This window comes from Equus asinus, chromosome 8 (genome assembly GCF_041296235.1).
Source record: "Equus asinus isolate D_3611 breed Donkey chromosome 8, EquAss-T2T_v2, whole genome shotgun sequence".
Taxonomy (NCBI): domain Eukaryota; kingdom Metazoa; phylum Chordata; class Mammalia; order Perissodactyla; family Equidae; genus Equus; species Equus asinus.
Window position 1 is genome coordinate 50,249,507 of NC_091797.1, and position 144,179 is coordinate 50,393,685.

General features: G+C 40.6%; 1 protein-coding gene across 1 annotated transcript; it reads left to right on the forward strand.

Annotated features, from left to right (window-relative positions):
* Positions 1-14,828: 14,828 nt before the first annotated feature.
* MBOAT1 (membrane bound O-acyltransferase domain containing 1) lies at positions 14,829-110,790 on the forward strand. The gene is made up of 13 exons (XM_014867357.3): positions 14,829-15,193; positions 64,416-64,561; positions 65,603-65,680; positions 73,409-73,504; positions 85,661-85,716; positions 87,642-87,696; positions 89,197-89,380; positions 91,259-91,451; positions 96,416-96,519; positions 99,291-99,355; positions 101,405-101,537; positions 104,012-104,163; positions 109,573-110,790. The coding sequence occupies exons 1-13, from the start codon at positions 14,837-14,839 to the stop codon at positions 109,697-109,699; spliced, it is 1,746 nt and encodes a 581-aa protein (XP_014722843.2). The 5' UTR covers positions 14,829-14,836; the 3' UTR covers positions 109,700-110,790.
* The last annotated feature ends 33,389 nt before the right edge of the window (positions 110,791-144,179 follow it).

Here is a 144,179-nt window from a genome sequence, read left to right on the forward strand (position 1 = left end):
GCACCACTATATTCATTGCGGCATTATAGACAATAGCCAAGACTTGGAAGCAACCTAGGTGCCCATCAAGGGACGAATGGATAAAGAAGATGTGGTATTTATACACGATGGACTACTACTCAGCCATAAGAAATGATGAAATCCGGCCATTTGTGACAACATGGATGGACCTTGAGGGTATTATGCTGAGTGAAATAAGTCAGAGGGAGAAAGTCAAATACCATATGATCTCACTCATAAGTAGAAGATAAAAATGACAAAAAATAAATCACATAGCATTGGAGAGTGGACTGGTGGTTACCATTGGGGAAGGGGATGGGGGGAGGGCAAAAGAGGTGATTAGGGTCACATGTGAGGGGATGCACTATAATTAGTGTTCGGGTGGTGAACATGATGTAATGTATACAGAATTTGAAATATGATGTACATCCGGAAAAAAAATAAATAATTCTTAATTTTCTAGATGAGGCAACTGAGGTTCAAACTGCTTAACAGATGCCAAAGATCACTTAGCAAGGTAGCGGGAAAACTTTCTGAACTTTGACTTTCGTCTAATATAATTCCTGTTCCTTTAGTTTCGTATCATTTGTGATATCAAGTGAATGGCCTCATGATTTCACACGAGTCATTGACAAAAATGTTCACAAGGTCAGGCCTGTTGGAGGAGGAAGGGAAATCTCTTGAGTGGTTACTTGGTGCCTGCAGCTTTATTTGATGTAATCTCATTCTCTTGAGGCAAAGTCATTATATCCATTTTATAGATAAGGAAATAGACTCAGATGGGTTAGTAGGTTGCTCAAATTCCCAAAGACAGCAAATAGTAAGTGCAGAGATGGCCTTTACTCCAATTCTGTCTGAATTCAAGGCCCCTTCCTTCTCTACACTATGCCATGTCTGACAGGGCAAGCCTCAAGTAATTCTAGGTTTTGGACTTCCTGTTATTTCTTATAGGTCAATATCATATTTTGCTTGTGTTTGGTTGTTTCATTCCTTCAACCTTTCCTGAAAATCTTTTTAAAAATGTGAGTTAAATAGAGCCTGCAATGGAAACCATTTCTTTCGATCCCCTCCTCCCTTGCCTTTGGTGATCATCTGTGATTCGGGGTCGGTGAGCCGAGGAGTCGAAAGAAAGATTTCTTAGACTCTTAAGATCTGGCAGTAGTGCTCTTTTATTTAGAGAATAGTGTAGCATGGGGACAGGACCCATGGGCAGTCAGAGCTTCTGCTGCCGCTTCTGCTGCCCCCGCTGGCATGGGGACAGGACCCATGGGCAGGCAGAGCTGGTGCGTGGGGACAGGACCCACGGGCAGTCAGAGCTTCTGCTGCTGCCCCGAGTTGAGGGTTAGGGCTAAATTTAAGGCATAGGTATATGATTCATCTCTTTACAAGACAAAGGAAAGAACATGAAAAAAAAAGTTAAAATGGTATCAGTGCAGGTGGGATCTGGTCATTGGGTGATCCCATTGACTTTTAGACAAGAATCAAATCGGATTAAGTGAAGGTCAGAAGCCACCACCCTAAATCAGTTACGTGAGATTGCCAGACAGCAACCAACTTAAGTTCTTGCCTTCCCCATTAAGAGTTTCTAGGGATAAGGTCATCTCTCCTCTTCTTCCTGGTACAGAGAGGGAGGCACCTTTTACAGATAGAGATTTACCTTACAAATGTAAATGTGTCCCAACAAGGGCAAGTTCCATTCCCCAGAGCCTCCTTCCCTGTCCCAGTTTATCGAAAGCAATCAGCCCAAAACAATCCTGATGCCAAAGAGACATATCCTGGGGTGGCCAATTTCGGGTCCCTACAAGGTCACCCCCCCTTCCTTCACAAACGCAAATGTCTCTCAGAAGGGCAAGCAAAATTCCAGTCCTCAGAGCCTGCTTCTCATCTGTAGTTTTAAAAGTAACCAGCCTAAAATCCTCATCAATCTGCAATTAAGAAATCAGAATTTCTCTCTTGAATACTTCCCAAGAGCCTTTTCCCATTTAGAGGAGTACTTCCTGATTAATTGATAGCAGACCCTCAATGAAGATTTTTAGAATTTACTTTAGGGATTCCTGGGGAGCTAGCATACGTGATAAACATTATAGCAACAGGAATTTTAACTTTATCATTGTTTTCATTTGAGAATACATTTTAAAATCCTGTTTTCTTCCACTTACTACATATATATAAATATGTGTGTGTGTGTGTGTGTATATAACATATATACATATATAATATATATTTATATATATATAAAATCACAAAATGAGGGAATTAAGAGTGGAAATAGCTTTAGTGATTAGTTCACCTTCTTCTCTTCATTTTACAATGACGAGTAAATTAACCCAAAGTGATTAAACCAAAACCAAGCAGCTAGCTAGTGAAGACATCAACATGAGAATTAGAAAAATGAGTTCAATTTTGAAAGCCTGACATCCATTCCCAATTCTTTTGGTAATGGAACTCTATTTTTTTCTTGGAAAATTCCCCCTCCTCCACTTTCAGTCTGAGAGGATTGGGTTGAGTGAATTCGATTCCCAGCTCCAGGGATGGGAATGTGGTACAGGCCTAGCCAATCAGAGTGCTGCATTCCTTGCTTGGTTCAGAGATGGGCACGTGACCCATCAAGAGCTAGTGAGACTCAATCCTGGGATTTCTGTGGGGAGGACGGAATCACTCTGGTTACTGAGAGGATGGGACATTAGTCTGGAACTGCAGGCAGCCATCTTTCCATCTTAAGGGGATCATTGAATGAGAGTGGAGCTACCGCAGAGGGAAGCAAAGCCTAGAGATGGCAAAAGACCAATCCTGAAAACATTGAGACCCTGGATCCAGTTGTATCTGAAGTGCAAATACCCTTGGAATTTTCAGTTATCTGACTAATTAGTTAACTGAGCCAATAGAACTCTGCCCTGTTTTTTGAAAAAAATTTATTGCCTGAGAACGCTTGAACTGGGATTTATGTCATTTTTAACTGAAAAAAAAAAAGAACGAAAACAATGAAAACATGATCAAAAAGCTAATTGATAAGTACAGATTTGGGGAAATATGGCCTAATAGCTATTTGTGTAGAAAAGGCTCTGAGTAGAAATCCTTATGCATATTAAGTTGAAATCTGATTTCCTGAAATACATCACAATAGGTCTTAGTTCTATACTGAGAAACCAAATGAAATAATGTAAATTTGCTTCCATACGGCAAAGATATTTTCAACTTCTAGAAATAGCTGATGATAATTTCCATCTACACTGCACTGGTCATTTCTCACTTGGAAGATTATTTTCAGTTTTGTGTAATGGTTTTCAAGAGAGACAGGGACAAACAATGGCATCTCAGGGGGAGGGTGGCCGGATATATGGGATCTTAAAATCACACCATTATTGAAGGAATAGAAGTTTAGCCAAGGAAAGTGAAGGCTTAGAAGAGAAAAAAAGGGATCTTTTCATAGACTTTAACTGCTGTCAATTGGTAGAAAATAGATTTTATTTTACCATTTTATTTTATTTCCTTTGGCAGAACTAGGAATAATGGTTAAGAGTTTCAGGAAGGCAGATTTTAACTCAATATGAGCAAAATTTTTAACCAATATGCTCTTTCCACAGTATCTGTCTTGGGTTACATATGAACCCCATATGTTGGTTATTTTCTTGGAAGAACCAGTTGACACAAAAATTTTGCACTGTTTAAACAGAGTCCCTCCCCTTCCCTCAGCTAATAACTGAGAACAGACTGTGTTTGTCTGTACATCATTACGTCTATAAGGTCTGGGACAATGTTGGGTAAGGGTGTTATAAATATACGCTCAGTAAGTGTGCGAATAAAATGATGGTTGGTCTTTTAAATCTATCTTTTTGATTCAAAAATAGTGTTATACCCGTGTTAAGACTTTGTGAATGTTTATATAATTGACTTCAGTTAGCATAATATTAATTTGTACTTTTAAGCTACAGACGTAAGTACATAGTAGGACTTGATCTCTATCTTCAAAGGAGGAACTAAATGTGGCCTTATTTAGTTTCCATACATTTCACACAAATTATTCCTATGCCCTGTCACATTGCTGACATATTTTCTTCCCCCAATAAATCACTTCAAGGAGAAGGACCAGGTCTTATCCAACTCTATATGAAAGTACTAGAGGTTTTAGCCAGCTCAACAGGATACGAAAAAGAAATAGAAACATAAGGATTAGAAAGGAAGATTTTTAAGAAGATGACATGATTTTCTACTTAGAAAACTCAAAAGAATCTACAGTAGTCCTTTATCCACAGGGTATATGTTCCAAGAACCCCAGTGGATGCCTGAAACCACAGATAGTACCAAACCTTATATGTACTGTGTTTTTCCCTATATTTACATACCTATAATAAAGTTTAATTTATAAATTAGGCACAGTAAGAGATTCAAAACAATAATTAATAATAAAATAGAACAATTATAACAATATACTGTAATAAAAGTTATGTAAAAGTGATCTCTGTCAAAATATCTTATTGTACTGTACTCACTCTTCTTTTTGTGATGAGGTGAGATGATACAATGCCTGTGTGATGAGATGAAGTGAGGTGAATGATGTAGGCATTGTGACATAGCATTATTTTTGGACCACAGTTCTTGGCACGTAACTGAAACCATGGAAAGCAAAACCATGGATAAGAAAGGACTACTGTATATACAAAGAAATAAAATTAATAATAAAAATTTAAAAGGTTGCCACCCATAAGATGATAGAGCAATTTAAAAAGTAAATTGCAACAAATAGAACATGTAAAAAAATTTACAAGTGCAATAGAAAATATAAAGTACCTGGAATAAATCTAATAAAAATGATCAATGCATTTACATAGAAAATAATAAAACTTTGTTCAAAATCTTAAGAAGACCTGAATAAGTAGAGGGAAATACTATACTCATGGAGCAAAAGACTATATTATAAAGATTTCAGTTCTCTACAAATTGAGAATTTCTCCACAAATTGAGAAATAGATTCAATACAATTCCAACCAAATCCCAATGGAGTTTTTCACGGAACCAAGAAACTGATTCTAAAAATTTATATGGAAGAAGAAGGTCCTAGGTTAGTCAAGATGCTTCTGAAAACACATTCTACCACATACCAAAACTTACAACATATCTAACACAATGGCATTGTGGTGTTGGCCCAGGGTAGACAGATGGACCACTGGAATAAAATAGCGAGCTTAGAAACAGATCAATGCAAAAACAAAAACTTGATATGTGACAGAGCTGGATCAGTGAGAAAAAAGAGGGACAGGTTAATAAAAGATTCTGGAACATCTGATAACTCATGTGGAAAAAATAAAGGAAACCTGAATTTATTTCACATCATACCCAAGAATTAATTACACTTGAGAAAAGGACTTAATTATAAAACTAAACTTTAAAAAATTTCAGGCAACTAAGATGTCCTTCAGCAGGTGAGTGGATAAATAACTGTAGTACATCTGTACAATGGAATATTATTCAGTGGGATTAAAAGAAATGAGTTGTCAAGACATGAAAAAACATAGAGGAAGCTTAAAAGCATCTTGCTAAGTGAAAAGAGCCAATCTGAAAAGACTGCATACTGTGTGATTTCTACTATATGACATTCTGGAAAAGTCAAAACTACAGAGGCGGGGGATGTGGGGTAGGGAGAAGACGGGAGAGATGAAAAAATAGAGCATGGAATCTATTTACAGCAGTGAAACTATACCATCTGATACAGTAATGATGGATACATATCATTAAAATTTGTCAAAACCCATAGCATGTACAACATGAAGAGTGAAATCTAATGTAAACTATGGACTTTACTTAATAATGATGTATCAGTATTGGCCCATCAGTTGTAACAAATGTACTACACTAATACAAGATATAAATAATAGAGGAAACTGTGGGGCTGGGGGGTTGAGAGAAGGTATGTGGTAACTCTGTACTTTTTTCTGTAAACCTAAAACTGCTCTAAAAAAATAAATCTATTAATTAAAAAAAATTAGAAGACAGAGAATAAGCTTATCCGTGAATTTTGGGTAAGATGGATTTCTTAAATAGGTTGCAACAATAAATAAAAAGGTAGATAAGTATGACTAAATTTAAACTGATTATTTTAAAACACCATAAAGAGAGTGGAACATAACCTACAGGCTGGGAGAAGATATTTGTAACAATTATGACTGATAAATGTTCAGTACTAGTATCTAGAACGTGTAAAATACTCCTAAAAATAAAAAATATCTAGAACATGTAAAATACTCCTAAAAATAAAAAATAGATAAAACACAAAAGAAATGATAGAAAGAGAGGAAAAATGCACAAACACTTATTTCAGAGAAGAGGACACATGAATGGTCTCTAGACAAATGAAAAGATGCTCAACTTCATTACTAATAAGAAAAAATAATAAAAGTACCTCGCTCTTACCAGTTTGACAAAAGTTAAAAAGGCTGCCAACACCAAGTGCTCGTGAGGATGTGGAGCAGTGGGAATTTCATACACTGCTAGAGGGAGGGCAAACTGGTACAACCACTTTGGAAAACAACTTGGCCTTATCTTGTAATGCTGAATGTGCACTCAGCTTATGACCCAGCAATATTCACTCCTAAGTCTTTTTAAGGCACAAGGCTATTTAAGGCATTAGCTTTCAAATATTTTGTTAATTTATTCCATTAAAGAATTTTGAAAATCCATGTATGCTCCTACATGTCGAAGTGAACACCTAAAATTTTTTTGTTATAGGTTGAAATACTTTGCAAAGAAGGTAATTTCTAGTATATTGTAAATATTGGCATTTAAATACAAAACTGTCATATCTCGCTTTTAAAAGTAGTCAATAGAATATAAAACCATAATAATTTGATACTACTACCAACCAACCATTTAAAACATAAGTGAACAAGCTCTTTAGCATTAAAAAATATGTAAATCTTCCCTTTTTCTCTTTGAATCATATTTCTATTCTACTTCCTCCACAAACTTTTCTCCTAATACATTTTTATGCTTGAAAGTCTTCTATTGATTTCCCTATCATACTTATCCAAAACAAAGTATGCATATAAATGTAATTCTTTACATTTATCTCATTTCCTGACGTCATAAGGCTCTAAAATTAAAAAAAAATTCTTCAGATTGATTTACCTTTATAATTATTATTAGTACATACTTGATCAAAACTCCTTAAATATATTACAAATGTTGATAATCATTAAACAATAAGTAAAATTTATTGGAAATACATCTTTTTACAAGAAGAATCATGATCTTATTTCTTCTATGCTTTTAATGAAGAGAAAGGTTTTACACTGGTAAGAACTGGTGGGTCTACCATTTAGTTCATTAAAGATTTTTTATTAATAGGAGATAGAAAATAGTAAGCATTTTATTGGATGAAATACGGTGAAGAATCACTGTTATTACAAAAAGATTCATAATATAATTGTTAAAATAGGTTTTAATTACTACACTGAGTACTACACACCAAAATGGAAAGACGTTACACAAAAGATTTATTTTTGGGTTTTACTCAAAGTCATCCTGAAAATTTTGGCAGTCCCAGAAAACATTCCAGTCACAGTGAAAAGAGTCAGAATTATTCTGCTTCTTCAGCTGATCAAGATGTTTTTATTTCCAGCAAATGACACACCCTAGGAAAGAGCATTGAGAACAGCTGAAAAGAAATGCTTGTTTTTAAATACCATATGAAAAAAAGTTTTTAGTGTTGACTATTTCCTGCCCATGTTCTCTTTGTTCTGCTCTCCCGGGGCTCTTCCTCATTCTTTGAAAATGGGCTGGGGGAGAAAGGTGGAAATTATCATTGCCACCCTCATCTTTATCATCACCATAGATTTAATTTCGCAACATTTTAACAGGAGCCAAAATACTTGATTCTAAAATTCATTCTTTGCTCTTAACAGAAATATGTATAAAACGGGAAACAGAAAGCCCCGTGGGTTTTACGGCGGCTTGCTTAATCCCTCAGGAGACCTGGTGCATCTGGAGATGAGAGGGTTCATGCTCCAGTACCCTGGTCCACTGTGAGATTTGCAGTGGGTGGTTTGGAGGACTCAGGAGGAACTCAGCAGTTCTCAAATTGGATTTAGGAAGAGTATATATGAAATCTGGGTCTCTAGAAATAGATTTCCTTAAACTGGTAGATACTATGCACCCCCAGAAAGTCCTTATGTACCAGAGTGGGGGTGGGGGGTGGCGGCACACAAGCCTCGGTTTGAAGAACATTGTTAATGGTATTCTTGATGTTCTAGTGCTTAAAATGGGTAGTGGGGAACAGGAGTATCTGTTTTATTTGTGAGGATGTGGAGAAATTGGAAGCCTTGTGCACTATTGGTGGGACTGTAAAATGGCACAACTGCTATGGAAAACAGTGTGATGGTTCCTCAAAAAATTAAAAGTAGAACTACCATACGATCCAGCAAGCCCACATCTGGGTGTACACCCAAAAGAATTGAAAGCAGGATCTCAAAGAGATATTTTCACACCCATTTTCATAGCAACACTATTCACAATAACAAAGAGGTGGAAGCAACCCAAGTGTCCATCGACATATGAATGGATAAATGTATATATCATATAAAATGTGGTATATACATGTAGTGGAATGGATAAATGTGGTATATACATATAATGGAATACTGTTCAGCCTTAAAGAGGAAGGAAATACCGTCACATGCTCTACTATGGATAAAGCTTGAGGACGTCAAGCCACATGACATAAGCCAGTAACCAAAAGACAAACACTATGATTCCACTTACATGAGATATTCTAAAGTGGTCAAATTCATAGAAACAGAAAGTAGAAGAGTGGTTACCAGGGGCTCGGAGGAGGAGAAAAGGGGAGTTGTTGTTTAAAGAGGAAGACACTCCTCTGCTCAAATCCCTGCAATGACTCCCCATTGCAACTAGAAGAAAGTTGTTTTAAGGGCCAAAGTTGTTCTAATGGCCTCCAAAGGCAGGCTCGCCATACTTTGCTGGTTCATCTTCTTCCTCTCTCCCCTCACTCACTCTGCTCCAGCCTTCCTGGCCAGCCTGATGTTTCTCCACCCTGCCAGGCCTGCTCCTGTCTTAGGGCCTTTGCTCTAGACAGTTCCTGTTTCTGGAACATTCTCTGCCCAGAAATTTGTTCGGTTAACTTCTTGGCTTCCTTCAAATCTTTGTTCAAGTGTGACTTTCTCAATGAGGGCTACCCTGATTACCCTATTAGACCCTGCAACATACGGACCCTGCTCCATTCACCCCTTCCCCTTACTGTATTTTCTTTTCTTCTATGCACTTACCATCTTCTGACATATTAATCTTTTTTTTTTATGTTTTTTGTTTATGTCTTCCCCTCCTAGAGTGTAAGCTCCCCCAGGGAGGGATTTTGTCTGTTTGTTAGTTAATGTGTATCCCAGGCCCCTAGAATGGTACTTTATAAATCATGGCTCCTCAATAAATACTTGCTGAAAGTTGACTCAATCTTCACAAGGGAAAGCACTGTTTCCCCAAGTGAATCTGGGGAATGCTAATTCTGAAGGATGCACCACATACACAAAAAGTGTCCTGTGGTCAACTAAGCTTGATGTCCTATTCTTGGAGATTGAAAATCATCATGAGTACCTGCTAGTATATTTTTGTGAAAATCTAAGCTTGTTTTATAAAATATTTTGAGAGAATTGATGAATAATGACACAAAAATGTTTAGAAATGAATGAAATTTGCAGAAATGGCACATTAGGAGTATAGGAAAAGAGTCAAGGAAATAGAGGCAAATACCTACTTCAGTCCTATAAATAACAGACTTTATTGTACACTCAGCATTTAGGGCTAGCCAGCCTAACGTGCTGACCAAAGGCCATGCAGGCTCTGAACAACAAGCTGGGTCATGAGGACTTAAATGAGAGAAGAAGAGACAGTCATGAGTCCCATTGGTTGCACTGATTGCCAGGGAACCATCCATCCATTCATTCCAAAACATTGTTGTTCTTGGCACTATCACTGGGCCAGGCTGCGGAACACAGAGTGAGGAGTAAGGCAAAAATACAAGAGTTGGGAGATTCCAAGCAGTCTCCAAGATGAATACAAGATCTGGGGTTACAGGGTTAATTCTCTGGAGCTCCCTAAAGTCTAAGATGACAGTGGCCTCAGCAACAACACTCATGGTGGGGTTGGGGTGGGGGATGGAGAGGGTGGGGGCCAAGCATCTCAGGACACCTAAAGGGTCCAGGGGCATCCTACCTTGCTAGGCCCTACCTTGCTCTTTTTTAACTGCAGCCAACTAGAGAATCCTGGCAGCATAAGCAGATACATTTTTGCCTATCTCTATATTCTCAAATATTATCTTCAATCACACTTTATTATTCAAAGGACGCGTCTTTGGCAAGAACAACTATTTGGAACACAACCAAAGAAGCAGGAAGTAACGGAAAAAAAAGACTCTGAATATCCAAGATAGAAAGCATGGAGTTTACTTAAAATTGAAGTACTTCACTTCTTTAAGAACTCCTTAGGCACTCAGCCAAAGCCTAGCGATTCTAAGGCAATCTATAGAGCTCCCAGATCATAGGAGAACCGAAATAGCAAGCAAGGCAGCAACAACTGAAATATGAGAGCAGAAGAGGAGACTGAAAAACCAGAGAGTGGACACAGTAATTGAGAAAGCTTCTCTCTTTGGGTGCAAAGACAAACTCCTGACATGTCAACGGATTCCAAGCTATCACTGTATTGCAGTACGGGTTTTGCTCACAATAATGCCTGACTCATCAACAAAAATTCAGTTATGATCACTAACTCCATTTAAGTATGCCTGGATGCATTTTAGGAGGCTCTCCTTCCCAAAAGACTAAAGTTAAAAATAAACTGTTGGCTCCTAAAGGGTAAGCTTCAGCTAAGCAGAGTTAGCTAATATTTTTTGAACAATTACTTTGTGAGAAGTTATTTCACACATAATCTTTCCTTCAGTCCTTATACCAGCCACAAGAGATCGAGATCCTTATTCCCACTTTATAGAGGAGGAAGTTGAAGCTTGATGAAGTTAATTGATTTGCTCAAAGTCACAAAATCAATAAAAGGCAGTACGGGTTTTCAGATCCGGTTTTGTTTTGCTCTTCAAAGACTGGGTTCTTTAGATTTTCATGATCTGTTCCTCTTCTTGGTTTTAGGCTCTGGTCCTGAGCACTCAGAAGTTGTATGAAATCGTATTTATAAATATTGTTGTGAGTAATTTTAGTTAATAGAGTTTTGTTAGCGGGCTTTATTTCTGCATTCAGTTATCAGTGACTAACTTCTACTTTCTATTTCTCACAACTGGTTTCTTTCAGAGGTTGGTGTATTATTTGGATTCTTTTGTCTTTAGACATATCAACATCTCCTTGATGTATGTACATAGGGTTAGCACGCTGCGGCGATTTATTTTGATTTATCTTGAATGACTAAATGATACAGTATTCTTAGGGAAAAATGCTATTACTTAGCATTAATAGCTAAATCTGATAGGTGTTCAGTTATACTAATTTCTTCATTTTCTGAACATGCGCATATATTATAACAATGTTTAACTGTGACCTCAAGCTTGGAAACTACGTCAGGCAGGTAGGTGGCAATTTATGTTCCAAGCAAATGCAAACTCATTGAGCTAAAACGTGAAGAAATGAAGCACTGATTGCAAAATCTAAATTGCCTACGGTGTTGTGGAAAATTCCTAAAGAAAATGCTAAAAAGGCAGAGTGATACCCATCGTGGATGTTTTTAGGCCATTCTCCAGATCAGCTCTCAAATGTTAAGCATAAAGTTTAATGTCCTATGCAGGCAACAATTTCTGCTGTTTTCCTGAAGGTGGACTCCTAGTATAATAAAAAGAACAATGGAATAGCCAAATCGGAATCCTACTTTTGCTGTTTACTAGCTGTATAACCTAGCTTCAAATGAACAGAAATTAATATTCTTGTGAATAAAAATGGAGATACATAATAATAAAAATGAAAATAATACCTACACTTCCAACCTCATAGAGTTGGAGAGAATTAAAGGGGATGATGTAAACGAATATGCTCTGTGAGTATACAGTATCATTATATAAATATGTATTATTACTAAAATAGTAATTTTACGTCTTACATGGGTTAGATCATTGTAGATGGTTTTAATGTGGTTTTGTTGGTGATCATCTTTAGTTGAATCTAGACCGAATGTGTCATTATAATTTTATCTTCTTGAGGGGTTATGCCTTTGTAAACTTTGAGGACAGTTTTGAGTTTTGATGAGTATCTTTGGCTGGGTCTGGACTGGCACGGGATTGGTGTTGAGTTTTTACCAGTTCACAGCACCATGCTGCCCTCCTGAAACATGTCAGCATCGCTTTCAGGTCTTTTTGTTTGGCCTTTAATTTTAGAGACTAGTCATCAGGATGAGCACTGGATCTTCTGGATGACTTCACATTCTGAGCATGGTTCCATAAAGGAGATTAAAAAGCTGATCCTGATATCAAGCCTCATCCTACTGCAGATGGAAAACAGGTGAGAGAGAGTGCCTGAAGGGTCACCCCTGCCACCTCATTTTTGAACAACGTAATGCCTGCCCACAGGAATGACAGGTCTGTGTCAGGTGTGGGGGTGGGCCTCTTTTTTAGAGGAGGCAACACAGCCTAATGACAGAGAGTCCAGGCTCTGGAATCAGACAGACATATTTTTCTTAACCTCCCTAAACACACCCAAGGTACTCAAACTCTCTAAACTCCAGTTTTCTGATCTGTAAAACAGAGATTATAACAACTACCATATCGGCTATTGTCACCGGTAAATGAAACAACTTTTGTAAAGTTATGTCCAACTTTGTTATATATATTGCATATATTGTAAAGTTATACCTAATCATTATTATTATGAATCTACGATTGATAGATGATGGAAACAGAGATATAGGGGCAGTAAAAGAGGTCAATGAGTCTATGGTGCAGCTCTTTTATATCTTAGACTCATATCCCACCCTCCAGAAGCCTATTTAATTAGTCTACAGTGTAACTAATCCATTCTCTTGATACTGTCATCTAAAAGTTTTTTTTAAACATTAATTGTACTACAGTATCAGTAGAAAAGAATTATTAAGATTTAACTTCTGTGCCATTTTGTTGTACAAGATCTAAGCACAGTTCTGCATTTTAAAGGAAAATTTTAGACTAGATTATAATCTGTGTTTTGTCAAGCAGAAAAAAATCTGTATAGGGCTAATCTTCTGTTTTTAAATTTATGCCAAGGTGAAAACTACTTTTTGACATCTGAAAGCATAGCTTTGTTTGTGGAAAATTATGAGTGGCCTGAGCCTTTGCTTCATAAATACTACCCAAACTGGCCTATTTTTCTTTTCTGGCAGTTCACATCTGTGTTGATTTTTTTTTTTTTTTTTTTTAACAGAGCTTTCAAGCCCCTTCTGCCCTCAAACACTTCCACTGAAGCTGTCATCTTGCTCAAGATAAGAGGAACATTGCTTCCGTTCTGGTCATTGTCTAGAACTGTGTGATATTTAATGAGTCTTTCTAGCCTGTTGATCCTCAAGCATATGCCTGTGTGTGAGTGAGTGTGTAAGAGTGGTGTGAGTAAAGCAGAGATTGTCATCTGATGGCGATGACATCTTATAAAATCTCCACGGGGACACAGAATGGCCGTAGGGACATTTTTTTGCCACTCGACAAGGGGCATGGGTTAAGAAACTCTGGCCTGGCAATTTAAAGTTCAGCGCAGCTTGTTGGTGATGCAACTCCTCAAGAAGGCCGGGGTGCAGCCGAAGCCTTGGAGGGCAAATTGTCAGTGTCTGCAAGGCCTTCAGCTGGGTTTGAAGGTGGCCTCCAGCTTCAAAAGTCACTGCCCACCTGCTTAGGTGGATTCTCCACCAAGTAGTCCTTGGCTGAGTAACAGCTCCCAGACAAACTGCTGATGCAAAAGCTTTGGGCTTGGTTTCGAGGTGAAGCCTGGGGGCTCACATAAGCTCACTTTTCTTTAGTTTTTGACTGTGAGTTCAGAGCGTGGCTTTCCTGAAAGCATTCTTCATCAGCTTGCCTACAGCACTTTCTGGAAAGGATCTTCAAGACTTCCAAGATTCTCAAAACCTATATATCTACTGAAAAAGTTTTCCACTTGCCAGTGATATGCTCAGGTGTCTGAGGGCAGAGAAGAGAAGGGGCCAGGTACCCATTTTTAGAACCCGGGAATGCAAAACACTTACCCGAAAGCACATAATGTAACAGTAACACCCGTTCTCGGGGGGGTAAAATAATTCTCGATCCAAAGGGACGGAAGGAAATGATCGAAGCTAGAAGTCCTCCGTATCTGCTTGTATGACACAGAGCGTGTCAGATCAGGGTGTAGGAAACCGTGTCTTGCCTAGAGGAACGTAAAGAGAGAGAGGGAGTCTGGGGCGCTGGCTAGCAGCACCGGGGGCTCCTCGGGCTTCCAGCGGCTGGTAGATTAACCCTTTGCGGCAAGGACTCCGAAGGAAAAAGCGTGAAAGGAAAGCGCAGGAAATTTTAGCCAGCACGGGGACAGGGAGGGGGGTGCCGCGATTGCGGGGAACCAAAACAGGGTGGGGCGGGGTGCTCTTTAGTGAAAAGCGCCCGCCTGGGTGACACGGGTGGCGGTCGTTTCGTGCGGCGGGGACACAGGACGGCAAGCTCGGGAGAAGGAGAAGAGAGGCGCCTCCCTCCGCCCGGGGCTGCGCGCCACCATCCGCAGGGCGAGGCGGCCGCGCCCGCTGGCGTTGCCTTCCCTCTCCAGGTCCGGGCTGGGCGGGCCGGGTGGCGCTCGTGGGCCGGGCTCCGCGTCGCCCCTTTTCCTCCCTCCCTCCCTCGTCGTCCCCGGCGGCTGGGCCAATGAGCGCCGAGAGGAGGGGAGCGGGAAGCGCAGCGCGCTGGGCCGCGGCCCTCCCACGGCACCCGTGGCCGCAGCGCCAACGCCAAGTTTGCGCCCCGAGAGTTTGCAACCGTTCCCGTCCTCCGGCCTCGCCGCTCGGTCCCGGCGAGCAAGGCGGCCGCGCGCATCTTGGGGCAGCCACCCACGGGCACTCGGTCCGGAGGGCACCGAGCGGGGCGGCGCGGGCTGGAGCCGGGGCGGCCGCCTCCCGAAGATGCAGGATGGCAGCAGCGCCGCCGTCCAGCCTCTCCTACCGCACCACGGGCTCCACCTGTCTGCACCCGCTCAGCGAGCTCCTGGGCATCCCGCTGGACCAGGTAGGGAACTGCTGGCGGCCTGGCCGCGGCCGGGCGTGAGCGCTGGAACCCCCCTCCCCAGGCGATGCGGGCGGAAAGCCTGGGGGAAATGTTATCTACCTCCGTCCTCCACCCCTGTAGCCTATTTTACTGCTACAAACTAGAGTAAAAGGTGGAACTTTTTTTTTTTTTTGAGTTGATGTTTTTCTCCTGTAACTGAAAAAAATTGGTATACCCTGCATGGCAGGTTCGAATGAACTTTTTTTTCTTTCTTTCTTTTTCTTTTCTTCTTCTTTTTTTATTTAAAGTTTTGGGTTACCTTGTCTTCTGTAACCAAGTTCTAAAGAATTCTGATAAATGAATCAACTGTCTCCTCCATCAGTGTAGTGAAGTCTTTGTTATTTTCAGTTTAGGTGACCATACTTAAAAAATAAGCCTGATTAATCTGTAGGCTATAGCTTTTGAATGAGAGACGTGGATTTTAGATTCCAGCACTGAGACTTGTCAAATCACGGTGACAGTTATTTTATACCATGTGTGATGTCCATTTGAAAGGGTGGAGGGACACGGGACACTATGGTTTTCCGAGGGCCTTAGTTTATTCAGTCAGTTTATCCTTGAGGGTCCAGGCTTCTGAATAGGACAGGTTAATGGGAGAAGAGGAGTTCTGTCCAGGAGTTGTCTGCTACCGTTAACATGGAAAATGGCGACAACAGTAAGGCCAGGTGAGAAATTGTCCTGAGGGTTGAGGCTGTCTTCACTCATTTTCTTGTCTCATTGCATGCTGCAGGCTCGATCTGCCATGTATTTCTTAGTGAGTCAATAAACACGCATTGATTTAAATGGAACTGGGTAGAGCATGCTGGAGGAGGGCCTGATGGTTTCATGCTGAGTTTTTGCCCAGTTTTCTTCCCCTGCCTCTCACTAAGTGATCTTTCTTTAAATGCTTCTTTTCTTCAAACAAGAGTATACCTGCTGCCCTTTCCACTCACATTCCTTCAGCAATGAGGAAGTGAGACCTGGACGTCTGCCTTACTCACATACTGTTTACTGAGCCACCCTTCTACCTGGCACCCTCTGAGGATATCATTTGTAATTCCACCTAATCTGACCATTGCCTTCTCATCAGTTGCAAAATCCAGAAAGTCAGGTAATTGGGAGAGGTATCAGATGCTAACTCGTGCTTTTGTAAATTACTCTTCAGTTTGCAGTGAGGATGGGAGAGACCCCAGGACCTAGGCAAAGGCAGAAATAATAGCAAATTCTTTAGCCCTGAAACTGACTCAGAGCTGAATTTCCTTAGGGGAGTTTGTTTTGTACTTACCCCTCCACCCCCTTCAGAATTTATTTTAATTGCTTTTTCTGTTTTAAGCTATTCTGCACAGCTAGAGAGAGGAATCCAGGGAGGTTTTTTTGTATGGAAAGAGGTAGATAGTTAAGGGACCCTGGTGAGTTATGGTGCTAGCCTCATGTTATTAGGCGCTTTTTGACTGCATCCACCCCATCCCCAATCTCCTGGATTTCTGTCAAAGAAGCTCTGTCTTTAACTTACAAAAAAGAGCAAAGAGGCTTAGGGATGTTTAAGGCTGGGTGGGAGTGATTTCTGGGATGAACTGAAGGAAAAATGTGGGCGATGGGCAAGGAAGGAGACCTGTGATCTCTTAGGTCTTAGGACAGCTCCACCGCTCTTGCTCTCCAGCAGGGTCAAATCTGAGTGACTCTTGGCGGAAGAAGTGCTTGTAGGGCAGTGCCCCAGCCAGCTTATTTTAGGCCCAGGGAAAAGTCCCAAACCATAAATAATGTGGTTTGAGGCTAAATTGTGGCTTGAGAGTTTGGAAGCTTGATGTGTTTTTCTCCTTCACACTTTCAAGGGCTTTTTAAGGTCTTAGATGTCAGGCTGACTTGGGTGTCATTCCTGCTCTGCCAGCAAACTTCCTTTGTGACCACTTCTGTGACCGCTGGCTGGCACTCTACCCTCTCTGGGCCTCATGTCCTCATGTGTAAAAAGGGAGATAGCAATAAGAACTGCACATTGGAGTTGAGAAATGTGTATAGATCTCAGATGCCCTACATCAGGAAGGTCCGTCTATCAGACAGAGTCCTGTCAGGAAACAGAATTTAACTCATTGGCTCATTGGGTTACAATGAGGAAACTTGAATGAACTACTTCGAGGTATGTGTGCAGCATTAAGGTAGACACTGGCAAAGATGTTCAGGTACCAAGATCTGGGTGCTGAAGGGGAAAGAGGAGGAAGTCTTGTTGCCATTATCCAGTGAGACCTGCCCCCACCTCCTGCCACCTCAACCCTTCTCCTTACCCCACAGCCCTCCATCTCTTGCCACTGCCCTCCAGTGGTCAGACCCCACCCAAGGCTCGCTGGCCTGGGGTGCCTAGGTGATGCGGTCTGCAGGGCCTCCTCCCGGGGTACAGGCCATGGAAGAGAAAGGTAGAGCCAGACCTAGAGGACGATCCAAGGATAAGAGCAGAGTCCTTGATGAATGCTTGCTGCTGTCCCATTGAAAAGTGACTTTTTATTGGCCTGCGTTATGCTAAAAATTATAAAACATGTACTTCAGGTTACCCAAATAGTTCTTCATATGCTACTTAAGGCCACTGAATCTTTTTCCCACTGATTTTACATTTCACACTTAGATTCATAATTTCTGAATTGACTGCACTTCTGAGAATGACTTTGGATCCTGGGTGTCCCCATGTCAAGAAGTTTATTATTTGCAAAAAACTGAAATATCCTTTGAGCACTGTACTTCATGAGTGAAGAACTCTTTCATTATTTTTCATTTGATTCTTCCATTTATCTGTTCTGTCAACTCCTGGGGGAAGCCTGGGTGCAGTTGTGACTATTCTGAGGAAAAGTCTATTATTTGAGTTTCCAGGGACTTTTACTAGTCTGACATCCTAAAGATGTTCAATGTAAAATTTAATTAGAAACAAATAGAGCACAGCAATTCAGATGCAGAATATAGGAAATGGAGGATGACTTAGGGGCCTCCACAAGTGTCTCACAGATGAGTTTGTTGAGAGTTGTGTTTCTAAAATAGTGAGTCCCTGTCTGTCTAGCAAATATGGAGCTCTGGCTGTTACTAGGATTATTCAGAAATAAAGTTTCACTTACCCAGGACAAGTTAGGGAAGAACTTTTCTTTCCCATTTAGGGGGAATCAAGGAACGGAGGCTGAGTGTTTTATTTTTTGTTTAAATCGCCTGCTCATGCCGTCTCCACTTTGTTTTGGTTGTGGAGTGTGACAGGATCTGTCTTTAAACTAACCATAGCCTTCCAAGTGTGCAAGATTGACTCAGCTACCAGGATGGATGCAATTATGTTGACATTATTAATTTGTGTGGTGCACGGTCCTGTCCTACGAGCTGTGAAAGCTCAGAAAGAAACTGTTTTCTGACTTTAAGGAATTTACAGTTTGGTTGTGGGGCACTCTGGATACCAAGGCTATTTTTACCCACTGCCACCCCCAAATTTTTTGTGTGTTTGCATAAAGTATCAACTCAGTGTTAAATTACGATTCTTTGTCTGGGTTCCTTTCTTTTTTCCCCCTCTAATTTAATCAGCAAAAAAAGGGACAAGGGAAAAATAGATCAGGAATTAAGAATCCAGGAAATGGGGCCGGCCGGGTGCCACAGTGGGTAAGTGAGCACATTCCGCTTCTTCGGCACCCCGGGGTTTGCTGGTTCAGGTCCTGGGTGCAGACATGGCACCACTTATCAAGCCAGGCTGTGGTAGGCGTCCCACGTATGAAGTAGAGGAAGATGGACATGGATGTTAGCTCAGGGCCAGGCTTCCTCAGCAAAAAGAGGAGGATTGGCAGCAGATGTTGGCTCAGGGCTAATCTTCCTCAAAAAAAACAAAAAGAATCTAGGAAATGATTCTGAGATTAAAGCAGCAAAGATTTAGGACTATTAACATAAGCTTGTGTTAGAATTTAAAAGGCTAGATGAATGAAGACCAGCTCTAAAGACCTGATGCTCTCCACTAATGGTGGTACCAGCAGTGCGTTTCGATTATTCCTCTGGACCCTCTGACCACAAGGTGTCTTTACCTGCCTGGAGCTTTCAGTTGTCTGGTTGGTTCCTTTGGTTATTCTTGGAAAGGCCAACCTTCAGTTCTCTTCTTATCTGAGTCTTGCCCTTTGTTAAAAGCTCAGCTCACATTCCACAGTCTTATGTATTATTAAATCAATTGATTATTAAATCAATTAAATATTTATTTAATGCTGTTAGTGCCAGCTCCCTGGCCAGGTGATAGAAATAGAAGGATGAAAAAAATGAGGGTCCCCATCCTGGAAGAGCTTATAGACTAGTAGAGGAGACAAAAGATCCATGTAAGTATAGAAGGGCCATACACTCACAGACCTGTGTAGGCGCTTGTAGAGGTTTGTAGATGGTGCCTGCTGGAACAGAGAAGGGAAAGCCACAGCGCACGTTGGACTCCTGTAGAATTTACTGTGTACCTTTGACATGGTTTACACTTGACGTTTAGTAAATGTTACCGTATATTGTTAGTTACCTTGCTGGATTTATATGCTGAATTTCAAACTAATTTATTTATTTATTTTGAGATTTTATTTTTCCTTTTTCTCCCCAAGAGCCCTGGTACATAGTTGTGTATTTTTAGTTGTGGGTCCTTCCAGTTGTGGCATGTGGCTAGCCGCCCCAGCATGGCTTGATGAGAGGTGCTATGTCTGTGCACAGGATTCGAACTGGTGAAACCCCAGGCTGCCGAAGTGGAGCACCCGAACCTAACCACTCAGCCATGGGGCCTGCACCCTCAAACTAATTTAGAGTTTTCTTGAGGTCGAGGTTTTATCCCTCCTTGTATTCCAAGGAAGAAGTAGGTGCTCACTAAATATTTTAGGCATCCCTGGTGGTCTAGTGGTTAAGACTGTGCTCTCACCACTGCGGCCCCGGTTCATTTCCTGGTCAGGGAACCATACCACCCGTCTGTCGCTTGTCATACTGTGTTGGCTGCATGTTGCTGTGACGCTGAAAGCGATGCCTCTGGTATTTCACATACCAGCAGGGTCGCCCATAGTGGACAGTTTTCAGTGGAGCTTCCAGACTAAGACAAACTAGGAAGAAGGACCTGGCCACCCACTTCTGAAAAAATTGGTCATGAAAACCCTATGAATAGCAGCGGAACATGGTCTGATACGGCCCAGAAGGTGAGAGGATGGCGCAAAAAGAGCAGGGGTTAGCTCTGCTGAACTCAGGGCCTCTAGGCGTCAGGATCAACTCGATTGCACTAACAACAATAAATGGTTATCATTAGTAACACTATATGCCAATGTTAATGATATATATTATCAAATTTCAATATATAGAATCTGGTTTTTAAAGTGGACAGTAGATTGACCTTTGTGGGAGAAAGGACCCATGTAATTTCCCTCTCATTGCTGCCTCCAGACCATACCCTTGGGTTTCTGCCTTGAACAGTCTGCTCTTCACGTTGCGGCTTTCCAGTTCACACCAGCTTAGGATGCTTATGATAGGCCACAGAACATCCGTCTGCAGAGAGCCACTTTATTTTTCTTTTTTGGCCTCAGTAGTTCCTGCAAAGTCAGGTCTCCTCTCTCCATTTAATTCCCCTTTCATTGTCTGATAATGAAAATGATTAACCTGCAGGAGGAAAATAATGTGGTTAGACCACAAGTAACAAGTATTGAGTTTCTGCTGTGTTCCGGGAAAATTCCTGGGGCTGTGCTAGGCTGTGATGATTCAAACATGAATAATATAGGGCTCTTCCTCAAAAAGCTCATTGTTGGGTAGGAGACGCACATGTCAACCGGTGTGGCTCATGTCTAGGACCCGGACCAGCAGCATCAGCCCCGAAACTTGTTAGAAATGTCTGTCCTCTGCCTGGTGCCTCTATCTGCTGCTCTGGGGCCAGGCCCAGCTGTGGGGGATTTAGTGAGCCCTCCAGGTGGTGCTGATGCTCCCCAAAATTTGAACTCCCGTGCTGCACACAGATAATTGGGATACAAATTAATCAAGGACAGTGGAGGGGGCTGAGTGGTGGTTGGCAGAGAACTTCTCACAGGTGAGGAGGAACAAGAGTTGGGTCTTAAAGGGTGAAGAAGGCTTTGTCATGCAGAGTGGGTGGAAAGAACATCGAGGACAGAGGTGCGGAGGTGTGAAATTATGTGGTTCATTCAAGGAACTGAGTGTCCACTGAAGTGCCTGGTGGGCTGCACTTGTGTGGGCTGCTGGACTCCAGGTGGGAGAAATAAGCATGGGCCACATCACAAGGAAGCTGAAAGGCTCTGTTGAGGGGTTGGCACTTCATCCTGCAGACCAGGACTCTCAAACTTTTTCTATAATTGGCTAGACAGTAAATACTTCCGACTTTGCAGGCCATACAGTCTTTGCTACAACTGCTCAACTCTGCCACTGTAGCAGGAAAGCAGCTGTAGACAATATGTAAACAATTCGGCATGGCTGTATTCTCATGAAACTTTATTTATGGATACTGAAATTTGAATTTCATATAATTTTCATGTTCTGTGAAATTTTCTTTTCTTGATATTTTTTCAGTCGTTTTACAATGTAAAACACATTTTTAGCCTGCAGGCCACACAAAAACAGGCAGGGGGCTGGATTTGGCCCAAGGGCCCAAGCCCCTGGGATAGACTAATATTCTTCAAAATTTGGTGTGTGGACCATCAAGAGAATCTCTTGCCACGCCTGTTTCTGGGATCTGGCCGAGACCTAGTGAATCTGAATATCAGGGTGGAGGGGTCCCCGGCTGATTCTTATGCCAACTGAAGCTTAGAGCCACTGCTGCCATCAAAGGGAAGGCATTGAAAGGATTAAGTTGTGAAGGGATTTTCGTTTTGTGAGGTGATGCAGACGGTCATGGCTGAAGGATGCAGGGATGCAGGAGGAGCAGAGGATGAGTGAAGGTTTAGGGTAGGCTTTATGGGGGAGTGGAGAAAGAGCTGACAAGGATCAGTTTACTGGGTTGCTGAGTATACTCAACCCACTGAAAACCAAACATTTTAGAGGGATGACTTTGTGCCAATATGTGATGTTTCTCTTTCAACAGCTCCTTCTAGGAACAAAAGTAAAACAGACAGCTGGACCTTTGCAGAGAAGGTTGTTGGAGGGCTAAGAAGGAAGTGTGTTGAAAGATGCTGACAAGTAGTTGGAAGTGATGAAAGTGAAAAGGGAGTATCTAGAGCTGGGAGGGACTCTGAGGAGCAGGTGCAGAGGAAGTGAGAGAGCTGGAGGCTGGGATGTTAGAGTGGAAGATTCCTCATGAAGCTTTCCTGGATGATGAAAGTCAGGGTGCAGACATGGGAATAGGGGTGAAGGTCAGTTCGGTTTAGCAAGCCAAGGGACTGGGGCATTTGATGGATTGTCCTCCTAAACACTGAAGCTGCCCAGGTTGACTGGGGATATGAGGAGGAGCAAAAGACTGTGGTAGCTAAGCTTTCTAGGAATGTGGAGGTTGGTAGAGTCTGACAGAGTGAAGAAGGACCAGAAAGGGTATGACCCGCTCTGCTATCTGGCACTCAGCCAGCTGCTCTGCAGGCAGCATCTCATTTACTGTTTGGAGTCTGGGTGGAGTCTGGAGGGAGGAAAGGTTTTGTGTAAGGATGGTGGAAGAAAAATGGTCCAAAGCAGCAATGGGGAATCTGGAAAAGCAGTGAGTTTTTTCGCTCTATTTGCTGGTTGTAGTGGTAAAATGAGAAGCAAATGCCTGGAGGCACATAGTTCTCCAACAAGGCTAAGAGGGAAGGGAGAGAGCTGGGAAGGCTCCAGTGAGGGCTTTGAGAAGGTCAGCAGTGGGAGGGAGGGAGGTCGGTGGTGGGAAGATGTGTCATGGAGCAGGGGGAAGTCAGGAGCAGCAGAGAGCTGCAAGTTGCTAAGTGGAGCTTGCATGCTGGTCATGAGGGTCGGGGGTGAGAGGGATGGTTCTAGGCAGGTAGAGGTGCCTGCACGGGTCCTAGAGTCCTAAGGGCGTGGCCAGTGACTGACCCTGAGCATTTTGGTCTTTCTTGGAGCTGCACATGAATGTAATAGAAAGTTCCTTTGTGGGTCTGAAGAGACTGCGGTTGGGAGGTGGAAGGTGGCTCGCAGAAACATCAAAGGATGAGCTGTATTGAGGGCCTACTGTGAGGTATAATCCTCGAATTCCAAAGAATTGAGAGGACAAGGCTGGGAGAGTTGGGGACGTCCCTTAGTGCAGCCCTGTGGGAGTCTGTGCGCGTACAGAGCAGGAGGATGAGAAGTCTCCATTCTAGGGGACCCTGGGTGAGTCCAGGATGTGGGCTGGCCTGGCTGGAAAGCGCTGGCTGGTGTCACAATCTGGTGGCTTGATTTGACAGTAATTGGAGGGAGGTCAGAGAGAGTGCAGGCGTGGCCATATACTTCCTGGCATTTCAAGCAGAGGCCTAGTGGATCCTTGAGCTTGTTGCTGTTGTGGAACAAGAGGTGGTTCTTCACACGTGGGCTCACTTTGCCCGTCTGGCTTAATGACACCAAGGACTCCGTATATTCAATGCTTATGCTATCAGGCCTCAGCCTCCTGCTCTGTGTACATTATCTTGTTTAATTGGCAGCACTAAAAGTTAAACCCCAAATTTCAAGTTAAGAAAGAGGCTGGGGGCCGGCCATGTGGCCGAGTGGTTAAGTTCGTGTGCTCTGCTTTGGTGGCCCAGGGTTTCACCAGTTTGGATCCTGGGTGCGGACCTAGCACTGCTCATCAAGCCACGCTGAGGTGGTGTCACATGGCAGAAATAGAAGGACCTACAACTAGAATATACAACTATGTACTGGGGCGCTTTGGGAGAAGAAGAAGAAGGAAAAAAAAGAAAAACAGAGGAAGCTTGGGCAACAGATCTTAGCTCTGGGCCGATCTTAAAAAAAAAAAGGAAAAGAAAGAGGCCTCCCAGGCTTAGGTAACTGCCTGAAACCCTGAGGCTGGGAAGGGGCAGAGGCAGGCTGAAGTTCAGGACTACCTCTGTAGGCCTTGCACCTGGTCACTGCACTGCGTCCCAGCCACCATTTCCTGTGCACTGTACTGTCATCACGGTGGACTATTTATTTCCTTCACCTCAAATACTTCCGCTCACGCTCTTGCTTCTCCCTGAGTCCTCATTGTGGTCCTCATTTCCTTTTTTACCTCCTCGTCTCAGTACCCCTGGCCTTGCTGTCTCCTCTCCACTTGGGGAGCCCCCTCCTGCTCCCCTAGGGCCAGATGGATCCCTTCTTTTTCTTTGTTTCTGCTGAGCATTCTCTTCATACCGCATCGTGCCTCTTACCTTATGTCTTAGATACTTATTGGTCTTTCTGCCCTGCCTGACTCTGAGAGGCTTCTTTCAATAGTGACTTATTGAGTGCCGGATGCCAAACATTAGGCTAGAATGGGGACACAGATTAATTAGAGTCTGTGCCTTCTAGAGACAAACCTATAAGCACTTGGTAAACTACTATATTACTGTAAACCCTTGTAAGACAGTGTTCACGATGCTCCAGGAGATGGGTGCACGCGCCGTTGCCTGAGGACACGGGGCCTCAGCACCCCTGGGTGAGGGGACGGACTTTGTGGGAACTGCTGCTTTAGGAGAAGGGGGATGTGCTAGGTGAGGCCAGGTGGGATAGGCAGAATATTCCCGGAAGAGGAAGCTGTTCGAGCAAAGGTATTGAGACTCGAGAAAAAAATGAACCTTTGTGGGCAGTGATGGTGAATGAGTCTTAGTCATCTTGGTAGGCTTCCTACAAAATAGGAACTAAACAAGCGATGGTGCGTTGAAATGGAATTTTATTTACATTCTTGCATTGGAATGAAGGACTAAATTAAGATAAAATTGGGAGCCAGTTCTTTTTACCGACTAGTTAGGTCTGTTTATTGTTTGGAACCAGCCTTTCAGATTGAATAGTCCTGGTTTCTGATTTGAAATTTAATTAATGGCCCAATTGATGATAGTTCAATGTTAATCTTGGGTTGTTTAAATATAAAATACTCCGTTCCCATTTGCATTTTGTGGAGTTGATGTATACATCACATGCAATTATAAATGCAGATTTTAATATTTTTTGTACCAGTTGTCTCAGGTTTGTTTGAACAACATGTAGAAATTTCCTTGTAGCTGTCTAAAGTCAAGTTACACATATAAAAGCTACCACATACCCAGTGCTCCCAAGTTTTCTGCAAGCATGGCCTCCGAATTACATTTATAAAGAAAATTTTTGTGAGAAGTTTATATCTAAGGAGATAAAATCTGGAAATATCTTTTGTGGCAGCAACTTGTGAAAAGAATTCAGTGTGTGTAATTTAATAACAGTGTTTGGTTGTGTGCCTTCTAGAGCTTTCTATTTTGTCAGTCAACCCTTTCAGTAAACAAGATAAATGGAAAACTCGCTGCAGTCTTATTAATGACAATTTCTAGTAGTTTTACCAGGATAACACAAGCATAGAATGTTGTGAGTGGGAAAAGTAACTTCAAATGGTTTATATTGGTTAAAAATGTGTTTTATTATAAGACTGCTGTCCCTCTGGGCTTAAGAATCACAGCCATCTGCCACAAGATGAACTCGTTAAGCCATTTGTAATGTGTTTTTTAGGTGTCCAAAAAATATGCGCTTGGTGAATCATTTACCAACTTCCCTGTAATAGTAGGGCTCTGCTTATAACTTTTTAAAGTTATCAGTGGTTAATCTTCTTTTATGCATTAGTAATATCGACCTGATTTGAAGTACGGTTTTGGAAGTCAGCAGCATTAACGTGGTTTCAAGTGTTGAAGATTTCTGGGGATTTCCCAACCGTGATAGCATTACAGATAGTCCATTCTCAGGTTTATTTCCCAAAACAACAACACAGAGCTCAGGTTCTGGTCTTATCTGATAAACAGCAGGGGCCTGTTGGAAAAGTTTTGTTCAGATGATTCTAAATTCTTATTTCAAACAAGTAATTAAAATAAAAAAGACTGTGTTTTGTTCCCTCCACTCCCCTCACTTTTGTCTCATTCATCGTTCTGTAGCTCTAATTTGAAACAGAGGCAGCAAAGGTGTACAGCAGAAGCTTGCTAAGGCCTAGAGGAAATTGCTAAATTCGGAAGTCATTTTGTGAAATTTCTTGAAGTGGTTCAGCTATGAGTGTCACTGCGTTGAGACTTCTTTGTGACCAAGACTTTATTTTTTTCCTAGCACTTTTTTTGGGCTCTGTCTTTGTTTTTATCTTGTCTTATTTATTTTAAATTTTGTGTATTTATTTATCAATTTTGATTAAAATTTTTTGTTTTAAATAAGTTAAATTTTTTGTTTTTCTTTTGTATAAATACAGCTTTAAAAATTAGTTTTCTGACTAGGTAGCTTATATATTTAGCATCAAAATCAGAAGGCAGATTAGTCATCCTCCCCTGTGCCCGCCCCAGGGTTGCAGCTGCCCAGATCACCTCCCCGCTGGCAGCCAATGGCATCTGCCTATGCATACATGTGCACAGAATCTTTCTATTTTCTGACACAAGCGATAGTGTGCAGTTATTCCACTCCTTGCTTTTTACTTTTTTTTTAACTTAACAGTGTCTCGTAGGGATTGATTCATATCTGCATATACAAAGCTCTTATGACATTTGACTTCCTTTCTCCCTTTTCTGAGAGTTCTGTTTCTGTGCTTCCAGAAACTGCCTTGTTTGGTAGCAAACACTGAAAGTGCTGGTGTTGGTGGGTGAGGGGGCTGAGGGCTTCCCACGTCGGCACAGCCTCCTCTGTTCACATTCCCCAGGATACGGAGAGCACCGAGCACCACTTATAATGGGACACATGGGGGAAGAGCACTGAGCTTGGGAGAGGCAGAAGATTGAAGTTCGTTTCCAGTTTCCTCTTGGATGGAGAGAAGCACACTCTCGACTTAGGCATGAGGACATGAAAGATGCCCGCATCCATTGAGCTTCAGGGCTGCAAATGGCTCTGCCTCTAGCCTGGTGACAGAGCGCTTCTCCAGAATTCTGGGTATCCCCATCTGCTGGAAATGATGCTCAGTAGGCCCTCTTCAGCTCTAAAATTTTGTGATTCCAAGATCTTCAACAGTAGCAAGGAAGGCTTGGTTTTAGATTGTAAAGAAATACTTCTTGAGGGTAAACCCCACAAACCAAGACTGTTTTTCTTTTTACTTTTTAGTGGATGTAGCTAAAAGGATTGTACTTGTTTATTTTACTTTCTTATTTCTCTAAAGGAAATGTGTGCTTTTTGATACATGTTGGCTGAAGTGAATTTACTGTCGGGGCTCTGGAATCTTCTCTCTTCTTTCACCTCCTCATTAATGTCAGAATGCCTTAGGAACTTATGTGCTTTGCTCTGAAAAAGATAATAAAGAAGAGCTTCTAGTTCTTGTCTACTAGAGATATTCAGGTGTTTTTCCCCTCTTCTCCATTCTAAAGATAATTGCCCATTTGTCTTCTTACAATAAATGTTAACTTGCCTGCAGGTTATTTAACAAAAAGGGAAGAAAATCAACATTTATATGAAATTACACTCAGAGAGCCATTTTAACAAATTGTGGAGGGAAGGACAAAAAGATTTTTTATTTTTTTAATGTATGGGGCCTAAGGGTGGCGTGTACAAAAAGGGTATGGTGAAAGACTATCTTAAACTCATTTTTGTAATCTTGGCCTTCCTGGGTTAATATTTACCTTAGTTTTATAGTTAGCTTTACTAAGTTGCAAAACATAAGTCAACTTATGTGTTTTTTTATCTTTCTCCTGAAGTATTTAGAGTGTCTTTATCTACCGGTTTTGTTATCTTATTTTAAAAGAAGGGCAAAATGAGGCTATAAACCAAAAACTATCATTTCATCAAGGTACAAGGTGGGGCTCTATTTCATCATAATAATGAACGATGACTGTGCCTATTAGCTAGTTGAAATCGCAGAGTGGATTTGAAGGCAGGTAGCGGGCTGTAAAAGGGTTTAGAAATTGGTCACTTACAAGTTTTTGTGAGAGCTGGAAAACCGTCTCTTGTGTACTCGGCAACTCTCAAACATTTATTAGAGTAATATGTATCTAGATTTGGTTCTCTGTTGCAACGTTTCTAGAAGAATTGGAGAAGTTAGAAGAGATCAAGAAAATTGGTCATAAGAACAGCTAGACTGAAGTTGCTAAACCAAAGGAAATGGAAGGAGCTAACATGCTCAGTCATCGTGGAGTGGCCATCAGTGAGGACCTTAAAATGCTAGTTAGGCAACCATAGATTGGGTGTGCCAGGGACGCATCTTATTTCCTGAAGAAGGTCTTGAACTTGATGGCCTTGCAGACCTCCTTTGGTGTGTTATTTTATAATTAACCCTCTTTAGCTCAAGTGAAAGTATCAAGGGTCTAACCAGTATTTCAAGAAATGACTTGCACATCACTTAAGGATTGCCCTTTGCTTCCTAATAGATGGATCACATTCCTTGGTAATTTTTTTTTTTTAATATTTAATGGTGGGTTTTTTTTTTTTTTTAACTGGGAAAAGTTTGCTCTGAGCTAACATCTCTTGTCAATCTTCCCCTCTCTCTTTTTTTTCCTCCCCAAAGCCCTCGTACATAGTTGTATATTTTAGTAGTAAGTCCTTCTCGTTCCTCTATGTGAGCCGCCTTCACAGCACGGCTACTGATAGACCAGTGGTGTGGTTCCACGCCCTGGAACCGAACCCCGGGCTGCTGAAGCGGAGCATGCTGAACTTTCAAAACTGAAAAATCAACATTGATATATTAACTATTAAATGAATCCCAGACTTTTTGAATTTCACTAATTTTTCCATGAATGTCCTCTTTCTATACCAGGATCCCATACCTTACAATTCACCCACTTAAAGTATACAATTCAGTATTTTTTAGTTTATTCACGAGGTTGTGTAACCCTTGTCACCATCTAATGTTAGAACACTTTTGTCTGCCCTGAAAGAAACCCCATATCATTAGCAGTTCCCATTTCCTCCCAAATCCCGCCTCCCACCTCTCCCCCCAGCCCCTGGCAACCACTAATCTACTTTCTCTCTCTATAAATTGGCCTATTCTAGACATTTCACATCAATGGGATCATATTATATGTGTCTTTGTGATTGGTTTTGTTCATTTTCAAGGGTCTTTGATGGTTTTCACTTGGGTGCTCATGCTCTGTTGTACTTTGTCTGTGGGAATATTTTGAGACCTAGATTTAAAGCACAATCCTTTTGAGAGAAATTGAGTTTTCTTCTGCCAGGGTACCTGGGAGCACTCCTAAGCTACATTCTCTTGAAGTGCATTTCCTGCTTTAGATTTTTTTTGATCATACAAGGCATGTGAACTTAGGCCTCCAAACTCTCATTCTCAGAGGAGTCTTTGTACATTTTGTCTCTCCACCCAGAGCCATATAAACATATATCCCACTCTCTCCCTCTCTGAGACGCCACCTAGTGAGGCGTCACCTTCCAGAAGTTTAGGAGGGGTTCTGGCTTCAAGACCTGTCTTAGCTTTATGAAGTGTCTAGTTCTTCTTCCCACCACTCCTTTCTCGGTCTGTTTTGTGTCTGGTGCCCAAGCTCCAAGCTACCTGGATGGGCGTATGTCCCAGGGCAAATGCCAGGGGTCCTTACATCTCTGATTTCTGCTTTCTTGTATTTCTGGCTTCTGAGGAATTTTCTTAGTTTTCCACCAGCTGTGCATGAAAATGATCAAGCACATCAATCTGAACTCATGTTTAGCTTAATATAGATATAGATGGTTACTTGTAGGAATATTTATGGATATGTGTATATTCGAGGGTTAATACACACACATATATTTCCTTGCTTGATAAGCTGAGAGAGAGACTACAAGGAGTGACACTCCGTTAGCAATGAGCACACCTACACTTAGATCTTGGTTTCTAATACCATTCTCGGGCTCCTTGGAGAAATGGCTGATTCTAGGACTAGGACAGGAAATACACAAGATGAGCCTGTCGTATCTCGTAGTGGCAGAAAGTAAGAAAGTACAAAAACAGAAACAAAACCCATAATGATGAAAGTGTGTCAAATGGACATAGGAACTAACTGAAAGAGCTTCCAATGGCCAAAGCTGGAACAGTTTGAGCAGAAAAATAAAGACGTATTAGATTGTAGAAGTATAGATTAAAGAAGTATGTTATAGATCTGTAATTTATAGATTATAAAAGTATTAGATTATAAGACAAAGTATAAAATAAACATCCATGAGTTCATACTGATATAAATAAATATTTGAATAAGTAAATAAATGGGGGGAAAATAGACAAATCTTCCTGCGGAGGAATTCCAAATAATTCATGTAGATGCTCCGCCCTCAAGGAGGGGGAGCATACATAACTCTCCACTCCTTAAGTATGGGTTGTGCATAGTGACTTCCTTCCAAAGAGGACAGTATGGAAAAGGAAAGAGGGTGGTGGGAGTGCAGCTTTACAGTGGAGGAACCGAGTAAGCTTGACCTCAGCCAAGTGATCAAGATCAGCATCAATAGTGATAATTATATCGATAGTGTGTTACCTTCTTTGTAGTCTTCCGCCCCCAAACCCGTTCTCTGTCCAGTTATGGGAAAAATATCAGACAATTACCAATTGAGGGATTCTGTAAAATACCTGACCAGTACGCCTCAAAACTGACGTGGTCATCAAAAACAAGGAAAGTTTGAGAAACTGTCATAACTAAGAGGAGTCTAAGGAGACATGACAACTAAATGTAATGTGGTATCCTGGATGGGATCCTGGAACAGAAAAAGGGGTTTAGGTAAAAACTAAGGAAATCTGAATAAAGTATGGACATTAGTTAATACTAGTGTATCAACATTGGTTCATTAACTGTGACAAATGCACCATAAGATGTAAGATGCTAATAATAGGGGAAACTGGTTGTGGGGTATTAGGCAACTCTATATTATCTTTGCAATTTTTCTGCAAATCTAAAACTATTCTAAAAACTAAAGTTTATTTAAAAACTGATGCTTTTTATTTTTAATCCAGGGTCATTAATTGTACTATATCTGTGAATATCAAACTCACCATATTGGCAGAAAAGGATGTTGAGACCTGTATGTTTTTAGAGAATTTTCTAGTCAGAAGAATGTTATGAAAACATGCAGTTAGTGCTTTAGATTTATTGTTTACTTTAAAGTTATATTTATTAAAATTTTTGCATGCATCTGTGTCACACCTCAGGCTCGTCATCGTGTAATTTTCATGAATGAATCGTTGTTTAATATGATAAATATTTCTCTCCCTGTAACATCAAACAACAGAGCCACCTCCAAACAAACTTCCCATGTGTTTACCATTGCTCACTGAGATATTTCCTCATTAAATTTTGACTCCGGAAATGCTATTCTGCCTCTCAGTTCTTCATTCAACAGAACCATTCTAAGTGCATATTGTTTAAGCCACAGGAATCCGTGCAAAAAGCTGCTCATAAGGAATGATAGAGTGCTAGCTGTATAGAAGTAGACCAGATTTCAGACCCAGGCTGTGAAATTACCACTTGGGTTTCCTTCTGAGCTCTGACCCGTGAACTCACCTTGTTCTAAGGTAGTAGGGAGAATGCTGGAATAGGACTATGAAGAGCTGGGGTGTAGGCCTAGAGCCAGTATTTATTAGACATGTGACCTTGGACAAGCCATTAAACTTTCTAAGCCTGATTCTTTATTTGTAAAATGAGTTAATAATAACTACATTAAGGGGTTGTTGTGAATATCAAATGAGGCAGGTGATCCTTGGGGAAGGTTTTGGTAAACTCTTTAGTAAAGATAGGGATATTGTTTGTTATTACTTCCTCATTGGCAGCCCCATCACATTTTTGAAGCCAGTAGGGAAAAAGACTTCGTTATTATAGCACTGAACTTAATAAATACACATTTATTGTTTATTTAATTAAGTTTAATTACACATGTATTAATGTCTTACAGGAGTTTACTTTCTAATGGTCTAAGTTGGACAACTGTCTTACTCCACTGAAATGTCTTGGGTTTAAGTATGTTCTTGGGATTACCTTAAGGAATGGACAGGATGCCTGGGCAGTGAGGTGGGTGTGGGTGGTCAGAGGGGAAGTTGGGTTTCAGTTAGTATCTGGTGAAGAGGAAGAAAATACTCAACTCAGGGGAAGGGAGGGGATGAAGAGACTTAAGATACTTCAAGGCAGAAAAAGATGGGGCAGAGGAAGGCAATAAGTAAAGGTGTGGGTGACAGATGGAAAGAAAACTTTTTTTGACTGTGGTGAAATGGGAGGGTAGAAATCAGAGCTGAAATGCAGGTAAGTTTAGTGCGCCCAGGAAGTATGCAAGAACCTTGCAAAGGAATGGCTCTTCCTATTAGTTAAACATTACTTCTTATTAACTGAAATGCTGGGGTTGTTAGTTGGGTTGTGTTTATGGCCCCCTGAGTGGCTTTTCCGGTGGGAATATTAAAAAAAATTGTCTTTTAAAACAGACACTGAGGCACTTTTTTTTTTTTTTTTTTTTTTTTTTACTTATCAGCTAGTTGGATATGTAAAACTTGACTTCTTTCTATGTCTTCCATTGAAAAGAAATATACAGCTTAATTCCCGAGGAGGTATGGGCCGTAGGTATATTTATTCTATCACATGGCATTATTTCTACCTTCAACTTCTGGTCATAATGCTAATTGAGCTATAAATGAAACTTTTTGCTATGAGTGCTGCCTATATACTGTACTAAACACTCCGCGTGAATTATCTCATCTAAGTCACACAACAGCACTGAGTAGTAAGTGACCTATGAAAGATCCCATGGCTGGTCAGCAGTACAGCCAGGATTCAGGCCCAGGAAGTTTGGGTTCTAACCCTGGACTCTTATCCCTCTTCTATTTTATGCCTGTGGTCATCAGGTGTACCCTCAAAGCAAGGATGATTCAGAGAATATTTGGGTAAATCTGGGAATGAACCAGAATACAAAGCAGTTTTGCACCTGCTCTGTTTGGCTTGTCAAATGTGGAAAAGTGATCCAGGGGACTTGTTTTGCTTTCCTGTCCATAGCAGCTGATCCTTTGGAAGGGCAGGTGGCCATTGTAGTTCACTCTGTGCTGGTCAAGTCACAATTCCCCTAGGTGTTTAGTGCTGGGTGTCAGCTTTTAAGAGAGACTTGGCAAACTGAGGTATAGCTGAAGGAAGGCAAGCAGCAAAGTGTGTGGCCTTGAACCTAGTTCATTCATATAAGGAGGGATTGCTGAAGGAAGAGGAGGTGTTAAACTTAAAGAAGAAAAGCCTTAGAGATGATATGATAGCAGTTTTCAGATACTTGAAGAGTCTAATTATGCTGTATCCTCAGCAGAATTAAACTCAAGGGACAGAAACTTTAGGGAAGTAGGTTTCAGTTCATCATAAAGTTACTTATTAATGAGAGTTGTGTAGATAAAAGAACTGATGGCCATGGGAGTTCGAGAGTCCCCCACCCCTGGTGGAGTTCCGGCAGAGGCTGTAAGATGATGATTCCCATTGTCAGGAACAACCCTCTTCCTTACCTGTTTGCCCTGAGTTCTATTCCTTATCCAGCTGCCAGTCCACAGTGATTCTTGTTTTAGTATTAATTGACAAATAAGTCGGTGGTTTAAGGAGTGACCTTTCTCAGTGGGCATTTAAAGACAAAAAGATGTCTGTTAAGCCATGGAGGAGTGCAGTTATGTGCTGCATAACGACGTTTCGGTCAATGATGAACCTCATATACGACTGTGGTCCCATAAGATTAGTACCATCCAGCCTAGGTGTGTAGAAGGCTATACTATCTAGGTTTGTGTAAGTGCGCTGTATGATGTTCGCACAATGACAAAATTGCCTAACCATCAATGCACTTCTTAGAGTGTATCCCTGTCGTTAAGCAATGCACGACTGTAGGTAGATTAAATTATGGTATATTCAAGCTATGGAATCATATACAAGGATTAAAGAAAATGAGGTGAGATTGAAAGATGTGCATCATATTGTTTAAAAAGAGCAAGTTGCAGAACAGTTTGTGTATTGTGATCCTATTCCTATTTAAATTAAAAAGAATCAAAATGCTCTATCTCTCTATCTAGTTCTGGAATCAAACTTAGTCAGCAAAGTGTAGATAGTGGTGACAGTGATCCTGACCCTCTTAACAATCACCCAGATTACTGGGGAGGGTGAAGGAAGCTTTTACTTTTTAACTTTTACATCTTCATATTTTTTAAACGAACATAGTATTTTGGTACTTAAAACCTTAAAAAGACCCAAAGGAATGAAGTAATTGTGTAAAATATCAGACAGTGTGGTGGTTATTTTGGGGGTCTCCCAGTCATATAGCCAATAAGGTTGCAGAGGTAGGTATAAGAAGAAGAAGAAGATAGAGTTGTTACAAACTTGGAGTCCTGAACATCCTGGTGAACGGGACTACTTTTTACAAGAATGAGGAAAGTTGAAATAGAGGTTGACTAAAGGGGTGAGTTAATGACTTCTGCTTGAGCTATGTTGAGATGAGAGCAGGATTTCCAAAAAAAAAAAAAAAAAAAAAAAAATGCCCTGGAGGCAGTGTGAGATGTGAAAGATCAGAGTTGGAGGTTTGGAAATCATTGGCATCTGAGGACAAGGGTGGATGAAACCAGGTAATGGAATGAACTCACTGAGAAAGGAGATGAGCTGATACTACAGCAGAGACTCGCCTTGGCGAACACTCCTGGTTAAGCACATGTGGAGGAGCTCAGAGAGAGGGCAGCATCAGAAAGCCCATTTGGACCAGTAGCATGGAAATGGGGGAGGAAGGAGAGGGGCCCTCAAGGGAGGTAGAAGGTTCAATTTTTTGAGAAAAAGTTGTTGAGGATGGCAGAGAAGGCAGTTTTAGGCAAGTGGCGAAGAAGGCAGACTACAGTGTTTAGGAGGGAATGAGGTGGGAGGAAATGGACTTATGAGTAGATGGCTCATAAGAGAAATCTGATGGTTTCAAAGACGCGAGACAAGAGACAATGGCGGGAAGGACCAAGGGGAGTTTTGGGTTTGTTTTGAAAGATAGCGGGGAGTTGTCCATATTTGAGGACAGAAGACAGAGGTGAAAAAGTCACAAAACCTGTGGAGAAGAAGCCGACAGAGACTTGTTGGTGCAGAGTGGGTTAAATGTGAGAGGAGATGGGATCCAGAACTTGATCAACTGAGGACAACCTCTCCACCAGGAAGGATAAGAGTAGACCTGAATCACTTCAAGGTGGAGATAGGAGGAAGTGTGGAGTGCTCCTACTGAATAGCCTTCACTTTGGTTTTTCATTCAACTGAAGAATGCCTGGGTGAAAATGTGAAAAATTAATTTATCCGTATTTATTCTCCAGAAAGAGCCAAGTAGATGGGAACAATCAAAAGGGTGGGATGGGCCTCACAGTGCCCTAAGAACCTAAGATGTCCTAAGGTGGCTCACAGTGTCTGTGGTTTACAGCGCTCATTCTCAAGCAGTGGTCATCATCAGAATCTCTGGGGCAGCTTCTTAAACACAGGGATTCCTGGGTCCCACCCCTGATCTCACTCAGAATTTCCTAATAAATTCAGGCTAAGACTCTTAGGGAATCCAAAGAATCCCTTCAGGAGCTGTCTGGGATGTGCTGGGGGTCTTTAAGAGGAAGCATGACTTTCTAGGGCATAAATACTCCGAGTATTGTGTGAAGGTTGGTCTGAGCATTTGCTCCTTTAGGGACTTGTTCTAAATTTTTGCTCACTTGGGAATTTCACGTTTCCCAATGGTGATCAGGCAGCTTGCTATTTCCAAGGCTGAGCCATCCTTCGTGTGTGTGGATTTGTGTTTTGTTGTTTACTATTCTTAACCTACCCTGTCTTGTTCCTGTTAAGACTCAGAGGTGTCTTTGAGCACCCTGAAGTCCTTTTGTCTGGGTGTTCTTGCAGTTCACAGGGTTGCCTCTCACTCATGCTCCATAGGGTGTTCCCATTTTACTTTTAAACTTAGGGAGAAAACCAGTGCTCTGTTAAGTTTCTTCCTTTCTTCACCTGACCAATGGAAATTATTCTTTTTATACTATTCTTTCATATTAATTAATCCAGGGGTCTTTTAATGACATGACTCTCTTTTCTTCCTTTACTTCTTTGTTGAATTTCTTCTGGTTTTGTAAATTGTTTTAAATTTGTAAAATAAGAGTTTGGAACTATTTTCACAGGGGAAATGGGAAGAAGAAAGTGAGCTCTATGGGACCACAGCAGAGACTTGCCCTGGAGAACGCTCCCCAATAAGTGCATGTGGAAGAGCCATTTAGATGCTTGTGCTAAATGTGCTACATGCATTTCGTTATGGAATTTTCAGAATTATCCTAACAATAATCCTATTTCCTTCCTCATTTTACAGGTAAGATCTAGGCTTATTGAGATTAGATCACTTGCCCAAGGACACCAGTAAGCTAGCTAGTGGCAGAACTGATTGTCTGACACCGAAGTCCATGCTGTTTTCAATATGGCATGCTTACTACTTTGCTCCTATCTTCTGAGTTAATAAATGGGGTCATGTTAAGAATGCTAGACCTTTGAATTAAATGGTTATTGCAAACAGAGTTGCCATTGGTTGGCATGTAAACACTCCAGGCAGCTTAGGAATCCTCTCTCATGTCCTTGGGAGGAGTTTATATTAATATCTGAATAAGCAAGTTGTAGTGGTCAAAGATGTTTTAGAGGAATAAACATGGAAGGTTATTTTTATCCCAAAGATGTTTAAGTTTGAAGTAAATGTTTCCAACCAACTTGGTGAATAGTTTTATAGCCATATTTACAGGTTGCAGGTTTTCTTTAAAGCTTAATGGCTTATGTTTTGCTTTCCACATTTCAGAGTGTTGAACTTGTTAAATTAACTAGAAACTGATCATTGGACTGACCTTAGGCTCTTGGTTTTTCTTCTGAATTTATGGTTAGTTGACTTTTAGAAGTAGACATTTTCTTTCTCATGTGGTTTTCTTAAGTCCCAGACTCAGATATAGTTTTTACCCCTTTATACTGTCCAAGAAGTGCCTTTGACAGAATATTCCTATTTATGCTACTTCTTCAAAGCTCAGAGCTCTGCCCCAAAGCCATAGCATTTTAGCCGGCCTCGTTAGCTCTCCAGATTCAGACCCAGCAGCCAGCCAGGGAAGAACTTGCCCACTAAGTTCAAACAGCAAGTTGTTATCCATTCCACACAGGGTCACACTCTCGCCTCTCTTTCTGCTTCTCCTTTTCTTACCCTGGGCTTCAGGAAGGGTGATGAAACTCAGGGCACATGGGTCTTTAAGTACTTGAACCTGGAGAGAGAAGACACAGGGAATGCATATGCCAGAAGAGTCGATGAAAGGAATATGTGTTGGTACAGTCATTATGGAAAACAGTATGGAGGTTTCTCAAAAAACTAAAAATAAACTACTATATGATCCAGCAATCCCAATTCTGGGTTTACATACCAAGGAAGTGAAATCACTATCTTGAGGAGGTATCTGCACCCTCATGTTTATTGCAGCATTATTTACAATAGCCAAGACGCGGAAACAACCTAAGTGTCCATTGATGGATGAATAGTTAAAGAAAATGTGGTATATTTATATATATATACAGTGCACTCCTATTCAGCCAAAAAAGAAGGATATCCTGCCATTTGGTATAACATGGATGAACTTTGAGGGCGTTATGCTAAGTGAAATAAGTCAGATGGGGAAAGACAAATACTATATGATCTCACTTGTCTGGAATCTAGAAAAGCTAAATTCATAGAAACAAAGAGTAGAGTGATGGTTACCAGGGGTTAAAGGGTGGGGTAAATGGGGAGATGTTGGTCAAGGGGCACAAACTTCCAGTTATAGAAGGTATAAGTTCTTGGCATCTAATGTACAGCATGGCGACTATAGTTAACAATACTGTATTGTATAATTGAAACTTGCTAAGAGAGTAGATCTTAAATGTACTGCTACACACAAAAAAGGTAATTAGGTGAGATGATGGATAGTCAACCTTATTGTGGTAGTCATTTCACAATATATATGTATATCAAATCATCACGTTGTATACCTTAAACATACACTATGTTTTATGTCAATTATATCTCAATAAAGTTGGGAAAAAAGAGATTCTTGAGATGTGTGGAAATGCCCATAATCGAAAAGCCACACTCTCTTGTTCCCAGGAGGAAAAAAAGATGAAATACCTGCAGATGAAGACATAGCTGAAGCTTTCAGCAAATTCCAGCCCTCTCACCACCATTTCCTTTCTCCCAATCGTTTATTGATGTTAAGGACTAGTTAAAGGCAGGAAGTCCAACAGAACTGGTATTAACTACCTGCAAGGCCTTGAGCAAGTCACTAAGACTCTCTGACTTTTAGTCTTTTCATCTCTTAAATGGAGATAGTGGTATCTGCTTCATAGGTTTGTTAACAGGATGGAATGAAAAAAATATGGAAAGTGCTTGAACCATAGAGAATAAAATTAATTTTTATTTTCATGTGCTAGGTACTATCCTAGGCGCTAGGTACTATCCTAGGCGCTAGGTTTACAAAGATAGGTAAAACTTCTTCCCTGCCTGTGGAGAACTCAAACTCAGCTAGAATATAGACATGCAACAAAATAATTGCGATTATGTGTGGCAATTAAAATGATAGATATGTCCAGGGAGTACAGAGGTAGTATAGAGGCAGGTCTGGCCCAGCATGTGTGTGTGTCTGGGGATGGGTGTAGGAGAATGGGATTGAGGAGACCGTTTCTGAAGGAGGGAGGTAGGCTGGGAGGGGGGAGTCAGATGATGGCAGGGGATGGGAATGTACCTAAGGGGCTTTAATCCTGGGAGAGACATGAGTGGATTTGTGTTATCCGTAGTTCATTTGGTGGAGGATGGTTTGAGGAGGTATGGACGAATTGCTCACCAGAAAATTTGGGAAGTCTTATAGACACACAGGGGCTAGTCATTCTTCTAGAGATTGAGGCCTAATCCTCAGCCTTGGCTTAGTGACTAGGGTCCTGGTCCTGCACTCTGAGGATAGTTGCTCATCCCTGTTTCCCTGTCTGCCAGCATGAGCTTCCAATATGGTCTGGTCTACCTTGGGTTGTCACCAACTGTTCTCTGCCCACTTGTGAATGGCATCGCTGTAGACAGTGTCCCATCCTCCTCCTGTACCCTCACCCACCCACCCCCTCTGCATGGTGATCAGCAATACTGTGCTCATCAGAGCTGACTGTCAGCCAGGCTGGACTTCCCTGTCAGCACCAGCACCTGGATGGTTCCCGATAGGCTGTCCTCCTGGGTGGCCCTGATGCTAGGTCCCTGCTTCTTTCTGCTTGTCTTGCTGTGAGTTACTGGCCAGAGACCCCATGGATTCCTGTTGTTAGTGCTGTTGAGTTGATTCTGACTCCTAGCCACCCTGTGTACAGCAGAGCATAACCCTGCCTGGTCTTTTTGTGCCATCATCTCATCGTTCGGCACTATATCAGACAATGCTCCACTGCTATTCATAGGGTTTTCATGGCCATTTTTTTTCCTGGAAGTGGATGGCCAGGTCCTTCTTCCTAGTCTATCTTAGTCTGGAAGCTCCACTGAAACCTCTCCACCATGGGTAACCCTGCTGGTATTTGAAATACCAGTGGCTTAGCTTTCAGCATCACAGCAACGCACAGGCACCACAGTATGATAACAGACAGACGGGTGGTGTGGTTCCTGGGCTGTGGTGGTGAGGGTGCTGAATATTAACCAGTAGACCCCCAGGGCTGGCTATTCCTCAGATACTGTTCAATTTAAGAGGAAGCAATATTGAAGATTTTAGAGTTGTGTGGTGAGCCTTTTGGGCAGGGTCTTGCCAGCAGTGGTAACTCATTGGAGTCAGGGTCCTGTTCTTAGATTTGCTAATTAGTCTAGGGTCTTGACTTTTGTTGGTGGACACTTGACGGTGCTCAGGGACGGACACCAACCAAACAGACTGCCATTTTATCCATTTACTCTGATTAATACAAGTGATAAGCAGGATGGGAATTGTGATATTGGGTAATCATTCCATTTATGTCCCATTTAGGAGACTTTCCTTACAAATTCAAAGTATAACCAGAAGTAAAGGGAGTCAGCTGGATGGGTGTCATGGTCATGGTGTTGAGCCGTGCTGGTCACCTGGACCCAGGTGCATCGTATGGCTGTACCTGGGTCTGCCAGTTGTGGCAACTGTTCATCTATAGGGTGCTGGGGACATCTTCACATAGTCAACTATTTTCCTTTTTTTCCCCTTTTAATAGAATCCTTGCAGACCTCCCCTTTCTGTAAACACATTATCTTTTCCAGGTAGATCATAGTACTGTGGGTTAGATTACGGTGTATTTTAGTTACATTCCAGCCTGGAGGACAGGGCAGCCTGCCAGGTACCTTGAGTGAGAGAGAGAGTAACCAAGGGGAGCAGAGGACAGGGAGTTCTCTTTGGCTGTAGTCACAGCCTTGCCTCTCTGGATAGGAATGAGAGATAAGGGGAGGGGACTTTCACATGTGAAGAGCACTGTATGTCAGCTTGTTCTCTTTATAAATGTAATACCAGTCCTTTCCATTGTGTTTTCCAAATTTTTCTCCATTGGAAAATTGGAAAGTTCTCCATTGTTTCCCATAGTTAGAATAACTGTCAGGGTTTGAGGCTTCCATTTTCACCCCTCCTATGGGTTGTGAATCTGTTGAGAAATATGCATGGGTGTTAGCCAGGGGTACAGATATCAGCTTTGATACTGGGAAAGCTAAATGGAGATGTCAGTATGGCCCTGGGGCTAAGTTAGAGCTCCTGCAACCTGAGTGGATCTGATTTATCTCAGTGGCAGGTGGAGCAGCTGCACAGTGCTGCATCGGGCACTTGTCCCATGTTGGGGGGAATGGGGAGACTGGGCAGCCATGGGCAGGCATCTCAGGGGAGAGGGTGGGAGAGTGGACCCTCAATGCATCCCTCCCCTCGAGGAAGAAAGGATCACCGTAGTGTCAGTTATACTCTCCGTCCAACATGCTGAGTGAGGAGGAGGAGAAAATGGAGGAGGGTTTCTTCCCAATGTTCTAGAGATGAGAAGTCCTCGATTATATATGGACCCAGAAGGAAAGGTTAACAGCTTATAAAGGTTTGAGTAACCATGCATGACTGAAGTTCTCTTAACTCTAGAAGTAGGCACTCGACTCCCGTACTCGCATTTTATAACAGGAACTTGAGTAATTTGTCCGGGGTCCCCCAGATCTATGTGGGAGAACAGGGACTTAAACCCAAGTCCCCTGACTCCAAAGCCCAGGCCATCCTATCACACCAGGCCGCCTGATGAGAACATGTGTGTGCTGCTGGCCCTTCCTTACATTTGCTATGGATGTAAAGTACTCTCTTAGTAATCTGAGTTCCTAGACCAAAGATACATATGCCCGTGTCTGTTAATATGCTTTGTTTTGCAAGCACCGTCTCCGCTTAGAATGATCTCTCCTTCATCATCTGGTCCCGTGCAGATATGAGCTCTCTCCCCTGGTTGCCCACGGGTTCGTGTCTCAGGCGAGTGAGGACCAGTGACGCTTGTGCTTTAGGAGTCGGCTGTGCTTGCTTTACCCCTTTCTTAGAAGGTGGGAACCAAAGCACCTGTCGTTTTTGTTCATATAGTGCCTGCAGCACAATGCCTGAACTCACAGGCTCTCTGGGAATATTTATTTAACTGAATCAATTTAAGTGACTACTTTTCATTCACTTTAGAATTCAAGAGGGAAGAAAACATGGAGAGAAAAGGCCAGCAGGAGAAAACAGAATAAAGTGGGAGCAGGAAGAAGGAGAAGGCAGATGGGAGATGATAGAAGGAGAGGTCACACAGCAGGCATTCAAAGTGGACCAAGGACGTTGTGTTTCCTCTTCCACCTGAGGTGGTCCTACCCTTTTGAGTGGCTCCGACCACCCTTGTATTGTGGTGGTATTTGGGGGCGGCGGGAGTGGGTCATCACCACAGCAGTGGCCAGAGTGTCATTCATAATTCATCCCTCCTCATTGGAGCCACCCAGTCGGAAATGCCCTCAATAGGCATGTACTTTGGCAGCTGAGAAGCAGGCAAGTTTAAATCATCTGGTTTCTATTTTTAGCCTGCTGTTAGCACTGCCCCCAACTGATTGGTTCAAGGTAATCATTTGCTTCTATTTTAATTATACGTCTCATTAAACTCAGTTTTGGTTACATCAAACTGGTTTCTGGTCATTTCACTTTCTTTAATTCTTAAATTTTAAGTTCTAATTAAGCTTTTCTATGTCTCTAATTTGAAAACATTTTATGGGTTTACATAGGAGATGTCATTTCTTAAATGAAAGTTTTCGTTAAATTCATTTGTCCATGGTAACAAGTGAATTAAAAAATTCACTTGTTTTTAAATTAAAGAAAAAAGAAAAGTAATAATTGGTATTTGTTAAGTGGTAGAGGGAAGAGTGGGTGTCGTCTTTAAAGGCCAGAAATGCAATATTGTTTAGGGAAGCTCAAAGTGGAATTTTGTTGGCAGATTCACCAAGGACCGACTCTTGAGTTTAGCTAGCAACAACTCAGAGCAGCTGATTCTGTGAGGGCCACAGAGTGCGGAGGGTGTAGGCCATCCAAGGCCAAGGTGCTGATTGGAGCAGGAAAGGGGCTAGGGAGCTGCACATGAGGCCTGAGAGTCCACACTGGGGGGGCCTTGGGGAGATGCCAGGAGTGAGCAAAGGATGGAAAACAGCAGGACTGGTGTGGGGAAGGGGGAGGAGTATTGGGGACGTGTGACAATAGGAAGTAGTGAGAGCAAGGGTGATTGGAAGTGGTTGGAAAAAGGAATGAGGGAGAAATTAAAGCAAGTGGGAGGACATCAAGCTACGTCAGAGGCTTATTGGAAAGAGCAGAAGTGTCTGCTTTCTGGGCAAAGTGAAGATCAACTGGGTAAGTTTCCTCTCATCAGGGAAGAAACAGTCTAGTAGCGGAACTGACCTGAACACAGACACTTAGAGTACAAGACAGTATGCAGCGGGTACAATAGGCTGGCATATCCAGTCGTGGTGGTTGCTGAAGGGAGGTAGAGATTCAATGCTTGCCTCTCCCCAATTCTTTGAGGGAAGCTATTGTTTGTTTTTGTTTTTTTCAGTCCAACTCTTGGCAAGTCCCTGACACGAACCAGACACCCAGTGTATGTTTGGTGAGCTGAACTTTGAGGAAGAGTGGCCATTTGGTGGGATAACCTTGCTACCCGCATTGTATTGGTGTCAGTACAATGTATTTATTTCCCATGCTGTCTTGTGTTGTCACCAGTGACTTAATATGACGGCAATCAGTTAATCATTAGCTAGCTGTCAGATGGCAAGCAGCCTGCTCCCCTAGGCTAAGTCACTTAATCCCAGCCAAAGCATTAAAAACATTTATAAGAATTTAAAAAAATATTTTTTTGGTGAGGAAGATTGGCCCTGAGCTAATGTCTCTTGCCAGTCTTCCTCTTGGTGCTTGAGGAAGGTTGTTGCTGAGCTAACATCTCTGCCGATCTTCCTCTTTTTTTGTACGTGGGGTGCTGCCACAGCATGGCTTGATGAGTGGTGTGTAGGTCAGCACCAGGGATCCAAACCTGCGAACCCCAGGCCGCCAAAGCAGGGCGTGCAGTGGCCACTGGGCCGGCCCCCAAAATTTTGAGTTAGAAAGGATTTTATGGATCATTGATATGATCTCCTGATTTCCCCGGTTAGAAAGCTTAGGCCCTAAGGGTTAGATGAGTTGTCTGATTAATTGGTAATAGACATTGACTGCAGCCTACAGATGAGCCTGTCACAGAGCCACTCAGTGTCTGGTCCAGGGTTAGGAAATGGCTATCCTCACTCTGACTCCAGGTGTACTTGGAAGGGCCATCACGTTTAAAACAACAGTTAATTTTTAAATATTTATTTCCCAGAATGCTGTGATGATTTTCTAAGGTATGTTTCTGTGGCATTAGCTACTTGGTAAGAATTGCAGTGATGAAATCTTCATAGTAGTAGGTAGCCGTAGCAAGCTCAGCTTTTGTTCTAAAGGAAAATGGTGTCATGGGGGCCGCCTAGAAGTCTGTTCATTGAATAAACAGGTCATAATTGTCTGCATATTATGTACAAATTGTGGGGACTTTTCTGTTTCCTGATGTGCAGGCTGCCCCTCTGCCGCCTCCTCTTCCCTGTAGGATTTATATCCTTGGGAACTGGTAGCAGCAGGCAGTAACTTCTGCCTTCTGTGGTGGAATGGTCCAATTCAAAGGTAAAACAGAAATAGAAATACCACAATAGGAGAAAGGGAGTTGTATCTTGGCTTAGTGGGGTTCCCAGGTGAGTTGATATTTTTTTGTTTGCACCACTGAAAAATTTAAATTATATACTTTATAGGACTAAGGGGTTACATATAAAACCCGAAGGACTTTCCCCTCTACACTGAGTAGCTTTAATGCTCAACTGTGCATTCGAGAAGCTTTTAGGCAAGTACAGGACATGAGTCCTGTGAGTGACACCCAATGCCATCAGGGATTGAAGAGAAATTGGCATCAGAGGAAAGGGAAAGAGGGAGTCAGGTGGTAGAGGTGGCTGCAGACAGGCTGAGCTTAGGAGGAAAGCAACAAAAGTGAGAAAATAAACGTAAAGTTTTAGAGAAAGCAGACAATTTAGGATAATGCCTCAGAAACGTTTGCCAAGTTTCGTAAGAAATCACAATATTGTACTTCACTTTATTGTCCGTATCTACACATCTTGGTGGATTTTTTCATAGACATATTTGTTAGCACAGCACCCCAAGGCAGGTCTGAACCTTCTGCTGGCTGCGGAAGATAACGATGCAGAGGAAGGTGTGACTTCCTGAGGCTCCAAGGCCAGCTCCCGGGCGCAAGCTGACTGAGCACTGGCCTCTTTTTAATTGTTGGAACACCAACAATTAGGGTCTTTATTAGTGTTTTCAACCAGGTGGTGACTATGGGCAGGTAATTCTCGATGGTAGGTTAGACTGTTAAGAAACTTTTAGTGTTTCTAATATATATGAAATAGCTTTGTAAACTGTCAAATTTTACCCATCTTTATAATCAATAATTTTGAGGCTAGACCTCAACATCTTTGAAATGCAGTAAAAACTGATAGCAAATGCCGTCATCTCCTCTGGGTCTTACTTTGGCCCTGTTTAAATCCTCAGCTTTAAATAAATGAACTATTTCCGAAGTTAAATAATCATAATGATAATAATACTAAATACTTAGGCCTTGGCTGGCACTATTCTATTTACTAATCTTTCACATGTATTCATTAAAACCTCACACCATCCTAAGGGGTAGGGCCTGTGTCTATTTTATAGATGACGAAGGTAATAAATAGTGAGTGGGTCCAAGACTCCAGATTCTGTGCTTTTAACCACAACACGGCGCTGTGTTAATCCTAAAACAAAGGAAAACGAAAACGCACATGCCCTCACAATCAAGCTCTAAATAGTTCTTTGTAGACAACCCTCATGATGCTATTGGGCTGCTTGATATGTTTTGCAATTGTATATATCTTTTTCAACAGGGAATATTTTTTTCTCGAATTTCTCTTGAAGAGAAAAATACGAATTTCTCTTAAGAACCTAAGCTTAAAATTCCTTACTTTAGAAGAAGCAGTGTCTGTGCTAAAGATAACTTCTCTCTTTGGACTTTTCTTGCTATATTATTTTTATTAATTAAAAAAAAAATTTCTGTAGGCTCTTAAAGGGGACCAGCTTTTGGGGAGGGAATGGTTTTTTTCTCTGTCCCTGACTTGCCCGCAGAAGTCTTCATTCTGCATTCAGAACTTACCACACAGTGGCTGTGCTGTGCCCTCCCTTTCTTGACTGTCTTATTAAAGATACATCCAGGCTGAATTAATTTGCCTCTCATGGATGTTACTGCCTCTCTTCTGGCAGGTACCCATAATGTCAGACGTGAAAATAGGAATTAAAGGAATTTAAAAAATAGTAACTTCTTACCTTGACAATTCCTCTCCATAATTGGTAACTTGATATCATTTTCATTCAGTGCAGATCCCATGAGTGGAACGGTTTTTGGGCACTCCTGATTTCTTCAAGCTCCTCAAAAGAAACAGCTTTTCTTTCTTGGGCCCTGATTGCTTCCAGCTGCCAAGCTGTTGCACAGAGCAGTGCAGAGTATGCTGCATGTGGCTCCAGGAGTGGCCGCCTGGAGTCGAGCGGTGTGGCCTTGCTGCACACCCTTCTGTAGATTGGTGGCCAGGGCACTTGGACACCTAGTATTTTTTTCTGCCTTCTCCTTCAGATGTCTTAGTTTTTCTCTTTAGAGCATACTAAGGAACTATTAGCCATATTATGAGGCTCAGTGTTTACTCTGAGAGAAGGACAAGTACAACCCCACCACCTGGAAGGTGGGCAGAGGGTCCACTGACATCCATGTATGTTGTACATATACATTTTCCTCGGACCAGGATGAAAGAGATCACAGAGTGGGGGTGGGTGGCATCTGCCGAGAGAGCTGCAGGGAGGTCCAGGAGGAGGTGATGCAGACACAGCTTGTCCCCAAGAGCAGAGAGCGCCAACAGCATTACCTCTGAAAATGAGCTATCCAGATCCGGAGTGCACCACAAGAATTGTGATTAGTACCCTCACAGCTTTGTTTAGTTAGTGTGCTACCATTTTTAGGTTCCTTCAAACCCTTTATTTTATGTAAACCATGCAAACCTCTGCAAAAAGACCTGACAGTTATCATTAGTCCCGTTTTTTGTTTGAGTCCACAGAGGCCCCAGTAAGTGGTTGTTGGGACCAGCCAGGTAGTCTGTGGAGCTTGACCTATGAGATGAGGAGGGAGTCACTTCCTCTTGGCCTGGTTGATGCTGTGTTTGTGTAGGACTGGTCTCTTGGGCATTGAGAAGAGGTGAGAATATCAGGTTAGATTTGCCTTTTTTTCAACTCTAGAGGAAAAAGAGATCAAGTAGCCTTCCAGTCAATAAAGCCTGACTATAATTCTACATTTACTCAAATAGCATGTGATCCACTGTAAAGCGAGAAGGGAGAGGAACTAGTTGGGATCATTCTTTGGAGCCACCAATTGTGGGTGCCACTGAATGATACCTGTTGTAACTGTCTCAGTACAACCCTTTGTCTTCTGGCTTTTCTTTAGCTTTCGTCTTTTTGTCTTTCCCATTCATTCATTCTATAGAGATAAATACTTACTATGTGCCAAGCACTGTGCAAGGTGCCAGGGATCCAAAGAATAATAAGCCGCTGGGTTTCTGTCCATGAGACCCTCACATTCTATTGGAAAAATAATTAGACTTTGTGAAGAGTTTATCATTTACACTGTGCTGCCAATTCTAAGATCTCATCTGAGTTTTATAACAGTCTTGTAAGAAGCAACTGTCACTGGTCCCTTTTTGTCTTTTCCCTTCTTATTTATTTCCCTTCCCCAACATTTTTGTCTTTATCCTTTCTCCATACTTGAAACCTGGTATTCCTAAATATTTACTGGCATTGCTTAGCTCTGCGTGTAGTACTCAGATTTAAAAAGTTGTCCGATTTCTGGTCTGTCTCTTCCTAAGTCAAACAAAATTTTAAATCACTTTTGTGTCCTCCTCTTCACGAACAGCCAAATGTATTTTGACTCTATTTCAGGTATTTTCCAAAATGAGTCATCAGTCTTTTCTGATGAAATGTTTCCATTAAATGGTGATATCTTTTAAAAACCTGTTTTAATCTCTATGATTATTTTATGGAAATTAAGATTTAAATCCTAGATTAGCTTTTGAAAGCTTTCTCTTCTATAGTAGCAGAAGACTAGAAAATACCAGTTTCTATTATTCAGAGACCACGAAATTCCAATTTTGTGCAACCTTGATGAGAACTTGCCTTTTTTCAGGAGTGGGCATCAGGAGAACGGCTCACAAATGAGAGGAGTAAGGACTGATCAGAAAGGTAAAGACAACCAAGAGAATGTGGTGTCAGGGAGTTAAGAAGAAGGAGCAGAGAATAATGCACAGGGTCAAATGTTGCAAAGAGCTCACGGCAGACAGAGACTGGATATGGCTCATTGGCTTTAGCAAATAAGAAGATAGTTGGTGACTTGGTCAGAGCAGTTGTTGTGGAGGGCTAGGGATATGTCATGGTCAATGGCATGAAGAGGAGGTTAAGAAATGGAATATGATTTTAGGGATCCTTTGGAATTAAATTTTTAAAATACAAATCCTGCCCCACCCCCTTTCTCCTATGACTCTATAGATGGGAGAATTAATAGTCACCAAAGAAAAGCTTGCTTGCTACTTAAAAATTTTTTTAACCTATAGTTGGTAATTTGTTCCCCACCTTTGAAAACTGTTGTCTAGTTTACCACTGAGTAAGCTAAGGTTTTTTTAAAACAGGGTTGCACGGTTTCTTGGACTCTTGGTTCACGTCAGAGTTTCCCTTTTATTATAAACATGTATTTTAGAGAAGGTGATTACATAATAGGAGCTGAAAATAGCTAAGTTCCTAGGGACGAGGCGGAATCACAGATATTCCTATTTTCATGGTCCGCGGTTGTACAACGGCCACCAGGCCTTGGGGCTTTCCGCTCCTGGAGTTGTGACGTTTGTATTGATCCCATCTGGCTCCACAAGATGTCTGTTTTATAAAAGCTAAATGTTGATGTATTTTATTTTCAACTTAAACTAAATTAAAATTAATTCTGTTTTGACACTTTTGAGAATTGCATAACACACTGAGATAATTGGTCACACCCTAGGGTGTTGCATAAGAAAATGTAGCCCTGGTTCTGCATTTGCCATTGTCCCCAAAGATCTCACTCATAGTAGCATCTTAAATAGTAAGTAGTATTATTGGTGGTAGGAAAGTATATATGTCTGAAGAGGGCACTTTCTTTGGAGTGATAAAGTTTTTACTTATATCCACCAGGAAAGGAATTGTTCAAGTCAGATTTTTTGTTTAAGAGGCAACATAGGTTGTTGGGGAAAGAGGTGACTTGGGAGTCTGTTTCCCTCTGTCATTATTTAACCTCTCCATCTTACCCACTGGGAAAACACTGATGATATTTGTACTTACTGCCTCCTTAGTGATATGAAACAACCAAATACATTTATGTTCGCATATGTGCATGTATGTGTGCGTGTGTGTTTTTGTGTGTGTAGTTACTTTTTTATAAGAAAGATGACACTGTAGTAGCATAGTATAGTTGATTCATCCTCTTGTTTCTTGATTAATTCTACTATATCAAATGTGTATGTCTAATAATTTTTTTTTTTTAAAGATTTTTTTATTTTTTCCTTTTTCTCCCCAAAGCGCCCTGGTACATAGTTGTATATTCTTCGTTGTGGGTCCTTCTAGTTGTGGCATGTGGGATGCTGCCTCAGTGTGGTCTGATGAGCAGTGCCATTCCGCGCCCAGGATTCGAACCAACGAAACACTGGGCCGCCTGCAGCGGAGCGCACGAACTTAACCACTCGGCCACGGGGCCAGCCCCTGTATGTCTAATAATTTTAAAATAAATAATGTGGAGATTTAAAAAAAAAGTTAGAGTAATGAACAGAGCCTCTTTAAAGCACAGTCATAAAGTCAGATCTCATTTGGGAAAGAAGATGAGCTAATTGCATTTTTACCTTTAGGACAGGTCTTCGACTATATAGGAGCTTATTATGCATTTCATAGGCTATCAGTGATTGGGGGTGGCGTACATCATTTATATGCTTTCTACTGAAGGATGTGTAGAGAAGTTAGTCAACTAATTAGTAGATTTGAGCTTTTCTCCTTGCTGCTGTGTTGGGTAAACAACTTGATGGAGAAAAGATAATAATATTTAGTATGCATTGAGCATTTCATGCTGGGCAGGCACCATGCTAATCACTTTACGTGTATTAACTCATTTAATCCTGTGAGGGTAGCTATATTATTATCCTCATCTTATAGGAGAATTTGAGATAAGGTAATGATTTGGCTAAGGTTGTACAGCTAGGAGGTGAGTCAGGTTGGGATTCTTTCCCCTGCAGCTTGACTTCAGACCTTGTGCTCTTAACTCTACCTGCTCTCATTTCTTTTTTTTTTTTGAGGAAGATGAGCCCTGAGCTAACATCTGCTGCCAATCCTCCTCTTTTTGCTGAGGAAGCCTGGCCTTGAGCTAACATCCATGCCCATCTTCCTCTATTTTTTATGTGGGACGTCTAGCACAGCATGGCTTGACAAGTGGTGCCATGCCTGCACCCGGGATCCAAACCGGCAAACCCCAGGCCGCCGAAGTGGAATGTGTGAACATAACCACTGCGCCACCAGGCCAGCCGCAACCAGCTCTCATTTCTATTGATTAAATCTGTGTGCTTAATTCATCTGCATAACTCTCCCTTTTTCCAGTAATTACTTGAAAATGTTAGTCCAGTGGCCAATAAATTCATTGGCCAAAGGCCAATAATAAATGAAAAGATGCTCAACAAGTCATCAGGAAAATACAAGTTGAAATTAATACAATACCAGTTTTTCCACGATCTGATTGAAAAAATTGAACAGATTCATAGCATCCAGTGCTGGCAAGAGTGAGGGGTAAAGGGGTCGTATATGACTGATGCGAGTAAAAAACTGCTTCAACTTGTAGAGAAGGTAATCTGGTCATATTTATTAAAATTTTAAATAAATATGTTATTTGACCAAAGTCCTAGGAATTTATCTTATAGACATAAAATCACCAGTGCATAAGGATATTGTACAAGGATTTTTTTTTTTTTACAGTGCACCATTTTTGTAGTGATGAAAAAACTGGAATTCATTTGGAAGTTGGGGAATCCTTGAGTAAATTGTGTCACATATGTAATACTGGAGTTTTGGGAAACTGATAAACAAAATCCTTTTCTTCCTTTCCTAGATATGAAACCAATTGGAAATAAGACCCAGGAGACAGACACAGGGAGCAAAATGCTATTTTTATTAATGATAAAGCTGATTGACTGCTTCCCTGGGGAGGAGGGAGTGAGGGGATCAGCATAAAGTGAAGGTGGAAATTCTCCTGTCATATTTTTCCTCCTAGGGAATGGAGTGGAAATTATTTCACCCTTATGGAAATCTAAGGAGTGGAGAGTGTTTACCCCCTCCAACACATATTATGGAATACAATGCAGCTTTAAAAAGTATAAATTAGCTAGATAGGAATAAACTTGAAAAGATATCTATGATATTTTGTTAAGTGAAAAGTTGAGTTACATGGTAATTTTTGTACCATGATTATATTAAACAAAAGGAGAGGGGCTGGCCCCATGGCCAAGTGATTATGTTCGCGCACTCTGCTTCCGCAGCCCAGGGTTTCCCCTGTTTGGATCCGGGGTGTGGACTGAGCACTGCTCATCAGGCCATGCTGAGGCGGCATCCCACATTGCACAACCAGAAGGACCTGCAACTGGAATATACAACTACGTACTGGGGGGCTTTGGGGAGAAAAAGAAGAAGAAGAAAAAAGATTTGCAGCAGATGTTAGCTCATGGCCAATCTTTAAAAAAAAAAGCAAAAAAAATCCCCAGAAAACCCCCGACAAAAACAAAAGGAGAAACCATTATATATGGGTACATTTTTATAAACATAGACAAAAAGTATTAAAAAATGTAATCCAATTTGCTAAGAATAATAGTGGGTGGTGTATTTAGAAGATTGAGTATGGGGGTACTGTGTGCTTTTTTTCACTCCACGTGTCTGTCTTGTTGAATTTGTTAAAATGAGCATTTATGAATTTTATAATAAAAAGAAATTAGACTTAAAAGAAAAACCTCTGTGGCTTCTTTTGATTGACTTCATTTAGCTGTAGTTTCACTAGATGCCGGAAGAAGAACCTGAAGTTGTTTTAGTATGTTTCATTCAGTCCTGGGAATATAGGATAATAGTTTGATCAGCTTGGATGACTTTTAACTGTTTTATATGAGTCACTTGGTTTCCCTATTCATTTTTAAGCCTTCTGTGAAAAGCTAGGTATGCAGTGTGCTAAACCTTTTTCATAGCTCTTCTGCCAGTTCATAAAGCAGGGTGTAAATGGAGTGGTGGATGTTAGGGAGATGAAATGAAGTCAGAGTTAGTCAGCCAGCACATATGTCACAAAAGTCTCCATCAGTAGAGAAGTCATAGTTCACATGGGGCATGAAGTTTGAAGTCCGTTGGTAAGGTGGAAGCTCACCCACAGAGCTACGAGTCTCCTGCCGTGGTCTCCCTACTACTTCCCTCTACGGACCAGTTTCCTTACCCACAAAATTAGGGGCTTGGACTGGATAATTGCTAATAGTCTGAGATTCTCTTGTCTGCTTTATGACTGATTTAAAATCTTTAGTTACTCTAAAATATATTCACCAAATTGCCTCTTACCTCCCAGTTAGCAACACAATAAGTTGAAGCTGTGATTCTCAGACCTGGCTGCACTTTAGAATCACTTGGGAACCTCGTAAAAAAAGATGGCTGGCCTCCCTTCTTGCCCATCCCTGCCAAACTCAGAATGGGGCCCTAAAATCAGTCCTTTTTATTTTTTTTATTATTTACAGTAGCTAAGACATGGAAGCAACTTAATTGTCTACTGATGGATGAATGGATAACGAACATGTGGTATAGTTACCGTGGAATATTATTCAGCTATAGAAAAGAAGGAAATCTTTCTATTTGTGAAACATGGATGGACCTTGAGGGCATTATGCTAAGTGAAATAAGTCATACAGAGAAGGACAAATAGTGTACGATCTCACTTATATGTAGAATCTTTAAAAACAGCAAACAGAACTCATAAATACAGAGAACAGATTGGTGGTTGCCTGAGGGGGTTGGGAATGGGCATAATGGGTGAAGGCAGTCAAGAGGTACAAACTTCTAGTTATAAAATAAATAAGTCATGGAATGTATAATCTACAGCATAGTGACTATAGGTAATAATACCATATTGTATATTTGAAAGTTGCTGAGAAATCTTAAAATTTCTCATCACAAGAAAAAAATTTGTGGGGGCCAGCCTGGTGGCACAGCAGTTAAGTGCGCACGTTTTGCTTTGGCAGCCCGGGGTTTGCCAGTTTGAATCCTGGGTGCAGACCTACGCACTGCTTGTCAAGCCATGCTGTGGCAGGCATCCCACATAAAGTAGAGGAAGATGGGCGCAGATGTTAGCTCAGGGCCAGTCTTCCTCAGCAAAAAAGAGGAGGATTGGTGGCAGATGTTAGCTCAGGGCTAATCTTCCTCAAAAAAACAAAAAAAAGAAAGAAAAAAATATGTAACTATGTGTCGTGATGAATGTTAACTAGACTTATTGTGTTGATCATTTCACAATATATTTAAATATCAAATCACTATGTTGTATACCTGAAACCAATATAATGTTATATATCAATTATTTCTCAATACGAAAAAGAGAAGAGGTTATAAAGTCGCTCCAGACACTGCAGGTCTGTGTTCAGTGGTGTTTCCTTCAGCAGTGTGTGTTCCTCTCACCCTTTGGCAGTCCGGGGTTCATCACTCAGACCTTATTCCTAGATGGGCCTATCTGATCTCCTGCATCCTATTTTATTGCCATCCCACATCCAAGGCTGGTGTGGAGTTATGAAAAGGTACACTGGACTGGAGTTGGACACCTTAGTTCTAGTTCCAGCTCTGACACTCGGTGGCTGTGTGACTCAGGCCAAGTCAATGACAGTCTCTGGGCTCCACGTCCTCATCTGGAAAATGAGATGTTGGAATTAGACCAGAAGTTTGAAGTGAATGAATCATTGCATAGCGGCTAGGCAGATGGACTCTGGAACCAGACTTCCTGAGTTTAAATTCCAGTGTTGCCACTGACTGAAGTGTATGATTTTTGGGAAAATTTTTTTTTTCTTTTTTGAGGAAGATTAGCCATGAGCTAACATCTGCCACCAATCCCCCTCTTTTTGCTGAAGAAGATTGGCCCTGAGCTAACATCCATGCCCATCTTTCTCTATTTTATACATGGGACACCTGCCACAGCATAGCTAGATATGCGGTGCATAGGTCCGCCCCTGGGATCTGAACGAGCGAACCCTGGGCTGCCGAAGCAGAACATGCGAACTTAACCATTGCACCAGTGGGCTGGCCCTCAGAAAATTTTTTAACTTCTCCATGACTTTATTTATTTATTTATAAAATGAATGCCTCAAAGAGCCTCAAAGAGTTGTGAATATTAAGGGAGTTATACAGACAGAAGGACTTAGAGCAGTGCCTGGGATGTAGTAAGCACCCTAAATACTAGCTACTATTATTATTTTGTTATTATTGTTATCAACATTATGAACTAGCTAACAATGGAATTAATTCTAATGGGGAAATTATATCTCCAGAGGAGCTGGGTGACAGCATGTTTGTGAACAGGGTCTTTCTGGACTCCTCAAATGGTCCTGAATTCTATTCAGTCTTTGCTGCTTACTTGGCCAAAGATTATAAGACTATGATATATGGGGTGGGAAGCAAGCTGGAGGCAGATCCTTAAAAGATAGCACCCACATATTTCAAGGTTTTATCTTTGCCATGGCTAGAGGAACAGCATAAACATTTTTTCCCCTTGTATCCAATGGAATCAGTTTTTAAAGGACTTTTAACTCTAAATCGTAACTAACACATGACATGATATTTACAGAATAAGATAAGCCACCAGTCTTCCTGTACAATTTAAACTCTAACCAAGCAACTAGGGTTCTTTCCTGAGAATTAAGAGAGGGATTATCTCCTTCCAGAGAGACTGGATGCCTTCCTCTGAACTGGTGGAAGGAGGCTTGTTATGTGAGTATACAAACTCCAGAGAGAAAGTTTGCGCAAGCCTCAAAGAAGAATCGTTGGAAAGGATTTTGACCCCAGCTGCTTAATTCAAGTCTCCCCCTGTACCTGATTGAGATGTTGAGAGGCAATCCTAGGCAGTCACCGAGCGTTCCAGTTTAACTCATGGTGCTGCCCTATAGCTGGGTGTTTTGGGGCCATTACTTTGTCTCCAGTTTCCTCAGTAGTACATTGAGGGTTGTTGGGAAGATTAAATGAGATAATAGATAGGAAGCATTTAGAATAACAGCCGACATTTGTTGAGCTCAATAAACATACATGCTCAATAGGTGCTGATTGTTATTACCTAAAAGTAGTGTGTTTGAAACAAAGGCTAAGGAATAATGAACTTTCTCAACATGCACAGACCATTATCGGGTAACAAGCTTTTGACAGAGGTAGGAGCAAGGAGGCAGGGGCAGCATCTGGGAAGCCCCTCACAGGAGCTGGTTGTGGTGGGCTGAGAGAGACTTCCAGGCGGATGGGAGGCTCCAGCTCATGCTGAGACTCACAGCATCCCTCCCAGGCTTTGGTTTGGGTCCTCTTACTTTTCACCTGTAGGAGCAAGGAAAATGAAGTCTGTTTCACTCCATGTGTTTGAGTAGAGGATTTTTATTGGGCAGCGTTATGGGCTGAATTGTGTTGTGCCCAAATCCAGATGTTGAAGTCTTAAGCCCTAGTACCTCAGAATGTGACTGTATTTGGAAATAGTGTCTTTAAAGAGGTAACTAAGTTAAAATGAGGTCATTGGGGTGGGCCCCAACCCAATGACTGATCTCCTTATGAAAAGAGGAGGTTTGGATACAGACACGGACAAAGAGAAGACCACATGAAGATACAGGGAGAAGATGGCCATCTACAAGCCAAAGAGAGAAGCCTCAGAAGAAACCGACCCTGCTGACACCTTGAATTCAGACCTTTAGCCTCCAGAATTGTGAGACAATAAAGTTGTATTGTTGAAGCTCCCCAGTGTGTGGTACTTTGTTGTGGCAGCTGGAGCAAATTAATACAGGCAGCTACTAAATTCTCCTTGAATGGTAGTGTTTCTGGGGAGAATGTTGGGGGTTGAGGGGAAGTGGTACAATATAATGGGTGAGAACTCAGGCCAGGTTTTAAACCCTGGTTCTGCCACTCACTAGCTCTGTGAAATCAGCCGTTATACTTAAACATTTTATTTTTCATTTTCCTCCTATATAAAGTGGGAGTAAGTTACTTCATAAAGTCCTTGTAAAGCTTAAATTGAATCATTTATGTCAGGTTTATCACGTGGTCAGCACTCAATAAATGGCACTTACTGTTATGATGAGACAAAATGCCAACTGGAAGCTTGTTTGGTTATAAGTTATGCACATTGATTATCAATCTTAAATAATATTTGCTTATCTGCAAGCTTGGAAAAAATAGGCTCCTGACAGATGTAGAAGCATTTCTTGCTGACATTCCAAGGAGTCTGGAATGAAGGCAAACAAGGATCTCTTTGAAAGTACAGAGCAGCTAAAGAGTGTGGTACAAACCCTTTTTGTTCTGTAGGACAGAAAGGAATAGCATTTTTCATACTCCTGCCCAGCCACATTTATTTGTAGGGGGCAATGCAAAAGAGTACTGTTTGTGGCGGAGGAATGGCTTGCCTTTAAATAAGGAATTGTTTAATTAGATTGGTTTTGTCTTGGAGCATATAAGGCAGTGTTGCTGAGAAAAACATTCCAGGCTGGACAGTTGCCTGCGCCTCATTGGTGAGCCTCTGGTAAACTACTGTGGAGGAAATCATTTTGGACTGTTAATATTTGCTATTTGTTAAAAATAGCCTGCTTGCATCTCTTCATTAGGTGGAAGGCAATGTTTTCTGCTCCTGGCAAGGTTCATTTTTTTGTTGGAAGAGTATGAAAGTCATGGGACAGAAATCCCCAAAGAATGCCTTTCCAGCAGCACGTTAGAGCAGAAAGATTTGAAGCTTACATCTGAAAATGGCAGGACAGTTTTATTGTGCTTTGGTGAAATAAGAAGTCAAAGCCTTGGGCTTGTGTTTTATTTCTTCTCAGTGACTTCGAAATCTTGCAAGGGCTGTGGAAATTGAGCTCCTGCTGAATCCGAGTTATGTCAGTCTTGCTTGTCTTGGAGAGTCTGATCAAAACAGCTGTGCTCTCCTGTTTCCTTATGCATGAGGGCCCACACAGTGCTTTAATTGTGGAGCACGCATTGTTGGAGATCATGACTGGCAGTGCAGCTTTCTCTGCTGCTCTGAAGGAGTGGATCAGGAGGAAAGTCAAACCTTTGCACATGTTCCTTTTAAATGTGAAGGGTTTATTAAAGAGCATCATGGTACGCATTTTCATTCTCTTTGTCCATCCACATTGTTACTCTTGACACTTTGCTGCCTATAAAAAGTGTGTTTTTCTTTAAGATGAAACATTTTAAAGGTTGACTTCTATTTATGACTAACTCCTCCCTAAACTTTATTTGTAGTGGCGCTAATAAATGCAACCTTGAGGACAGAATAAGTAGAATAAAATAAGGATTTTGATGCGTTTCTAAGAGTGCCCGCCCTGACCGTGTCTGTGTGTGTGTGTGTGTGTGTGTGTGTGTGTGTGTGTGATGAGTGCATGGGAAATTCCATATGGAATTTACAAATGGTAAAAAGAATTTCCCTACATTCCATCACCCTGATAAAACAGCCATATTCAATTCTGCATGTTATCTTTCCCTTTTCCATATGGTGCTATTGTTTTTTTTAACGTAGTTGTAAATGTGCATACGGTTTTATATTCTGCTTTTTATTAGTTATAGCAAATATTTTTTACTTTACTATAGGTAGTTTATAATGCTCATTTTTATTAGTATTATATTGAATGGGTTTCCCATTCATTACTATCCCTCTATTGTCCTATATTTTATTTCATTTTGTCTTGTAAATAATACCTCAACATTTTTTTCAGCACTGAGCTTTTTATTATCCAATGAATAATTCCAGGAATTGGTCAAAAGCATGGCTTATAGCAAATACTACCATATTCTTTTCGAAAGGGATTACAACGCGAGGTGCATTCTTTACTTGTTTCGTGTGTTAACCAGTGTCTTTATTAATTGTTGAACTTTTAGATTCCTTCTTCTTGATACTAGAAATAATACTGAGGTCAATATTTTTTGTACAAAATTTTTGTGCACATTTCTAATAGCAGCAATAATAGTGGGCTTAAAATTTGCAGTCACAGACATAGATATGCAAAAAATGTAGCTGTTTAATTTTTCCCTGCTAAACTTAATTTAGTATTCAAGCTAAATTGCCAGTTTTTAGTCAGCTCACTTCCAGTTTAAGACTGGTTACATTAAAGGTTTGTCTTCCTCTACATCTGGAAATGAGCTAAGCCCTGAGGGGTTTATAGACCTTCATGGCCTTGGTGAGGGCATCGGGTCCCTGTGCCGCTGGGGCCTTTCTGGCTTCTGCTCAAGTGGAGCTTATCCTTGTGGTCCTGGGTGTTGGCCTCTTGCTGCTGCATCATCTGATGTTCCCTGAGGCCCCTTCCATGGCTCGTGGTGGTAGGTTCACACTCAGTGTTCTCTTCGATCCAACTGCAAGACCTTCTCAGGCCTCTTAGCTCTCAGCTGGCCTCTGCTGTTCCCAGAGCCCGGGAGAGGGGCCCAGGTGATGCATCAGTCCCTGGACTTCCTCACCCTCTCAGCCTCCTGGAAGCCGTGCTTCTTTGCAGGGCTGGCCCTCTCCCCGGGCTGCATTCTGAGAAGCCAGGCAACCGTCTTTTCTCCTGTGACACCTGCATCATTCCTCCAGATGTCTCTAGGGATCCTGTCCATTGCTATGGTCTTAGCACCTTTGCTGTCACCTCTCTGCCCCCATGTCTACGTGCTAGTCCTGCTCCACTGAATCCCTCCTTCAGCTCACTGGCCAAACTCTTTATCTCTATCTTTATTTATCTTTATCTTTATCTCTATCTTTATCTTTATTTTTGGGGCAGAAAATAAGCTTTCCATCATTAAGAAGTTTTCTTCCTTCCATGATTGTAGTAGACACTCCATGCTTGACATTCTTCAGCTTTGCTTTTGATCTACAAAGACAAGTTTTTAGGATTAAAAAGAAAGAAAAGATACCTCTCCTAAATCTCCAGAGATTGCTTTGACTCTCAGCTATCTCTCTGCTTTAGGTTTATAAGACTCTGCTCAGGAGCTGGAAAACCCGGAGATTCACTCTTTGTCCCAAGCTGCATTGCCTCTCCCTGTGGAAGAAAGAACACATGGAAAACTCTGGCAACTGTCTGAATGTGGGGTGGGAAAGGGACTCAGGGCCAGGACAGCAGGGAGGAGACTGACTAGGGAAGCCAATTCTTACCAGCTCAATAGTAGTTACCACATATTGAGTTTATTCTGCGCACAATGTGTTAGTTCAGTAGATGTAAAGTAACATGAATAGCAAGTGCTTGTCCGTACCAAGCACTGTTTCAAGTGATCTCACATATTTTCTTTAGTCCTCAGAACAACCCTGTGAAGTAGTTCTATTATTACCTCCATCACGTGGACTAGGACCCAAGATGCAGTGAGCTTCTGTAACTCCCACCAGTAAGTGGTGGAGCTGGGTCTTACAGCCAAGTAGTCTGGCTGTGTGTTGACTTTGCCCTAACCACTGGATCTGTTGCTGGTCGTGGGGTACTGACTTTAACTATTGTTAAAGCTAGGTCTTTTTCTCTTGTAATTCTTATAATTTGATTCTCTTCTTATGGGAGTCTGATTATTTCATAAAAGGTGGTGGTTTTCCTGTTTTGGAAGACACAATCCCTTTGTTGTTTTCGTTTGTTGCTGTCCTTATTTATATTACCTCACTCACATAGATGTTTCTCCGATGTGGATAAAGAGACCTTCTCAGTTTCAACTGCTTATAGTCATCGGAGTTTAATATCTGTATCATCCCAAGCCAGTGATTTGCTTTCCACAGGTGTATAATTTTTAAAACATGTTTGTTATGGAAAAGTTCAAACATATACGAAAGTGGAGAGATTAGTAAAGTGAATTTTCGTATGCCCAGCACTCAGCTTCAACAGTTTTCACCTCATGGCCAATCTTGTTTCATCTATACCAGGATTTCTTAACCTTGGTACTACTGACATCTTGGGCCGGAAAATTCTTTGTTGTGGGCGGCTGTCCTCTGCCTTTTAGGACGTTTAGCAGTATCCCTGGCCTCTACCCACTAAGTGCTGATAGCACCCCCTCCCTTTTCTGATTGTGACAATCAAAGATGTCCCCTGGGGGGCAAATGATCCCCAGTTGAGAACCACTGGTTTGTACTCAATTCACTCTCCCCCACTCCTTCAAGATTATTTGGAAGCAGTTCCTGTACATCAAATCAAACCCATTTTGGAATGTATTTCAAAAAGATAATGGCTTCAGTTTTGTCAGCCCTTTAGAGAGGAAAGGAGCATAGATCAAATTCTGTTCCTAGATGAATTGTTGTTATGGCAGCAGAGATGGTCATAGTTCCTACCAGCTACTAGTGTTGATGTGAGTTAGCAAACACGAAGAAACTGGTATCGTGCTACAGCTGGTATTTTTTTTTTTAATTGTGGTAAAATATGTGTAATGTAAAATTTTCCATTTTAGCCATTTTTTAAGCTTATAGTACAGTTCAGTGGCAATAAGTACATTTACATTGTTGTGCAACCATCACAACCATCCATTGCCAGAACTCTTTTCGTCTCGCAAAACTGAAACTCTGTACCCATTAAATACTAACCCCATTTCTTCCATCCCTCAGTCTTTGGCAACCACCATTCTACTTTCAGTCTCTCTGAATTTGACTATTCTAGGTACTCGTATAAGTGGAATCATACAATATTTGTCCTTTTGTGACTGGCTTGTTTCACTTAGCATAATATCTTCAAGGTTCATCCATGTTGTAGCTTGTGTCAGAATTTCCCCCATTTTAAGGCTGAATAATATTTCATTGTATGTATATACCACATTTTGTGTGTCCATTCATGTGCTGATGGACATTTGGGTTGCTTCCACCTTTTGGCTCTTGTGAATAATGCTGCTGTGAACATGGGTGGACAAATATCTATTCAAGACTCTGCTTTCAGTTCTTTTGGGTATATACTCAGAAGTGGAATTGCTGGATCATATATAATTAGATTTTTAACTTTTTGAAGAAGTGCCATACTGTTTTCCAAAGCAGCTGTGCCATTTTACATTCCCAATAGCGATGCACGGGGTTCCAGTTTCTCTACAACCACAATGCTTAGTACTTTGTTTTTGTTAAAGTAATAGCCATCCTAATGGGTGTGAAGTGGTATCTGATTGTGGTTCAGCCTGTACCTTTTAAGATGTACATGTGGTAATCGAGAAGCATTTCTGCTAGAACCCTGCTGCTAGAACTAAGTGATGCTGTTGTGTGTTTCCACTTTTGCCTTGGAGCCGTTTGCCATGGAACATTCAGCTAGCCATCCATGACCCACTCCTGGGAAGAGGGTGAGGGAGTGGGTTGTGTCTGTGTGTTGGGGGAAGCTTTTAATCCATAGCAGTCATGTGTTTAGGCACTTTACTGTTAACAGTTAAGGGAAAGGATTTGGGTTAGATATAGAATCAGAGACCATTAGAGCCAGAAGGGACGTTAGAGACAAGTTCACCGAAAGCACACATTTTGCAAAAAAAGGAACTGAAACCCAGAGCATGTAAGTCACCTCTTCTTGACTTGAGGGTAGTGACAGTGTCTTGCTCACTGTCCCCAGTCTCTGGCAAATACAGTCAACCAGTAAATGTTTGTGGAACTGATCAATGAATTACGTATGCCCAGCTGACATCTTAGTGTCAGAACTAGGGCATTCTGTCGGCTCCACATTCTATTATGGTGACTGAAAAATGGCCGATTGCTTCAAGGACCAAGTGAATCTTTCTTGCCTCCTTTTCAGTTGCTAGGGCCACAAGATCAGATGTGGTTTTCCGATGGTGAGGCCCTCTCTTCCTTGGAGGTAGGTTTGAAGGGGTCTTAAAGAAGACAAACTCAGCTCAGGAGACTGACAGAAGGCTGAGGAGGCCTGGGCTGGCCGAGTGATAGTCACCATGCTTTGATCACTCATAAATCTATTCCGCCTCATCCCTGCCCCAGAGCTTTCACCTTCCAATCTTCCTGTCCTTTGTGTTTTTCTTCCCTCTGGAGATGCCCAGCTCTTCGTGGCTGCCTCGGTAGGTCTCTGTGCTTCTAAACTAGGAGGTCTCCATCTTGCCTGCATCTTAGAATCACCTGACCTCTCTGGAAAGCCCTGCTGCCAGGCCAGTTAAGTCAGAATGATTGAGGATAGGACCCAGGCAGCAGTATTTTTAATGTCCTTAGCCTCCCTCCTTTTTTACCTATTTCAACAGTTTTCCTGATTGTCTGCCTGAGTCTCATCCCTCCTTAACTGTGAAACTTCTTGTTATTTGCTTTGGATCTAAAGGGCACATACTGTAAGAATATAATAATACTGTAATAAATTTACACAATGTTAATGTTACTTCACAATTACTTGGAGGTTATCTGTGCTCTTTTCCATTTAGATTATAAGTTCCTGAAGGCGGGGATCATGCCTTCTTTCTCCTCTGTCCCAGTGGTTCTCAAACTTAAGTGTGCATCACAATCACTTGGGGAGCCTGTGAAAACACAGATTTCTGGGCCCACCCTGGGAAAGTCTATTTTGCTAGGTGTGAGTTGGGACCCGAGAATGTGCATTTCTAACAAGTTTCCAGGTGATGCTGATGCTGCTGGTCTGGGGATCACATTCTTAAGAACCACTGCTCTATCCTCTGAATCATGTGCAGGGATGCTCGATAACTACTGGCCAACCAAAAGGAATGGAGCACATTTCCTCTTGGTTGCTCTCCTGAGTCACTGTGTTCCGCTGTGGCTGTGGGCTGGTCCCTAGGCTGAGAGAATGAAAGAATGTGTGATGGATTGCCTACACAACTGATCATAACTGAATGATCATACAATCATACGTAGTCATAACTTTGACTTCCCCGTTGCCAATTCCTTTCCATTTTGAACCTTGCTAAGAGGATTATTTTTCTCTGTGTGTGTGTGTGTGTGTGTGTGTGTGAGTTGTTGGTTGGGCATTTAGGCTATATAAAAAGATTTGACCAAATTATGCAGGATGGGATCACAGTTCACCTTCTCTTTGCCTTTTGAGGTAGAATGTGAGGGTGGGCAGTGGCGGGAGTAAGTTTTTGGAAAGATTGGTGAAGAATGATTTCTAAATAGAAGGGAAACTCAGCACAGTCAATTTTTAAAAGCGAAACAAAAAATTCCCTGAAAGTATTATTTTCTATGAATTATAGGGCGTCCAAAGTATTCTTGTTTTTTATCCGGAAAACAAAAAGAGCTCAGGTGGAGCTGATAACTGCTACCCCCAGCCCTAATGAATTTCACCAAGAGCTACAGTTTGTTGTTGTGTGAAAAACTGCCGAGGTTGATGTCAACGGTCTGTTCAGATATTTATATCCTCCATATCTTTTAATTAAGTGCATTTCCGAAAGCGAATTGATACTGAAGTTTTCATCCTGAATGCTCTGAAAAGTTTAAACTACTTTTCCAGTTTTCATTAATGGTTAAACGACTTAATGTATTTTGGTTTTTTTGTTAAATCAGCTGGTCTTTCCAGGGGTATCAGGGAATTATTTTGTATTTTCTTTTAGGTAAAATTTTTTTGAGAGATAGATCATTGAGATTTTCTCTAGGGAAATTTGGTGCCTATTTTGCATAACTGGAGAGGGTTGGCATTGGAAGTTTAACGCAGGGCTGTTTCGTTTTTTGTGGATCTTTAGTGTCACACCTTGAATTTGAGCAATGCTCTTGCTTATATGGTGTTAATTTAACATGAGGAAAATTAGAGTCAGAAAACAGCTGATGATTACATTGGAGAAGCACTTGGTTTCTTAGGTACCGAATGAGGGGAGCTTCATTGATCTGATTCATTTGCATCTCTAAAAGAACACATTCTTTCTTAGGATCGTGCTGGGGGAGACGGGGAAGAGACCCAGCCAGCTGCTCTTAACAGTCAGCTAAGGGCCCTTTACACTGAAAAGTCCCCGTTTGTGGGTGGAAAAGCAACCTTGGCTAGTCTTAAATGATTGGAAAAGAAACCATTGAGGCCCAGCCAGGTGGGGCAGCGGTTAAGTGCGGGTTAAGTTCCGCTTCGGCGGCCCGGGATTCGCGGGTTCAGATCCTGGGTGTGGACATGGCACGGCTTGGCAAGCCATGCTGCGGCAGGCGTCCCACACATAAAGTAGAGGAAGATGGGCACAGATGTTAGCTTAGGGCCAGTCTTCCTCAGCAAAAAGAGGAGGATTGGCAGCAGTTAGCTCAGGGCTAATCTTCCTAAAAAAAAAAAGAAAAAAGAAACCTTTGAATTCTTCACTTATATCAGATGAGGTTGTGGTTATCTGTTCAGTCTCTTGCACTTCCTCCAAGTGAACGCTACTGAGAAAAAAATCCATATCCAAGTCTGAGATGCGCCTGGATGTGGAAATCTGAAAAAAGTAGAGAAAATTCGCACACAGGCAAAACAGTAAAGATTTTGATTCTCTTTTTTTCCCATATAGGTGAATTTTGTGGCATGCCAGCTCTTTGCTTTGCTTGCTGCTTTCTGGTTTCGCATCTACTTAAGTCCTGGTAAGACCAGTCCCGATGTCCGGCACGCATTCGCCACCATTTTTGGCATCTATTTTGTCATCTTTTGTTTTGGCTGGTGAGTATGAGCCTCATAAATTCTGGTCTTTATCATTTGGGTGTTTTGTGGCAATATTTTTGGCATTTCCCAGACACTAAGGAAAGAAGTATATTTAGTCTTATTGTAAAATACGGGGGATGTTGCAGGAATCTCCATTTACTGTAAGAACCTGGAACCAAGAAACTGACTCCCCATTAGAAGGTGGTGTGTTACCCCAGCCCCAGCCCTGTAAGATATTAACCACAATCTGCTCAGAACAAGCCTAACAAGTACGGCGAATTTTTTCTCAAACCTTTACTCATCTCCCCTGGGTCATGTAAATGGAATGTTATGAGGTTTTATTTTCTGACCGGGAGACTTTCCTAACCGTTGTAGATATTGGTGTTTTTCTTGCACGACTGCTGGAGATATTGGTGTTAGTCCTGCACTTAGAGTAGAACGGTAGTTTCAGTCCGGCTTTAGGCAGTGGGAGTTATTCTTTAACAGAGAAAGCCTGTGGATTGTGCTTTTCTCTACCAGGGAAGTTGGACAAATACCCTGGGAGTGGCACTTGTTGGGGAAGAAATTTTAAAAACCAGCATTTCTAGAAATCCAACTTAAGACAATTTGTGAATTTGTTCAGGGTCCTAGAATACTGCTCCTCTTCCTTCAACAAAAATTTGGGAAAGGGTGATGAGTATTTTGAATCAGCCACCAGGTGAAAGTCTTGGTATCTGGGGCAGCTCGGTTTTAAAAAAGTCCTGAAGAAAGAAAGAACTCTCTTCCAGACTGTCAATTGTATATATGAGAAAGTATAAGCATTCCGTTTCTGGATTCCTGACATTGCTAGTGCTGCAGTTGGCAGACTATGGCGTAACTTCCTAGTGTCATTTCAAGATATAATGTCTTAATTACATAGAACAAAAGTACTATATTTCTTTTCTCTTACATAAACATGAGTTAATAGATCACTTGCTTTTTGGCAGGGGGTGGAGGTGGAGTAGCAGTATGGGTGGCCAATAGGTATGTTAATACAAAATATATTCAGTGTTCCTCCTTCCCCCCTGTGATGTCTTAAAGGTACTCTGTACATCTTTTTGTGCTGGTGTTAATGTGCTATGGAATCATGGTCACTGCAAGCGTATCCAATATTCACAGGTAAGACCCTGGGAATGAACAGTGCAAGGTGAGGTTTGTCCTGATCTTTGACATGTTATTTCTGGGGTAAAGGGGGTACCTTCCCCCTTTGTCACAGTGGTGTGTCCTAAGTTCTCTGGGATGTTAGGGGGGATGGGGAGCCCTAAATGCTGGGAGTCTTCAGAGAAAGCTTTATGAAAAAGGTGGTATGCAAATTGGGTCTCAGGGGAAAAAGAATATATCAGAATTCGGCAGCTCTATTGACCGATATTGGTGATAGTTCCAAAGTGGAAACAACCCAAATATTTACCAAAATGGTGAATGGAATGGTGAAATGGAATACTACTCAGCCATAAAAAGGAATGAATGATTGGTACACACAATTACATGGATGAATCTCAAAATAAATATGCCGAATGAAAGAAGCCACACAAATTCTATTCTCAAAATGCAAACTAATCTGTAGTGACAGAAATCAGAGCAGAAGTTGCCTGGGGTGGGCTGGCGTGGGGAGATGTGAAGGGGATCACAAAGAGGCATGAAGAAACTTGGAGGGGTATGGATATGTCCGTTATCTTCAATTTGGCTGTGGTTTCCTGGGTGTGTACATATGTCAAAACTTTGTGTACTTTAAATCCCATATATAATTGCAACAAAAAGAATAAAATCCCTAGGAGTAAACTTAACCAAAGAGGTGAAAGATCTGTACACCAAAAACTAGAAAACATTGTTGAAAGAAATTGAAGAAGACACAATGAAATGGAAAGATATTCTGTACTCTTGGATTGGAAGAATTAACATAGTTAAAATGTCCATACTTCCCAAAGCAAACTATAGATTCAATGCAATCCCTATCAAAGTTCCAACAACATTTTTCACAGAAATAGAACAAAGAATCCTAAAATTTATGTGGAACAACAAAGACCCCAAATAGCCAAAGGAATCCTGAGGAAAAAGAACAAAGCTGGAGGTACCTACTCCCTGTTTTCAAAATATGCTACAAAGCTATAGTAACCAAAACAGCATGGTACTGGCACAAAAACAGACACACAAATCAATGGAACAGAATCGAGAGCCCAGAAATAAACCCACGCATTTATGGACAGCTAATATTTGACAAGGGAGCCAAGAACATACATTGGAGAAAGGAGAGTCTCTTCAATAAATGGTGTTGGGAAAACTGGACAGCCACATGCAAAAGAATGAAAGTAGACCATTATCTTACACCATGCACAAAAATCAACTCAAAATGGATTAAAGACTTGAATGTAAGACCTGAAACCATAAAACTTCTAGAAGAAAACATAGGCAGTATGCTCTTTGACATTGGTCTTATTTTCAAGTACCATGTCTGATTGCACAAGGGAAACAAAAGAAAAAGTGAACAAATGGGACTACATCAAACTAAAAAGCTTCTGCATAGCAAAGGAAACCATCAACAAAATGAAAAGACAAGCTAACAATTGGGAGAGGATATTTGCAAACCATATAACAGATAAGGGGTTACTATCCAAAATATCCAAAGAACTCATACATCTCAACAACAAAAAAACCAACAATCTAATTTAAAAAATGGGCAAAAGATCTGAACAGAGATTTCTCCAAAGAAGATATACAGATGGCCAACAGACACATGAAAAGATGTTCAACATCATTAACTATCAGGGAGATGCAAATCAAAACTACAGTGAGATATCGCCTCACTCTGGTCAGAATGGCTATAATCAACAAGACAGGAAACAACAATTGTTGGAGAGGATGTGGAGAGAAGGGAACCCTCATACACTGCTGGTGGGAGTGCAAACTGATGCAGCCACTATGGAAAGCAGTATGGAGTATCCTCAGAAAATTAAGAATAGATCTACCATATGATCCAGCTATCCCATTGCTGGGTATTTCTCCAAAGAACTTGAAAACGCAAAGGCATAAAGATACATGCACCCCTATGTTCACTGCAGCATTATTCACAACAGCCAAGACTTGGAAGCAACCTAGGTGCCCATCAAGGGACGAATGGATAAAGAAGATGTAGTATTTATACACAAAGGAATACTACTCAGCCATAAGAAATGAGGAAATCCAGCCATTTGTGACAACATGGATGGTCCTTGAGGGTATTATGCTAAGTGAAATAAGGCAGAGGGAGAAAGTCAAATACCATAAGTAGAAGATAAAAACAACGAAAAACAAACACATAGCAACAGAGATTGGGTTGGTGGTTACCATAGGGGAAGGGGGGACAGGGGAGGGCAAAAGGGGGATTAGGCTCACATGCAAGGTGATGGACAATAATTAGTTTTTGGGTGGTGAACGTGATGTAATCTACACAGAATTCGAAATATATTATGATGTACATCTGAAAAAGAAAATCTTCAATGGAAAAAAAAGGATGATCAACTTTTTTTGTAAAACATTCATCCATTTTGTGAAGTTAAGCTTAGTTAAAATTGGATAACATAACACGTAAATCCACTAACCAAGTAGACATAAATGTCAATAAGTAACAGTGAATTGAAAGCTAGAAGGAATAAGGGGTGCATTGTCATCCCCACTGGTTTGAAATCTCCACACTTCCCTAAGGATGCTTTACTGACGATATGCGACATGGGACCATATGACACACAGACCAAATGTGAGTGCCAGAGCAACCCATATATTAAGTATTACAAAGCTCAATATTTTAATATTGTAGATTAAAAACAAATAAAAGAAGTTCTAATATTTTCTTCACTATCCCATTGCAATGTGATGGCCAAGCCCTGCTTATGCACACACCCCTTTAGAGACTGCAATTCTAAAGCACAGGTCTGATCATATTCCTCTACTTCCTGAAAATTTGAGGAGCTCTCTACTGCTTTACCAAATTATTTTCATATTCAAGATAGTCCATGCTGTAATTCCAACCTATCTTTCCTAATTAGTTTTTATATATCTACCATTTGTTCTAATCACTTGGAAATACTTATATTTCTCAAATACATACCATACCCTCCCGTCAATGGCTTTCTGTTCAAGCTATATCCTCCATCTAAAATATAACTCCAATTCCCGTTCCCACCTGTCAAAATACCTCCCATTCTTCAAAGACCGTCTCAAATATTATCTCAATGGAATTCTTTTAGATTAGTTAAATAAATTAATTTCTAACATAAAAAACTGTATACTTTAAATATGTACAATAAATTTCTTACTATGATATTTTGATTTCAAAGTACAGAAGTAATTTAATTCTACTTTGAAGGCTACATGCTTGGATGGTCAGTTAAGATACCTGGGATGTTTGTTTTGCGTTGTCTCTGTTTCCCATGGTCTTGCTGAAACCTCAGTATTAATTCTGCCTTTCAGTAACACTGGAGTGTAAGCCTGGTGAAAACAAAGCCTTTTCTCTTTTGTTCACTGTTGCATCCTCAGAGCCTAGAACAATACCTGGCACAAGTAATGGCTCCATAAATATTGATGGAATGAATAATCAAATATCTTTGAAAAGACATTTACCGTTTTTCTACTTCTTTTCTGATAGCTTCTCTGAAAAAGCAGATGCCTTATTTCAGCTTCAGAAAGCTCTTTGATTAATAATAAGACTATTGGCACCATAGTTTTCCTTCTTAAAAGCATTGAAATTTAACTTTTCAGTGTATAATCTTGTAATGACTTAAAGTAAATTTCTGGTTTTCAAGGGAAAATATTTTTGCATGCTTTTACATTTTAGTAGTCATTCAACTTCGTATCCAAGTGAGCTGTGAAAATTTAGTTCTGATCATCTCTCTTCTAAGTGCCCTCCTTGAAGGGGATAGCGTCATTCCTTCAGAAGGGAAATAGGAAATCCATATTTCTAAATTGGCAAGAATGGATTTGGGAAATGCTTCATATTATGACAAAATGCCCTTTTTAGTGGGGAGCGAAAATGCGTGGCTTTTCCTAAACTCGATTTTGGAAACAATTAAGTGATGAATAAAAATGTTGTTGCATCTCTATAGCAAGCACATTTCCAACTACCTCACAAATCATAATTTGACAGCTCTACCCACACTGGTGATGCTCATGGGGTATAGTCTGATTTTCAGAGGGTCAAGAACTTGCATGCATACTTGTCCCATACCAGCCCAGGTTTGCTGTGTTCGTCTCTGGCCAGGAATGGAATTCTCCAGCTTTGGCAGAGCCGAGCAGTTTACAGACAGGCGATGACTATTTCACTGCAATAATATTGTGGTAGCAGAGGGCTGTGTCATAAGACCACAAAGAAAGGATGCCAGAGCAAGTTCTTCCCCTCCGTCTTTGCCTGTGCGTTTGCCAGAACCGCAGATGTGGGGACGGTTCACAGTTCCCGATGGATGGCAGTTGTTTCCTATTGATGCAGGGAAAAAGCATTAGACAGGAGTCAGGAAATCTGGTTCTTTCTAGCCGTGTGGGTTCAGACAAGTTACGCAGTTTCTCTGTACATCACATTTCCCACCAATAAAACATGGGGTTTGTGGAAGTTTGAACTTAAGTTCTCCTCAAGACCAGGATTTCATGATTCTTTGTGAATTGTTCTCTTTTTCCCTTTACTGAGCCAGTTATAAGAGTTGTGTCCACAGGAATAGCGGGGGGCAAGATTAGTATTTGTTGCCAGGTGGAACTAACCCTTTTCTGGACTGATTGTTGTTATTCAGGACTTGTCTAGAGAGTTCTTGGAGTACCACCTCTGTTTCCTTCCCAAGCCACTACGTTGGGCAGAAGTCAGAGGCATGAATTTATCCTATATGAACCAACTGGAGCAGAATATAGTTAGTATCTCCTAGGACAGAGGCCTTGTGTGAGAACTTGGTGATGCATTTATCAATTTTGGAGTACCTGCTTTATGCCAGTGCTAAGCCAGGCTCTTTTAAATATATTACGATTTCAGTTTTTTTTTTTTTAAGATTGGCACCTAAGCTAACACCTGTTGCCAATCTTTTTTTTTTCTTCTTCTTCTCCTCAAAGCCCCCCAGTACGTAGTTGTAGATTCTAGTTGTGAGCGCCTCTGGTTGTGGCATGTGGGATGCCGCTTAAGCATGGTGTGATGAGTGGTGCCACGTTCGCACCCAGGATCCAAACCGGCGAAACACCGGGCCGCCAAAGCGGAGCGCGCAAACTTAACCACTCAGCCACGGGGCTGGCCCCCATATTTCATTGTTTCTAACATGTAAACTTTTATTTACTATATCATTTAATAATCATTGAATATATTATATATAAATGTGTTAATATACATTTCATGTTATTATTGCAAATATATTCTTTCTAGGACAACTCTGAGATTTTTTTTTCCTGAGATGAGGAAATGAAAGCTCAGAGAGGTAAATAGATATACGGTTCGATGAATTTTCACAAAGCAAATACACCCATGTAACCACCACCCAGGTCAATTAGTAGAATATTACTGTCGCTCATGTCCCAATCTCTACGAAATTCCTCCTTCCTGAAATAGCCACTATCCTGACTTCTTACACCACAGATTAGTTTTGCCAATGCTGGGATTTGAACTCATGTTGGTCTGTCTCCAGAATACATGCTCCCTTTAGCACTCCTGGATTCTTTAGGTTTTTCAGGTTTGTCCAGGGCATGAATGCATTGCCCTGTTGTACTGGGATGCAGGACTTGCACCATCCTTGATAGGTGGGTCTTATTATAACAATTGAATTGACCTTGTTTTTCTCTCTGGGTGGGGGGCAGGGGAAGGTATGGGTATAGCTCCTTCCTGTGGAAGAGAAAGGGGAAGCCACAGGCATGCCTGCATTTGAAAGGGCCCTGGAAGAATCTCTTTTGAATTTGCTTTGTGCTTCTGCCTTGAGCTGCGTGAACTCACTGGAGTAACGGAACCGGTGCTGGAGGCAAAAAGGCCTAGGTCCATTCTACTTCTGCTTCAGCTCTTATGGGAGTTGTTTTTTCTTAGTCATTTGCTTTGTTCATCATCTTCTTGGTTTGGGAAGGGTTAAGGATGAACCCAAGGTAGGGAAAAATCTTTTTTGTGTAGTAAAGTCTTTGTTTGCAAATAATGGTAAGGAGAGGTAAAGTTATATAGCGCTTTAGAGTTTACAGAACTATAAACCATATTAATATAATATATTAATATTAATTACCTTAATATTAATATAATATAATTAATATAAATATTGCTATAGTTGAGAGTTTCCTTCCCATTCTTATCTGGCTCTCCCTTGCTACCAAATGAATTTTTATTATCCCTCCGTTACTGTTCCTTAGGTCGATCTAGTCTTCATGAATTATTTTAATGTGAATTTGTGAATTTCAGTATAATTTAATATCAGAATATGTATCTTCCCTGTTTTATGACCCATGTTTAAAAGTTATACCTTGAATTTATGTCTGTTTCTGATGAGCTCCTGAACCATTTAAAGTGTTTAATATACTCATTTCAGCTCCTTCCAACTAATAGTAAGTGAACCCCTCCTATGGTCAAAGGTTGGGATGCTCAAGGTCACAATGAGCTGGGGAAGCAGATACATATAATTTTAATACTATAAGTTAGCATGTAGCACTAGAGAAAAACAGGCAATGGAGCAATGAATTGTGCTGGGAGTGGGGGTGGGATGGATAGAGCAAGATCAAGCCAGGTGATTTTGGAGATAATTAGGCAGTTTCCAGATTGGATGGAGAAGGGAGTTGCAGGCAGAGAAAAGAGCGTGCAGAAAGAAAGCTGGCCTGAAAATGCAGGATGTAATTGTGGAAAGTGAGCAGTCCAGTGTAGTTTGAACATAAGGTGGACATGGAGCATGGCTGGTGATGAGTCCAGAAAGGAAAGGTAGAGCTGAGGGTGTGAAGTACCTAGAATGCTGTGTACTGGAATCCCACATCAAAATTCCTAGAGTGTGGGATCTGTTGGAGACTTTTAAGACAAGTTATATTTATTTGGTTGTTTGTTCATTCAACACACAGTAGGTGGCTCTGGTGAATGAAACATATGGCCATCCTTGCTTTCAGTCTCATAAGGGTGACAGTAGTTAATTGGATTACCACATATCTTTATAATTACAAATTGATGAATGTTCTGAATGGCGTGTGTGTGTGTGTATGTGTTTGTATTGCTGGTTTATACTATAGTGGTCAGAGCCAGACTCTGAAGGAAGCCAGGGAGGGACCATGAGCAGGTGGTAACTGCAGCCTCAGGCATGGACGGGGAGGGCTCTGAGCAGAGCACTGGGAATGCTAACACTAGGGAGTAGGTAGAGGAAGATAATCTGAGCAAGAACCGTAGAAGAATTACCCAGAGAGGTGGGAAGAAAACAAGAATGGAAGCCAAGAGAAGAAAGTGTGTCAGAAAAGGAGTGGTCGGCACATGGTGATGAGTTGTGTTTTACTAAAGATCATCGTGTAAGTGTGATGGTTTGTAAAGATCAGAATCTGAGCACAAGATCTTGCAGGTCAGTGGTTCTCAGCTCTGGCTGCACATTGGAATTACACCTGCCAGGTGCATCCTATACCCATTAAACCAGAATGTCTGGGGGTAGGGACCAGACATCTGTAGTTTGTAAAGATCCCCAGGTCATTCTAAGGTGCTGCCAAAGTTGAGAACCACTGCAGTGGATGGACCAGGTGAGAAAAGATGAAGGGTTCAGAGCAGTGGTGGGAGGTGAAGGGAGGGGAGGGACTGGGATGTGGACAGACCAGATAGGACTTTGCGACTAATTTCAAGTTGAGGGGTGAGGGGAAGGAAGAAGATTAAATTGTTATGCATAATAATCTGAGCCTCTGTGTTTTTGGTTTCAGATATTCCTTTTTTGTAGCAATGGGATACCTTACGATATGCCACATCAGCCGAATCTACATCTTCCACTATGGAATTCTCACTACAGATTTTTCTGGGTGAGTATCTTGACTTGGGGAGGGCAGTTTGACTGGTGACTTTAACTCAGTCCCTTGGGGTCTGTAAAGATCAAGCATGTGCAGAGGAATCATGGGTGGCTGTTAAATCAGTTGGTAAGACTGTGCTAATGAGGTTAAGGTTGGAGATTTGATTGCTCTGTTAGCTCTGCTGTGTTGTAAGGCAGGAGTTGCAAACTATGGCCCGTGGGCTGTCTGTCCTGACGCCTGTTTTTGTAGTTATATTAGAACACAACCAGGCACTTACTCATTTATGTTTTATCTCTGGATGCTTTTGTACTACAGTGGTAGGTTTGAGTAGTTGTGGCAGACATATGACCATATGACCCACAAAGTCTAAAATATTGACTATCTTGCTGTTTACAGAAAAAGTTTGCCAACACCTATTCTAAGACCCTTAACACAGTGTTGGTGTTTATCTCTTACTAGTTATTGATAGCTCCCATATTAGCTAATAAGCGGCTGCCACCCTGACCCCCTTGAGTGCTCCCTGGCTGCTCCCCCCAGACCCCCAGACTTCCAGCAACTAGAAGGGTAATGCCCAGCGCAGAAGGGGGCTCCATGCTAGTTGTAAAAATTTTCTGTCACCAGGCCTTTGCCTGGTGGGCCACCCATCTCCCGATTGGTCACCTGTTGAAGACTGGGGATGGATCAGTGAACATTTTATGCTCTGGTGATGTCTGTTCAGGAACAACTTTTTATGAATCCTGAGGAACGCATGCTAAAGCAGAGTGATTCCTCATAACACGTTGTATCTTATCCACGAGACCTTAGGAGTTTGGTTCTGTTCTTTGCAGGCAGTCTGAGGTCAGGGGGACCCTGAACTGTCTTTGAGAGAATGGCTTGCATTTTATTGGATAAAATACTGGAGAATAGGGAATGAAGTAAAGGGGTTACAATTCACAGCTCATCTCTGTGAACTTTGCAAGTTGTGCAACTAAACTGTCCCACCGTCAAGAGGCTCAGGAAGGCAACGTGTAGTTTTGGGAAGGAAAGACTGTTGCATTGAAATTTCCATGACTGTGGTTTGGTCTCAGCTGGCTTTTTGTGCCTCAGTCCCTGCTCTCAGGCCTCTGGGATTTCACCTGTTTCTCTTTCAGTTGTCTCCTCTCTGCATTCCTTTCCCCCCAGATTGTGGAGCATGGTTTTTCAATTTTTCCGAGACAAGTTCACAGACTTCTTTTATTTTTTAATGATGTGCATTACTAGCAAAATATGGACAATATGGGAGCAACAAAATTAACAGTACAGCCAGGAAGTTATAGTATTAAAAGTAATTTTTAAACATTGATCATAACTCTCCCTAGTATTTAATCAACAAACTTCATTTCTTTGGTTTCACCCCAGAACCATGCTCCTCATCCCCCATACTTAGAAGAGTTCCTGGCACTTAATAGGTGTTCAATAAACGAACGTATGAAACACCTAGTATTTGTCAGTCCTTTATTCAATGCTTCCAGGAACCTCAATTACACAGCCCCTCCAGCCATATTTGGTTGGGATATTGAACAAAAACTTTGACTTCAGCCCAAAGTAGATTATTACCTGTTTCTCAGTTGTATCATCCTTTTAGGCCACAAAGCGTATATTCATCCATTCGTTTCTGCAACAGTTTTTGAGTCTCCTGTATCCTGGGCACAGTGCCAGGTGCCAGAGACACTGTGCATTTGAGCAGCAGGAAGGGTATTCCAGGCACAGAGATGTCAGACAGGTGCCTGTGAAGGTCCCAGAAAGCCACCTCCCTTTCTGTTACCACTCACATCCCTGTGTCACCAGGTCCTATCAGGTCGGCAGCCTGGCTGTCACTGGACTCCATCCGTTGCTCTGCATGCCCACTGCCACCACCCTGGACCACCACATGTCTGCAACTTTCCTAGCTGGCCGTCCATCTTTCCACCCAGCCCCTTCTCCAGTCTCTGGTCTCTATAGCAACCAGAAGCAGGTTCTAAAATATCAAGCAGATGAGGAGCTGGCCCTGCCTCATCGCCTGCCATCTCCTGCTCCCGTTGTGCACTGCAGATGGCAGCAATGCCGAAAAGTTTATGGTGCCCATGCATGCTAGGTTATTTCATGTCTCTGTGCCTGTGCCTTGCTCATTCGCCTGATCAGAAGGCCCTGTACCATCCTTGTCTATATGGAAATCTCTTCCTTCATTTTCTAAAACTCAGCTCAAAGATCACCGCTTTACAAAGCTTTCTCTAATTGCCACCCCCTCCCTCCCCATCCCCTTCCTCCACATCAAATTAGTCACTGCATTTTGGACCTTGCACCTGGCTTTTAAGGGCTGGTGCTGGCCAGAGAGACCATGGTGCACAGAGTGTTTGTAGTGGGCAGGCAGGGGCACTTCTGCTTTCATCCTTTGATTTGTACGCTTATCCTATGACATACGTGTTTATTCCCAAACTTGTTCATTCTGGTTTGTACCTATATATAAGCTGATTATATATGAATGTGAAAGGAGATTGAGGAGAACCTAAATTTAGGTTGGGTCCTTTGGACAGCCACCAAAGCAAGTTTAGCATGTTAAAAGTGATAGCTGTTGAATTAAATGGGGGTGGGAATGCTGAAAGGATTTGCGGGAAGATTATAAAAATTAAGGATTCTGTACTCAGATTGTTTTGCAAGCATCTTTACTTGCTTTTACCTCCTTAGTCCATGGTAGAGGAAATAACTCTGAAGAGAGTGGATGGGGTTTGTGTAAGAGAGATGCCATCATTCAGCAGATCCACACTCCAAGGAAAGGCTTTAGTCCTACATCAAAAGTTTTGTTCATTCATTAGACACTGATTGAGAACCCTGTAAATTCCGGGCATGGTTATAAGAGACAGACATGGGCAAAGACTGCAGAATGAATGCATAGTTATCTATTTCAAGTTTGTATAAAAGGTTCAAATGTGAGCATATCATTGTATACTGGGTTGATTTGTGTTCCCCCAAATGCATGTCCACCTGGAATCTCAGAATATGCCCTTATTTGGAAATAGGATCTTTGCAGATGCAATTAGTTAAGATGAGGACATACTAGATTAAGGGGGACCCTAAATTCATTATGACTGGTGTCCTTATAAGGCCATGAGAGACACAGACATGCGCATAGAGACACAGGGAGAGAACAGCCCATGTGAAGATGGAGGCAGAGATAAGAGTGGTGCAACTACAAGCCAAGGAACTCCAAGAATTGCTGTCAGCCGCAGGAAGCTAGGAAGAAGCAGGGAACAGATTCTCCCTCTGAGCCTCTAGAAGGAAGCAATTCCGCCAACACCTTGATTTTGGACTCCTAGCCTCCAAAATTGTGAGACAGTGTTTCTGGTTTTAAGCCACCCAATTTGTGGTAATCCCTTACAATAACTCTAGGAAACGAATATGCAATTTTTTATGATTGCTTATGTTTGGTGAACTAACAACTGTTGCCTTCTCCTGATCGTGCAGGATGAGTGCCTCTACTGCCCGTGTTTCTCCCTGCTCTTGTCACACCTCCTCTGCTGTTGATTTTATTCATAAAACCATAAAGTCTTGAATGATTGTTACATCATTTTTAGTATAACCAGAATTGTAGGAAGTTAACAAAAGGAAAAAATAAAGGGCCTTTGCAGAAAACAGCAATGTGCTTGTGGAATATGGTGGATTTGGGTTTTGACAGCAAGGTAGGATGAAAATCAGTTCCTGTCAACTTTACTTTCAGCAATGTTATCACAATACATTTCCTCAAGGGATGGTTGTTCTCTGGCAGTTTTTGGATCTTCTTGTATTAAGAAATTCTGACATTACACACAAAACCACAGAATGTTTGAACTAGAAAGGACGCTGTTAATAGGGAAAGGATACAAAGAAAATATGTCTGCTACCTATAAATGGCATGTGATTTAGTTCTCTTAATTGCTCAGTGGAAATACTATCCAGTTCTTGGGGAGTGTGTGTTTTTTTTTTTTTTTTTAACTATAGAGCATTATTAAGCAGCACTATTTTTTCCCTAGCATCATAAGTGCACAGTGCCTTACTGACATAAATCCATCTTCTTGGATAATGTCAGTAAACATAAATGGAGAAGTACCTGCCAACCTGAAATTGACAAGATGTTTTAAATCACAAATTGTCAATTAGAGAGATTCTTTACCAATGTCTGTTCTCATTATGCTTGCAAGCAACTGCCAGTTATCCTTCAGAATGGAATTTAACATTACTATTTCTTTCAGATTAAAAATCTTATTTAGGATTTTGTTGAAGAATAAAGTTTTGAAGTTGAACCTGGCGTTTTAAAGCAGCCTGATGTGGTAGCTCTTCTCTTTTGACATGCGCCCACATCTAAGCGCAGAGCATCCCGTATTACCCCTTTAGAATAAGAGCACAGACAGGCGTTGAATGGGATTGGATTAGATTAGTGTTAGTGTCAAACAACATATATATGTTTTTAATTTTGGAGAACACACAAACTTGTACTTTAGATTATTCTGGGGTTTGAACTTTTATTTATTCTGAAAGTAATCAAGTTTCCATGAGCTGGATTGGTATTAATGGTGAGAATAACACACAAGATACACTTTTATTAGTGTAGCTAATACAGTTTATATCAATACATGTAGTAGCGAATGTCCTCTGTGATTTCTCTGTGAATGTGGGCTATTAAAAATACTGGAACATTTACTGTTCCCCTAGGGGAGGCTCAACAATGGCTTGTAATAAAGCTGGTACTTGATTCCTTTTAGGTTTGTGGCAGTGAACTAATTCTCTTTTGCTCACAGAAGAATGCAAATCGAGTTTTCTTCTGACAGAAACAGCAAGAAGCACCCTTATTTCCTTTTCGCAGGCCAGGCCAGATTCAGGCAGGTAATTACTCTCCCGTTATGTTTACAGTTTGAGGTGCCCATGTGTTTTTAACGTTATGAAATGAGAACTTTTATACACTGCTAGTGGGAGTAGAAATTGGTACAACTCTTCTAGAAGGCAATTTAGCCATAAATTTCAAGCAAGAATTTTTTAAAACTTCTTACCCTAGAATAGGATAAATTCCTAGGAATTGAATTACCTTGAGGAAACCTGATTTGTTCATAAGCTTGTTCAACTGTTGTCAATAATAGTGAAAAACTGGAAGCATCCTAAATGATCCCAAAGAGGTGAATGATTAAATGAAATTAAATGAAATATGCTTCCATTGAAAATGATGTCTTCAAGAAGTGTTTGATGACACTGGAAAATGCTTATAATGTAATGGAAAATCAAAACCACAGAACAAATATGTGTATTAAGATTCCATTTTTATGAATGTGCGCATGCATAGGAAAAAAGAGTGGAAGGAAATACTCAAAACGCTAAGACAGTGATTCTGTTGGGGGGGGTCTTTATTGGTGATTTTAATAATTATTTTATTCTGTCATATGATTATAATAATAAGGGGAAATTCTAAATGTTATTTAAATATATTTGCATTCGTATTACGGTGAACTGCAGCCTACGCAAGCAGAGCAGTAGCCGTTTGTGTTCCATGGTACTATGTTGGGGCATAATAGAAATATCACGTGCCCACAGCCCTTGCGAGTGGTGGAGATCATTTGTCCTTTTGTACCATAGGAAACATTTCCTTCTGTTGGTTTATGACATCCTGATCACTCCACTGACCAGCCCAGTATTCAAATCATTGGGTTCTATAATGTGGAATAAAGAAGAGATATTTGCAAAAAGATTTCAAGATTGCTTATGTCATATTTATCCTTCAGGCTGCTGCCAGCTTTTCAGTAATTAGCACAATCCCTTGGAATTTAATTGCGAGGAGATGAGTATAAGTTATACCAGGTCTATTTGGTGGGCTCCTGTTAAAATGGGGAACTGATTGTTGTTGAGTGTCAAAGTATAGAGATTAAATCTTTGAAAAGATTAATGGAAAGAGTAAAAACCCATTCTACTCTGACTGACCTCTGGATGGTTCTGAAAAGATACTGGTGAACTCTAAATTATGTCTAGGAGTTCCCACTGCTTTCAGTTGAAGCCTGATGGAACTGTGTTTTTTCTTTGCTATGACTCCTAGAGTCCCTTATTTTCTTCCCCCATGCTTGCATAGTTGGTAGGAGTTTGGAAACATGACACTAACATTGTAATATCATCATCCTGCTCTTCAGTTATCCAGGGAGCAGGGGGTCCCAGAGGGGCAGATGCAACGGGGAGATGAGGAAGTACTGCCTGAGCCTTCTCTGTCCCTCCGCTGCTGGGTCCAGGCTACGGGTTGCACAGTTCGCACTGTTATCTTGGTGCCCCTGGTTGTTGTGTGACATGGCAGGCCCGGCCTAGGTTGCAGCTGATTGGAAGTCTGTTATGATGGTATTCTCCCACCCTGCCAAACTTCTTGCTTGTCTGTCTCATTGCTTTCCTAGTCTGTATTACAAGTGGATTTTTATTATAAACAAAGAAGTAATAAAAATCTAAAGTAGAACTTTATGGATATAGAATTACCTGTTGAAGAGAGTAAGACCCTTGAATGTCAGATCTGGCTTGATGCTGGCCAGCCAGCTGCGTGATTGGTTGGCTCTTTTGACACCTTTAACTGATGACTGCGTCATCGCATTCTTCCATCCTAGCTTTACCAGGACAGAGAACTTAACCACCTTAGGTCCAAAGATTAAGGTAAAATTGGTAGGCTTTATTGGAATATTGCTCAAAACTGAGTTTCTTTTTAATGTTTTAGAGATAGGTTATTTTTTGTTGGGAATTGATATGAGAAGTGGAAATGGATGAATGGGCACCACTGCTGGTAAATTGCCCAGAGTCTGTATCAGAAGGCATTGAGTGTGTGTGTGTGTGTGTGTGTGTGTGTAGAGGGGAGTGGGGACTGGCATTGTTCTTTCTTTTTACTCTAAATACATCTCCATCTGCCTATTTTCCCGTATTTGTTTCTTCTTATATTTCTTTATCCCAATTAGATTAATAATCGTAGATTCAGGGAGGAAAAAAATGGTTTTCTTTGGCTTTTTTTTCCCAATCATGAAAAAAATTCATAGGATGATAGAGGAGTGGCTCTACCTCAACCAGGCTGGATGCACACCTTGATTTCATATTGGTCAGAAGGTTCCCATGGATTCAAGGGCAGGGCCTATGACTGACGAGTGTGTGCAAATCCAAGGACAGGGCACACTTCTCAGGGGCTGGAAAATCTGAGTACAGCTCAAGTTCTAAGGCCTCGTTGTCTTGAGGATGTTCTTTGGCTGCACCAGGGAGCCTTTTTGTGTCCTTCTTGTGCTTGGAGTATGTGCTTGTGTACGCTGGGTTTTGCATTTTTGCAAAAAGAAAGCGTGAGTTCCAATCACAAAACAGCAAACATGTCTTAGATTAAGTTATGTTTTGATTGAAATGCAGCATGGATGGTCTTTGAGTTTTATCTTAAGGCAGTAACTCTAGGGATTTGACTCTCAAATCTAAGGAACTTGTGCAATCTAAACTTGGCATCTGATCTACCCATAAGTTTAACTGGAAAAGTGTTCAGAGAGGAATTCCTCTGAGTAAGAACATACGGCGCACTTCCTTACACCCATAGAAAAGTTAGAAATTTTTTAACTCTATTTCCTTTTAGTGAACAGGTTCTATTTGTGGATTTTAGATCTAGTTTTTCACAAGTTATCGGAACACTGTGTTTTATAAACTCATGATCAGTTGTGTGAGTTGTTTCTTATTTAAGTTGCTAGAAGCTTCTTCGGATATTTAAAACAGAAGCAATATATTGTTGAAAGTATAGACTGGATGATGTATAACAATATTTGATCCATAGCTTCTTATTTTTATTCCCAAGAAAAGGGAACATTTTTTTCTAAAGAGTGACAACAATATGGTTTTTACATAGACCCAATGGTGCAGATTTCATATTGAATAATTATTTATTGACGTTGATCTAGAAATTTAATATTATGTATTGCCTTAGTCTGGGTTCTCTGAGGAGCAGAAACCAAGATGGGAACAGAAGTGTAAGAGATTTGTTGGGTGAAATGCCTGTGAGGGAAACCGGGGAGGCAACTGGATGAGGCTGGGAGGGCCATCGGATTGAAATGCACATCTGATCCCTGAGCAAAGAGAGAGGGAAGGAAGGAAGAGAGGTCTTGGACTGCAGTGCAAGTCTAAGAAAGTTTTGGCAGATTCAATGAGAAGTCCTTGAGCTAAAATTCCTGGGCCAGAGGAGCATTGTGCCTTGAGTGGAGGGGCCTGCCTGGGTACCCACCCTGCTGTGCTCATCATTGGCTAGGAGCAGCCTCAAGGGGACGTGGGCTCAGCATGAACAAGGTGGCAGTGGAATCAGAGGGTGCAGCTGGAGCCAGTCAGTTTTGCTTCCACAGCAGCCGATCTGAAAGGCTCATTTTCATGGCCACCGCATATGTGAATATTTGACTACCAAATGCTTTGCTGAAAGCATGTGCCTAATTAGGGAATACATTAAATCTAACCCCGATGAAGGAAGACAAATGCTGTATTTCTATAGAGACAGAAAGGTAGGCTAATTCCATGGCACATTTTCTTTACTGATATATATATCAATTTGTTAGGCCCTTTAAAAATGAAGTTCTGAATTAAATTGAATGTAGGAACTTACTTGGGCTTCAAATTGCATAGTCACCAGAGTGTGCCTCAGATTTTAAAAATTTTTTTACTGGGATTTGTGTAAGGAAGGCTGGAAGTTTAGGTCCTATTCCTTATTCCTAGGACTTTCAATCTTGCAGGGAAAAAAAGGACAAAAGCCTTTGGAAAGATAACTATTGTGCTTTGAAAGTCCTATTTGGAAACTATGTTGAACGTGATGATTAGAATGAGTCCTTTCAAGTAGAACAGCCCTCAGCATCTGTCATACGTTCTATGTCAGAGGTCTTATTGAATATCAAGAAGGGGAGCTGCAAAGTTATGTTATTCTCTAAGACCAGTTTGGCTTTGATGTAGCCCTCATCACTAAGATCCAAACCTCCGTGTTCTGAAAGAGCAGTTACTTTTTTCACTATAAAAGAGCATAGTCAAAATCATTGTTAGCTATGAGCATGTCTTGTTGCCCTAGAATGACTGCCAAGGTGGTTCCCTTGTTTGTCATCCCCACTTCTCACCAGTCCTGGCAGAGCATAGTTGCCCTTCCCTTCTGCAGTCAGACTCCTTTCCCCTTCTCTTAGCCTCACACACAACATTAGGAATCTTGTTTCAAATGTTAGCCATTGGGCTTTTGCAAGTAAAATATAAAGTTGGGCACAGGTGTTAAGATTTCAAAGGGCATTTGTTGGTACTTTTTAAAAGATGGCTGATCTTATTAGTTGATATTGATAGTTTAAAATATCACATGTGCTTTTTTTTTTTTTTTTTTGGTGAGGAAGATTGGCCCTGAGCTAACATCTGTTACCAATCTTCCTCTTTTTGCTGGAGGAAGATTATTGCTGAGCTAACATCTGTGCCAGTCTTCCTCTATTTTGTATGTAGGACGCTGCCACAGCATGGCTTGATGAGTGGTATATACGTCCATGCCCGGGGTCCAAACCCATGAACCCCGGATGGCTGAGGTGGAATGTGAGAACTTAACCACTGACCCCACATGCTTATTATTTTAAAGAGGTGGAAAATAGGAATTAGAATGAGAGGAATTAAAGAGGAAAATGGACTCAGAGAAGTGGCTGAGTGCAGTTGACACACATCAGACTTGGCCTAAAGATGATTTGTGTCTGATCCCATCCTCCCACACACCTGGGCCTGGCCTGAGCTCAGGGCACAGAGACTGTATGGAATCCCATGGTCATCCCAGGGATGCTGCCATAGGTCACTGATCTAAACCTTAGCTGTCTGTGTAAATGAGCCATCAGTCGATAGGGATCAGAGACAGGAAATTCAGTAAGAAGCCACAAGAATCAGAGATCAGTCTAGGCTAAGAAGGTTTGAAAGAAAGTATGGTAGTTAGAGCAATGGGATTTTATTTTCTTGTTAGGCAGGAATAGGGCTATTAAAGGTACTAAACTAGGGTAGATGATTGGAAAACAGGTACCATGTTTTTTATTGCAGCTTTATTGAGATATAATTCACTTGCCATACAAGTCATCCATTTAAAGTATACAATTCATTGGCTTTTAGCGTATTCACAGAGGGGAATTACAGAGGACAACCACCACCACAATTAATTTCACGATATTTTCATCATCCCCAAAAGAAACCAGTGTGCATTAGCCATCGCTTCTCATTTCCTCCCAATTCCCCAAGCCTTAGGCAGCCAGCAATCTACTTCATTTCTCTATAGATTTGCCTATTTTAGACATTTCATATAAATTGAATCATACAATATGTGGCCTTTTGTGTCTTGCTTCTTAGCATAACGTTTTTAAAAGCTCCATCTGTGTTATAGCATGTATTGTACTTCATTCTTTTTATTGCTGAATAGTATTCTCTTGTATGGACACACTACATTTTATTTATCCATTCATCAGTTGATGGATGTTTGGGTTGTTTTCTTATGGGTTATTATGAATACTGTTGCAGTGAACATGTATGTACCAGTTTTTGTGTAGACATATTTTTATTTCTCATGGGTATATACCTAGGAGTGGAATTGCTTTGTCATATGGTAACTCTGTGTTTAAACTGTTGAGAAACGGCAGACTATTTCTAAAGTGGCTTCACCACTTAATATTCCCACCAGCAATGTATGTATGTCCACCTCCTGGCCAACACTTACTATTCTTTGTCTTTTTGATCCTAGCCATCTTAGTTCTTGTGAAGTGGGATCTCATTGTGGTTTTGATTTGCATTTCTCTGATGGCTGATTACTGTTGAGCGTCTTTTCATGTGCTTATTTGTCATTTGTATATCTTTTTTAGAGAAATGTCCATTCAGATCTTTTGCCCATTTTTAAATTGGGTTGTCTTTATTATTGAGTTGTAAGAGTTCTTTATATATTCTAATACAAGTCCCTTATCAGACATATGATTTGCATATATTTTCACGCATTCTGTGAAGTATCTTTTCACTTTCTTGATGATGTGTGTCCTTTGAAGCACAAAAGTTTTGTTTTTTTTTTTTAAAGATTTTATTTTTCCTTTTTTCTCCCCAAAGACCCCTGGTACAAAGTTGCATATTTTTAGTTGTGAGTCCTTCTAGTTGTGGCATGTGGGATGACACCTCAGCATGGCTTGATGAGCAGTGCCATGTCCATGCCCAGGATCCGAACTGGTAAAACCCTGGGCCACCAAAGTGGAGCGTGCCAACTTAACCACTTGGCCACGGGGCCGGCCCCAAAAGTTTTAAGTTTTAATGATATCCATTTAATCTATTTTTTCCTTCTGTTACTTGTGCTTTTGGTGTTACATCTAAGAAACCACTGCCAAGTCTAAGGTCATGAAGATTTATGCCTGTGTTTTCTTCTAAGAGTTTTATAGTTTTAGCTTTTATATTAGGTCTTTGATCCATTTTGAATTACTTTTTGTGTTTCTTTTCATGTGGATATCTAGTTGTACCATAACCATTTGTCAAAAAGTCTCTTCTTGCCCCCACTGAATTATCTTGGCACCCTTGTTGTACATGGGTGCTACTTCTTAGGCAAGTTTTTATTTGATGGCTTTTTTTTTCAAATTAAGATTGGTGTTATGTTTTGGTCACTAAATGGTTTATTTACAGGCAGCTGCATTTTACAGATTTTTACACTTTACTATGTGTGCATGGAAGAATTGCCTTTAATAGGACAAAGCTTATTAGAGCATCTTAGGATCAAGAAGTATATACATCTATCCAGGTGGACCCCGGACACTGGATTAGGTATCTCCAAAACCAGTGCTTCTTACCCTTTGATATGCATTCAGATTCCCTAGAGATCTTTTTAAAATGCCGATTCTCATTTTCTGGGTTTGGAATGGAGGGTAAGATTCTGCATTTCCAACAGGCTCCAGGCGATGCTGATGATGCTGGTCCTGGAACTTGCTCTTTGAGCAACAGCGCAAGAGGGACATTCTAGTGTGATCTTGTGCAATGTTGTTATATTTACTTATTTAAAGTGATTTGAAAGGGAAATAAAAATTGTTTGTTTTGAATTCACTGTTTTTGTATTTTATTTAATAATCTTCAAGATGAAAAGCTACCATGCAGAGAAATAGAGTAAAACTTTCTTTCAGTGGCACTTTCATTAATCTTGACTATTTTCTATCTTCCTTTTAGGCCTCTGATGATTGTCACTCAGAAGATCATAGCCTTGGCATTCCAAGTTCACGATGGTGAGAAAAAGCACCCTCCTTTCAGTTCTAAAAGTGACCCTGACATTCAGAGCTCTTCCTTTATCCTATATCCACACTCCAAAGTTTAGACAAGTGCTGGCAGATCCTGCTATCTCCGGCCTCTTTAATCACAACCTTTTACCCTCCCAGCTATTATTTACCATTTCCTTGCTGAATCCCTCGTCTAAATTTGCAGAATTATTTGCTTTGAGAACAGTGGGTTTTTCTATTAACCTTTACAATGTTTTAAATTTAAGTTAATTTATGATACTCTCTGCCCTTCATTTCCAAATCTGTTAAGAAGACATGGCATCCTTTTTCTTTGGTTTAATCTCTGAGAAGCTCACGAAGTAATATAAAGAGTAAAAACAGCATTGGCTGGTTAACAATTTTTTAATGCTGGTTTTTTTCTTTTGCTTGGAAAATCATCTAAGGAGATTAGCCTGACTATAAAAAGCTGGGAGAAGGAAGAATCTTCTGTTTGTATAAAACTGAACGTTTTCTTCTCTCAGGCCCTTCCTGAAAATGGCCAGAACGTGTGATTTCCACTGTTAAAGCTGGGTTCCAGGAAAGGAGGATGGTACTTTCAGCCAGGCGGAAGATGGCAATATGGGTTTAAGAGGCGCCAGGTGCCATTAGTAAAAGTATCTTCTGCAGATTTTTACTGTTCTGGCAAACGCTTTCTGACTGTTGAAACTTCTTTAGGTGTTGACAGGTTGAGCAGATTGATAATCTCGGCTAGCTACCTTGTTTTTCCCTAACGCTTGAGAACTGCTTGAATTTCATTTTGACCCTGTGTATTCCTAGTTCATACTTGGTGATTTGGTCATTCTGTAGAGAACTGGGTAACACCAAGGATGGAGTCTTTCCGGGGTGGCCGAGAATCCTGGTTGGCCCAGAACTGAGAGGTTGCCCCAAACCTGAGACTTCCAGTGCCCAAATTGCTAAAGTCCCCGACAAACTAGGGTGAGTCGGTCACCCTCTTTGTACCTGAAAATCCTCTTGGTAGTGGTTTTAAACCAATAGCTAAAATCAGCGTAATTTCTGGGATTGCCAGAGATGTACTATTTGATCTCAGAAAAAAGTGAGTGTAATTTTTAGCACAGCTTCTTGGTTTTGTTTTGTTTTTTCATACATGGGCTTTTTGCCTAAATTTACTTTTTAAAGGATTCTCAGTTTACCCTGTTTTCTGGAACATCCCTTATGCGGCAAAATGTTTATTTGCTTTTTCCCTTTTTTCTTGTGTGTGGCAAGAGCAAGTAAATTCGAGAAACACTCCGCCTTCTCTTAGGCATGTTTTTGAGTAGCCTTTGTGATTGGCAAAAATAATAAGTCTTAGCTGAAATATACCGTTTTAAAGTCGACTTCTGTTGCTTATAAGATGACACTTAAATTTCTTTGACTATAAGTTAACATATAAATTTTGTAGGAAGCACAGATGTGATTCGGTTGGGAGTTTTTCTGGCATAGATGCGTTTTAAAAGAAAAATCTCCTGATTAATTTTTTTGTGTTTTTGCTGCATTCAGGGTTACATTTCCTGTTTTTTGGAAGAGGGAAGTCTCCTATTCTTTTCCCCATTACATTCCACACCCATGTTTTCAGCTTGTACCAGGTGTCTGCACCCAGCATAATCAGACCGGTATTTAAGGTGCTGCAGGCTGCAAAGGCAGGCTTCTCTCTCTCATGTAGCAACAGAAACAGATGCAGCGTGGTCAGGAGTGTAGGCGATGTGGAGGGTTCTCTGGGATCCGTGTCATACTGTGCAAATTAAATAGGAGCAACCCCTGAATTCTGCCCTTTTCATAAGAACCTATAGAGACTTTTTATAAATCACTTTTTTCAAATGAGTTTTATAAGCCTCTTCTAGGATTAGTTATCTCCTTCACTTCAAACGTCTTATTTCTAAATTTTCTCCTTTTCGTAGGATTAGGTCGAAGAGCTGAAGACCTCTCTGTGGAGCAACATCGACTTGCTGTAAGGTAAGTGAAGGTTAACAATATATTCTCGAGCCCTTTGTGTATCAGTATCTAGACCTCCTCCTGATTTTGTTATATCTACATCTTCACTCCATTATATGGATGTAATATTGTTTATTTAACGAATCTGCTATTGCTGGACACTTGGGTTGTCTACCACTCTTTGGCTTTTAGAAATGGTAAGTGATGAATAACCTTGTCCATAGGTCATTTTAAGTGGGGTTGGGTATAGCTGTAGGATAGAGTCCTAGAAGTGGGATTGCTAGGCCAAAGAGTAAATGGATCTGTAATTTGTTAGTTTTGCAGGATGATTCTTCTCTGGAGGTGTGTCTATTCCAGAATTATTTTTATTGGGCATATATCTGGGGGTCCTCAAGAAACAGTTAATTATCAATGCATATCAGTGGGGTTAAACACTGGCGTGAAAAAAGATAAGAAGAAGGGCTGGAGAGATAAATATGGGCTGGGAATAGCAGGAAGACCGAAGGCGGACTTCGGCCAGTATTGGTGTGCAGCTGAAAGGCGGGTGGGTGATGGAGAGGAAGGGAGGCTATGTAAAATAGGGGAATAACATTGATATATGGGAATGGAAATGGAAATGGCATGTGGAGTAGCACATCGGGGAGGGTGGTGCAGCCATGGTGGAGGGTTCCTACTGGAGGGGTTTAGGAGATAAATGGCGTAAGGGAGGGTTGGGTGGTAAAGAGATTGAGTGCTTCGTTCCTTCGTTAAGGAATTAGGACTTGGAAGCAATGGAAAAGCATTGGAAGAGTCTAATGAATCAAGTTCTTTGCTAAGCATTATGGGGGTGTAAAGGCCATAGGGCGTAATTCCAGTGACTGCTTAACAACGGCATTTTAGGAAGCCGTTCCCCACAGTGCTATCCTGCTAGAGGAGCATGCCTCCTAAAATGCCATTAAAACGTTACACAGAACTAGTCTCTACAGGATTTTTTTCCTGCTACCTCTCTTGTCTGTTCAGGACCTCGTGCCTGGATGCCAAAGCCGACTAGACTTAGAGCGGTAGTTTTGTGTGGCCTCTTCAAGTGGAAACTGGTTCCACCCATCATTTGTTTTGTGTTTATTTTGGCAGTCGGAAGGGAGTTTTCCCATTTCAAAGCATCAGCTAACATGAGGTCAGGTTCCCACCCTGCCTTATGTTTATTACCTTCATTTTCTCTTGTAGACAGATGAGGTTTATGAGAAAGAGCTTTTGCCAGCTTCAGAGTTGCCTTTGCCCTGCACCCCGCCCTCAGTGCTTGTATCGGTGATTGGCCAGCAGAGGGCGCCACGGAGTGCTGCGCCGTCTCAAAGCCACTCGCCCACCTTGTTATCTTTCCCAGAAGATTTCTCTCTTAGGCGTATTTTTAAAGAAACAGGGCAAGGAAAGATCACATCACGTTTAATAATCTACAAAGACAACACCTGTGTTTACAGTTTGCGTATTTGCAAATATGAAAGAAAAATCAAAGACTTGTCAGTTTTTTACTTTTTATTTTCACAGAGTAAAACCCTCTTTTCTGGAATACTTAAGCTACCTTCTCAACTTCATGAGTGTCATAGCTGGCCCTTGTAACAATTTCAAGGACTATGTAGACTTCATTGAGGGGAGACATATACACATGAAGTTGCTGGAAGTGAACTGGAAGCAAAAAGGTTTCCACAGCCTGCCAGAGCCTTCTCCCATGGTAAGTTTCTAGTGCCAAGTATTTACCCAGAGGTCCAGAAAACGAGTTTTTCTGCCAGAGCTGACTCTCACTAATAATTGTTCTAATTAAAAAGCCAAACAGTTTACCAGAAAGCTTGGCCAATGACTTTTTTCCCCATTTGTTTAAAATACCAGTATTGGTATTTATTTGCAGCAGCTCTCTGTGTTGGAGCAAGAGATGTTTATTTCACAGAGCTCATTGGCTGGGAATATTACAGAAATTGATCCCTTAGTCAGCCAGCCAATCTTCAGTGCCTACAATGTACTCAGCACTGTGCTAGTTAACACATTCAAATTTATGAGTGTTTTGTCTTTATGAAGAGAAATTAATATACAGCCAAAGGATAGTATGTCATCAGAGGTGGACGAGAATCAGTGAGCTTTTTATTGTGGAGCCTGCTGATTGCAAGGGAAAACAGTTTTATGATGGCATGCCCAAAGCTTGGTTTTATTGACTTTGAGAGAGTTTAAGATGGTTTTTTGAAATCATATTTTAATTTTAATCTGAATTTTATTAATCTCAAATTAGATAAAATTAGGATAATTTATTCAGCTTTAAAGATATGCTAAATTTACTCAGATCAAATATCCTGTATTTAAGGGAAATTTGTAGTTAATTGAAGGAACGGGGAAAATTGGAAAAGGGAGAAAATGAGGATAATTTAAAAATTTCAGAAATGCTAGTTAAAGTCCAGACCAAATTAATTATTTGAAAATTTAAGTGATTTGTTAATTAAGCATGAATTTTCAGATAGTTCTGACACAGTCGGGTCCTCAACACTTTGTGGTTAGTCAACTGTCTCAGCTCCAGCTGCTTTATTGAAACGATCTGGGAGTGAAGTCGCCATGGTTAGAGACATCAAAGTAACCACAGGTGTTTGTAGGCAGTGTCTGTCACAGTAGTGCTTTTGTGTTTCACGTGCTTTTATTTAGAAAATAATTTTGTCACAGAGTCTTAACCTCAGTCTCCAAGGAGACTCTAGTGCACAGAGAAAATGAAGTGGTGAGGCCGCGTTTTGGCTAAAGACACATTAATGGGAGGGGGCTGGCAGCCACGACCTGGTGCGTCCCCAGTGGTGGTGTCATAATTGTGGCCAAGAGTGGTGAGCACTTAACTGGGAGTGAGACACTGTTCTCAGTACCTTGTAAATATTCATTCACTTAAACCCCTAGCTACTATGTGAGGGAGGTGCTGTTGTTATCCCCATATTACAAATAAATGGAGCCTGTTTTTATAAAGCTGGGGACTGTAATTCTGTTGATGTTACATGACATTCCCTAGAATGGCAGGGAAACTGGGCAAGATCGCTCCTTCCAGAGGTATTTAAAATGTCAGAGCAGACTACGTGTAAGTTACTCTGGAAGGCGTTCGAAAGCTTTCCATTACCTACCGGCGTCCTGGTTCAGGCATTTAATCACTTTGATCCTTCCTAACTAAGCCTCTGTCCTCGCCGGTAATTCAAACCCATTTCCTTGGCTCTGCTGGCTACAGAAGTGGAAGGCAGTGGTTCTTTCTTTCCGAAGGAAGTTTGCCGCTCTGTAATGTCATCTATTTCTCTTGTGTTTTGGATAATAAAACCACCTACCCTTTGTAGGTAGAATTTCCTGGTACGAGTTTTCTTCCATTTTAGATACATTCAGTCCTCAAGTGTCAGAGGTCTATTCTGCATCTAAATATAGTATATCTGCCGATCATCCAAATCGTGTCGCGAGGAACTATGCCTGCTGCCCCTCCTTCTGGGGAATGTTGTCAAAACAGCTATTGCAATAGCTTTGTTCTTAATGTGCCCCTGCCAAAATGGTTTTCCTCAGCCCAGAATCTTCTGAACGGTTACGCTGATCTTTTCCTCGTTTTCAGGGAGCTGTCATACACAAGTTGTGCATGACCTTGGTGTCTCTCCTTTTGTTTTTGACACTCACGACGACCTTCCCTGTCACCTGCCTGGTCGACGACTGGTTTGTTCACAAAGCAAACTTTCTGACTCGACTCTGCTATCTATATGTTGTCATGCAGGCCTCAAAGCCCAAGTATTACTTTGCCTGGACATTAGGTAAGTTTGATGGAGTGGCCCTAAAGGAAGGAGGAAAAAAATGGTACTCCCTTTGATGGCTTACCCAGAACAACATTTTGGATCACCTAATCTAAAAAAGTCTAATACATACTGGAAGACAGTTGAGCCAGTATCCTTTTTCCCTTCCCAGCATAGCACTCTTCTCTCCTGCCATCCATAAACCCAGTCACCTGTAATAAAGAGAAAAGCAATCCTGGCTGTTGTTTAAACCCAATGTTATTAACAGATGTCAAAACTTGGAAGCTTCTGTTTCCACCAGTCAAACTTGGCCATTTAGTGCAGTGGAAAGTTAGGGAAAAATTCCAGGCCAGCCCAGTGGCGCAGTGGTTAAGTTTGCATGTTCCACTTCGGGCGGCCCGGGGTTTACCGGTTCGGATCCCGGGTGCAGACATGGCACCGCTTGGCAAGCCATGCTGTGACAGGTGTCCCACATATAAAGTAGAGGAAGATGGGCATGGATGTTAGCTCAGGGCCAGTCTTCCTCAGCAAAAAGAGGAGGATTGGCAGCCGATGTTAGCTCAGGGCTAATCTTCCTCAAAAAAAAAAACAAGAAAAAAAGTAAGTTAGGGAAAAATTCCAGAATGATCTGGCTTTCTTGTCATTTTTCTGGATTGTACATCATAGAGGATACAGACTGAATTAATTTTATCAACACACATGCTAATGTAGGTTACACTTTTTCGTTAAGAAATTGTTCGTTAAGCTTTATGCCTTAGAAAGAAGCTGACTTCAAGTGATTTTCTTTTTTTTTTTAGGGTTGAAAGTTCAACTTCATTTGGTTTTATCACACTTTTTTTTTTTTCCTGGGAGGTAATTTAGTCAATATTAAGCTTTTATCTCTTTCCTTTCAAACAATTTTAGACTGGAAAAGTTTAAAGCTTTACTAAAATGAGCAATAAACCCTTTATTTACTTCCCAGGAGTGGTAAAGGGTTTGGACCGTTTCACATTGGAAACCCTTTCAAGGACGGAAGTTTAACATCTCAGCTGGAAGGAACGTGGGGCTTGATGTCAGCGAGCAGGGACTCAGCTTATTGAGTCAAATAGATGATGAAACTCAGTTCCTCGTGCTTAGCCCATATTCTGTGAGTGAGGCCGTAGCATTTAATTGAGTTCCTCTTCTCTCATTTCATGCTTCAGGCTTTTAGCCTCAAATTGAAGTTTACAGCTATTAAATTATTTTTCTCATTTATTATATTTTTTATTGTGGTAAAATATATGTAACATAAAATTTACCGTTTTAACCATCTCTAGTGTACAATTTAGTGGCATTAAGTTCTTTCACACTGTTGTGCAACCATCACCACTATCCATCTCCAGAACTTTATCCATCACTCCAAACAGAAACCCTATTCATTAAACAAAGTAATAAGTCCTCATTCCTCCCTCCCCTCAGCTCCTGGTCCAGTTATTTTTAAAGGTCAAAATGTTCAGGGATAAGTTCAGTCCAATGCAGCATTTATGTAATACTTGGCCAGCGATCTGACTTAGAGCTTTTTAAAATTGGCAGTGTGGGAAATTTGTTTCTGTTTAGTTTAATTCAAGGGGTTTTCGTTGAGTACCAGGTTCTGTGCTATGAGGAATTCAAAGGTAAGATATCTTCTCTACCCTCAAGATTGGTACACTCTGTGGGAACACAGATGTGCACCCGCACCAGGCAATATGCATCAAGAGCTGTCCCAGAGGTAGGAAGACAGAGGAGATCTCGATGCATATGGACTGGTCATTGGGGGAGGCTTCAGAAGTCTCTCTCATTCCTTTTTCTGCAGTTGTGTTATTATTGGAAAATGATAATTTCTTTAGTAGGTAGGTCTGATACCAACTACGGTTTGAACCTACTTGGAACACCAGGCTTATTTTTCTATGTGAAATGGTATTTTCACTGTGCTCTAACCTGTGTGTGTATGTGTTTTTAAGAGAGAATCTTTCAACTCCCTTTACTACCTTCTACTTGCTCACTCATCCTCCTTTTCTCTTTCCCTCTCCCTACCCTTCCTGCTCCCATATTCTGTATCCCAGGGCTTGTGGGCTGGCTCCTGGACTAAATCAGTTCCCGATTTAAGGAGGAAAGAATGGCCATTCCGTGGCCTGATAGGGAAAGTCTAACACGAGGTGGGTTGTGCTGGTGGGGCCCTGGCTGGGGAGGGGGTGACAGGGAAGAGGGGGTGTCTGGCATCGTTCTGCCCTTTTACCCCAGATATCTGGAGTATGGAAGGAACCCTTTCTGTGGATAGCTTTCTCTGTGGACTTAGCTCTTTTTCTTTTCTTTTTCCCTCCTTTATCTTTTTTGGTAGCTCCAGTAGAAACACTTCATTAATTTGTATGGCCTCAATTTGAAATTTGTTACCGCTTAGATTTCATGGGCTGGTGTGACATTAACCTTTGTATTATTTATGAATAAAGAAGCAATGAATAGTATAACTGGGAACATTTAAACTGCTTAACCAAATAATTGTTTTATCCAGCTCCTTAAAACATCATTTACATATAATTGATGTACTAATTATACATGATTATAAATTTAATCCTTAAAGCCGGGCTCTTGATGAATCTCAGCTTAGCTGCACTGTGTTAGCCTAGTTCTAGTTACTGTTTATATTGAAATAATACAGCTATTTTCTTTGGACTTAGTGTATAATTCTGGTTGTTTTTCCCCTACTAATTAGTGAGACTCAATGTTAGCCCAGGCTGTGTTCTAAGGATCACAAACTCCAAAATATGGGTGTCCAAATTAATTTATCCGTAATAATACAATACAGTGCACAATACGAGTAAAGCCAATTTTGGACTGGTGAACTTAGAACCTCTAACTGTTCTAAGACAAAAGCAAGTCTTGGATAAACTGTAGCGGGATGTACAAAGGAAAGCAGGGAATTCTGACATCGTCTAAATGCACCAGTTCTGAGTCACCGCTTCTGGTCCTGCATCATTTATCTTTCAGAGTGGCTCCTAGCTGCTCGGACTGTGGAATCAGAGTTCTGCTATTCAGATTCTGGCATTGTTTACCACCTGAGTGATCTTAATGTTGACATCACTAAGCCTCGGTCCCCTTAACAGCAAGATGGGGGCAATAATAATAATAATAATAATAATAGCAACTGCTACCATTTCTTGAGTGCTAACTTGGGCTAGGCACTGTGCTATGCACTCTATACACACTTAATTTTGTTTAATCCTTTCACCATCCCTTTAAAATAGGTCCCATTATCACATCCATTTTATACTCAAGGGAATAGGTTTCTAGAAGTTAGATAACTTTCCCAAGGCCATGAATTTGCTCTGTTGCTGAGTGGAGATAGGAACCCAGGGGATCTGCCTCCAGAGCCCGCCCTTAACTACCGTCTTCATACTGTTGTGAGCATTAAATGAGAAGTGTCTGTAGAATGCTCTATAGAATCCTGGAAAGATAGTAAGCATGCATGCACAGACACAGATAGTTATCATTATTCTGTTTTTCTAGATCTGACCCAGATGTGCCAGATCAGAGGCTAGAGACAGAAGTAGGAATTTAGGGACTGCTATGCTGGTCCCAGCAAGGGCAGCCCAACCTGGTTTTTAATTGTCAACACAGACGTCAGGGCCCCTCTTCTCTCAGTCTAGTTTCTCTTCTGTCATTCACAAATTTCTTCCCACACATTTAAAACTGTTAGTTTTTTAACTGACACACCCTCACTTTGTTCTTATTTTTCTTTTCCACCAAGTTTCTATCCAGTCGGCTTGGGAGAAAGACATAGCAGGACTTAGTACTTTTCATCCTTTCTTCTCTAAAAGAAACCAGATCATTTTACAGTGAAGCCAAGCCTAAGATAAGCAATGTTAAATCATCACCTCTGCCAAAAGTAAATGAGACAAACACAGAACACGTTGTTTTTCTTTAGGGGAAGCTTTCAGAAGTCCATGTTGAGTTGGACTTGAACTCCTATAGAAACAGAAGGAATAGAGCTACAGGAAAGAAAGATTTATCTAAGGTTTCCTCCAGATCTAAGACTTGAGGGTGTTGTGATTTAATTAGTTCGGTTAATTACATTTTTAAGAAAATATTCTGACAGAATTAGCTCAAAATAAGATAAATGAAAGGAGAAAATTGGCCTCTTGATCATCATCATCAAAATAAGTTGATTTCATCAGGTCTGTATTTGGTTACAAAAACGTTTCATTAAGGATTTGATTAGAAATGTAATACCACAGGGGGACATTTTCTTAGAGTTCAGTGACGTGAAATAAGGAGGGAGACAGGAGCTTTCAGACTGACTTTATGGGTAGGATGGGTTTGGTAATTGTGTCCAGGTGTGGCATCTGTGGCAGCTGGCCCTAAATTCACATCTCTAGCTCTGTTTTTTTCTTGTGTTCTAAACTTTCCTGACTGCATGTTGGCAGCCCCATCTGATGTCCTACTGACATGTCATGCTTAATATGTCCAGAGTGAGCTCCAATTTCTCTTTCAGAGCTGGTTCCCTCCTAACTTAATGCTGTCTAGCAGTTAATGTCCTGCCTTCTTTAATGACAGTTCTTGGACCGCTACTGAGACCCCTGTTTCTTCTGGTCTCTGCTTCTGAGCTTAGATGTATTTTTACCTTGTTCTCTTTCACCCCTTCTATCAAATGGTCTCTAAATCCTCCTTATTGCTTTCCTTTGGTTCTTCATTTCTCTTTTTTCTCATTTTGCATTCTATGAGCATCTAGTGCCTTTCTTCTTACTTAGCAGGTGCTCACTAAATGGTAGTGAATGAGTAAAGATGAATGAATAAAAATTGAGGCCACTCAAGAGCCAAAAATGTTTTCTCTGATTCATAACAGTAGCAGGTCCTTTAGATTTTTTTGGTTTCTTTACCAAGGAAGCTACTGTGTATCTCTTGATCTTAAAGCTAGACAGACATTTAGTATCTTTTAAGGCAACAATGTGACTTTTGTTCCATATCCTAATGTGTTGTTTTAAAAACCATAGCGGATGCAGTGAATAATGCAGCTGGCTTTGGGTTCAGCGGAGTGGATAAGAATGGAAATTTCTCTTGGGATCTACTTTCTAACCTAAACATCTGGAAAATTGAGGTGAGTCTACCATGCTTTTGCATCAAGCTTCCATAGTGAGTAAAGCAAGTGGTTTGCTTGGAGCGTGGGATCCATGGACGTTCGTCATCAGTGTCCAAAGAAAAGCTACTATCAGGGAATGCCATGTCCAGCAGCCTCCTGGACAGTTTGCGTCTTGGAATTTTTTTCCTCCTTGTTTTTTTAAAGATACCTACTTTCTTGATAGGTCTAATGGTTCAAGGAATAATGACACACACAAGTCTGAAAAAGAGCCAGGAAAATCTTTTTGCTGTTTATATTCCTGTTCTTTCGACTAGAAAGTACAGATGTCATTTTCTCTTGTTCACGTTCTATTTTGTTCGGTCGAGAACGCAGACTGGAAGCCCCTGTATTTAGATTTTAATATTGCAGGTGTTCTCTGTGGTTTCTTTGGACACATTTATAATCCGTTTCCTTTTAGGGAGAATTGTCAAGGCACCCAGCTTTTAGGCCACTAGAATCAGTGTGTTTTTTCTGTTTCTTCTTTCTTCCACAATTATCGACCACAATCCTTGATGTGTCTTCATCATCAGAGGTGGTTTCTTTGGAGCCACATTACTCTTGGTTTCCTTGGCACTGTCAACACTTGGAGCTGATAGGAATGCCAGGTCTTAGACCCTTTTCTCCTTGTAGCTGAATGGGAGTAAGGACATAATTCTCAACATACAGAAGTCTTGGTTCTCTAACCAGGTGACTCCAGTTTGCTACGGGTTTCGGTTTTCCACCCATCCCAGGGCAGGCAGAGTGCCATTGGAGAGTTTGGGCAGAGGGGGATGTAACTGTAAAGTAGGAAACAGGGATGTGGAGACTGACCACCTGCCACCCACATTAGGTGGACACTAGGCCACAGTGGACATGGGGGGCGCCCTTCTCCTTCTTGATGCCTGAGGCTTCTCTTTATCTTAAGTAGACAAGCTCCAGCCTTCAGAACAACCTTTCTAAGTTTGGGGAAGGCAGTGTAGATAATCTGCAAGCTTCTCTTTCCTACATGGATGATGTCAGTGAGAGTCCAAGTGTATTATGACTTTCCTGCCTTTTCCCACTAAAACTCTTCTCTCTCTCAAAACTCTTGGACCACTGCTGGCTGCCTTGGAGCGCTGTGGGTAAATGTCCTTCAGAGTGGCTCTCCTTGATCCTTGGCTGCCCACAGTCCACTGAGCTATATACACCAAAAGACTGACTTCTTTCACTGTGGGCATGTGTTCAGGGTAAAGGACTAAGTTATTAAATGTTTATTATAAAAGAAAAGCAGAAGGAGAAAGTTTATATTTTCTTCTTCTTTTTTTTTTTCGCTTGAGGAAGATTCGTTCTGAACTAACATCTGTGCCAGTCTTCCTCTCTTTTATATGTGGGTCACCGCTGCCACAGCATGGCTGACAAGTGGTGTAGGTCCTTGCCTGGGATCTGAACCCACAAATCTGGGCCACTGAAGCAGAGCTTGCCAAACTTAACCACTATGCCATGGGGCCAGAAAGTTTGTATTTTCAGTGGAGTTGATATACAGCAAGGAACTAAAGAACTCCAAGGAAGTTTGATTTAGTTAAGGTACCTTGAGCTGTGCATATAGCATTTTATTAGTCAGAGAAGACAAGGATAATTAAAACGCCTTAGGGTTTTGAAATAAAAACTCATAATGCAAAATCTGTCTGGGGGCCAGGTTGGTGACATAGTAGTTAAGTTCATGCACTCTGCTTTGGCGGCCTGGGGTTTGCCAGTTCGGATCCCTGGGGTGGACCTATGCACCATATCACCATGCTGTGGTGGCATCCCATATACAAAACAGAGGAAGATTGGCACAGCTGTTAGCTCAGGGCCAATCTTCCTCACACACACACACACACACACACAAAGAAAACAAAAAGAAAATGAAAAATCTGTCTGTCTACCTACCCACCTACCTACCTACCTGTCTTCTCTCTCTTTTCCTCCCTCTCTGCCTTCCTTTTAAACATACTGCATTAGGCCAGTGTACAGCTTCCTAAGATTTTCTTATGGTTGAAACAGAAAAAAGTGGCACTTGTACTTCCCACCTTTGTTAGGAATTCTGGTTCTTGAGTGTTGGCTTCATGCTATGTGCCACCAGCCTTTGAAAAGACTTTTTTTTTTGAGTGAGAAAACCCAGTTGATGGCTTCTTTTGGAATCTCTCCTCCTCAGTGGTTAATTTACCTGCGTCTTTGCCAGTTGGGTGATATTTCTTTGTTTCCTTTTCTGCACGGTGACTCCTTCATGCATAAAATCTCTTACTATTCTAGATACAGTAGGAAGCGTTTGAACCCGTGCACCCGTTTGTAGAATAACCCCACAAGACTGACCTAGTTTATAGATGGCTGCCTAGTGAAAAGATGACAGTTACATTCAAGCTGTCTCCAAAAGGGCACGAAATTCACAGGATTAAACTTTTCCTGTGGCAAATCCCCTTTTAGATTATTTGGTCTTCAAATTCAGATGACTCAAAATTTTTTTTTTAACCACAGTGGAAGGAAAACCCACAAAACAGTCCTTCAGTTTTCCTATAATTAGAAAATAAATTTTGAGAAAAATGGAGACTTTGCAAGTTAAGTTTAGTGCAAAGTTAATCTTGTAAACACCAGAAAATTCTACTGCATACAATGGAACAGCTGATCTACTCTTGACTGAGTCGTCTCTATTGAAATAGCACATCTACTCTGCTGCCAGGGAAGTTCTGGAGAAGACTTTCCATTACTTGGGGTATTTTTAAAGCTAACGATAGGTGTTATTTTCCTCTTTCTAGACTGCCACAAGCTTCAAAATGTACTTAGAAAACTGGAATATTCAGACAGCTACTTGGCTAAAGCGGTAAGAAAAACAAAAACGACCTCATTACTCATGGCACTCGGATATGTTTAGATGGAAGCCGTCAGATGAACAGCAATCCTCTGCCCGTAGTAATGTCATCTGATGCTTTGTTTTGTATTAACATTTATGCCTTGTAAATGAAAAAGTAGAAATATAGTGATTTGAGAAGGTCACGATGTAGCATGTTTATTTTAATATATCAGACACTGGATGCTGCCATTCCTGTGTACCAGGCACCCATTTAATCCTCAGAGCAATCCCATGAGATGGTGGTAGTTATTACCCCTGTTTTACAGATGAGGAAAGTGAGACTCAGAGAAGTTATGTCACTTGCCCAAAGTCACACAGCCAATGAATAATAGATAAGAGCCCAAACAGACTGTCTCCAGAGCCAGGCTCTTAACCTCTGTACTGCGCTGCCTCTTACCTAGCAGAAAGTCTGTCAGCATCAAATGACTGACAATCTCTATGCTCATCTCCAGCACTAAAGGCTTTATGATACCCCAGATGTTTATTTTAACTGTATTTTTGTTGATATTTCTCTGTCCTTTTGTTTCTCTTCACAGTCCAAAATTAGAAACGTTGCTTATTATGGACTAATAATATGCTGTCCTTGAAGCAGAAGACTCTAGTGAATATTCCTATCATATGAGTGCAGGGAGAACATAAGAATATTAAGCTGTAGATTCTACTGTTTTTGATAAATAGCATTTTTCATAGGTCAAAACGTTGGGGTAAAAGAAGAGACAAGTACAGTAATCTCTCCAAAGTAAGCTCGTGCAGTGTTGTCTGAAAATTGATCGAACATGCAGTTTTTGAAATTTTGCCCTTAATGTTGTTGCTATTAATTTTGCAAATAATTTTAGCATAAACCTCTATTTCTGTATATTGAGTAATCTCAATGTACCGGGAGTCCTAGTGTCTCCATTAGGAGTTTATATTCTGTGGTGACTGAACATACAGGATTCCACATAAAAAATGAAAAAAAGTGTTTATTTAAAAAAGTCATTTTAGAAAATGAAATATTTCATTCCTACAAAAAGATACAGAGGGGAAGAAAAAAATACCTATGCAAGCTACCCTCATTTCAAAAAGAAACATTGCAAATGGGGTCCCAGTCCTTTGTTTCTGTCCCCAAGTACATTCTGTTTCTTCCTTTGAAGAGGGAGCCATAATCCTTAGTTTGGGTTTAAATCAGTTACTTTGACAACCCATATGGTGCTGGATTGGTGTTAACTGTTTGAATTTCTAATTTATTCTTTAGCTGGGTCGTCTTATTTACTAAACCACGTAGTGGCTTCCTTACAGTGCCATTGGCAATTCATAGGCTGAATTTGGGAGAAAGCCCCCTATCGCTTTGTCTTAATAATCAACCAAGAAGCCAAAGATCTCCAGGGTATTTGTTGACAGTTTCTAAATCCTCACAGTATCCTCACTCTTTAAGGCAAATGCATGGATTGAAATCTGATGGACACTGTGAGAACTGGAGAGGTCATATAACCAACACATAGATTTTGTGCTGGAGTCATTGCCAAGAGAGATCAAAAGTGTTGCAGCATTGATTAGTTAGATGGCATAGGGGCTAGGCTGGAAAGGTAAATTAATTTTGACTAAATGAAGATATCCATTTCTAAAGACCCTTACCCTGATTCCAAAACTTTTAGTGCCAAGGGCACTTATCCATAAGTATCCCTGGTAGATTAGGCCATTAGTGGAATAAGCTTCCATAAGGCAGGAGCTCGTGCTGGGTATAGAGTGACCACTCAGACTTTTATTAGATATAGTATGATGGGGTCCAGATCATTTAGTTCTATGGAGGTTAAAAACTCATATTCATCTCCCCAAAGGATTGCCTATCTGGTAGTTTTCAAGAAAACTAGAGCTCAGGCTGCTTGGATTGCACTGCAAGTCCCTGAATGGGGTTAGGCAGGCATGCCATCAGTAATGGATCAAATGATTTCTGCATGGTCTGATCCAAAAAGATGCAGTGTAGCTAGACGTTTCTGGTATGTTTGACCTGTGGCTTGTTGCACCTTCCTCTCTTCACAGAGTGTGCTATGAGCGGGTTCCATGGTACCCCACCATGCTAACCTTCATCCTGTCTGCCTTGTGGCACGGGGTCTACCCTGGATACTATTTTACCTTCTTAACTGGAACCCTTGTCACAATAGCAGCCAGAACGGTAAGCTTCCTTTGGTTGTAGGGTCTTTTCCTTAATAATCTGATGCCTTTGTGTTTGTTGTCTTTTAGTTCCCATCAGGAGTCGGGAAGGTGGGGGCGGGAGTGGTATTTTGAAAAATCAAACAAAAGTCTTCCCACTAGAGAAATACTTCAATATATGGGAACTTTGGGTCATAAAATGATTAGCCATTTTATTTTCTTAGTATTTACAGAGAGTGTTTGCAAAACAAAAGGAATTTTAGCACTAATGTTTAAGACCTTAAGAGATGAAGACATTTTTAGTCATTAGAGACAGTAAACAGTCTACTAATTACAGATGATGATGATTATTAATTAACGTAGGCTCCGTAGGACTTCATTTTGCTTATACTCCACTTACTTTCCCTTGTCATTATCCTAAGCCTAGAAATAATTCACAAAGTCTCTGAGCAGCCAGTAAAATTGCAGCCACAGGAACTGTGTTCTGTTAGAGATTGCTCTAACCTTTCATGCACGGTCTCAGGCCTGATCCAATTAATTTGTGTAAAATTCTTTGTGACTTTTATAAATTTGGTTCTCTAGGTTTTTGGGTAGCCTTCAGTTTGTCCTAGACTGTTTCTACTATGTGCTGGTTATAGAGCAGGATAATAGAGGAATAATAAAATATGCCTGTCCTCAAAGAATGAGATGGACACATATGTAGGTAATTGCAATTCAAAGAGCTCTGTCAAACAGAATTTTGTATTTGATTTAATTGCAATCTTTGATAAGGATTGTGGCCTTCCTTATTCAGGTACCAAGAATTTTTAATGACATATGTCAAACTGTATTTTGGATGTGAACTTAGGAGCTCCAGCCTATGTGTTGACCCATTCCTTAATTCATCTATTCTGTGAATATTTTAGAAGTCCTACTATGTGCCAGTCAGTGTTCTTGGTTCTGGGCTACCGCAGTGAACAAGACAAGGGTCCCTCCCCACGGAATTCCTATTTTGGTTAGATGAGTGTTTGTTGGAATATGTGTGTGAACAAGATGGATAATTGATTACTATTCATGCTGATTAGCACACTTTTAAAATATGGTATATATTGTACATATACATGTGCATATGGTATATATTGTACATATTTGTGCATAGAAAACAGGGAAGACATTTTTCTTTTCTCCCATTCGTATACCTACTTGGATTATAAAAGAAAACTAAAGCACAGATGGCCAGGAAAAACTAAAACAAAGGCTAGAATTTTGTTTGTTAATATATTCAGAGTATTATTCCATAAAATGTCTTTAGTCTGGTGATCTCAGCTGGTATAAAAACATTGATTTATGTAAAACCTTTCTTTTGGGTGGCCTGGAGACATTTTCCGTAGATGAGTCAGGTAGGGCGTGGAGAGGAGAGAGTTGAAAGGAACAGTATTCCCATTTTTTTCTGAAAGGAGAATGAACTTAAAGAGTCATGAATTGTCTTAGGCCCAGGGAGTCACCTAATAAATTCTCAATCGTGCTTCCAGATACTGCTCAGGCTCCCCCCAGTGGATGGACTTCTGGCCTCTGTCTTAAGGAACTCAGGGCCAAGGAGAGGAATCCTAGGCTTACCAGGCAGCCATGGTACCAGGGATGAGCCTTTCCTGCTTTGGGGCTCACCTACCTATAAGCCAGCCATTGTTCCAGCTCTGCCTTTGGTACTTGGATCTGGAAATTAGGTCTTTTTGGAGGCAAATCTAGTTACATGTGTCAAAAGACCGATAAATAAGTGTATCCTTTGACCCAGCACATTCTATTTCAAAGAGCTGCCTCAGTTTCCTTTTCTGTAAAATGGGAATAATGATGCTTAGATGATAGGCTTGTTGGGAGAATTAACAGAGATATATATAAAACATTAGCACAGACTTGGCACACAGTAAGCACTCAGTAAATGGTAGCTGCTCTTATTATTATCAATAGTAATATTATTTTATTATTATTATTCAAAGGTAATAATTAGGAAACAATGCAGAGTTTTAGCTACAAGGTTTACGTATCACAGAATTGTTTACAATAGTGGAGGATGGGAGTCAAGCTAACTTTTCCAAATTAACTTAAAATTATACTGGAGATTAATATTTACCAACATGGAAAAAAATTCATGATTTAGGACTTATTCATAAATGAAAAAACAGGCTAAAAATATATTGATGCCATTGAAAATATAAATATGGATATATATGAATAGAAAAAGTCTTGGAAGGATATGTGCCAAGTTTATAAACAGTGCTTTTCTCTGGGAGATGTTAAAGAAAAAATTTTTTTGCTTAGTTGTTCTTTGAACAGTTTTCTACAGTGGACTTGTACTGTTTTTTTTTATAATAAGAAAACCCATAATGGTATTTTAGTTGAAAATAGGCTATTGAAATTCCAACCGTCTGAGTTCCGTGTTCTTGAGGTATACCACCTGCATGCATGGAGTAAAAGTCATTATTTTTCACCCTCCCCACCTTTGCCTTCTTTGGCTTGCAGATGAGGAACAACTACAGACATTACTTCCTTTCTTCAAAAGCCCTGAAGCTTGTTTATGATGTGGTCACCTGGGCTGTCACTCAGCTGGCTGTCTCTTACACGGTCGCGCCCTTTGTTATGTTGGCTGTTGAACCAACCATCAGTTTATACAAGTAAGTTTCCGTTGTTCTCCATGGCTGTTTAGTAAACTTGTCTGTTTTCTCTGTTTAATTTAGGAGTTGGTAAATTCAGTCAACTAGTACTAAGCATTTCTAAATATGGCTTCACTGTGAAAATGTCCATAGAAAGCTTTAGGAAGAAATGGCCATCCCAGAGATACCAAGGTACAAATAGTGATATAGATGAGCAAAGGTGACGGGAGGCCCTTCAGCCATTCCTGAGATAATTAAGGAATGCTTATGGGAGTGAGTTTGTAGAAGATGTACCTGGATTACAAACCCAGAGGGTGAATTTTGCTGCCCTTGCCTCTCTTTCCTGGGGCTATGTCATGTTGGAGAGCATGGGGCATTCTGAGAGCAGGACAGAAATGGGCGGGAGCTGGATGGGCTGACTTGAGTGGTCTCCAGGAGAGCTCTGTGCTCTCCTGAAATGGCAATGCTGGTGGGTGCATGTGGGGATTTCTGCTATGAGTTGCACATAGTAGAGGGGAGTACGCAGCATTTAGGGTGGAGGAGATGGTCCACCCCAGAGGCAAGAGGCCTTTCGAGAAAGGATGTCAGCCCCTTATATTCAAACACCAGTGCTCCAGCTGAACTGCAAACCTATTCTTGCTTGCTTTTACTGTTTCACTCTTATGTCAAATAAGTCTTATTTCTCCGCTATTGCAAACTGGCTGCGTGACCTCTGGCAAGTTATTAACTTCTTTTACCTGTGTTTTCTCAACTGTAAAATGAGGGTAAGAATAGAATCCACCTCAAAGCACCTCTGTTAGGATTAAATGAGGCAAATGTGCAAAGGGCTCAGCTGGTGCCTGGTGTAGTGTCTATACTCAGTAAATGCCAACTTGTATTATTTAGTGGTTTGCACAGGCTTTTGTAGATTAATTTTGGAAATAGCTATCATCAAAAAAGTAACTTACAAATAAACAGTGCAAACATCCCTTATTTGTAAGTTGAGGATTCCCTATAGTTGATACACCGGTCAGGAATGATCAAAGAAACTTTTAATATTCAATGTAGATGCCAGTGTTTCGCAGGTCATAGGAAAAGAAGGTCAACACCCATCAGTAAAGTCTATTTCTATAATACCAGTTAGATCATAGGAGTTATGTCAGGATAACATGGGAGTTGAGCTGGTTTATTAATATATAAATTTTCCTAGACCAGGCATGCCAGTATAGAGGGAAGAGAATTATAATGTTCAGCAAAAAAAGCCCTCAGTTCAGCTGCTACAGAAATAGAAGCACTTCGGCTCTATATAAGAACATGGAACCTGAGCACCCCTTCGCTGGGCTCCCTCTTCTGAGAGGCACCCTCCCCCCAAAAAAACCCGCACCTCTGGCTGTCAGCTGGGTTTACCTCCCCCATGCCCAGCCTTAGGGCAGCCCCACTTGCTCACAGCTCCGTTTCCCTTCCCCTTGTCTCAGTGCCCTCCAGCCAGCATTTGCCCTTCATTCTCTGCCACCCGCTAAAGCAGCTGTTACCCCCATGAGCTGTCTGCCTGGGCTGACCAAGTTGTTGGCTTAGGTGCTAATTGTTTTTTGTTAGTGCTGTAGTTGCAAAGTCTCATAGGTTTTGAGTTGTCTGCTTCTGACATGATCCCTACCCTCCCATAAGCCTTTGTATTTTAAGCACGTGATATTGCCAAATGAGAGATTTTTCAGGAAGATATGCATCATATTATAGCAGAAATGCCTGTATTCACCTGAGTACCATTTAATACCTGCAGTGTGCTGGGCGCTGTTCTAGAAGCTGGGGATAGAGTGGAGCAAAATATAGAAATCATTCTTGCTCCCATGGAAAGCACAGTCTTCATGGAAGAGACAGGCAATAATTGGCAAATTTATAAACACACACTGAAATCATACTCTGAGTCAATGGTCCAAAGATTTAAGGGAGCATGTAACAGGGATCGGACTCAGACAGGGCATCGAGGGTGGCTTTTGGGAGGTAGTGGCGTTTGAGTTAAGTCCTGGAGGCTGCATAGTGGGAGTGAAGCAGGCACAACGTGTGTGAGGGTGGTGGGCAGGTTGAGCACCGTGGGCTGTGCTCCAGACACAGGGAACAGCATAGAAAAGCCCCCTCATGACAGGAGGAAACTTTGTGCACTGAAGACCCGAGAAACATGAGTATGGGCAGAACATAGAATTAGGGTAGAAAGTGGTGAGCTGAAAAGAGAGAGTTGTTAGGTTTTGGTTTCCCTGTTTATCATTTGAGGATATGGAGGCTCAGAGATGGTGAGTAATTTAATAAAACTCACACAGCAAGTAAGTGCTAGACCTGAGTTTTAGACTCACAGTTCCTTTAACAGCAAGATCCATAGTACATTTACTGAAAATTTCTTTAGGAGAAGCAATTTGGGAAGAAAATGAACACTTGGGGATCATAACTAAGCAATGATTTGTTTGGGATGACATGCCGTTAACCAGCGAAAGCATGCTACTGCTACACGTAGGCAGGGGTTCCAGGGGAAGAATCAAATAGTTACCAATCCAGATCAGGCTTAAGTAGATTTCTTTCCAAAAACAATCTAGAATATTAAAACAAAAACACCTTTGTTTAGGGTGAAAGTGACATTTCTGTCAATTTTGTCAATGTCAGATGATTCAACCTAATGTGTTATCTCGTTATCAAAGTTGCTTATATATATGTAATTTAAATTCCTTATCCAGATCAGCTGTGTCCGAGAGATGTTTCTACACTTATGGAAATGCCATCCCATGTGTGAGCCACCAGTACATGTGGCCATTGAGCATTTGAAACCTGGCTAGCATGACTGAGGAACAGAAATTTCAATTTTATCTAATTTTAATTAATTTGAATGTTGGCAGCCACCTATTGCCAATGGCTATCATAGATTGCATCTCAAAAAAAAGTGTTTTCAGAATCTTTTAAGAGAATTACAGAATCTGGTAAAAGAAATTAAAATTGAATGGTGTTTTAGTGGAGGTGGGTCTGGTTGTATTCCAGATCTGTTCCTCACATGGGGCTAATTTCAGTCACTGGCAGTGAATGACAGTTGTATGCAAATCCATTTCTCAGTATATTCTTCCCTGCTTAACATTTGCATTTCAGATGTGCTTCATTTTTATGTCTATTGTTTTCAATCTATAGTGACTTCAAATTTCAGCTTTGAATTTCTCAGTCTAATTTTTCCTTAAGTGGTAAAGGAGCCCCAAGTGAACACGTAAACGTTATGAAAGAACCTGTCTTAGTCAGCTCACGCTGCTATGACTGAATACTATCGACTAGGTAGTCGATATTTATTTCTCACAGTGGTGGAGGCTGGGAAGTCCAAGCTGGTAGCAGATTCGGTTTCTGGTGAGAGCTCTCTTCCTGGCTTCAGAAGGCTGTCTTCTCACTGTGTCCTCACATGGCAGAGAGAGAGGCAGACAGAGAGAGTGAGAAACACGGAGGGGCACAGGAAGAGAGAGACAGAGAGATGGGAGGAGAGAGAGATGGGGAGAGAGATGAGGAGGAGAGAGAGAGACACACAGACAGGAAAAGTGACAGAGTGAGAGAGAGAGAGAGAGAGAGAAAGAGAAAGAGAGACAGAGAGGGGAGAAGAGACAGAGAGAGACAGAGCTCGTGCACTCTGATTTCTCTTTCTCGATAGGCACTAATCCTATCATGGGGGCCCTACTCTCATAGCCTCATGTAAACCAATTGCCTCCCAAAGGCTGCTCCTCCAAATATCATCACATTGGGAGTTAGGGCTTCATCAGATCGACTGGGTGGGGGGACACATTCAGTCCAGAGCAGAACCTTTCTATGAAATCATTTTGAAAAGCAAACCCTCATACATTAATTTGTCTTTAACTAGATAACACTTTCTTAAACTCAACGTGTAAGAATGTTAGAACTGGTGTAGAAATTTGTGTAGGTACCAATTCCTTGAGAGTGGGAACTATGCCTGATTCATCTGTGTATCTGGAGTACTTAGGCCAGTCCTAGCATGCCCAATCACTGTTAGTTGAGTTTTTCCATAATGAAAAGATCAAATATTCCTTAAAATTTTAGAGAAATATAGAATGTCAGAATAAGTTACTAAACCTCCCTAGGGGACTGAAATTTTTTTCCTTGGCTTTTTCAAAATATTTTGTTTTCATCTAACATAATTACTCCAGTGTAGACTTGGCCACATACGAAGGAGGAAAGCAAAACGGTGCAAGAACAAAGTATATTTTAGATAAGCAGACTTTGAATGCTGGACTTGCCTGTGGCTGGGGTACGCCTGCAAAATCCCAGTTTACGTCTGTTGCGCCAGCGTGTTTGTAGAGTTCTTTTTCACTCTCAGTAATGTCCTGGTTTAGACAGTGCATTCGATGGCCACTTGCCTGTGGCTCTTCACCCCTCTGCTGGTTAAAGTACCATTACTCCTGTGCTGGTCCTGTTTTCCATTCCTGAGAAAAGGGGGAGGGGCTTTGCCTTTCTGTGGATCCCAGTTTAAAGCTTTGTACATTCTAAGCAGTAAATGCTTATTGAAAGAATAAATGAGTGAAGCTCTGCTTCTGTTAGAGCTCTTGACTATTCTGTAGACATTTTCCAGGAGGCATTCCTCTTGCTAAAGGGTGGGCAAGTTTAGGGGATGTGTGAGTTACCTGATTTTAAGGTAGCTGATCTTATGATCACAGAAGCTGGGGAATGATCCATAAACCAACTGTGGGTTTTTCCCCCCGCTTTTAACATTATTTTTCTTGATCTTCAAAAAGGACTGGAGAAAATATAAGTTCAACTTTTCCAAATGGTTATAGAACAGTTGTACAAATGCCAGCTCTTTTTAATTACTTGCACTTATTGATATACTCAGTATTTATCAAGAGTCTGCATTGTACCCAATGTGCTGAATGCCACAGTTAGGCAATAAAAGGCCACAGACCTCAAAAGCAAAGCTTGTTTTTTATCAGTTTGGATGAAAGTTATTTTCAGAGTTATGGAGTAGGTTTTGAAAATCTGGATTCTTCTGGCTCCTAATACGCACAAGAAGAACACCTTACACTGAGCAGAGCATATTGGTTGCATTTGTGTTTAGGGAACAGAGTATAGGGTTTGAATTGGATCCTGGGCATTCTGACACTTTGAATATTGGGGGTTTCGGGCTGTTGTGGGGTTAATTCTCTCAATCTGTGTATAATGTCAGTGAGACAAATACTACACGCCTATCTGCAGACAGCTGGTTGGTTTGCTGTGTCCAGTTTTGTGGTTTTGGTCCATCCCTGGCCCACTCACCCAGGAAAGTTGTTCCCTGTGCAGTGGATCGAGGCAAGCCTGAGTACAAACGCGTCCACTCCTGCCGAAAGCACTGCCTTCACTCGTCAGACTGCAGATGGCGCGGTCATGTTCGTGGGATGGTTCCCATTTGTATCCTTGTTTGAAATACTTTTTGTCTGTTTTTCTTCCTAGGTCCATGTACTTTTATTTACACATCATAAGTCTCCTGATAATATTATTTCTGCCAATCAAACCACAAGCTCATATTCAGAAGCAGCCACAGACTCTGAACTCTGTTAATGAGAAAAAAAAAGATTAATACCTCCAAGAAAAGCTGAACGAGGGGAACTGCAAAACGTTGGAAAGATGAAATGAAAAGGCTCAAGGTTCTCCAGTGACTTAGAGGCAACGTGGACATGCATCTTTTTTTGTTTTTTAAGTGCAGGGAATATTTTTATAAAGCCTTTTTGTACCAGTAAATCAGCCATGTCCAGTTGATTTAATATTTTATAGGACACTTGAGTGGTGTGGAGAATGTAGCAGAGCTGCAGAGACAGTCCGTCCTGCGCTGCTGGGTCCGTGTTTTTCTGGCATGATTTCCAGCCACTGAAATCTGGATGTTGGAACCCAGGCTCCGGAAGTTAGAAGGTGAAGCTGAGATGACTTGTCTTCCAGAACATACCCAGAAATGGTTGTTCCTCCGGAAGCCCCAAATCCTTTGACTTGCGACATTGCTGTTTTCGAATAACTACACTCAGAAGACCGTGGAGTGAGGTTTTCAGGGTACCAAAGACTCTATGAGCCAGGAGGACCAACCGTGAACACTTGAACGGACTGGAAGGCAGACAGGCCCTAAAGTAGGCTGCGTTATTTTCCAGGGATGTAACTCTCCCCTTTTTTCTTCTGAACTGAGCCAAAATTGGAAATAAGAAAGTCTCCTGTCCCCACACCAGGAATCTAGGTGGGGCCACTGCTTCCAAATGTCTTCCACTTCACACGCGCCTTCTGCTGGGAAAACACGCAAGTGTTACCCCATCACAGGCAGCAAAATGTCTTTTAAAGAAATAATTTTTTAAAAAAGTAATTTAAAGTTAAATTGAAGTTTATGAGAAGCAGCAGCTATTTCTCTTTTCTCCCCCATTACACAGAGGTGTTCACAATCATGATGTACACACGGGCTGGTTTTCATTTTCCCGATTTCATAGCTGATTAAATCTGACTTGTTTTAGTTGACTCATCATATTGGAAAGCAGAAATTGAAAGATGGTTTACTTTTCAATCTTTGTTATGAATGTGCTGTGGCTCCTTCTGGGGACTTCTATTGAGTAGGATTCTCTGTGGGGAAGGGAAATGTGGCATTAACTATTGTGGAAAATAATAATAATGATAATAATAAAATATATCCTATAATGGTGTGCCCGCAATCAAATGCCTTGGGAAGAGAGAATTTTTTCAAATCAGATGGTAAAAGAATTAGTTTCTTAATGAATGAATACTGTGTTTGTATATAAAGCAAATATTTCTGAACAGAAGAATTGCTTTTTTTTTGTGCCAGTAGAGACTTGCCATTTTGAAGCACCTGTGTGTTTTTGTGTGTGTTTTAACAAACGTGCACAAGCTTAAGGTTTTACTTGTTGAAAATTGGAGCATTATAACATGTTCAGTTTGTCCTCTATGCAAGGGACTCAGACGGTTTGGTTTTGGGTTGGATTTCTAGCCTTTATTCTCAACTTTTCAGGCAGGACTTAATCCCCTTTTACAGATGAAGAAACAGGATCAGGAGATGTTTGCCAACTGCCCCATGGTCACAGTTCTTGGTAAAGCAGAGATCTGAATCCACGGCAGTTCCAAGAAAGCCGTTGGCCATGCGTCTTTCCATGAGGTGTCCTGGTGGTGCCTTTCTTAGGAAGTGAAGTGTGAAATGATGTGCTTGTCCCATAAACTGGTGCTGGGCAGAGAACTAGAACCTGAACTCTGGTTCTTAAGTGAGATAATGGAAGTTAGGACATAGCACATTTGAGACAGTGTATGAGGTTCACCCCAACTTAACCAGGATATCTTGAGGCAACCTATTTTTCTGTCCCAGGAGGAATATTAGATAGTGGGGAGAAGGGAGGGGATGTAGGTGCCTAAAACCTGTCAGAGTCTGTCTCCAACGGAATATTTTGAGGTGTAAGATCAAAAACAATGCACATCTTGCATACCAGCAAAAATGCTATATATCACCAGTGCATGAAGTGTGTGGAATAATCCATATTACAATGCAATCTTTGAATTTGCAATATGATTTATGGCCGTGTTTCACTGTGTTGCAGTATCTTTAGTTCTGAGAGAAGAACTTCAGTAGCGAGAGGAGAGGTGATCACTAGGGTGACCATCAGTCTTGCTTTGCTAGAGACTCTGATGACCCCTCAACTTCTGGGCAAACTGGGACCACTGGTCCCCCTAGTGACGGCCCAGAATCAATGACTCATCATGGAATGGAGTGGAAGTCAAGCCCCTGGAATCTGGGCTTTGTAGATGCCGTATGTCAGGTAGTACTGGGCCCTTGGGCACATTTTTCTTCTTGTGAGGCTTTTTTTCAGTACTAAAAGGAGAACACTTAGAAGACTGACTGGTACCTTTTTTCCCCTGAGAACTATTTACCCATAGAAAAAAATTTCAATGTAGGGCCAAAGTTTAGACAGAAGGTTGGGACTGTTTCTATTGCTTTCAAGTTCCAAGTTGTCCTAAATATAATATGCATTTAATAATTATGTATTGGGTTGAGCAGCTTTCAGTTTAAAATAAATACATTTATGGTTTTGTTTTTGAAAAGGCCAAATCTAAAATAGTCTATTTTAGTGTTTAGTATATTTTAGTTGTGGGTCCTTCTAGTTGTGGCATGTGGGACGCTGCCTCAGCATGGCCTGACGAGCGGTGCCGTGTCCGCGCCCAAGATCCAAACCAGTGAAACCCTGGGCCACTGAAGCGGAGTGCTTGAACTTAACCACTGAGCTGTGGGGCCGGCTCCTCTTTCACTTTTTAAGGTAACTGTAAGGAACCGGAACATTATTCAGTAGTTGCAAAAAGCAATAAATAATTCAGTCTGAGATTTTGACTGACTAGTGGAGAAAAAGGCTGAAACTGGGAAACTGGGAGGAAAAAAGGGGAGTTTGTGGGTGGTCACCAGAACTGGGGCGGGTGTGCCCTCCGTTACTGTGTGGGTTCTGGGCGGGGAGCTGATGGCCTTGCTGGGCAGTCCTTCTCCCAGGCTGCACAGTAGACCACCTAGGACGTGTTTTAAAAAGTGATCGATGCCCATCCCCTCGAGGGAACACATCTTGTTTCTCTTCTTGTCTCCAGCTCTTGGCATAGTGCCTGGCATATAATGAAGATTCAGTGTGTGTTGAATGAATGAAGGATTGAATGAATTAATTCAATGCGTTGTTGCACCTGACAGTTTTGATGGAGTCGCTTTTGCACTGGGAAACTTCTTTTCTGCTTTTCAGAATTAGTTCTTGAAATAAAGGCTCGTGTTTTCAAGGGATTTTGAAAGCACATTATGTGAAATAACCACTCATGCAGTCAGTTTACATAGGCTGAAAGTCCCTGGTCTGTCCATCCATTAATTAATGCATTCACTTATTTATCAAATGTTGTCATGTCTAGTATGGGCCTGGTGCTGTGTTAGGCACTGCAGGTAAAAGATGCTGAAGATGCATTCTCTGCCTTTGAGGAGCTCGCAGTGTGACCAGAAAGACACGGTCCAGAGCGTGTGCTGTAGGAGCGCCCAGGAGAAGCCCAGCATTCAGAATTATACCATATCTTTGTTTTCCTGTAAGTTTGGAGCCACCTTATTTCACGGTGCCTGAAGGTTCCCCAGGACAGCAACATCACTGCTTTCCAGCCTCATGTCCAGGATCTATGTCTGGTCCTTTAGAGTTAAACTTGCCCTTGTCCTGAAATTGGATGTTGACCGTGCAACATTATCAGCACCAGTTAACGTAGTAGCCACCCAAAGGAGCAGGCCGTACTTCTAAAAGGTTGCCCATAGAGGTAGTGGGGTGGCTAGTCCTCCTCTGGAAGAATCTTTAGTGCAGGTTCTAGGTTCATTGAATGACTTCATGAGGCCTAGGAGGAAAAGTATTTGCAGAGAGAAGGCGCATCCCACATGAGCTTTGTCTAACTCCCTAAACTATGTAAGGCTACCTACCAGAGGTTAAGACGACCAAAACTCAGTTCTTAACAGTTCCTGTCACATGCATTACCTAACACAGTTCCGTGAGTTTGGTATTTTTATCCTCTTTTTGCAAGTGTAGAAGCCAAAGCTCAGAGACTTTAACTAACTTGTCCAAGGTCACCCAGCTAGTTAGTGGAGGAGCTGGGGTTTGAATCCTGGTCTGGCTAACTCCAAAATCCATCTCACCCCCCAGTGCAGAAGCACTTTTGTTTTCAGAGAGAGAAAATTTTAAAGCTGAAAGTAACACTACAGCTCACCTGGTCCAGTGGATTCCAAATGCACACTGGTGGCCCTGTCACTTGGGGAGCTTATGAAACATGCAGGGAGTAGGGAAATAGATTTGCTGTTGAGAAGAAAATGCTGGCTGCTGCTACTTCCATCTTCTAAGGGGAGCAGCAGAATTCCTATCAATGGAGGGTAGGGTAACCTTGCTGTTACTCTCTGCTGCTTGGGGAAGGAGTAAACTGGCGAGATGGGAGCCAAGCTAAATCCATTTGATTCTGTTCACGAGAAGGTATTTTGAAGCTTCTGTCAGTGCTTGTGCTCCTAGGAGACCTTTTGTTTAACATGATCCCTAGCGCATTGTGAAATATGCGAAAGTTGGCCTAGACTTTCAGTCCTTGATGTGTGTTGTGGGGAGCCACTTGGTTTGCTGGAGAAATGAACAGAACTTGGGAGGAATTAGGCATACACTGCTCCAGAGCAGAAGAATGAGACAGCAGAAATTTGGGGCCGGAGGAGAAGGGGAATTCCCAGTGGGTAGACTGGTTAGGGTGACCTTTAAGTGTAGGAAAGTGTAGAATAGCTGGGCTGTTATGGAATCGTCCTCTCTTACAGTCATAGCTAGAGTTTTGTTTTTTTTTTTTTTTTTTTTTTTTGGTGAGGAAGATTGGCCCTGAGCTAACATCTGTTGCCAATCTTCCTCTTTTTGCTTGAGGAATATTGTTGCTGAGCTAACGTCTGTGCCAATCTTCCTCTATGTTATGTGGGATGCCTCCACAGCGTGGCTTGACAAGAGCAGTGCTAGGTCCGGACCTGGGATCTGAACCTGTGAATCCTGGACCACCAAAGCAGAGCACAAAAACTTAACCACTACATTACCAGGCCAGCCCTGAAGATGCTTTTAATCTTAAAGGTTGGTCTTGGTTCCAGTTTGGGCTGCTATTGGGAGGAGAAAAGAGAACAGACTAAGACAGAGAATGGAGTAGATGCTAGAGATTAGAGCAAGATATGCCCAGGAGTTATGTAAGCCCCCTGTGAGAATCCCCCAAAATACTGGCCAATATATTGGCCATTGGGTTGGGGGTGGTACTATGCTATGAATGAATTCAAATTCATTAATTGAATTTTTAAGTACAAGGATATCTTATAAAGTGAGAGACCCTGGGCATACGCTGGTAACAGACGCCTTAGCAGATACTTGGTTACAGACTCACTCCAGTGTCCCATCCCCAGATAATTTGATTCAGCTGGTTTGGAGTTTTGCCTGGGAATCAGTATTCTTAACTTGCTTCCTACATAATTCTGATGTGCAGCCAGGTTTGGGAACTACAGGCTCAATCTAGTTTTTTTTACATCTGGGGAAACTGAGGCCCCGGGAGTTGAGTGACTTGCCCAAGGAATCACAAAGCTCTTCTGGAGCAGAGTTGAGGGAAGAAGCAAATTCTCTTGACCAAGCACAGTGTACTTCTCACTAATACACACGCTTCTTCCCTTCTAACAAACACCCAGCAGAATGCACTTCATGGGGACAAATGGGACAAGAGGAGCCCTCCAAATTTTCTGGAATCAGCATGCCCCTCTAAGGCCAGAGGATTAGGGTACAGGTGAGTGTTTGGGTGTGTTTCAGCAGACCTGGACATCCTCATGCCCTGGGTACCAGTTGGCCTTCACATGCCACAACATAATGTCAGCTCCTAGGCCGCCTCCCAATTTTTCCAGAACTGCTGATCCAAACTGTCGGGGCAGATGGGGAGCTCTTTTCTGGACACTGCAGCACTTTTCTCTATGCCTTTCTGGATCCACATAGCCCTGAGGATCAAATGGCCCCTTTTGTTCTCAAAGAAAATTCATACAGAATAAGCACTTTTGAGATTAAAATATACACAGTCTAAGCAGTTGCCAGCTACAATGGTCCATTCATTCCGGGCCTTCTTTCTGTCCATTGTCTTGTGTTTCACAGGCAAAATGACCTTTCAGCATTTCCAGCTGCAGCCCCGGGTGGCAACCGTCTCTGTGTGCACTGGCCTGGAAAAGCCCAGATGCTGGAACAAGTTTGCTGCCTGGTCACCAGCCCCTCTCCCTCCAGTTCTTCTCTAAGCTGCTGCCAGAGAAGCTTCCTGGACAGCACGTCAGGCCAGTCCTCTTCATAAAAACTTCTGTTGGCTCCTGCTGTCTATAGCGTGAAACCCACCACCTTCCCTTCAGACCCCAACCCGCCTGGTTCCCGCCCCTCCATCAGGCCACGCAGCTGCCCCACTCAGAGCCCCAGCCCCAGCAGCCTGGGCGGGGGGGGGGGGTCTGTGACATGGTGTCTTTGTACCCTTCATTACCTCTGCCTGAAATACCTGCCTTTTTTGAGCAGGCACTTCCCAAAGCAAAAAAGGCCTTTCTGGCAGAGAAAAATTGAATGTACAAGGTGCTGCTTTCACTGTGACATCTTTCTTCACTCGCCTCTGAATTCTGCTCATAGATCCCCAATAACACCCGTGTAGTGAGTGATTTGATTTGTCTCTCCTCAACCAGACCTCCAGCAGCCTGACAACTATAAGTTTTGTTTGTCTTCATATCTTTATATAAGGCCCTGACTCAAGGGGGTACTGGAGTCAATACTGGTTGAACTAATGAGTGAATAAATGAACTCCACTCTGGCGGGATTATTTCTCTCGGGTGAGGGGGAGACAGCATCTTGGTGAGGCAGGTTGCGTTTGGGGTTCTGGCCGCTGCATCTATAAACGGCCCTGGTAATGACTAAGGCTCCATGTTTCCTCGCCCTTTAGCGTCCAGGCTTTCCCTTGAATATGTGCTGGATCAAGCTCTTCTGGCCATTGGGGTTCGGGTGGGGTAAGATGAGCAGGCTGGAACTAAATTCCTGGGGATTATCCACTCACTGGACTCCATATTCTTGGGACCCTCATCTTTTACAACTTTTGGTAGTTGTACAAGTTTTGGTAGCTCTGTTGTCTGCATAACCAAGGCTTTATTTATCTGTCTCCTACTGATGGACTTTGTATTCATCTGCTCAGGCTGCCATAACAAAATACCACAGGCTGGGGGCTTAAACGGCAGAAAGTTACTGTCTCACAGTCTGGAGGCCGAAAGTCTGAGATCAAGGTGTTGGCAGGGTTGGCATCCTCTGAGGCCTCTCTCCTTGGCTTGTAGATGGCTGTCTTCTCCCTCTTTCTTCACATGGTCTTCCCTATGTGTGTCCCTGTGTTGCAACGTCTTCTTATAAGGACACCAGTCATACTGGATTAGAGCCCAATCCAATAACTTCATTTTAATTTAATTACTGCTTTCAAGGCCCCATTTCCCAATACAGTCACATTCCGAGGTACTAGGGGCTAGGACTTCAAAGTAAGAATTTGGTGGGGACACGGTTCAGCCCATAACAGCCCTTTAGGTTGTTCTCATTGTTTCTGTGTTACAGAATGCATCCTTTTGTATTTCTCTGTGGACACATAGTGTGATAAGGTAGATGTGAGGAAGTGGAACTGCGGGATCTCAATATAAAGAAATGGACTTTCAGCTTGCCGAGGTGTTACTGTTCTCCAAAACGTTGTAGGAACCTTCTCCTTGCCTTGCAACGTCTAACACTTCTCCCTTGTCCACATTCTCATCAGTACTTGGTATCACCAGACTTTTGTTTTTTGCCAATCTGATCAATGTAAAAAAATATAGAGAGAAAAATAATTCTCCCTCCTAGGTCTGTCCTTAGCTCTCTTGTTTCATTCCCTGGAGGCAGCCACTGCTATCTCCTTTGTATACAGCCTTTCAGAGAAATTCTGTCCCCTGCATCTTTTCAGAAATATCATAAGCAAATATCCATGATATCACAGAAACTTCCTAAAAGTTGTTTTTTTTTGAGGAAGATTAGCCCTGAGCTAACTGCTGCCAATCCTCCTCTTTTTGCTGAGGAAGCCTGGCCCTGAGCTAACATCCATGCCCATCTTCCTCTGCTTTATGTGTGGGACGCCTACTACAGCATGGCTTGCCAAGTGGTGCCATGTCCACACCCGGGATCTGAACCGGCGAACCCTGGGCCGCCGAAGTGGAAGGTGCGAACTTAACCACTGCACCACTGGGCCAGCCCCATAAAAGTTGTTTTTGGTGACTATATACCATTCTGTGAGTGAATGTGCCATAGTTTTAAAAAACACCCCCTAATTATTGGACACTGGTTGGTGCTTCATTAAAAAAAAAAAAAAATCACTCATGATTTCACTCATACGTGGAATATAAACAAATGCATGGACAAAGAAAACAGTTCAGTGGTTACCAGGAGAAGGGGGTGGGGGATGGGTACAGGGGGTGATGGGGAGCACTTATGTGGTGACAGACAAGAAATAACGTGCAACTGAAATTTCGCAATGATCTAAACTATTATGAACTCAATTTAAAAAAAATACCTTCTAGAAAATTTTAAAATTCATGAAAAGAATAGGGCATGTGTGATCCCAGTACCTGTTGACATTTTATCATATTTTTAGTTTTTCTTTTATAGGTTAAAAAAAATTGCTAGTTATTCTTTTTTACAGATCCTTTTTATTTTTACGAAAGTCTAATACTTCCTATAGAGTTCAGAATTTTATCTTTAACTTTACAGTGTGATCATGTCCCCATGTCATTAAATCTTCCATCCCTTTTTCTTCTGCTCCAACGAGCACGTTGAGGAATGAAAACTGGTGAGACCACAGTTGGGGCTGGCTTGAACAGGGTCTAGTAATTAATTTTTTAAAAGGTAAATCAATTGCTAACTTTAGCTTTTATATAATTATTAAGGAATTACTTTGACATATCTCACAATCCATCAGAACATGGAGGCTGAGGCCAGCTTCTCTGAGCCATTTAACCTGCTGCCTGCTAAGTGACTTTATTTAGCCTCTCAGTAAGTAGGATGTGGTTGTACAGGAAATACGGGCCCGTAAAGCAGAACAGCTCTTTTGGTCTACAAAGTTGAACCATCTTCCCAAAACCTACCAAGCAGCTTCTTTTTATAACAGAATGAGTTCACTGCTTTCTCTGGCTCACAAGACTTGAATTGTCATTAATGAAGATTACTGATTCCAATGTCATTAAAAAGATTAGGACAAGGAATCTCAGTAGAAAACATGAATAAAGTACATAAAACTTCAAAACATTCTGGGAACTTTAAAAATCTGCAGTCCACAAGCATATTTTGCATCAGTAGATCTCATATGAATAAAGTATTTAAATTAAAATGAACTTAAGGTTCATCAGTGCTAAATATAACTGAAGTTGAAATATTGAGCCTGGCCAACATAATTTTGATGTTTTTAAAACTTGTAAAAACGTGAAAAAATGATTTGCAAACTAAATTTTAATTATACTTAAAAAAAAAAAAAAGCAATAAGCACAGGACAGCCCTGAATTGAATAATTAAACGCTCACCTAACACACATAAACTCACACAGTCATTTGAACTTCAGTCCTGGTGAGGGAAAATATAAGAAATATTTCAGGAAGAAAGCACAATTTAAACCCCCAATGCGCTGTCTTTTCAACGTTGCTGAATCACTGTTTCCCGTGAGTCTGAAGCAGTGAGGGTGGTAGAATTACAAGAAAGTGCTGACAGGCGCTTTGCCACTGTGCAGGTTGAGGGGTTAACGCAAGCTCTCCGGCCCTGCCTTTGTTTTCGCTGAGCGGCCTTGGGAACCCGTCAGTGGGTGACTTCTAGGTAAATGATTCCCAGCATCAAGGGTCTCAGGCCTTATTTAAAGTCTATGTTTTGCAGTATCTCCTGAGGTAGAGAAAACAAGGAAGCAGTCAAAAGACATTAGAAATGAGGGAGCCTCTTTCAATTACGAGTGATAAATCATCGCTCTCTGTCCAAATGATCTAAAATTCTTCCCTCGAACGTGGATAGTTTTTTCGAAGTGGTGTAAAGTACTGACATCTTGCGGACACTTCCGGTAATTGCAGGCGACTTGCGTTGCGTTACTAAGTCAAGCATTCATTCGTTGCTTGGTCTGTTCGTCCATACATTCATTCGCTCGCTCACTCACACACTGAATGCCTAGCAAGTGCCTTTTTAACCTCTCTGGTGTTCCTTTTAAACAGGAAATAGTCTCTTGGAGTAAAGGTCAGATTTTAATGACTGTATTCCTCTAGGGTCAAATACTCTCCTGTGCTCTCTCTACCTTAGAAAAAACAAAAAGAAGGTATATGGACTCAAAGGAGTGTAGATGTTGGAGGCAGAACTGCTTTGTTTAAGGCACATTTCTGCCTCTTTCTTGCTGTGTGACTGTGGAGAAAGTGAACCAACCCTCTGAGTACTTCTCCTTTTAGGTAGAATAACAGCAATAATTACTGGGCAGAATTGTGGAGGTTAAAAACGAATTAAGCCAGAATGTGAGTTATTAAGCTGATAGTTTCTGAAATGATGGTATAGTGGAAATAATCAAGTCTTTGTAGGATGGGGCCATATAAGCTCTTTGGATATCAATTTTCTCACCTATAAAAAGTACAAATACAACAAGCTGACTGTCCGGGTCACTTCTGCTTCTAACATTCCATATTTGATGTTTTCCTTCACAATCTCATGCATCTTTTTATTTCTGGTAGTGAGCTCCCCAGTCTGTGGTTGTGCCAGTGTGATTTTTTTTTTGTCTGTAACTTTGGGGTAAGTATTTTGTTTCCTGGGTAATAAGTTCTGAGTGACCAATTTCTACAGGAAAAGACAGGCATTTTATACATTATCTTTCGTCATTGACATTTCAGTTTTATGATTGGGTTAGTTAGGCAAGTTTCTGAATTTAGAAAGAAACAGGGAAACATTTTGGCAAATATTTAAAGCTCCCCTGTGTGTCCAAAAGATGCAGTAAATGCCTGTTCACACATGTGAGTAAGTTATGGGCATCTGCCCTCCCCTGGCCCAAGATTGCTAGGACCAGCAGCTCAGTAAATTAATCTTTCTTTCTAGGTCTCCCTTCACAGTTCATTTGTTTCTCAAGCAAACAAGGCACTTGGATAAAATTCACAAATTGAGTTTATGCCTTACTGTCATAGGGAAAAATATTAGAAAGCAACATATCTTTTAGGCAAGTTTGTTCTTCCCTTCATCCCTCTCTTCCTCTACTCTTTCCTTCCTTCCTCTTTTTCTTTCTTGTGATTAGTTTTCTAAACATTCCAAGAAGAGTTTCAGTTCCTCATGAAAAGAGGTGATATTACATGTCATACCATGTTTTATTTGTAATTCACAGTTCATAAAGCCCATTCCCATACATTCTCTCCTTTGCTTCCCAAACCAACAATGTGAGGTTAGCGGAACCAGGTGTTACCGTCCATTTTTAAGGTGGGAACCTGAGGCCTGAAGAAGTTGAGTAACTTTCCTGTGGAGCCACATATGAAGGCCCTCTTGGCCTTCAGTCTCGTATCACCTCACTGTCTAAGTTCATTTCCAGAATTATATCACAAACTCTTCTTGTGCTATTCTTTTGAATAAATTGCAGTTAGAAATTGTTTTTGAAGGCTTGTTAATCTCTGAATGAGGGGTGATCCCTTCAGAAAGACAGAAAGACCCAACAGATGGTCTCGGGGTGCGTCCTCCCAGAAGCAGACCCTGAGATGGGGATTCCAATTTAAGGAACGGTAGTTTGTTTGGGAAGTGATAACCAGGAAGAATTTGGAATGGGAAAGTGAGACAGGGAAGGGAAGGAAATTAATACGGGGTGCATTAATTAGTAGATTATCACTGCGGGCAAGTGGGGCTCAATCTGCTGGGGACCCCGGGAGACAGTGTAGAGCCCGCCCTAGAGTTGCCTCACCGGATAGAAGAGGAGGCTGGGTATCGACGGACCAACTCTCATTTGTCATTGAGACAACTCCCCAGCACTATGGCACGTCCTGCAAGCAGGCCAAGCATGACAGGGCCCTGGGCAGAGCTGCAGGGGGTTGCAATAAGCAGCTGCTGCATGCACGGGAAAGGTGAGTGCTGAGAAGATGTGGGCAGGCACTGGCCATGCCCCTTCCCAGAGAACACCAGATACAGGCAGAGCAGGTGTATTACGAGGTGAGTCACACATCTGGCACCATGCAACGTGCTGAGGGAATCACAAAACAAATTTAAAGACAATAGGGTCTCTCCCTATCGCAATAGGCTGATTGAAAGTCACGTACAGACTTGAAACAAGTAATACTATGAGACAGTTTATTATCATGTCAAAATGAGTAAAATGGATATCAAATACTGTGAGAGATCAGAGAAGGGAGAGGTTGGAAAGCCTTGCTGAGGAGGAACTGCAAGGGCTGACCGGATTTGGGGAGATGGAGAGTGAAGACTGAAGGTGGGATCAAATGAAATATACAGGTAAGTGTGCACGTCTTTCTCATCTGTCCTCTAGCAAATGGGAAGTTGAAAGTCCCCCCAACCTTTGTATCAAATTTACATATGCATACAGCTAAAAAGAAAAGGAATAGTGCAGAGGCTTATGATGGGATGTAAATAAAAGTAGATCTAAGATTGTTTTTTAAATAAGTGATAAAAAATAGGTGTATGCATACAAAGTTACAAGGGTACTACAGCTACTGATAAAACAGGTCAGTGAGGAGCTGTTAAAGCCATGCTTAGAGTCAAGTTTACAGCCTTAAATTTCTATAGTTGTAATGACCAAGATCTAAAAATAAATGAGCTAAGCATTCCTCTCAAGAAGTTAGAATAAGAAAATCAAATTAAACTCCCCAGAAAAGAAGAAAATAGTAAAAGTAAGAGAAAAAAAAATAGTGAAATAGAAAACAATCAAGAAAGAGGATCAGTAAAGCTAAAAGTTGGTTCTTGGAAAGAGCTAATAAAATTCATAAACTCCAGGACAGACTGATTAAAACAAAACAGGTAGAAAACACAAATAAGTAATATCGGAAATTAAAAAAGGACACAATAGTATAGATCCTGCTGCAAACATTTAAAAGATTATAAGTATATTATGAGCAGCTTTAAATAGTGTTTGATAAGTTGGATGAAGTTGACACATTCCTTAAGAATGTCAGTTGTGACTGGCCAAAACTGACATAAGAAGAAACAAGAAGATCAGAAAAATATTATAACTATTAAATAAATTAGATCTATAATTAACGAACCTTCCCATAAAGAAAACTTTAGGCTCAGAAGTCTCACTGGTGAGTTCTTCCAAACATTTAAGAAAGAATTGCTAAACTTTTAGGCCTTTCAGAGAATAGGGAAGAAGAAATAAAGATCATCCCCAATGCCTTAATAATCTTGATATCAAAACATGACACAATTATAAGAAAGGCTACAGTTGAATCTGCTAAAAAATCCTAAACAAAATATTAGCAAAGTGAATTGACCAATATGTAAAATGGATAATAAATCTTGCTCAGACTGGTTTATTTTGGGAATACCAGCTTGGTCTAGTATTTAAAAACTAATCAGTGTGATTAACATTCTTACAGAAAAAAGGAGGAAAATTATAATGATCATTTTAACAGATGCATAAAAAGCAATTTGAAGCATTTAGCATTTACTCATGATTTTTAAAAAGTCTTGGCAATGCCACACAAACACAAAGGATCATAAGAGACTACTATGACAATCATATGCCAACAAATTGGACAACATAGAAGAAATGGATAAATTCCTAGAAACATACAGCCTACCAAGAATAAATCATAGAGAAACAGAAAATACGAACAGGCTGGTTGCTAGTAAGAAGACTGAATCAGTAATCAAAATCCTCCCAACACACGAAAGTCTAAGACCAAATGGTTTCAGTCGTGAATTCTACCACACATTTAAAGAAGAATTAATACCAGTCTTTCTCAAACTCTTCTAAAAAATAGAAGAGGAGGGAACACTTCCAAATGCATTTTACAAGGCCAGCATTACACTGATACCAAAAGCAGACAAGAAAACTACGAAAAAAGGGGTAATTATAGGCCAAAATCCCTGATGAACGTAGATACAAAAATCCTCGACAAAATATTAGCAAACTGAATTCAACAATATATTAAAAGGATCATACACCATGATCAAATGGGATTTATTCCAGAGATGCAAGCCTGGTTCAATATCTGCAAACTAAATCAATGTGATACAGCACATTAACAAAATGAATGATAAAAATTATAAGATCATCTCAATAGATGCAGAGAAAGCATTTGACAAAATTCATCAACCATGTGTGATAAAAATTCTCAGCATAGTGGCTATAGAGGGATCATATCTCAACATAATAAAGCCCATATATGACAAGACCACAGCAAACATACTCAATGGTAAAAAGCTGAAAGCTTTTCCTCTAAGTTTACAAACAAGATAAAGATTCCCATTCTGGCCACTTTCATTCAACACAGTATTGGAAGTCCTAGCCAGAGCAATTAGTGAAGAAAAAGAAATAAAAGGCATCCAAATCAGAAAGGAAGAAGTAAAACTGTCACTTTTTTGCAGATGACATGATATTATATATAGAATACCCTAAAGACTCTACCAAAAAACTGTCAGAACTAATAAACAAATTCAGGAAAGCTGCAGGATACAAAACTTATAGACAGATCATCCTTGACTTATGATGGAGTTACAGCCGGATAAACCCATCATAAGTTGAAAATATCATAGTCAAAAATACATTTAATATACCTAACCTACCTGAACATTGTAGCTTTGCCTTGCCTATCTTAAACATGCTCAGAACACTTAAATTAGCCTACAGATGGGTAAAACCACCTAACACAAAGCCTATTTTATTTTATTTTATTTTATTTTATTTTTTTAAAGATTGGCACCTGGGCTAACAACTGTTGCCAATCTTTTTTCCCCCTCTCTTTATCTCTCCAAACCCCCTTGTACACAGTTATATATCTTAGTTGCAGGTCCTTCTAGTTGTGGGATGTGGGACACCGCCTCAACGTGGCCTGATGAGCGGTGCCATGTCCGCACCCAGGATCCGAACCCTGGGCCGCCGCAGCGGAGCGCGCGAACTCAACCACTTGGCCACAGAGCCAGCCCCCACACAAAGCCTATTTTATAACAAAGTGTTGAATAGCTTATGTAATTTATTGAATACTGTACTTAAAGTGAAAAACAGAATGGTTGTCTGGGTTATAAGTGTATCAATTGTTTAACCTCATGATCGCGTGGCTGATTGGAAGCTGCGGCTTGCTGCAGCTGCCCAGCATCATGAGGGAGTATTGTACCACATATCGCTACCCTGGGAAAAGATCAAAATTTGATGTACACTTTCTACTGAATGCATATCACTTTCACATCACTGTAAAGTTGAAAAATCCTAAGTAGAACCATTGTAAGTCCAGTACCATCTGTACAAAAAACTTGCATTTTTATACAAAAAATAATGAATATAAGAGAGAAATTAAGACAACATCCCTATTTACAATTGCATCAAAAAGAATAAAATACTAGGAATAAATTTAACCAAGGAAGTGAAAGATCAGTACACTGAAAACTATAAGACATTGATTAAAGAAATTGAAGAATTCAGTGCAATCCCTATCAAAGTTCCAACAACATTTTTCACAGAAATAGAACAGGGAATCTTAAAATTTATATAGAACACCAAAAGACCAAATAGCCAAAGGATTCCTGAGAAAAAAGAACAAAGCTGGAGCTATCACACTCCCTGATTTCAAAATATACTACAAAGCCATAGTAACCAAAACAGCATGATATTGGCACAAAAATAGACACACAGATCAATGGAACAGAATCGAGAGCCCAGAAATAGACCCACACGTTTATGGACAGCTAATATTCAACAAGGGAGCCAAGAGCATACGATGGAGAAAGGAGAGTCTCTTTAAAAAATGGTGTTGGGAAAACAGACAGCCACATGCAAAAGAATGAAAGTAGACCATTACCTTACACCATGCACAAAAATCAACTCAAAATGGATTAGAGACTTGAATTTAAGACCTGAAACCATGAAACTTCTAGAAGAAAACATATGCAGTAGGCTCTTTGACATCAGTCTTAGCAGCATATTTTCATGTACCATGTGTGACTGGGCAAGGGAAACAAAAGAAAAAATGAACAAATGGGACTACATCAAACTAAAAAGCTTCTGCACAGCAAAGGAAGCCATCAACAAAACGAAAAGACAACCTAACAATTGGGAGAAGATATTTGCAAACCACATATCAGATAAGGGGTTAATATCCAAAATATCCAAAGAACTCAACAACAAAATCCATCAACCCAATTAAAAAATGGGCAAAAGATCTGAACAGAGATTTCTCCAAAGTAGATGTACAGATGGCCAACAGGCATATGAAAAGATGCTCAACATCATTAGCTATCAGGGAAACTCAAATCAAAACTACAATGAGGTATCACCTCACTCCGGTCAGAATGGCTATAATTAACAAGACAGTAAACAAGAAATGTTGGAGAGGATGTAGAGAGAAGGGAACCCTCATACACTGCTGGTGGGAGTGTAAACTGGTGCAGCCATTATGGAAAGCAGTATGGAGTATCCTCGGAAAATTAAGAATATATCTACCATATGATCCAGCTATCCCACTGCTGGGTGTTTATGTAAAGAACTTGATAACACAAAGGCATAAAGATACCTGCACCCCTATGTTCATTGCAGCATTATACACAATAGCCAAGACTTAGAAGCAACCTAGGTGCCTATCAAGGGACGAATGGATAAAGAAGATGTGGCATATATACACAATGGAATACTACTCAGCCATGAGAAATGATAAAATCTGGCCATTTGTGACAACATGGATGGTCCTTGAGGGTATTATGCTGAGTGAAATTAGTCAGAGGGAGAAAGTCAAATACTGTATGATCTCACTCAAATGTAGAAGATAAAAACAACGACAAACAAACAGCAATGGAGATTGGATTGGTGGTTACCATAGGGGAAGTGGGGGGAGGGCAAAAGGGGTGATTAGGCTCACATGTGACGGGATGGACTATAATTAGTTTTAGGGTGGGGAACATGATGTAATCTACATAGAATTCGAAATATATTACAATGTAAATCCGAAAGTTATATAATGTTATAATCCAATGTTACTGCAATTAAAAACAAACAAACTCCTTCTCCAAAAAAAAAAAAGAGAAATTGAAGAAGATACAAATACATGGAAAGATATTCCATGCTCAAGATTGGAAGAATTAATATTGTTAAAATGTCCGTTCAATAAATGGTATTGGGGAAACTGGACAGGCACATGCAAAAGGATGGCTGTCATATATCATATACAAAATTCAACTGAATTTCATTAAAGATTTGACTGTAAGGCCTGAAATCATAAAACTCCTAGAGGTAGTTTTAGGTGGTAAGCTCCTTCACATCCGTCTTGGTAATGATTTCTTAGATTCGACACCAAAAACAAAGGCAATAGAAGCAAAAATAAACAAGTGGGTCTACATCAAACTAGAAAGCTTCTGCACAATAAAGGAAACTATTAAAATGAAAAGGCAACCTACAAAATGGAAGAAAATAATTCACACTACATATCTGATACAGGATTAATATCCAAAACAAACAAAAAGCTGATACAACTCAATAGCAAAGAAACACAATCTAATTTAAAAATGGGCAAAGGGGCTGGCCGGTGGCCCAGCGGTTAAGTTCGCACGTTTCATTTCTCAGTGGCCCGGGGTTCTCCGGTTTGGATCCCAGGTGTGGACATGGCACCGCTTGGCAAAAGCCATGCTTTGGTAGGCGTCCCACGTATAAAGTAGAGGAAGATGGGCATGGATGTTAGCTCAGGGCCAGTCTTCCTTAGCAAAAAGAGGAGGATTGGCAGTAGTTAGCTCAGGGCTAATCTTCCTCAAAAAAAAAAAAAAGGGCAAAGGAACTGAATAGACATTTTTCCAAAAAAGACATACAAATGGCCAACAGGTACATGAAAAGTTGCTTGACGTCAGTAATCATCAGAGAAATGCAAATCAAAAGCACAATGAGATATCACATCATACTTGTTAGAATGGTTATTATCAAAAGGCAGGAGATAAGTGTTGGTGAGAATGTGGAGAAAAGGGAATCACTGTGCACTGTTGGTGGGAATATAAATTGGTGCAGTCACTATGGAAAACAGCACAGAGGTTTCTCAAAAAAATTAAAAATAGAACTACCATATGTTACAGTAATTCCACTTCTGGGTATTTAGTCAAAGGAAACAAAAATACTAACCTGAAAAGATATATGCACCCCCATGTTTGTTGCAGCATTTACAATAGCCAAGGCAAGGAAGCAACCTAAGTGTCCAATCGTAGGTGAATGGATAAAGAAAATTATATATATATACATACATACCATGGAATATTATTCAACCACAAAAAAGAAAGAAATCTTTCTATTTGTGACAGCAAGGATGAAACCTGAGGGCATTATGCTAAGTGAAATAAGTCAGATAGAGAAAAACAAAGATCATATAATCTCAGTGATATATGGAATCTAAAAAATAAAACAAACCCAAATCCATAGATACAGAGAACAGATTGGTGATTGTCAGAGACAAGGGCTGTGGGGGTGGGCAAAGTGGGTGAAGGTGATCAAAAGGTACAAGGTTTCAGTCATAAAATGAATGTGTCCTGGAAATGTAATGTACAGCATGGTGACTATAGTTAATAATACTGTATTGTATATTTGAAAGCTGCTAAGAGAGTAAATCTTAAAACCTCTCATCACAGGAAAAAAATTTGCAACTATGAGTGGTGACAGATGTTAAACAGGCTTATTGTGGTTATGATCTCACGATATATTCAAATATTGAATCATTATGCTATACACCTGAAAGTAATATAATGTTACATGTCAATCATATCTCAAAAAAGGAAAAATAATCCCATTTACAACTGCATGAAAAAGAATAAAATACCTAGGAATAAATTTAACCAAGGATGTGAAAGATCTGTACACTTAAACTGTAAGACATTAATGAATAAAATTGAAGAAGACAGAAGTAAATGGAAAGATAGTCCATGCTCATGGATAGAAGAATTAATACTGTTAAAATGTCCATACTACCCTAAGTGATCTACAGATTCAACACAATCCCTATCAAAATTCCAATGGCATTTTTCACAGAAATAGAACAAACAATACTAAAATTTGTATGGAGCCACAAGAGAGCCCAAACAGCCAAAGCAATCTTGAGAGAGAAGAGCAAAGCTTGAGGCATCACACTTCCTGATTTCAAACGATATTACAAAGCTATACTCATCAAAACAGTTTTGTATCAGCATAAAACCAGACACATAGATCAATGGAACAGAATAGAGAGTCCAGAAAGACATCCACGCATATATAGTCAATATGTTTATGATAAAGGAGCCAAGAATATACAATGGGGAAAGGATAGTCTCTTCAAAAAGTGGTTTTGGGGAAAGTGGACAGCTGCATGCAAAAGAATGGAACTGAACTCCTGTCTTAACACCGTACACAAAAATTAACTAAAACTTCATTAAAGACTTGAATGTAAGACCTGAAACCATAAAACTCCTAGAAGTGGTTTTAGGGGGTAAGCTCCTTGACATCAGCCTTGGTAATGATTTTTTTGTATTTGACACCAAAAGCAAAGGCAACAAAAGCAAAAATAAACATGTGGATCTACAGCAAACTGAAAACCTTCTGCACAGCAAAGGAAACCATCAATAAAAGGAAAAGGCAACCTATGGAAAGAGAAAGTATTACAAATCATATATCTGACAAGGGCTTACTATCCAAAATATATAGATAACTCATAAAACTCAATGGCAAAAAAACAAACGATCCAATTAAAAATGGGCAGTGGGGCCAGCCTGGTGGCACAGCAGTTAAGTTCACACACTCTACTTCAGCAGCCTAGGGTTCACTGGTTCGGATCCCAGGCGCGGACCAACCCACCACTTATCAAGCCATGCTGTGGTAGGCATCCCACATACAAAGTAGAGGAAGATGGGCACAGATGTTAGCTCAGGGCTAGTCTTCCTCAGCAAAAATAGGAGGATTGGTAGTGGATGTTAGTTCAGGGCTAATCTTCAACAAACAAAAATATGAGCAGAACAACTGAAAACTGAATGGACTTTTTTTTCTAAAGAAGACATACAAATGAACAACAGATACATGAACAAATGCTCAACATCACTAATTATCTGGGAAATGCAAATCAAAGCCACAATGAGATATCACCTCCACGTGTTCGAATGGCTGTTGTCCAAAAGACAGAAGATAATAAGTGTTGGTCAGGATGTGGAGAGAAGGGAATGCTTGTGCACTTTGGAGGGAATGTAAATTGGTTCAGTCACTATGGGAAGCAGGATGGTGGTTCCTCAAAAAAATTAAAAGTAGAGCTACCGTATGATCCGTCAATTCTACTTCTGGGTATATATCTGAAGGAAACGAAATCACTATTCTGAAAAGATATCTGCTTTTCCATGTTCACGGCAGCATTATTTACAATAGCCAAGGCATAAAAACAACCTAAGAGTTATTGACAGATGGATAAAGAAGATGTGGTATATGTATGTATATTTTTCAGCCATATAAAGGAAAGAAATCCTGCCATTTGCAACAACATGGATGGACATTGAGGGCATTATGCTAAGTGAAACAAGTCAGACAGAGACAAATACTTTATAACCTCACTTACATGTAGAATCTAAAAACCCCACAAACTCATAGAAACAAAAAACAGATTGGTGGTGGCCAGAGGCGGGGGGTGAGTGGTGGGGAAATGGGTGAAAGTAGTCAAAAGATACAAACTTCCAGTTATAAGTTCTGGGGATGCAATGTACAACATTGTGACTATAGTTAATAATATTGTATTGTATATTTGAAAGTTGTTAAGAGAATAGATCTTAAAAGTTTAAGTCACAAAAAAAAAACTATATGTATGTGAGGTGATGGGTGTTAACTGGACTTATCGTTGTCATTTTACAATATATACATATATCAAATCATTATGTTGTACACCTTAAAGTAATACAACGTTATATGTGAATTATATCTCAATAAAACTGGCAAAAAAATAAGGTATCTCACTCCAGTGCACCACCCTCAAAAAACCTTGGCAAACTAAAAATATAAAGAAGCTTGTGTTATCTAACGAATATAAACAAAAAATTATAGCAATTGTCATACTTGATAGTGAAATGTGAAGGCTTGCTTCTTGAAATTGGGATGAGAAAATATGTACTAGAATTCCTAGTCAATACAATAAGGCTAGAAAAAGAAATCAGAGATATAAGTGTCGAAAAGAAAGAAAAAAATCTTTTATTAAATGTAGATGCTATAATTTTATAAACAGAAAATCCTGTAGAAAATACATACAGATAAATTTTAGGATCAATAAGTAAGCTTAGCAAAGTCATGAAATAAAAGACCTAAATACAAAAATATTTCTATAACAAACAGAAAAGCAAAATAAAAGGAAAATAGCTCTACACAAATAAATACATATTATAGGATTCCATTTTAAGTAAGTTGAAAAAATAGGAAAACCCAAAGTGTATTATTAGATGTCATGGTACTTACTTTGAGAAAGAGACAAGGGGCATTACACATCCTTCTAGAGGCTGGCAATGCTCTATTTCTTGATCTAGATGGTGGTTACACAGATGTTCATTTTGTTATAAGTGAACAAAACATAAATATACAGCTCAGTTATTTGCATGTATGGTAAAATATAACAAAATTAAAAAGTCAGGTCAATATAATAAGCAATGGTATCTATAAATATATAATATAATATATATACTACAATTTGGGTTTCAGAAACATTAAATGATTTGAATGCAATTGCAAGAAAATCCATCAGCATTAATTTTTAACCACAGAAGTCCACCAGATTGTGTCAGAAATACAAGGACACAATAATGCAAGGATGTACAAGCTGAATGTGGACACAAAAGTAGACAGTACCAGGAGTGACGTCACTAAGATGGCAACATAGTTCCTTCCTAGTTTTGTTCCACCTCACAAGAAGAACTAACAACTACACATGGACCAGACACCACTGAGAGAGTCCTAGAACTTGTGAGTGAGGCTGAAGCACCCCCTACATCACAGAGACCAAGACAGACTGCATTAGAAGTGTAAGAGGAATGGCTACATGCTGATTGCATTGCTCTTCCTCCTGGCTGGCACAGCACCATGCTGAGAGGTCTCCCCTTGCCTACACTTCCTCCAGGGGGAAAAGAGAGCTAAGGGGTGACATACAGCACCCCTAGCATTGTGGGTTACTTCATGGGAACTCCTACTCTGGTTTTACCTGCAGGGGAATCTGCTGGGCTCAGCCATTGGGAATCTGATTGTGATGGAGAAGAGGTAGGGGTTGCCAACAACCAACACTTGAATCTTGGCAGACCAGGTTCCTACCTGCAGAGCCCAACAGTAGGCCCAACCAATGGCTTTGCTCATCTGCAGAACCAAGTTGATGGTGCAGTCTGACCAGGGAACTTGGTAGGATTCAGGTTTGCCTGATTTGGGTCCTTAAATGAGGAGTTTTGCAGGCCCTATAGCCTGGTCTGCCACTGCCCAGGAAGAAGACTGAGTCATAGCCCAACCCACTGTGGAGAAGGGCCTCTCCTGACCAGAAAGCCTGTTTGGGAAAATTTGAGAGTTGCCTGAAGTGGGCCCTCCCAATCCCACTCAGGTAGGAGAGCTAAGTCATAGCCCCACCCGCTGCAGAGCATGGCCACCAGCCCCATCTGACAGGAAGGGCTGGCGAGAAGACCTGGAAGCTGCATAACTCAGCAACACTTAAGTTTAGAGGAGAGGGGGAAGAGCTGATTGCCCTCAAAGCAAAGCCAGTACTGGATGTGAACAGTTCCCATGCTATGCCTAAGCAGGGGAGTTAATTCATAGCCCCACTTGCTGTGGAGCATGGGTCCTGGCTCCATCTGACAGGAAGGACTGAGACGAACACCTGGAAGTTGCTGTATAACCCAGAATTTGTTGAGCTGAGAGGTGGGTGGGGAGAGCTTATCACCCCCAGAGCTAAGCCAGTGGCCTTATTCAGCCAGAGAACTTGGGGCATGAGTCAGCTTGAGTCAAGACCACAAACAAAGAGGCTTAGTGGCTATGGAGCTGCTTGTTCCACTGTACCGAGGCAGGGGAACTGATTCATAGCCCCATTTGTTGCTGAATACAGAGTTAAGCCCACCTGACCAGGGAAACTGACCAGAGTACATATATAGCTGAAGTGCAACAGCCATGCTTGCAGTGAAAGTTGAACAGAGAGCACAGCCTGTGGCTTTCCCTATTTGCAGAGTAAAACAAGTGGCTGTATCTGACCAGGATATTCAGTGCACACTCTAGCCTGATTCAGGTCCCCAAACAATGAGCTGTGAATGCCCTGGGGCTCATCCTGCTGCCTGTCAGGGCAGAGAAGTTAATTCATAGCCCCACCTATTGCCAGTATAGTGCCCAGTTCTGACCATCTAGTAAGTCTGATGAGAAAATCCAGGCAACTGTAGAGCCCATCTTACAGCCTCACTTGGGCAGGGAACCAAGCCAGCAGTCCTATACAGTTGTTCTCAGCAAGTGGCACACCCCCAACCCCCAACCTTAGAGCCAAAAGAATTGAATCACCCAAAATTAGACTCAATAGCAGGCCCCACCTGCCCTAAAACATTACCAGCAGATACATGCAGAAATGCAAACTGAGCTGGCTGGTGAAGAACTGTCTCTGCCAAAGCAAACCTATAAAGTCTGAAAGAGGAGACTGCTTACTCAAATGCTCAGATATTAACATAAGGAATAATGGATAATGAAAAATCATGTGACTATGACACCACCAAGGAAACTAATAAACTTCTAATAACTGCCCCTAAAGACGTGGAGATCCACAAACTGTTAGACAAAGAATTCAGAATAATCTTCTTTAAGGAGTTTAGTGAACTACCAGAACTCACAGACAACTAAATGAAGTTAGAAAACAATGCATGAACAAAATGAAGTGCAATTAAGAAAGAGAAACTTTAAAAAAAAAAAAAACAACCCAGAAATCTTGGAGCTGAAAAATACAATAACTGAACTGAAGAATTCAATAGAGAGCTTCGAAAACAGACTGAACCATGCAGAAGAAAGACTTAGCAACCTCGAATATAGGCCATTTGGAATTATCTAGTCAGAGGAGCAAAAAGAAAAAAAGAATAAAAAAGAATGAAGAAAGCCTATGGGACTTATGGGACAGAATGTAAAGAAACAACATTCACATTATGGAAATTCCAGAAGAAGAAGAGAAAGAGAAAGGGACAGAAAGTATATTTAAAGTAATAAAGGCTGAAAACTTCATAAACCTGAGAGAGAAATAGACATCCACCTCCAGAAGGCCCAAAGAAGCCCAAATAGGTTGCACCAGAATAAGGCTACACTGTGATACACTATAATTAAATTGCCAAAATTCAAAGACAAAGAAAGAATTTTGAAAGCATCAAGAGAAAAGAGAGAAGTTACAAAAAGGGAACCCCCATAAGGCTATTAGTGGATTTAACAACAGAAACTTTTCAGTCCAGTAGAGAATGGGATGACATATTCAAAATATTGAAAGGAAAAACCCCATCAACCAAGAATTCTATACCCAGACAAACTGTCCTTCAGAAATGAAGAAGGAATAAAGACTTTCCCAAACAAACAAAAACAGAGGAAATTTGTTACCACTAGACCTGCTTTAAAAAATGCTACAGGGAGTTCTTTGAGTGGACAGAAAAGGACACTAGTTAACATCATAAAAACATAAGAAGGTAGAGTAAAACTCCTTGGTAATGATAAATATATAGCCAGAGTTATATTCTGTAATATGGTGATGGTGATACATAATTCACTTATAACTCCAGTTTAAAAGTTAACACAGTAAAAAAACCACATAACTACAATAATCTGTATTAGTTACACAATATTAAAAATATGTAAATTGTAACATCAATAACCTAAAATGTGACGGGGAAGAAAAGCAAAGTGTGAAGCATAAGAATTCTATTGGAGTTGTTATTAGTTTACAATAGGGTGTTATAATTTTAAGATATTTTATGTAAGCCTCATGGTAACCACAAGGGAAAAACCTGATGTACTTACACGAAAGAACGTGATAAAGAAGTCAAGTATACTGACACCAAAAGACATCAAAAACACAAAAAGAAGGCAGCAGGACAAGAAACAGGGCACAATGGATCTATAAAACAACCAGAAAACAATGAACAAAATGGCAATAGTAAATCCTTACCTATCAATAATTACTTTAAGTATAAAGAAATTAATTCTATAATCGAAAGACATAGAATGGCTGAAAAAATAAAAACGCAAGATCCAACAATATCCTGCCTACAAGAGACTCACTTTAGCCTTAAAGACACACATAGACTGAAAGTGAAGTGATGGGAAAACATAGTTTAGGCAAATGGTAATCGATAATAAGCAAATGTAGCTATACTTACATCAGACAAAATATACTTTAAATTAAAAGTGGTAAAAAGAGACAAAGAAGGTCATTATATAATAATAAAGGGGTCAATATATCAAGAAGACGTAACAATTGTAATTATCTATGTGCCCAAATTTGGATCACCTAAATACATACAGCAAAAAACTAACAGACCTAAAAGAAGAAATAAACATTAATACCACAGTAGATGGTGCTACCCCACTCTCAACAATAGATAGATTGTTCAGACAAAGAATCAATAGGAAAACAGCAGATTTGAATAACACTATAGACCAAGTGAACCTAACAGAAATTTACAGAACATTCTATCTGACAACAGCAGAATGTACATTCTTCTCAAATGCACATGGAACACTTTCTAGGATAGACCATAATATTAGGCCTAAAACAAGTCTTAGAAAATTCAAGAAGACTGAAATTTTACCAAGTGTCTTCTTTGACCACAATGATTTGAAACTAGAAATCAATAACAAGATGGAAACTGCAAAATTAAAAAATACATGGAAATTAAGCAACACTTCCCTGAACAACCAACAGCTCAAATTAAAGGGGAAATAAAACAATATCTTGAGACAAATGAAAATGAAAACACAATATACCAAAACTTAGGGGATGCAGCAAAATCATTTCTAAGAGGGAAGTTAATGGCTATAAATGCCTACATTAAGAAACAAGAAAGATTCCAAATAAACAACCTAAGTCTATGCCTTAAGGAACTAGAAAAAGAAGAACAAACTGAGCCCAAATTTAGAAGAAGAAAGGAAATAATAAAGATTAGAGCAAAAATAAATGAAATCGAGAACAGGATAACAATAGAAATGATTAACCAAACTAAGAGTTGGTTCTTTGAGAAGATAAACAAAATTGACAAACTCTTAGCTAGGCTAACCAAGGAAAAAAGAGTAAGGACCCAAATCAACAAAATTATAAATGAAAGAGACATTACATCTGATACCACAGAAATACAAAGGATCATAAGTGACTACTATGAAAAACTATACACCAACAAACTGGACAACCTAGAAGAAATGGAAAAATTCTCAGAAACATGTAAACTACCAAGACTGAATCAGGAAGAAATAGAAAGTCTGAATAGACTAATTACTGGCAACTAGTAAGTAGATTAAATCAGTAATCAAAAATCTCCCAATGAAGAAAAGTTTAGGACCAGATGGCTTCACTAATGAATTTTACCAAATATTTAAAGAATAAGTGTCAATTCTTTTCAAACTCTCCCAAAAAATCAAAGAGGAGGGAGCACATCCAAACTCATTTTATGAGGCCAGTGTCACCATGATACCAAAGCCATAAAATGACACTACTACAAAGGAAACTATAGACCAATATCCCTGATGAATATAGATGCAAACATTCTCAATAAAATACTAGTAAACCAAAGTCAGCAGCACATTAAAAGGACCAACTACTATGATAAAGTGGAATTTATCCCTGGGATGCAAGGATGCTTCAACATATGCAAATCAATCAATGTAATACATCACATTAATAGAATGAAAAAAATCATATAATCTTGACATACACAGAAAAGGCATTTTCCAAAATTCAACATCTGTTCATGATAAAAACCCCTAACAAGTTAAGGATAAAAAGGAACATATCTTAACAAAATAAAGGCCATAGGTGATAAGCCCACAGCTAACATCACACTCAATGGTGAAAGGTTGAAATCTTTTCTTCTAGATCAGGAACAAGACAAGGGTGCCCACTCTTATCACTCCTTCAACACAGTACTGGAAGTTCTTGACAGAGCAATTAGGTTAAAAAAAGAAATAAAAGGCATGAGAATGGAGAGGAAGAAGTAAAACTCTCTCTATTTGCAGATGACATTTTATATACAGAAATCCTAAAGACACTACCAAAAAACTGTTATAGCTAATCAACAAATTCAGTAAAGTTGCAGGATACAAAATTTACATGCAAAAATCAGTAGCATTTCTATACACTAACAATGAATTATCTAAAGAAGAAATAAAGAAAACAATTCCATTTATAACCACATAAAAATACTTAAGAATAAACTTAAATAAGGAGATGAAAGATCTCTACTCTAAAAACTATAAGACATTGAAGGAAGATATCAAAGAAGACACAAATAATGGAAAGGTATCCCATGTTCAGACTGGAAGAATTCATGTTGTTAAAATGTCAATAGTACCCAAAGCAGTCTATAAATTCAATGCAATCCCCATCAAAATTCCAATGGCCTTTTTTTATAGAAGTAGAAAAAACAATCCTACAATTTATATGGAACCACAAAAGACCTTTAGTAGCCAAAGCAATCCTGAGAAAGAAGAGCAAAGCAGGAGGCATCACACTTCCTGATTTCAAGCTATAATATAGAGCAGTAGTAATCAAAACGGTATGGTAATGGCACAAAAACAAATACATCAATGGTACAGAATCAAGAGCCCAAAAATATATCCAAGCATACACGGTCAACTAATATTTGACAAGGGAGCCAAGAATACTCATCGGAGAAAAAACAGTCTCTTCAATAAATGGTGCTTGGAAACTGGATGTTCACATGTAAAAGAATGAAACTAGACCCCATCTTACACCACTCACAAAAATTAACTCCAAATGCATTAAAGACTTAAATGTAAGACCTGAAATCATGAAACTCCTGAAAGAAAACATAGGAAAAAAGCTCCTTAACATGGGTCTTGTTAGTGACTTTTTTGGATATGACACCTAAAGCAAAAACTGGTAATCAAAGATAAGTGGGACAGTATCAAACCAAAAAGCTTCTGGACAGCAAAAGAAACAATTAACAAAGTGAAAAGACAACCAAAATGAAAAGAATGCAAAAAAGTATTTTTGCAAACCATATATCTGATAAAGAGTTAATATCCAAATTATAGAAAGAAGTCATACAACTCAATAGCAAAAAACCTAAATACAAAAAAAAAAGAAAATGCAAACAACCTGAATAGACGTCTTCCAAAGAAAATATATGAATGACCAATAGATACATAAAAAATGGTCAACATCTTTAGTAATTAGGGAAATGCAAATCGAAACTACAGTGAGACATTACCTCATGCCTGTTAGAATGGGCATCATCAAAAAGACAAGAGATAACAAATGCTGGCAAGGATATAGAGAAAAGGGAACCCTTGTGCACCATTGGTGGGATTGTAAACTGGTGCAGTCACTATGGAAAACAGTATGAAGGTTTCTCAAAAAATTAAAAATAGAACTACCATTTGTTCCAGAAATTCTACTTCTGGAAGTATATCCAAAGGAAACAAGAACACTAAGTCAAAAAGATATCTGCACCCCCATGTTCATAGCAGCATTACTTACAATAGCCAAAACATGGAAACAACCTCAGTGTCCATTAACTGATGAATGGATAAAGAAATTGTGGTATATATTTACAATGTATTATTATTCAGCCATAAAAACAAGGAAATCCTGTCATTTCCAACAACACATACAGAACTTGAGGGCATTACGCTAAGTGAAATAAGTCAGACAAACACTGTATGATCTCATTTAAATGTGGAATCTAACAAAACCCCAAACAATCCAACTCGTTGAAAAAGAGATTAGACTTGTGGTTACCAGAGGGATGTAGTGGGAGTATAGGGAATTGGGAGAAGGTGGTCAAAAGGTATAACTTCCAGTTATAAGATAAATAAGTACTAGGGATGTGATGTATAACATGATGACTATAGTTAATACTGCTGTATGATATATATGAAAGTTGTTAAGAGAGTAAATGCTAAGAGTTCTCAACACAAGGAAACAAATTTTTTTCTTTTTCTTTTGATTGTATCTATATGAGATGATGGATGCTAACTGAACTTCTTGTGGTAATCATTTCACAATATATGTAAGTCAAACCATTATTCTGTACATCTTAAACTTACACAGTGATGTATGTTAATTATATCTCTATAAAACTGGGGAAAAAAAGAAGTAGATGTGCCATGGAAAGCCCAAGGAGTGGTTTTGATAGTGGGTAGAAATCTGTGAGTAATCATACAAGAAAACCTAAGAAGGAGTTTTAGCTTTGTATAAATATTGAAACTCAAGCATGTGCTTTTAAGAATTTCTGGAATATTGCAGGTGAATTGCTTCTCTCATCCTTTCTTAACTATACATTTGTGCAGCTAATTATATAATAATGTATCCAGGTGCCACATCCATAACACTGAGTGATTGATATCTGCACGGAGAAATCAAGGGTTTGAAAATCGTGCTGGATGAGTTGACCTGTATTGGAGTGATCTTGGCAGTCTCAAGCTTAGAATGCTCTTCTGGCACAGTTCTCTGCCCTCTTCTGCTCCCACACCTTCACCAGTCCTGCTCCCAAAAGGCAGCCAACTTCAACTCTCTTCAGCTATTTCTTCTATTATTTTATCTCCATATTTCTATTGATATTTTTTTGCTTTACCAATTCTAGACCTTATCTGATGACTGCCTATTATGGGAGATTTTAGCTTTTTTAACTCCCTATTCACTTCCCCTTCCTCTCCTAATACTGAATATCTATATTATTATATAAATATTGTTCACTACTAAGGTGTACTCTGATACTATTTCTTTTCTTGAAGAACTTTTTATTTAACCTAGATTATTAATTGCCTTTTTGTTTGCCTAGTTTTCTGTGTACCTATTGGTAATCCTTCCAAAACTCTCTCATGGATCTCTAAAATGCCTCTTAATATTATTTCTCATATGGTCAATCCCTTAAGATGATTTATCAATTCCACTTTTTCCTGGAGATATCTTCCTGAAGCCTTCTATTCTCCTCCAATCTAGACTCCTTGCTCTCTTGGCCTACTGCCCATCTCCATTGACCTGGAAGTAGCCTTCACTCTCCTCTTATATTTGATCCTCTATTTTTTGGGATCTTTTACCTTATTCATTCTTGGCTTACTCCCTTTGTTTAGTGTAGCACATCCTAAAGTAGCTTCAGGATAAAAATTCCATGAGACATAATGTCTAGCCTACTCAAAACTTTGTTAAAAGTTTGGTTGGATATAGAATTTATGGGTGAAAGCCATTTTCTCTTAGAGGTTTAAGATGTTGCCCCATTGTATGTTGTTTTTATTCAATTTTGGTTCTAGAGTTTTTCTTTATATAAATGCTTTGTGTTCTGATATTTATAATATGTCTTGGTATGGGTGATTCTTCATTCACTATTCTGGATATTTGCTGATCCTTTCAATATGGAGACTCAACTTCTACAGTACTGGGGAATTTGCTTTTATTTCTTTGAAAATTTCCTTCTTTGGTTTTTAATCTGGCTGCTCTTTCTGGGAATCTTATTAGTCAACTGTCAATTTATAGTCCATTATTTTTATTGAATTTTAAAATTTCCTGTTTAATTTCACATGTTTTGCATTCTCTAACTGTTCCTTTTTTATGCAACTTATTCTGTTATCTCAGAAGAATAAAGGGAGGCAATCAACAGTGATGCCTACATTTGTGAAAAAGTGATATAGGACTCCATGTGAGTTGACAGGGACACTTCCTTAAGGAAGTAACATTTGGGTGAGTCAGAACTATCTATGTAAAGAGGAAACTGGGAGGCACACATTCCAGGCAGAAGGAATAGTCTATGTGAAAATCTTTAATAGGGAATTAGTATGGAAATGAAGGCAGCCAGTGCTAGAGCTGAGAGCAAGGGGAAAAGTTGCTCAAGATGAGACTGCTGACATAAGCAAGAACTACACCATTCAGGGATTTTGGACAAATTAAGGATTTCAATGTCTATCCTAAGGACATGAGAAGTCATTGAAAGGTTCAAAGTGGAGCAGATCACTTAACGCTAAAACTCATGGGTGAAAGTCTGATGAGAAACGGGATATTTATATAGTTTCAAAGTATCTTGTCACAAAATATTTATTGATCACAAAGGGAAAAATAGTAACTTTGAGTAGAGAAGCCTAATAGACATCACCTGAACCAAGTGATCAAAGTTAACCTCACCAGTTATGAGACAAATCAACATCCTGTGCTTCTTCATATCATGCACTGATAAAAACACATCACTTCTGTGATACTCCTGCCCAAAATACATAACCTGGATCTGATCTGGGTAGAACATAAGACATACCCAGCTGGAGTAACATTCTGCAAGATATGTACCTTGCACCCTTCAAAAAAATAAAACACAACAAAAGACTGAGGAACTGTTCTAAACTGAAGGAGACTAAAGAGACATGGCAACACGTGATCTGGGTTAGATCCTGGACCAGAACCTTTTTTCTCTTGCTATAAATGACAATAGTAGGATAATTTGATAAATTTTAAAGAGATCTATAGATTAGATGTTAGATCACTGTTAATTTCCTGATTTTGATAATTGCACTATGGTTGTCTAAAAGAATATCCTTGTCTTTACACACTGAAATATTTAGGGGTAAAGGGGCATCTTGTGTGCAACTTACTCTCAAATAGTTTAGGGAAAAAAGGATAGATAGATGGATAGATAGATAGTCAGACAGACAGATGGGTAAACAGAATTAATGGGAATGAGAGAGACCATGAAAAAGAATGATAAAGCAACCATGATAAAATATTAATATTTGGGGAATCTGGGTACAGTGAATTCTTCATACTGTTTTTGCAACTTCTCTGTAAATCTGAAATTATTTTAAAATTAAAATACAAAAGAGATTGCTTAGGCTGCAGTAAGAAAATTCATTAGAGAGACAATGAAAGGGAATGTGTGGAGCCCAATTAGCAGGCAGTATAGTCATCCAAGAGGGTGTGCTTGTAACTTGACATTGAGTGGTGGCGGTGGTGATGGAGAGGAGTGAATGGAATCGAGGTATTTAGGACATGAAATAAACAGGAGTTAATGAGGATATAGGGCTGATGGGGGATGGTGATAACATTCACTGAAATAAGGAATAGTAGAGGAGATCCAGGCTTAGAGGGAATGATGAGTTCCATTTTGTACAACACATATGAGTGGCTTTGAAATGTCCATGTGGAGAGTTAGGTCAGGCAGTGAAGATTTGCAGTTCCGGAGCTCAGAGATGAGGCTAGGGCTACAGATAAAAGTTTGAGGTGTTTAGCACATAGATGGTAAATGAAGCCATGAGTATGAGTGAGGTTGTCTAAGAAAGCAAGTGGATCAGAGAAGAGGGCTAAGGAAGTCCAACATTGAAAGAATGGGTAGAAAGGAAAACAAACATGGAAATGGAGATTCAACCACAGGTTTGCACACAGTAAAAATAATTATAAAAGGATACTATATGCAATTTTATGACATATTTGAAAATGTAGAGGAAATAGATAATTCTCTAGCAAAATACAAATTACAAAACTTGGGCAGACTATAACTGCAGAACAAATTGCACAGGTCACTAAAGGTCTACTTTCCATTGAAAAAAGGAGCCATGGACAGGTATTTTATGTAGTTGAATTCTTTCTAACCCTTAAATAATGGAAAATTTCTGTTTCTTAGCTCTTAACTTTGGAAACACACTTAATTTGGGGGCAAAGAGGAGTTAAGAAGAAATGATCAGAGAATTAAGAGAACAAAAAAGGGCAATGGCATGATAACAGAGGCAAGGGAAGGCGAAATCCTGGCCTAGTTCCTTCACTAATGTTAATAGGAAACATGCCCTGCTTGCTACTCAATGATAGTAGTCTCCAGTGTCACTAACTTTCTCTGGATCAAGTTAGAACATGAGGACCAGAACCTTGACACTTGTGGCCAATTACATAATGTGGAAGATTTGCAAGGCATCAAAGAGAGTTGTGGTACATAAATGAAGGACTAGTTATGGTCTTATTTTATAGGAATCTGCCATCAAAGACTTGGGTCCAAGTATCTTCAAAAAGTTGAAGTTGTGCTTGAATTTGAATTGACTCCTTTTCCTCTCATTTGCAAAGCCCTATGGAGTGAAAATCATGTCAGTGTACAAGACTATCCAGTTTGAAATTTCATTGGATGGAGACCTGGGGGCCCTAGAAACAGGCAATCATAACAGCTAACCAGGGTGTTAGCAAAGGAGGTTGGTTGACTGAAATGTGGCCATATTTGCAGACTGTGGAGCAGCTGGGATCCATGTGGCTGGGCAGAGACTCTGAGTGACTATGGGACTTAGACCTGATTTGGAGAGATGTGAGAGTCTCCCCTTGTTGATCTGTGGTCTTGGGCACTCTTAAAGCAGAATTCAGCTTCTGATGCTTGATCTTGAGGGTCAGGGGTGGGGAGGTTGGACACACGTAAGTCCTTGAGCTCTCCTTTCTTGGCACACACTTTCCTTATTACATTATTCTAGATCAAGATATGAAATTGGAAACTGAGTTCACACTATTAAGCTCTCAAAGCTGTGAAATAAAATGGTGGTTGAGGAGTGACATCAGGATCATGGTGGCATAAGACAGTCCTACTTCTTATCCCCCATTTTTAACAATGAATTAGACAGCCATCCACAAACAGAAGTATCTTTGTGGAAATTGTAGGATCCAGCACCACATGCCAAGGGACCTGAAAGGAGTCTCACCCATCAATGCATCTGCTAATAGGTAGAGAGACCTTGATACAGGCTGTGAAACCAGAAGAGCAAGTGAGCCTGCCTCAGCCCCTCTTGCCATAGTCAGAAAAAAACCTAGAGAGTGCTGACCTGGGCAGATACCACAGATGATAGAGAATTTGCAGAAGTCCAGCCTTCCTAAGTAGAGATTCCAGAATGTCATTGTTGCAAAAAAAAAAAAAAAGAGTTCCATCACAATGGAGTTGGTAAGAATAATTGTCCCAGCACTGCCACCTCCCCCAAGGCAACACTGCATGGAGCTGAAGTATCTGGTGGTGGCAGCCTCTCCCATGGGGGAAAAGGAGAGCAGTGAATGAGTGCTTGGCTACCCTAGTTGTGTGGGATGCAGGTGGAGAAACTTATTTATCTATAGCAGCACCCAGATTACTGAGGTGGGACCTCCATGACTGGGGGTGGGAGGAGATTGGGAAAGAGGTAGATAAAAATAT

Excerpts from the sequence above, each read along its gene's own strand:
- MBOAT1 (XM_014867357.3), top strand. The coding sequence starts at position 14,837 with ATGAGCGCCGAGAGGAGGGGAGCGGGAAGCGCAGCGCGCTGGGCCGCG. Across the intron at positions 64,562-65,602 it reads GTCATCTTTTGTTTTGGCTG|GTACTCTGTACATCTTTTTG; the intron begins GTGAGTATGAGC and ends GATGTCTTAAAG. Across the intron at positions 85,717-87,641 it reads GGCATTCCAAGTTCACGATG|GATTAGGTCGAAGAGCTGAA; the intron begins GTGAGAAAAAGC and ends TCCTTTTCGTAG.